Below are 121,896 nucleotides of genomic sequence, written 5' to 3' on the forward strand. Positions count from 1 at the left end.
GGGATGTCTTTCTAATTATAGAGTCCCTGAGGTGGGAAAGCAGTAAAAGAACTCTCAATGATGCAGCTATTGGAAACTGTACTCAGGGCCAAGGTCTTCTCTGTAGAACTGGGTAAGCGGAAGACTTGAGAGAATGAGGGACCTACCAAGGTCACATCATCTGAGTGCATTGCAGAGTTAGGATTTTAACTCGGGTTTCCTGGCTCCTGAGCCAGGCTCATTTACAGTCCCTAGGCGTGGCATCTGCTTCTTTCTTCCTTCTCCTCCTTGTCTTGAAATTTCATGAACTTTTATTCAGACTCAGAAAAAACCCAAACCATTTCACATATATTGTGAGTATACTGCATTTAATAACAATCATTAATAATTCTTTTGCAAGCTCTACAGTTACCAGCAACCCAGTAATATCTCTTCCTTGCCCACAGAGTACATTAAACTGTACTCTTTTTTTTTTTTTTAAAAACTGTACTCTTAAAAGAACTTCTTGGGAATTCCCTGGTGGTCCAGTGGTTAGGACTTGGCACTTCCACTGCCAGGGCCTGGGTTCAATCCCGGGTTGGGGAACTAATACCCCGCAAGCCGCAAGGCGCAGCTAAAAAAGAAAAAAAAAAAAGAGCATTAAAAAAAAAAGAGAACATCTCCCTATGTATGAATAAAGACAAAGTGTTCCCCAAATATAAACTAGGACATAATGCTCTGAACTTTTTTAGAAATTCAGTTTATTTTGATTATAGTTAATTCTTGATGTGTTAAAAGTCTTGTGCTGTTTTAATTCTGTCAATTCATTACTATAAATTTAATCATTTCAGTAATTAAATATTCTTAATTTTTCCATATGTAATTATTCTTATGTTTTTTGCCTATCATACTAAAGGCAAATTGATATAACCTAGAAAACTGATAGTGTGACACTATGTTTTTGTTTATAGTCAGCTGAAAAAAATACTAACATTCAATTGTCAATTGTACAGACTTTTCCATATTTTTTATTAAGGTATCATTTACAGAAGAATTCACTCTTTTTTTAAAAAATAAAGTTATTTATTTATTTATTTTTGGCTGTGTTGGGTCTTCACTGCTGCGCGAATACTTTCTCTAGTTGCGGTGAGCAGGGGCTACTCTTCGTTGCGATGCGCAGGCTTCTCATTGCGGTGGCTTCTCTTGTTGTAGAGCACGGGCTCTAGGCACACGGGTTTCAGTAGCTGTGGCATTTGGGCTCAGTAGTTGTAGCTCACGGGCTCTAGAGCGCAGGCTCTGTAGCTGCGGCGTGTGGGCTTAATTGCTCCACAGCATGTGGGATCTTCCTAGCCCATGGCTCGAACCCATGTCCCCTGCATTGGCAGGCGGATTCTTAACCATTGCGCCACCAGGGAAGTCCTAGGAGTCACTCTTCCTAGTGTACAATTCTGTAAGTTTTGACAAACATATACAATTATGGAACCACCATCACAATTAAGATATATAACGATTCCATCACTCCTCCAAAAACTTTTGAGAGCCCAGCCACAGTTAAATATATCTTCCTTTTGGGATCTGGTCCAAGGGCCTTTCACTTCCCCTCAGGAGACCATCTGGCCTTTCCCAGAAAGCTCTTGCTCTCAAGTTGATGGGAATAGCAAGGGTCTGTGTTCACAGTCTAAGGGAGAGGGCCGGATATAACACATATAAGGCCATCCACCCAGACTCTCAAAATGCTCTCAACCCAGGAGGACAGAAGGGAGGAGGGGACAGAGGGACCACCAGTGAGTCACTCCTAGGTTTGTCAAGAGCCAAAGGTACCCCTTTGCTTATCTGGTCTAGCAACTCTGCCCTGTCTCAGCCTCCTCAGATACATACAACACACACAAACATACACACACTACCCACAACACAATTGTTTACACATGCAAGTACACAGACACACATCTAATATATGTGAGTGCCTACATATACATTATCGACTCTATACAAATGTTCATTCACATACAAATAAACAGACATGTATATAGATAAACACATGCACATGCTCATGCACAACTTTTGGGAAAGTTGCATCACATGTGAACATTATCAGCAATTTGCTCTTCCTGTTGCTCCACTTCATACTTCCCCAGGCCATGGGGCAGCAGATGCTGCTTGATTGCTGACTCTTCTTTGGGGCTTCTTTGTTGCTGTGAGTTATGGTGGCTGAAGGTGATGTCTGATTTTCAACTGATCTAGGGAGCTTGTGTGGTTGAGAGACATGAGGAACCTGATACTGGTTATGAATGAGGTATTGGGGGCTGGTGGGGCAGCAGGACATGGATCAGTGTGCAGTGAGAGCTGACTGCCAGAGGTGGCTGTGGGTGTGTCACTCTACCCAGATGTATTTGTGTTTCTTGTCTTAAGAAAGCCCATACTGTGAAGCTTATGTTTTTCTGTATGATCAGTGGGATTCATTTCAGTTTGCACATGGTGAACTCTTCACTGAGCATTGGAGAGGAAGGGTTTTGAGAACCTCTGGGTTCACCAGCTGACCTTTCTTGAATGCTATGCTGTGAGCTGGGAGTGGGCAGGGTCTCGCTGGGTGGGGTCAGCCCTGTTAGTACAGATATGGACTGTCTCTGAAAGGATAAACAAGGCGTTGCTGACATAGACTGCTTTGGGGGAGGGAAACTGAGTGGTGGTATCAAGACCCTGTGTGGTGAGATGCAGAGGGCTCTAGGAGTCCCCAGCTGTGGACTCTTAGAAGAGGTGCTGCATTAGCTGGGCCCCGAGGGAGGTCAGCAGGTGAAGGAGGGCAATTAATCTAATGTTAGCTTGGAGTCCAGCCTTGGCCCTATCTTCTCTTCAGAGGCTCTACCTGAGGCCAAGGCAAGAATGTACAGGTGGGAGGGTAAGGGGGGCTGTCCCAGCCTCCTCGCCTATATGGTGTGTCAGGCCAAGGTCCTCCCATCTGCCTAACCACTTTTCCCTTTCACCTCAGAGCAGGCTTAGTTTGGAAGGAGGAGGTAGGGAAGTTCCTGCTCCTGAGGTTTTCTTAGTGGAAGAGGCCATTGGCCCAGGGACTTTGGGATCCAAAAAGTTCTTTCTCCCTTTCAGAGGTACAGGTCTAAATTGGGTTAGCAGGGCCCCAATCTAAGGCCTGAACTTCTAGGTCGTTATCAGGCTCAGGTAGGGGCAGGGAGGTTTTGTATGTGTTTACTGACACAAATCAGAGAAAACGGGTGAGATGGGAGGTGTGGAGGTGAGACAGGCTAGGACCTGGGGCCTTGGACCCTTTGCTGCAGTGGTTGCACAAGGGACTAAAAATAACTGCATACATGGGCAGTTGGGGCAAATTATGTACAACAGGATACAAAAAACCCAAAAGCCCAACTGTCACTTCTGAGGTGTCAGGAGCAAAAGCAGGGTACGGCACATGATCCCTGCACACAGCACCACCAAGGGGGTGGGCAGATCATCCAAGCCACCCCTCCAGCTTGACCCCTGGACCCGCTCCTACCCTCACCCCATTTAAGGGGTCAACTCATTCCCCTCAGGGAGTGAGCAAGGGCACTTGTTACTTGTTTTCACTCCCTTGTGCTGCAGCATGAGTCCCAATAAAGCTTTGCCTGAATTTCTCATCTGGCTTCTTATCAATTTCTATTGATTAAAGAGTCCAAGAACCCGGGTGGGTAACAGAGGAGGAGCCACAAATAAGTGATTAACTTTGGGCTTTCCAAATGCCAAGGTGAGGATGGGTTATGGGTACTATGGTCCCAAACAGGGTGACTGCTGGGAAAGTAGTTGAGTGAGTAGTGAGGCTTGACTGGAGACAGACTGTGTGAAGGGGGATGTTGGAAGAATAATAGGATGTGTGCGTTGAGCCTGGATCATATAAAGCCTTAGCAGTCACACTAGGAAGAGTTTGTGCCCTACTGAGGATTCTGACTGGCAGGCTGTAGCATGGCCAGAGCTGTGTGTCTGGCAGATTAATCTTGCTGTGTGAGTAGGGGAGACTAAAGGAAGGGGATGGCATTTCAAAAAGTTTTAATAATACTTATTTTTTGAGTAGATAATACATTCTTATGGTTCAAAACCCAAAAAGTACAAAACAATGTAAAATGAAACACTTCCCTTCTGTTCCCAATCCCTGTCATTCAGTTTCTGTCCCTAGAAGCAATAAAGTTTAACAGAATAATTTATTCTTCCAAAAATAGTATATGCATATACAAGAAAGAATAAAGTACATATTTCTTTTATTTTATCTTTTTTACACAGATGACAGCATATTACACATACCTGTTTTTTACATGTATCACTTTAATTCACACAACAAACATATGAGGCAAGTAATATCATTATCTCCATTTTACAGATGAAAAAATTAAGGCACAGAGAGGTTAAGAAATTTACCTAAAATTACAGATTTTGTAAATGGTAAAGTTGAGATTTGAACCTTGGGTGTCTGACTTCAGAGATCCATTCAGAGTTCCACTCAGAGCTGTTCTTTAATAAGTGACTTTGTTTCTTCTACATTTAATTTATTTATTTTTAATTTTATTTTTTTGAAGTATAGTTGATGTACAACATTATATAAATTACAGGTGTACGATGTAATGATTCACAGTTTTTAAAGGTTATAGTTCACTTATACTTAGTATAAAATATTGGCTATATTCCTTGTGTTGTACACTATATCCTTGTAGCTTATTTTCTACCTAATACTTTGTATCTCTTAATCCCCTACCCCTATATTGCTTTCTCCTACATTTTACTTGTATTTTCAGCTCAGATCTACTTTTTCATTTTTAAAAGCCAGCGTCCAAGAAGTAAATTCAGAACAAAGAATGATGACTTACCTTGAAATTTTATTTTATTTTTACTGTGGATTTTTTTCTCAATTTGAAAAATTGTGGTAAAATACACATAACATAAAAGTTACCATTTTCATCAAGTTTATGTGTACATTCAGAGGCGTTAGGTACATTCATAATGTTCTGCAGCCACCACCACCATCCATCTCCAGAACTCTTTTTATTTTGCAAAATAGACACTCTATACCAATTAAACAATAACTCCTCATTCCTCTCCTCCCATCCCCAGCTCCTGGCAACCGCTTTTCTCTTTCTGTCTCTATGACTTTGACTATTCTAGGTACCATATGTAAGTAGAATCACACAGTATTAGTCTTTTTGTGACTGGCTTGTGTCTCAAAAAGACGTCGCATGATGTCCTCAAGCCTCACCCATGTTGTAGCATATGTCAAAATTTCCTTCCTTTTTCAGGCTGAATAATATCCCATTGTATCTATATACTACGTTTTACTTATTCATTCACCTATTGATGGACACTTGGGTTACTTCCATGTTTGAACTGTTACACACACAGTTTTGCACTTGCTTTTTATATTAGCGATATATCTTGGATTTTTTTCTGTATCAGTACCTAATGAGTCTCTTTTATTTTTTTCCTTGTCTTTTCTTCTTTCCTTGTCTTCCTGTTTTGTTTTGCAGATGCATAATATTTCAATATTTACAAGCTGTAGTTTCTTTAACCCATTCCCTAAAGCTGGATATTTAGATTGTTTCCAGTTTTTTTTTTGGGGGGGGTGAAGGGGGTTTCTCTTACAAACAACACTGCAATACAAATATATATAATTTTGCAGTTAGTGTTGATTGAAGATACGCCATGACCTCATTCCAGCTTTCAAAGCAAGGTTTGGCTCTGTGAGTAGATCTGTGTGGACCTTTCCTAGGGGCTCATTTGCTCTGCTCTTGGGCTGATCTATTGTGATCATATCCTCCCTCCCTTTACTCTGGTGTTGCTTTTGTAAGGTACAGACTTGCAAGGTTAGCCCTGCTGTTCCTGCATTTCTCCAGGGAAGAACTACCACCCAAGGGAGTAATAAGGCAGGTAATCTGGTATCTTTCAAAATGATATTTTAAAAATATTTGTTGAATATATATTAAGCAAAGGGAAAGAAACTGATTTATTAATAAAAATTATATACTTTTTCTTTTACATTAAAAATAAAGGATTATTACATGCACTGTATATATCATTGTATTTTATATAATATGAATTTGTCTTTTTTCCCAGTTTTTCCATTATTAATATCATTATCCAGCAACCCTCACTAAAGGTAGGGGTAACTTATAAGATACAGTTACAAAGTATTTTTCAAAACATGCTTAGTGATTTTCTGGATTTCGTGTAACCAGGATGTTTCACACTTTCAGTAACCTGTTCTTTTACCAGCTTCCTTTTATAACTTTCTGAACCAAACAAGGGTTAAAAGTAGACAGAACTGTGCTATGCTTTACTCATTGTTAAAATTTTCAGAACCAATAGAATTTTCTAATGGATATTATGTGGACTGTGTGTGTGTGTGTGTGTGTGTGTGGTGTAGGTGTGGAGAGGGAGGGAAAGAGAGAGAGAGAGAGAAGAATGAGTGTAAGGTTTTTGGCATGAACTGAAAGCATGAAGTGCTTTCACTTACTGAGATGGGGAAAGCATGTGGAAGGGGCAGCATATTACGGGTGTAAATTAGAAATTTGATTTGGAATATGTTAACTTTGAGATGCCTCTTAGACCTCCAGATTGAGATGATAAGAAGTCAGTTGGATATACAAATCTGAGTTCAGGACAAGTTCAAGGCAGAGTTAATATATATGAAGTGCTTAAAATGGTACCTTACATATCCTTTTAAACAAGGCAGATCACGACACTCCTTTGTTCAAAATTCTACAGTGACTTTTCCTTTTATTCAGAGACAAAGACAAAATCTTTACAGTGCGGCTACAAGGCTCTCCGTGATCTGCTTCCCCTACCCCAACATATTCTACTTGGGTGATGGTAATGCTAGCTGCTATAACAAATAAACCCCACAGTACCAGTGGCTTCACACAATTGAAGTCTGTTTCTTGTTCACCAAAGAGCCCAGTGCGGGTATTCTTGGTCAGCTGGAAACTTTCCTCCATGTAGTTGATTCAAAGATCCAGGCTCCTCTGTCTTCTGTTTTGCCATTCCTTAGAACCTCATAATTCTCTACTTTTAGCTGGTGGAAGGCAAAAAAGAGAGAGGGAAGAAGCCTCATTTGTTTCTTAAAATTTTAATTAATTAATTAATCTCATTTGCTTATTTTTTAATTTCTTTTTTTTTAAATTGAAGTATAGTTGATTTACAATGCTGTGCCAATCTCTGCTGTATGGCAAAGTGACTCAGTTATACACATATGGACATTCTTTTTTTAATATTCTTTTACATTATGGTTTATCACAGGATATTGAATACAGTTCCCTGGGCTATACAGTAGGAACTTGTTGTTTATCCATCCTATATATAATAGTTTACATCTGCTAATCCCCAACTCCTGGTCCTTCTCTCCCCCAATCCCCTCCCCCTTGGCAGCCACAAGTTTGTTCTCTATGTCTGTGAGTCTGTTTCTGTTTTTTTTTTTTTAAACCCCACATTTGTTTATTTATTTATTTTTGGCTGTGTTGGGTCTTCGTTTCTGTGCGAGAGCTTTCTCTAGTTGTGGCAAGTGGGGGCCACTCTTCATCGTGGTGCGCGGGCCTCTCACTATCGCGGCCTCTCTTGTTGTGGAGCACAGGCTCCAGATGCGCAGGCTCAGTAGTTGTGGCTCACAGGCCTAGTTGCTCCGCGGCATGTGGGATCTTCCCAGATGAGGGCTCGAACCCGTGTCCCCTGCATTACCAAGCAGACTCTCAACCACTGCGCCACCAGGGAAGCCCTTCCTGTTTCTGTTTTATAGATAGGTTCATTTGTTCCATATTTTAGATTCCACATGTAAGTGATATCATATGGTATTTGTCTTTCTCTTTATGACTTATTTCACTTAGTATGATAATCTCTAGTTGCATCCATGTTGCTGCAAATGGCAATAGTTCTTTCTTTTTTTATGGCTGTGTAGTATTCCACTGTATATATATCACATATATATATATATATATATCACATATATCACATATATACATACATACATACATACAGATATATATATATATCTTTTTTTATTTATTTTTTAAAATTTTGGCTGCACTGGGTCTTCGTTGTGGTGCGTGGGCTTCTCTCTAGTTGTGGTGCGCTGGCTGCAGAGCTCGTGGGCTCCAGAGCGCAGGCTCAGTAGTTGCAGTGTGTGGGCTTAGTTGCCCTGCGGCATGTGGGATCTTAGTTCCCCGACCAGGGATCGAACCCACGTCCCCTGCATTGGAAGGCGGATTCTTAACCACTGGACCACCAGGGAAGTCCCTTCATTTGCTTCTTCTTCTTTTTTTTTAATCATTTATTTGGTTGTGCTGGGTCTTAGTTGCGGCCGGCAGACTCCTTAGTTGCAGCTCGCAGCCTCCTTAGTTGTGGCATGTGAACTTTTAGTTGCAGCATGCACGTGGGATCTAGTTCCCTGACCAGGAATCAAACCTGGCCCCCTGCATTGGGAGCACGGAAGTCCACTGAGCCACCAGGAAGTCCCCCCTCATTTGCTTCTTAAATACACTAATCTAGCAATGACACACATAAAGTCCTTCACATATTCTATTGGTGAGAACCAGTCACATGACCAACATGTGAATGCAAGTGGGGTGGGAAACGTTGTCCCTGACCAGGCAGCTGCTTCCTAGGGACAACTCCACACACTGTGGAAGGGGAAACATGATTATTTGGTGAACTACAAGCCAACATCACCACACCTACCATCTTCTCCCACTCCTCCCACCCCCAACACTTCCCAGCCATCCTAACCTTCTTATTGCTCCTTGACCACTCCAGGCACACTTTTGCCTCATGCCCTTTCCTGGATTTATCTTCCCTCAGATGTCGACTTGCTGTCTCTCAGATCCTTCATTCTGAAGTGGGTGCCCCAGGTTGCCGCTTATTAAGAGTATATTATGTTCCAGATATTTAAAATTCCTTTCTTCATTCATTAAAAAAATTAATTTATGAATCTTAAAAGCAATCTTGTGGGGGGAAAGGTTGATTATTCTCATTCCAGAGAAGTTAACTGATGTGCCTCAGCTCATACAGCTAGTAGGAGTGGGAGTGAGGATTTAAACTGAAACTTAAAAGCATTCAGCTCTGTTTTTTTTCTCTGACTCTGGCAGAAGCAATCACTCTGCCAAACATATTTCCTACTGGGAAGGAGATCACTTTACAGTTGAGTATTCTGGGTCTCTGAGCAGTTACATTTCCCAGGGCAAATTAATACAGTCTTCCGTTTCTAACTTGTTTTATGAGTTGAGTTAGTGTGAGAGGTCTCCTAGCACCTGATCACCCTGGACACATTGGATAAAAAGTTTCTGGGCTTCAAACTGAGGATAATTAAGACTTTTTGAAGCCTCTTCTTCCACATGACTCCCAGAGTGATCATTCTAAGATGTGAGTCAGAGCTTGTCACTCCTCAGCTTTATTTTGTTTATTTTTTAAAAAATTAAGTCTCTATTTTTTTTTAAAATTTATTTATTTTTAAATTCTTGGCTGCGTTGGGTCTTCATTGTTGTGCGTGGGCTTTCTCTAGTTGCAGAGTGCAGGGGCTACTCTTCTTTGCGGTGTGTGGGCTTCTCATTGCAGTGCCTTGCACAGGCTTCAGTAGTTGTGGCACGCGGGCTTAGTTGCTCCGCAGCATGTGGGATTTTCCTGGACCAGGGCTTGAACCCGTGTAGCCTGCATTGGCAGGCGGATTCTTAACCACTGTGTCACCAGGGAAGTCCCTCCTCAGCTTTAATTCCTGCAGTTTACCATTCCTCTAACACAGGGTAAATTTACAGGGTAAGTTCTTTAGCCTGGCATTGGAAGCCTTTCCTGCTCTGTCCCCCTCCTCTCTCCCTGGTTTTATCTCCTTTTAATTCTCTGTCTCCCAGAGAAGTGAATTACTTGTTGTTGCCTGTATGTAACCATTTTAATCTGTCACTCCCTGTTGTTGCACACGCTGCCTGAAACATCCTTTCCTCCCCCTTTTACTTGAGAAATTCTTTTTGATCCTTTGGAACTCAGGTCGGATTATATCTCCTTCTGGAAGCCTTCCCTGACCATCCCCCAACCTGGAAAGATGCCCCTCTTCTGTGCTTTGTAACCATTTAGCTCTCTAAACCTCCTCTACTGTCTCTGCAACCCCAGCATGCAAGATAGGGTGAGGCATCACCCTAAATGCACTTTGTGAAGCTACCTTTTCTACACTTTTCTCTTACTAGTTCAGGCAGGTTACATACAAAGAGGAGCAGGTACTATGGTTCCAAGTGACATTGGCTGTGACCTCCAAGCCACCTCCCCCCCAACCAATACTTAAGAGAGGTACCCAGGAGAAAACGCAGGAGATAGCCCAGGGTCAGCCCTTGGGGAAGCCAGCTGCCTTCTAGGGCCTTTAGCAGCAGCCTGCTAGAGCAAACCCTAGGCACACCTCTTGCTGGAATAATAATATAATCTCTAATATTTATTGAGTGCCTTCTACTTCCAGGCACTATTCTGACTACTTAAACTGTATGCGTATTTATCTCATGTAATCTTCACAGAAAACATGACTGCTGGCTCCTGGAGATTGCCCAAGGTCACACAGTAAATGATAAAGTCCAGATTCAAATCTAAGCATTGTTTCTAGAGCCCATTTTAGTAACCACTATACATATTACCTTCTTGTTTTCTGATCTCCAGTTTCCTGCTTAGCTTCTGTAGGAAACCAAATCGCGGGGTCCCAACACAAGTAACAGGAGGCAAGTTTTTCTCCTCCTCATCTCCCACTTCTCTCAGGAGGACCGACTCAGGGATGGAACTGAGAATTCTCAGAAGCAGAAGGGGAGCTCCCAAGTGGCATGGGTCTCTGGAGGCTCTAGGAGAGAAAAAGGGACAGCCTGGTGCATGGGAAAAGGCCTGGCTGGACTGGGGGGGAGGGAGCGGGGACTAACCACGAGCCCAAGATTCTGGTCCAGGCTTTGTCTCTTAGACTCTATGTAACCTTGGGGAAAGCCCTTGCTTCTTTCTGAGCCTTAGTTTCCCCATTTGTAAGCCAAGGGTAAATATAGGGCGGGCAGATCCACCTCGGCCAAAAGAGGGGGAATCCTCAGCTCTACTCGGGAAAGGGCTGGGCGTGGACGTTAGGGAGCGGGGTCAGGGAGAAGGCGCTATCTGGGATCTAGGCCGGTGGGCTTCCTGGAGTTAGGATGAGGTGAGCTTCCGAGCTCAATCCTGCGACCCTATTGCTGTGACAGGGCCGGTCTAAACAGGAGATCGCCGGACCTCTAGTGGGAGGCGGAGCGTGGGCCAGGGTCCCGGCTCTGCGGGATGCGTCCATCCATCCCGCACCTCCTCTGCCTTCCCTAAAGGAGTCGCAGCCCCGAGGGGGTGGAGGTTGCGGGCGGCCCAGTAGTTGCCCGCCGCGCTGCGGAGACTGCCTGGGAAGCTGCGGCCAGCCTGCCCGAAGAGCATCACGTCATCTTTTCCGCGAGGCGCCCGCCCCCTCCCCGAAGGCGCCTGCGCAGGCGCGGTGGGAGGGGGCCGCGGTGGGGGTTCTCCTCAGCGCTTTACGCCCTTTTCCAGGCTACCTCCGTCCGCGGCGCTCTCGGCTGGCGGCGGCGGCGGCGGCGCGGAGGGGAAGGCGTCCAGGATGCGGCGCGGGGCGGCCCGGTGCCCCCCTGCCCCGTCACGGCAGCCGCGGCGGCCGCGGGGACCGGGCCAAGGCCGGGGGCGGCGGCCGGAGCCGCGGTAGCGTCGGCGCCGGCGGGAGGGGCGGCCTGAGGGCGGGCGGGCGCCCGGTGCGGGGGCTCCGCGCTCCGCACGGCCCGGCCCGGCTCGGCCCCGGCGCCATGAGCGGCGGCGGCGGCGGTGGAGGGGGCTCGGCGCCCAGTCGCTTCGCCGACTACTTTGTCATCTGCGGGCTGGACACTGAGACCGGGCTGGAGCCGGACGAGCTGTCGGGTGAGTGCTCGCTGAGCCCGGGGCTTCTTCCCCGCGGCCGCCGGGGACCCCTGAGGAAACCACCCCACCTCCGCTTTGTCCCGGGAGCAGGGCGAGGGTCGGTCGGAAGGACCCAGGGCGGGCGCGGGGTAGGGGGCGTCACTCTGGAGGAGGGGAAACGGACGAGGGGCTCTGAGCCTTGAGGGTTCCGAACGGCCCCTGCTCCCCGCTGAGCTGTGGCCAGGTCCTCCCGGATGAGGAGGAGAGAAGGGTTGTCTTCACAGTCTGGTGAAGGTTGAGTGACTTAGTATAAAATAAAGGGAAGCTTGTCCTCGAACACGCATTAGGGAGGGAAGAAGATATCCCACGTCCTGGTGAAAGTAAGTTCCACCCAGACTTAAAAAAAAAAAAAAAAAAAACCAAAAACTTGGTGAGTTTATCTGGCCTCTTCCCAAGAAGCCTGTGATTGCAGTTCCTCAAAACCGTTCTAACCCAGCGCTGGGCTGGGCCCCCTGGGTTGATGGGACGTGAAGTAATAAAGTGAACTTGGGCCACACCAAGGAGGGTGAGAACTGCCTTACATCTAGAAAGGGCTTGTACTCCGGGGCCGTGCCATATTTTATTGAAAATAATTTGTCTTTTATGAGGCCAGCGTCATTTGTGAATAAAAGGGCAGCAGCCTAGTTGGAGAGCCTGGGTTGCGTAGTGATGCTTCTCAAGTCATCTTTCAAAGGGAAGTGGTGGAGAAGTGAAGATAGGGCCCAGATCAGATTTGGCACTAATTGCCCAAGAGTGTCAGAATTGTAAAATCCCATGAATTCCACTGCACCGGTGTCAGAGTTGTAAAATCCCCGCGAACTCCACTGCACCGTCATTGGAGCCTTTGAATCTCAAGGTTTGGAAAAGTTTTTGTCTGGAGTGTCCAGTTTGCACGTTTCATGTGGGTGGCGGTTTGTTGTGTCATCCTGATTTGATGAGAGATACTCCTTTTTACTGTTCTGTCATGATGTGTTTACTGTAAAGTTTCTCTCCTGAAGGTGATTATCCTGTTGACTAATTTTACTTTGCTTCGGAGGTGACAGGACAGGTTTTGTGTGGTTTTTTCCCCCCATCAGAAAAATTTCAGTGTTTCTTATGAAAAAAAAAAAAAAGATGCATACTTCGAAATGGACTTTTTTTTTTTAAGTGTGTTGTATCACATTTATTGATTTGCATATGTTGAACCTTTCTTAAATCCCAGGGATAAATCCCACTTGGTCATGGTGTATGATCCTTTTAATGTGTTATCGAATTTGGTTTGTTAATATTTTACTGAGAATTTTTACACCTATATTCATCAGGGATACTGGCCTATAGTTTTTTTTCCTTGTAGTGTCCTTACCTGGCTTTGGTATCAGAGTGGCCTCGTAAAATGAGTTTGGAAGTGTTCTGACCTCTTCAGTTTTTTGGAAGAGTTTGACAAAGATTGATGTTAATTCTTCTTTAAATGTTTGGTAGAATTCACTAGGGATACCATCTGGTCCTTGGTTTTTCTTTGTTGGGAGGTTTTTGATTACTGATTCAATTTCTTTACTTATTATTGGTTTGTTCAGATTTTCTATTTTCTCATGATTCCGTCTGGTAGGTTGTACGTTTCTAGAAATTTATCCATTTCTTTTAGATTGTCCTATTTGTCAAAATGGACTTCTAAAAAAGTGATAAATTGATGACCTTTAGCAAGGTCAGAGCAAATACACTATTTCCTCAAATCAATAGCAGAGCAGGTGGAGAAAAAATCATGAATCAGTAATACAGTTAATACTAGGCCTCTTGTTGGAGTAGTTTTTCACTTTTTTAGGTCTTCAAATTTTTATAATACTGATGTTAATTTTTCATCTGTGTTTCCTATTTGTTAAATTTGTGACTTTGCGATGTGTCAATAGTTGTTGGAATTCAGTTCATGGTACTGGAACTAGAAGGGACCTCAGAGAGGAAAATGAGGCCCAGGAAGGACAGTAGGGCCTATGTCCTGCTAGTTAATTGCTTGACTTTGATCCAGTGCTCCTCTCGTGACACTAAACTGCATCTCATTGCTTGGCTGGGTCTTTAGAAAACACTAACATGTTGAGAAAGACTAAAAATGACACAGTTCTCCCCAGTAAAAGAAACTTTAAACTGGTGGAATAAACCAGTGTGATTTTTATGTTGTGCTTTTAAGTGTCTATTAAATTTTATAGACATTCGATTTTCAAAAATAAAGAGAATGTTTTGCAAATGATAAAGCTTAGGAGTGGAGCCGGGAAGTGATTTGTCAGTGAGAGCATGGGTTTTGGGGTTAAACATTCTTGCTCTGCTGTTGACTAATTCTGTGACTGGGGGCCAAGTTAGATAACTCTGCTGGGGTCCTCATCTATGAAAAAGAGAATGTAAATAAAAAGTGTCTCATCAAGTAGATTCTCAAAAGGTTAATTCTCTTTTAGTGAATATCTGTTAATTATGTGGCTTTTCAGCAAGCTCAAATTGTATACCTGTGAAAGCTTATTGAGAGAATAAAGAAGGGGGGGGATGAGCTGTATAAAATGTGTAAGGAAGGGTATTTTTCTATCTTTTTAAGTGTGGTTGCAGTAGTGGAATGCCAAGACTATTTATTCAATAGGTGGCCTTTGTTAGAATAAGCACTGATTGAAGGATTTCTTCTTTTCCTTCATTTCATTTCTGGTGGGTTGATAGGGGAATCTGGACTACCCAGAGGGAATCTTTGAGGAAAACAAAACAGAATACAAATAGCTCTTTGCCGGTCAGTCTTGAGACTCTCCAGGGTGCATTTTCTCTCTGCCTTATAGCTCCTAAACTGATGATGTCATAGTAAATGAAACTACAGGAAATTGTGAATTGCACCCAGGTTCTCTAGGGAGGTACCAAGGAGTCTATGTTCTCTCCAAGCAAATTAAGTTATATACATCAGATAGCTTCTATACTCTAGGAGTGAATCCAGAACAAGCAGATCAGAGATGCTCAGTGTTCCTTCTGGCTTTATGGAGAAAGTTTAAGATTCATTTTTTTCTGTTTGCAGCAATAAACATAGAGCTTGCTGTGTTGAATATAGACTCTGATCATTGAATTTATAGGAGTCTCTCCATGTCACCTCTCCCCTTTCCTCTAGACTTAAGCATTTAGGCAAGTCATGTAGTTATTTGTTGTGCAAGGAACAGAGGAAGATATGAAAATTAATTTTGTTTTCTCTTCTGGTTAGTTGAGGGAGTACTTTGGGTTGAAGGAGAGAAAGGTAATCTATTGGTGAAGCAGTAGTCTAGCCAACTTTGAGAAATGGTATCTGCTTGCTAGCTTTTTGAGTTTGTCAAGGAGATAAGCAAATCTGGAAGAAACATTTTTGATTTTGGTTTTTCATTATTGTTGGCCCATTCTAAGTGGGGCAGATGGTAGTAGAGTCCAGTCCCTCTTTCTGCCTCTTTGATGGATGGGTGTTTTGGGCATATTCATTTTCCATTTTTCTTCTTATGGTCACCACCAGGTAACTGCAGGAGAAGGTTTACCATGACATGGGACTCCTGAGTTTACGTTCCCTATCTCTGCCTGAGAGTTAAGTTTCCAGAATGCTAGTAACCTATTTCTTACTATGGAATCTTTACGTTCCTCTGCACTGACCTGCACCCAGCATTGAGATATAAGTATCCTAGGTTTATGCATCCACTACTGCAGTTTCCCAGGCTCTGAGTGGTGGGTCTTACCAAGAATTGAAGAGAGGGCTTAGGAACATAGATAGTTGGGAAACTGGCCAGTGTCCTGTATGAACCTGCTTAGAACATTGAAATACCCTGAAATCATCTCTTAATGTCACCATTAGAAGAGAGAAAAAATGCTCCCTGTCCAGGAAAGCCAGAGGACTGGTCAGATCATACTTCTCCTTAACTATATTGGGCAATGAAATTAGAACAACAGAATCATGGAATGTCAAACATGGAAGCTCTCTTAGAGACTATATAACCTTCTGACTTTACAGATGAGGAAACTGAGGCTCTGAGAAAGTTGGAGAATATTTGTCTCCCTTGCCACGTTTTATCCTTCTTTTCTGCTACTGGAGTGCTGCTTTGCATGCTTTGCAGTAGTTTGATGAGTGTGGGGGAGACAAGTAAAATACTTGTCTGGCAGGGGTGGGAGCAGACATGGCAGTTTTGTCTAGTGCAGGTTTCCGTTTCATGTTAAGCAAGAATACTGTGCATGATTATCAAGAGAGAGATCTTAATTTTTTTTTTTTTGCGGTATGCGGGCCTCTCACTGTTGTGGCCTCTCCCGTTGCGGAGCACAGACTCCGGACGTGCAGGCTCAGTGGCCATGGCTCATGGGCCCAGCTGCTCTGCGCCATTTGGGATCTTCCCGGACCGGGGCACGAACCCGTGTCCCCTGCATCGGCAGGTGGACTCTCAACCACTGCGGCACCAGGGAAGCCCGAGATCTTAATTTTTTTAGCTTTTTCTTTTTTAATATATTTAAAAAAAATAGTTTTATTTATTTTTGGCTGCTTTGGGTCTTTGTTGCTGTGCGCGGGCTCTTCTCTTGTTGCAGTGAGTGGGGGTTACTCTTCGTTGCGGTGCGCGGGCTTCTCATTGCGGTGGCTTCTCTTGTTGAGGAGCACGGGCTCTAGGTGCGTGGGCTTCAGTAGTTGTGGTGCACTGGCTCAGTAGTTGTGGCTCACGGGCCTATTTGCTCCGTGGCATGTGGGATCTTCCCAGACCAGTGTTTGAACCTGTGTCCCCTGCGTTGACAGGCGGATTCCCAACCACTGCGCCACCAGGGAAGCCTAGCTTTTTCTTTTAATGTAATTTCACGCCAAACATTGACATGAATGGTACAAAGAACTTCAGTACATCCTTTTTCCAGATTCACTGTTAACATTTTGCTCCAGTTGCTTTATCACTTATATATGTGTCTTATCTTTCTCTCTCTAATATATAAAAAATCTTTATTGAGATTTAATTCTATTTAAAGTACACAATTCAGTGTTTTTTAGTATATTCACAGAGTTGCGAAATCATGACTAAAGTCAATTTTAGAATATTTTCATCACTCTCCCCCCAAAACCTATACCGTTTAGCAGTTACTTCCCATATCCTTCCAACTCCCTAACATCCCAGCTTTAAGCCACCACTAATCTACTTTTTTTTTTCCTCCTTGGGTGAAAAAACTTTTATTTTCTTATCACCAAATCAGTACTAGTTCACATCATTATTCTTCACATCCATGATAATAAGAAAAACTTAATCTCTTCATAGTAGTTAACATTTTAATATAGATCCTTCTAGACCTTTTATTAAAATGAAAGTTATTTTTGTTATTGTACTTATAATTTCGTAAAAACAGGTGCTGATGAGTTGGAGAAAGAAGAGAGTTTGAGGGCAGTAGGTTGATTGGGAACCACTAATCTACCTTTGATCTTTATGGATTTGTCTATTCTGGACATTACATATAAATGGAATCACAATATATGGTCTTTTGTGATTGGCTTCTTTCACCTAGCATGTTTTCAAGGTTCATCTATGTTGTAGCATGTATCAGTATATCATTTCTTTTTATGGCTGAATGATATTGTATAAATATACCACATTTTACTTATCGTAAGTTGATGGACATTGGGTTATTTATATACTTTTTGGTTATTATAAATAATGCTACTGTAAACATTTGTGTACATATTTTTGTGTGGACATATGTTTTCATATCTCTTAGGTATATACCTAGGAGTGGAATAGCTGAGTCATGTGGCAATTGTATGTTTAACCTTTTGAGAAATTGCAGACTCTTTTCCAAAACAGCTGCACTGGTTTACATTTCCACTAGCAGTGTTTGAGGGTTCCACACTCTATATCCTCACCAACACTTATTATCTTTTTGATCATGGGCATCCTAGTGGGTGTAAAGTGGTTATCTCAGTGTGATTTTGATTTGCATATTCTTGGTGACTAAGAAGGATATCTTATTTAAAAGAAAAAAAAAGTTATCTCTTCTCAGAGATGAAGTGGGTATAAAAAGTTTGATGAGCCAGTTTCAAACAGGGAGTCAATTTGAAATAACCTTAATTTTTATTTTCCTCTACCAGTCTGGTCAATTCAGCACAGATTCTCTCATGATCATTTTATAAAGGCATCCCTGCTCTGAAGCTCAGACTCCTAGCTGAAGCAAAACTCAAATCCTGGTAGCTTACCTCAGGCATCTGTGGATACTTCCAGAGTTCAGGGTAGAAGGGGGAGATTTCCTAAGTTAGGTCATGTGTTTCCTTTTATAAGGTAGAGCAAATAAGAAGTCAAGAGGAGACACTATTAGCACACAGAAAACAATTACAGAGCAGCCCCAAGGTGATTTAAAATTATATGCTAAATTTAGTTGGAGAGGCTATATTTTTAACATAAGAGCACCCTACTTCACACTCTCTCAGGTAGGGAGGATCACATTGAAGGTAAGTGGATTTTACTTTAATAACAATGGGGCTCTGCTCCTCTCTTCTTAGGAGGAAATCCCGAGTCACAGTGTTTCGTGCTTAAACCAAGTTCTTAGACTCTGTTCCGCCCTTCCTTCCTTCTGTACTAGATTATAAATAGTTTTCTTTGCCTAGGGCCTCCTTCGGCAATACCCATTTCCAGTCCTATATCCTTTTATAAGCTTGTTGTTTTTTGCTAACTCTGGAGGAAGGTGTACTTGTACTTGGCTTGGCTTCTCAATTCCTGTTGGCATCTCAATTCCTGTTGCCAAATTCTGGGTTTGAATTACTGTCAGGTGGTCTTAGAGGTCTCTTAGGAACCTAGGTACACATGAGGGAACCTATGTTGATATGTTTTAGGTTACTGCTGATACGGCATAGGACCTAGTAAAAGAGAGAAAGCCTTGCCCTTTAGAAGCTGGTGACTTCTTGTGGAATTCAGTGATTACACAGAGACTATCGTTGCCAGATTTTTAGGTTTAGTTCTCAAAAGTTATTAAGTGAGGCAGTTACTGGTCAAATGTCTATGTTCCAGATGTTTTGTAATGACTGATTTTAGTTTAGAGTATACAGGACCCTGGACTGGGTTTGTGAGTGTCAGAGTCCTGTCGTGGTGGAAAACGAGGGCATGTGCTAGCTTTCAAGCTGTTTTCTTCCAAGTGTGCTTCCAAGGGGTCGGGTATGGCTCCAGGAAGTTAGATGGGAACAGCTATGGTTTAGACCATCAAGTTTCTCAAATGTTATACTTAGGATATTTGCTTGATGGTCATCCACGGGATCTATCATAGTTTCTTGTTAAAGAGAGCCAGGTTAGTAATTCTTGTTTGTTTCTTTTGTTCATTAGTATGATGGGCAATTCAGGTCAAAATTTTGCTAGGCCATCTGTGGTCTACTGAATGGGCTGAACTAGCTGCGTTAATCTAAAATGTTTTCATGGAGTGCTGAGAGGCTGTGAGCAGGGAGAAGATGTGTGGAGCTTCCTCTTATTAAGCTTCATCCCTCTGTGAGTGTGGGATTTCTTGTTTTCTAAACTACTTCTAGGTGGCAAAACATAATATAAGTGTGCATTCATTTATATTGGTCACAGAATCAAAAACTGTCAGAGCTAGGTCTGAGATAGTCCAGCCACCACTTTTGACAGATGGTAATGATTAATATTTGTAAATGATTTAATAGTTTTTGGGCTTCCCTGGTGGCACAGTGGTTGAGAATCTGCCTGCCAGTGCAGCAGACACGGGTTCGAGCCCTGGTCTGGGAAGATCCCACATGCCGCGGAGCAACTAAGCCCTTGAGCCACAACTATTGAGCCTGCGCGTCTGGAGCTTGTGCTCCGCAACAAGAGAGGCCGCGACAGTGAGAGGTCCGTGCACCGCGATGAAGACTGGCCCCTGCTCGCCACAACTAGAGAAAGCCCACACACAGAAGCGAAGACCCAACACAGCCAAAATTAAATAAATAAATAAATAAAATTAAAAAAAAATAAGATGTAATAGTTTTAAAACAGTTTTTAATATTTTCAGTCCCATTTGAAAATATAATTTTTTGTCCACTGTTACCCAGAAAGTTAGAAAGAACTGTTAGAATCCAGGTCTTCTGTCTGCTATCTCACCAGTGATGAGATTATTCTTTTTTTTTTTTTTTTTTTGGCTGCATCATATGGCTTTTGGGATCTTAGTTCCCCGACCAGGGATTGAACCTGAGCCCTCGACAATGAAAGCCCAGAGTCCTAACCACTGGACTGCCAGGGAATTCCCGAGATTATTCTTTTAAAATGATAGATTTGGGTATATTGAAGCAATGGCTTAATCATCGAGTGGCAGAGCTGTGGCATGGCCTCTTTGATCAGTCCCCAACCCACAATGCAGTAGAGGAACTCTGTCAGGGGAGGAATCAGGTCACTCGTTTTTTGAATTGTAGTTAAGGCTGGTTGTTATTTTTTATATATATATTTTCCTGTCTCCCCATTCTTATCAGTTCTGGAAATGTTTTTCTTAGACCAAATAGTTACTGGGGCTTTGTTTCTAAGAAGTTCTGTTTTTTGTGTGGCTGTTTCAGGATGTTTTATGCTGTTTGTCTGAGGTCTGTTTTCTTTGAAAAGAAAAAAAAGAGGTTTGCACCTACTAACCTCAGAAATCCCTCAGTGTAACCTGCAGGTTGCATCTTTTTGTGGTTATTGTTGGGTGCTGGCTATGACTTCTGATTTACCATATTCTTTATAATGAAAGGTAATGGGAAGCAACTAAGAAACTTTCAGGATTTTTTGTATTTAATTTAATTTATTTTTTTATACAGCAGGTTCTTATTACTTATCTATTTTATACGTATTAGTGTATACATGTCAATCCCAATCTCCCAATCCATCCCACCACCACCACCTCCCCTGCCACTTTCTCCCCTTGGTGTCCATACGTTTGTTCTCTACATCTGTGTCTGTATTTCTACCCTGCAAACCGGTTCATCTGTACCATTTTTCTAGGTTCCACATATATGCGTTAATATACGATATTTGTTTTTCTCTTTCTGACTTACTTCACTTTGTATGACAGTCTCTAGATCCATCCACGTCTCTACAAGTGACCCAATTTCGTTCCTTTTTATGGCTGAGTAATATTCCATTGCATATACGTACTACATCTTCTTTATCCATTCGTCTGTCAATGGGCATTTAGGTTGCTTCCATGACCTGGCTATTGTAAAGAAACTTTCAGGATTTTTAAAGTCAGGAAGACAGAGAAGGAAATGATTTAGAAATAATAATCATAAGCTAGGATTTATAAGTGGATAAACCCAATTTACAACAAATTACATTCATTAAAAACAGTAATACATTAGAATTACTCTCCAGGAATGTCAAAAGAATTGGTTCCTTTCTCAGTTGTGTCATCTCTGGTGTCCTTTTTTTCTTTATTTTTGTAGTTTTAGAATAATGGCTTTCTAACAATGTCATGAAGATAGGTATTAATTATTGTTATATTGTTGAAGAAAACCAGAGGTTTTATTTTGAGTAAGTTAAATGTCTCTTTTCTAGTTTTCCCCATAGTCTTTTTCTTTTTAATTTAAAAAAGTTTTATTTATTTATTTTTTGGCTGCATCAGGTCTTAGTTGTGGCACGCGGGATCTTTTGTTGCAGCGCGTGGGCCCTTTGTTGCAGTGTGTGGGCTTCTCTCTAGTTGTGGCACACAGGTTCATTAGTTGTGGTGTGCGAGCTCATTAGTTGTGGAGCACGGGCTTAGTTGCCCCATGGCATGTGGGATCTTAGTTCCCTGACCAGGGATCAAACAGACGTCCCCTGCATTGCAAGATGGATTCTTAACCACTGGACCACTAGGGAAGTCCCTTCCCTGGAGTCTTTATTTGACAATGACCATTACATTAAAATTTTTTTTCCTGATTATAAAAACCGTAGGTCATTATACAAATTAAAAAATTACAGAACTATGTTATAACTTCTCTTGTCCCAGAGTCAGGTAGACAAATTTCTGAGCTTTGCTAGAAGAAATGCTTTACATAGTAGGTATTTGATAAAGATTTGTATTAATTATGAAAAGGTAAAGGCTGCTTATTCAGATTTTCAAAGAATTGTATGTAATCATATATATATGTATTTCTGATATAAGGCATAGTACTTAACTTTTTAGAACTTAAAGAAGCCAGACTTCCACAACTTTTCTAAGTGCTGAGTAATAAAGAAGGTGGGGTCTGTAGAGGAGGAGAGTAGCAATGATTGTTTACCCATACTCAAAAAGCTGAGGGCCAACGTCAGATTTAGAGGTAAGATGGTGATGTGAGAGGCATTTTGTATTGCACTGTGATTATTTTGTAATTTTTAATGTATAAAGCTAAATTTTATAATAGTTCAGATGAACCTTTTTTTTTTTTTTTAAATGAATCTAGTTTTAGTTTATTTAACCAGTCCCATGGACTTAGGATCACAATCTCTTATTGGGAAAAATAAAACGAATACCTAGACGTATCACCTGCTAAACTGACATCCATCCAGTTTTGCTTAGCTCTGAGGTTCTGTATGTTCAAATGGTATTTAATCCCTTTCTTTGCTAAGTAATTAAGCTAGCATTCTTCTTTTACCCCCATTTTCTCACATCTCTGTGAAACACATTCTTTCCACTGCACTTTTATTGTGTGGAAAGTTGGTATTTAAGCATCTGTAGTTTTATCTTCTAGAAGAATGTTTAGTGTTTTGTGGAGGATTGTTGGTCTCCTGGTCCAGCTCTGTTGGCTGCTTAGCTCAGTTGGTTATGAGTGTGATGAATTTAATAAGGCCAGGGTCATTGAGTCAGTCTTCGTAAGGACCAGTTAGCTTTGTTCTACCCACTTTTGTACTAGCCTCTGCTGACCATCCCACTCACAAGTACACTGTAGTTAATGGGGAACACAGACAAGGAAATGAGGCTAGAGTAAACTGTTCAATCCCTCATAACTAAATTAATAGCTATTTATTGTTTAGTGAATACATTTCAATTCTAGGTACCAAATGACATTATCCTCGCTTTACGGATTAGGAAACTAAAGTGCAGGGAATTTAAATAACATGCTTGAGTTCCCATAGCAAGAATTAGGAACCTTTTTTCCCTGTCTCTAAAGTCCTCTACCATATACCTTTCTGTTATTGAAAGACCAACTTAGTGATGGGACAGTTGTTTGCATACATGTGTGAGATAGAGTTGCTGTTCTTGTGGAGCTCATAGTCTTCTGACAAGTCAGGCATACATAAACCAATAGCTGTGGAAGAGGATCAGTTCCTTAAGTGAGGAGCAGATAATGAGGTGTTGCTGGGGTTCAGGAGAGGGAAAGAGTATTCTGTTCTCTAGCTTTGTAGTTTATGTCTTGCAAAATTTGCTGTAGAGGGCTTAGCTCTGGCTGTGACCCTGAACAAAAACATGGTCTCTCATGTATTCATTGATTAGTTCAATGCTCATTTAATATGTACAAAAACACCTTTGGCCTATACATAAGTTACAGACTCTGAGGTTTGGAAAAAACATATTTGAAGGTCAACCATGTAAGGAGTGGATTTTCTCTCTCTAAAAATAAAACTTTAAATTATAAAGTACATTTCTTATAGGGAACTTAGAAATTATAGAAAGATACAGAAATAAGTCACTCACGAGTGACTATTCAGAATTAAGCTTGTAGCATTTTGATGTCTTTTTGTAGTTCCTTCCAATTCTTAAAAGTTCGTATTGCAGTCTGCCTTAAGCACAAGTCCTAAGTATATAGCTTGATGTATTTTTACATATGTTTACATGTGTATAGTCATCACCAATATTCTTTCCAGTTTTTACTATATGTGGGTGTATGTGTGTATACTTTTACATACTGTGATAAGGCGAAATGCAAACATTTTATGTTTTGATTTTTTTTTTCACTTAATGTCCTGTCATGAGTATTTCTCAATATCAGCAAGTATTCTCCTGAAATTTTATTGTGCCTAGTTAAGAGTTAATTAATTACAAGTAATAGAAACTCATTCAAACAAGCTGAAGTAAAAAGGGGATTTATTTCAAATTATAACATTCTATATATTTATAAATAAAATCTTAAAAAATATCCCACATCAGTACAAAGATCTTTCTGGTGAATATATTCAAATTTTTATTTTATCAAATACCCTTGTACAAGTATTTTTACACTTGTGGGAGTCATTGTATGGGATTAATTGATAAAACTAGACTCTGTGAGTCCAAGGAATAATGTATATTTTAAGTTTTAATAGATATTGCCTAATCGCCCTCTTCAAAAGGTTAGCCTCTCACCAACAATAAGATTCTACCAATTTTTTCTCTATATCTGCAACGAAATATTAACTGCTTTTCTAAAATGTTTTCAATCTGCTGGGAAGAAAATGTGTGTTTTAATCTAAATTTAACTATTTGTGAGGCTGAGTATCTTTTCATATATTTCATGTACACTTGTGTATTTCATGTTTCACTCCTTCAATGAATTACCTGTTCAGTCCTTTTGTTCATATTTCTGTTGTGTTGTTTATATTTTTCTCATTGATTTGCAGAAACTTTATCTCTTAGGAATATTTTGATTCTCAGGAAATACCTCAGAAACACTTGCAGTGAAAAACAATATATGTACACTAATATAGAGTTATAAAATTGAGATCATAAGAGAAAAAAATGTTGTATCCTGCTTTTTAAATTTACTGTTATATGTTGATCATTTTCCCATGTTTTTAAATATGTCTTGAATAGTTTTCTCATGCCATTAAGTATTCTTCATAAACATGATTTTAATTGTTATTTGATTCCAAAGTATGAGTGAATTGTAAAATTTTAATGATTACTTGGCACTTGGGTGGTTTGTTTATACTTTTTTATGATAAATAATTTTACAACGTGTATACTTTATCCAAATCTGTGAGTGTCTGTTGCTTTAGTATATATAACAGTAAGACAGTTATTAAGTCAAATTAGATGAACCTTTAAGCACATTTCATGTGTAATGATGAATTTCTTCTTGGAAGTGCTATACCAATTTATGCTCACTTCTAGCTTGCCATCATTTATGTATATATATATATATTTTTTTTTTGGGGGGGTTGGTAGATTACACATAACAAAATTTACCATTTTAACCATTTAACATAGTTCAGTGGCATTTAGTACATTTCACAATATTGTGCAGTCATCACCATTATGATATATATAACATGTTCATCACCCCAAAAGGAAACCTGTACTCATTGAACAGTCACTCCCTATTCCTCCCTCCCCCAAACCCCCGGCAACCTCTAATCTGCTCTCCGTTTCTTTGAATTTGCCTATTCTGGATATTTAATATAAATGGAATCATACAATATATGGCCTTCTGTGACTGGCTTCTTTCACTTAGCATAATGTTTCCAAGGTTTATCCATGTTGTAGCATAAATTAGTACCTCATTCCTTCCATTATATGGTTGTTATTGTATGTGTGAATGTTTATTCATTCACTTGATGGACATTTGGGTTGTTTCCACTTTTTGGCTATTATGAATAGTGCTGCTATGAGCATTTGTGTTCAAGGTTCTGTAGGAACACCTGTTTGAGTATACACCCAGGAGTGGAATTGTTGGGTCGTATGGTAACTCTGTGTTTAATCTTTTGAAGAACTGCCAAACTGTTTTCCACAGTGACTGCACCATTTTACATTCAGACTGTCAACACACGAGGGCTCTACTTTCTCCACATCCTCACTAATTCTCATTGTTTTCCTTTTTTGGGATATCATTATGTTTTAATCTGTATTTCTTTGACTACTACTAAGGTATATTTTTTAAAAAGCTATTTATTAATCCTTTGTGTTCTTATCGTGAATTGTCTGTGTATGCTTTTTATAATTTCTTTTATTGCTCTTTTTTTGTGGGGGATTGGGGAGGGTTGAGGTTAGGCTGCTTTTGAAGGATAATTATGGATTTCTTTTGCTTAGGAAAGCTGGTGAGTTAGCTACAGAAGTAAGGGGTAAAAAAATGCGGTTTGGAGGGTGTATTAGTTTCCTATGACTGCTGCGACAGATTACCATAAACTGGGCGGCTTAAAACAATAGTGATTTTTTTTTTCCTCCTCTGTTCTGGAGGCCAGAAGTCCAAATTCAAGGTGTCAGCAGGCTGCATTCCCTCAGAGGGCTTTTGGGGAGAATAATTCTTTGCCTCTCCCAGCTTCTGGTGGCTGCATTTCTTGGCTTCTGGCCACATCACTCACATCTTCACATCACCATCACCTTTGTGTCTTCTCTGTGTGTCTATCTTATAAGGATACTTCTCTTTGGATTTAGAGCCCACTCAGCTAATTCAGGATGATCTTCTCATCTCAAGATCTTTGATAACCTCTGTAAAGATCTTTTCAAATAAGATAATATTCACAGCTTCTGGGGAGTACGATGTGGACATATCTTTTTTGGGGCCAGCATTCCACCCACTACAGAGGGGCTAAAGGGTAGGTTTTGAATTTCTCTAAGTGTGAGCAAGAAGCAGAGAGGAGTAAAAAGGAGAGCCTAGGAAGAATACTTAGGGAAGAAGAAACTAATATCACCATTGCTCTGTACTGTTACTACACTTGGCATTCAGAAATACCATTGGACTTTTTTTGGCTGTGCTGCGCAGCTTGTGGGATCTTAGTTCCCTGACCGGGAATTGAACCTGGGGCATGGCAATGAAAGTGCTGAGTCCTAACCCCTGGACTGCCAGGGAACTCTCTAGGACTGTTTTTTTAAATTACAGTATAGTTGATTTACAGTGTTATACCATAGGATTTTAGGATAAAAATGACTTAGGTCCAGTTATATTTGACAGAAGCCATGTAACTCCGACAAAAATCAAACTTCTGTTTTGGTAGAACATTCTTATCTATAATAAAGTATTTCTTTAGCACAGTGATGTTGGAACCAGTCAGATATGTTGTCATTGTCATCAGTAATCACTGTCTTATCTAGGCCTTGTATTTGTGCTATATTCTTTTAATATAGGCAACAAAGGCTCATAAAAGAGAAGCAAGAGCTGGTTAGACTTTCCAAACCTCTCATTTTACAGAGGAAGAACATGTGGCTGGGAGGGTTTTGAATAATTTGTCTGGGTTCCCGCAGCTGGTTAGTTAACTTAGCACTGGAACTTGAATTTGGGGTCTCTTAATTCTTAGGTGAGTGTTTTTTCCCATGATGTGGTATACAAACTGTGCAAACTGTTAAAGAAGTAAATATTTGTGAATCTATATCTGTATTTATATTGGTCTCCTCTCCTTAAAGCTGAGGTTCTCTGCTGGGATAGTAAAGGATATAGTGTAGCCTAAAAGTTACATCTGTCACCTGGATCAGAATCCTCCATTTACTGTTTGTGTGACCTTGGGTGATTTACTTCTCTGTTTTAATTACTTCATTTTTTTGGTAAGTTTATTTATTTTATTTATTTTTGGCTGCGTTGGGTCTTTGTTGCTACACGCGGGTTTCTCTAGTTGCGGCAAGTGGGGGCCACTCTTTCATCGCGGTGCACAGGCTTCTCATTGTGGTGGCTTCTTGTTGCAGAGCACGGGCTCCAGGTGCGTGGGCTTCAGTAGTTGTGGCACGTGGGCTCAGTGGTTGTGGCTCGTGGGCTCTAGAGTGCAGGTTCAGTAGTTGTGGCACATGGGCTTATTTGCTCCGCAGCATGTGAGATCTTCCAGGACCAGGGCTGGAACCTGTGTCCCCTGCATTGGCAGGCGGACTCTCAACCACTGTGCCACCAGGGAAGCCTTAGTTACTTCATTTTTAAAGTGGAAATAAAACCTATCTCTTAGGGATTTTGTAGGATTAAATAAGTTAATACATTAAATGGCTTGGAATAGTGCCTGGCACATGATGAGTATCCATTAAATGTTTGCTATTGCTAACATTTTTATTCTTTGCATCACTTAATTTTCTATATAATTTTGACATTGTTGGGAAGTGGAAATGGGGTAATAGTACTACATACATTATCTCATTTGGGCCTGTTAGCAACCATATGAGAGAAGTTTTATTTTTCCCATTTTATGGACGAGGAAACTGAGGCACAACACAATTTGCCTGAGGTTATACAGCTAATATACAGAAAGGCTGGGGTTCGAACTCAAATCTGTCAGAATCTGGAGTTTATGCTTTAAAAAAAAAGTAAAACTTTACTAAGGAAACAAACAAACACAGTAAAGTACACGTCAAAGTGTACACTGTGATATATTTTCACAAACTGAACACACCCATGTTGCCAGAACCCCAGAATCCTTCCTTGTGCTTCTTCCAGTCCGTAATTGCCCTCCCACCCACCAAAGGTAACCACTGTTCTGACTTCTAACAGCATCAATTAGTTTTGCCTGTCTTTGTACTTTATATAAATGTAACCATACACTATGTGCTCTTTTGTGTCTGGATTTTTTTTTGCACATTATGTCTGAGAGGTTCATTCATACTGTTATATGCAGTTTTAGATTGATCATTCTCACTGCTGTGTTTCCTTTTGTGTTAACTACTCAATAATTTCTCTCTCAATTCCACTGTTGTTGACACTTGGATAGTGTCTAGATTTTGAATGTTAACAATAGTGATATGTTATGAACATTTCCTGTATGTGCCCTTTTTGTGAACGTGCACTTTGTCCTGTTGAGTATATACCTAGGAGTGGAGTTGCTGGGTCATAGGTTTATGTTCAGCTTTAGTAGATACTGCCGTGCTGTTTTCCACAGTAGCTGGATCAATTTACATTCTCAATTGCAGTGCATGAGAGTGTAGGTTGCTCCCTATCCTTACCAACACTCAGCATTTTCCTTCCTTTTCATTTTAGCTATTCTAGCGGTTATGTAGTGGTATTGCATTACTTAAATTTGCATTTTCTGGATGACTGATGAAGTTGAGTACCTCTCAAAGGTTTATCCGTTATTTGTATATCCTCTTTATAGAAGTATCCAAGTCTTTTGCCATTTTTCTTTTAGGTGGTCTTTTTTTTACTTATTGATTTAATGGAATCTTTATATGTTTCTAGGTATGTTTCTTGTTTCAGTTATATGTATTGCAAGTTATCTTCTTGTGATTTGTGTATTTCCTTTTCATTCTCTTCACGGTGACTTTTAAAGAACAGAAATTTTTAGTTATAATCCATTTTATCAGTTTTCTCTCTTTATGTTTCATGCATCTTGTATTCTGTTTTAGATATCTTTGCTATTGCAGGGTCACAAAGATGTTCTGTTTCCTTCTAAAGCTTTTATTGTTTTACCTTTCACATTTAGATCTGAAATCCCAGAGCTAACTCTCTTAAGCACTATGCTATAACACAATTCTGTACTGCCTGAAAAAGCTCCCCCATCTCTGTGTGTGTGTGTGTGTGTGTGTGTGTGTGTCTGCGTGCACGGGCGCACACCATTTATCAGCATTCTGTAGAGTGAAAGAGAAACATGTCCATTGCTCTCACAGCTGGGCCTAAAGTACAACAAGGCTTTGAAATGACCAATAACAGTGCTTTTAATACACATTTAGTAAAACAAATGTTAGTCATTGTTCTTTTTAAAAAAAAATTATTTATTTAATTTATTTTTGGCTGCATTGGGTCTTTGTTGCTGTGCACGGGCTTTCTCTAGTTGTGGTGAGTGGGGGCTACTCTTCGTTGCGGTGCGCAGGCTTCTCATTGCAGTGGCTTCTCTTGTTGCGGAGCACGGGCTCTAGGCACGCGGGCTTCGGTAGTTGTAGCTCATGGGCTCTAGAGTGCAGGCTCAGTAGTTGTGGAGCACTGACTTACTTGTTCCACAGCATGTGGGATCTTCCTGGACCAGGACTTGAACCTGTGTCCCCTGCATTGGCAGGCGGATTCTTTTTTTTTTTTTTTTTTTCCTTTCAGGTGGATTCTTAACCAGTGCGCCACCAGGGAAGCCCAGTCATTGTTCTTTGATTTAGTACCAATTGGTAAAATTTTAGTAGTTTAGGAAACTCTGTAAAAAAAAAAAAGGTTGTTAGTATAAAAGGCCTTAAGGGTGAAGATAATTCTCTTCTGTTATTAAGGGTAACCTGACAGGAGGTTCCCAGATTCTTAAATCTTGGCACTCTGGGAAAGAAGACTGTTGGGTGCTTCCTTGTGAGCTGTGGTTTGAAATTTGAATTTAGGGACATTTTAGTGTTTTTGGTACAGCCACGTTTCCTGCTCTGGGTTCTGCTTTGGTACTCATTCTGTGAAGCAGATAAATGCTGTCACTTTCATGCAGTAGAGGCTTTCTTTTGGGGAAGCATTTGGGAATTCCCAGGGCATTTCTGTGTCTTGTTTTCATGGTTGAAGATTTAGATGTGATTCTTGCATGTATGGCTATTTTTTTGCCTCTTGTGCTCCATACAAGTATGTCCCATATGCTTTACACATATTTACACACTCAGTCCTCTCAATACGCCTATGAAATAGGTATTATTATCCCTGCATTACAGGTGAGGAAACTGAGATTTATAGAAGAGAGACCTTAGGCAGATTACTTAAAATTCAACAAGACATGGAACTAGTATTTGAATTTAGATTTGCTGTCATTAAAGTCCTGTTTCTTCCACTATTATGTATCTATATCACAGGATATACAGCAGTATCTTCCTAGCTTCATCTGGATGAGAGGCCCATTCAGATTTCTGAGGCCTGTCTGCCTGGAGGACGAAATACAAGTTTACTCAAGTGTGTTCATGAATTCCAGGAGGGGTTGATTTTGAATGATAATTTTTAAAAATTAATTAATTAATTAATTAACTTTTGGCTGTGTTGGGTCTTCGTTGCTGTGCATGGGCTTTCTCTCGTTGTGGTGAGTGGGCTTCTCATTGCGGTGGCTTCTCTTGTTGGGAGCATGGGCTCTAGGGTGTGCAGGCTTCAGTGGTTGTGGCACATGGGCTCAGTAGTTGTGGCTCGCGGGCTCTAGAACGCAGGCTCAGTAGTTGTGGTGCACGGGCTTAGTTGCTTTGCAACATGTGAGATCTTCCTGGACCAGGGCTCGAACCTGTGTCCCCTGCATTGGCAGGCGGATTCTTAACCACTGTGCCATCAAGAAAGTCCCTTGAATGATAAATTTTTATGTCTCTATAGCACTTAGCGGCATAGAGTTGTGTGCTACACAGTGGGAACTCAATGAAGATTAATGGATAAATTGCTTGAGTATGGAATAATGTAGTAATGTCACAGAATGGGTGAATGTGGGGTAGACAGGGTCTCTATCCGGTGGCTGAGTGGAGAAAACATCAGTCTGTGCTTATATTTATAGCTTGGATTTGTTGAGAGGGTGTGATTATGATGTTAGGTTTTTTTTTTTTCTTTTTTTTTTTTTTTGCGGTATGCGGGCCTCTCACTGTTGTGGCCTCTCCCGTTGCGGAGCACAGGCTCCGGACATGCAGGCTCAGAGGCCATGGCTCATGGGCCCAGCCGCTCTGCGGCATGTGGGATCCTCCCGGACCGGGGCGCGAACCCGTGTCCCCTGCATTGGCAGGCGGACTCTCAACCACTGCACCACCAGGGAAGCCCATGATGTTAGGTTTTGGATGAATTGTTTTGATTAAATGTCTTGCACAATGCGTAAATATCTGTGGGTTGATATGTTGATGAATTTTGGGGATATTTTCACCTTGGGAGACAATTAAAATTTTTGGCTCGACACATTTTCTTCCCTCTCTGTGGTAGCAGAAGTGTATTCATTTTCAAAATTCTTCTTTAGCGTCATTTGGAATAGGTTGGCTGGTTTGGTTTTTGCTGCTGTGGTAAGAAGAACTGTGTTATAATTACCATCTCTGCTTCCTCTAACAGTTTTATGGATTTGCTTTGAAGAACCCTAAAAAAGAAGAAACTTTTATTGTGATAAATAGTTCTTCCAGAAGGATGTTTTATACTGGGTGATACTCTAAATGTGAAATCCCAAATAACCACATTTGAAAAAAATATCTCCAAGACTGAAATGGCCCCAGAAGCTCCCCCCTCCATTGTCATGGTAAATTATCAATAGATTGGCAAGGATAGAACTGAATTGGTGAGAGACTGAAACCTGAGATCATTAAGCATTTACATAGGAGCATTTAATTCCTCTGAATGAATTCAAGTCTCCTGACCCAGACAAATTACACCCCAGAGTTCTGAAAGAATTTTGGTATGATTATCATTTAGTCACTGTCAATAACCTGTAAGGAATCATAGAATTACCACAAAAGACATATTTTCAAGTCTGAGAAGAAGGTAAGAGCTCGACATATTCAAAATCTAGAATGGTTTATTAAGGATGTAGTATGAGGATTTAGAAGAGGAAACTGATTATTAGGAGCCAACACGGGCCCGCTAGGAATATGTTAGTGACTTAACTAACCACATTTTCTTTATTAAGGGAGTAGACTAGTAGAAAAGGGGAATACTGTCAGCTACCATTTTTTTTTTTACTTTTAATTTTATATTGGAGTATAGCTGATTAACAATGTTGTGATAATTTCAGGTGCACAGCTAAGCGACTCAGCCATACATATACATGTATCCATTCTCCCCCAGACTCCCCTCCCATCCAGGCTGCCACGCACTTCCCTTGTGGTCAATTGGTTAAGAATCTGCCTTCCAGTGCAGGGGACGCGGGTTCGAACCCTGGTTGGAGAACTAAGATTCCCATGTGCTGCAGTGCAACTAAGCCTTTGTGCTGCAACTAAGACCCGACACAGCCAAAAATAATAAATAAGTAAATATTAAAAAAAAAAAAAGAGTAAGGTAGGTTAACTCTTTAAAAAAAACCCAAAAAACATTGAGCAGAGTTCCCTGTGCTGTACAGTAAGTCCTTGTTGGTTATCCTTTTTAAATATAGTAGTGTGTTCATGTCAATCCCAACCTCCCTAACTATCCCTTCTCTCCACCCTTGGCCTCCCCCACCCCCCATAACCATAAATTCATTCTCTTAAGTCTGTGAATCTGTTTCTGTTTTGTAAGTACGTTCATTTGTATCATTTCTTTTTAGATTCTGCATATAAACTATATCATACGATATTTCTCTTTGTCTGACTTTCACTCAGTATGACAATCTCAGTATGACAGTTTCATGAATATGGTAGCTCATGTTGGTAAATGAGCTGCCATGTTTTGATTCAAGAATGTTTTGAAGGGAATGATTAGGATATAGTTGGGAATAAGAGATTTGAGCTGTATGATGAAACAGGTGATGCAGGGAGTTCCCTGGCAGTCCAGTGGTTAGGACTTGGCGCTTTCACTGCCATGGCCCTGGGTTCAGTCCCTGGTCGGGGAAGTAAGATCCCGCAAGCTGCGTAGCGTAACAAAAAAAAAACCCAAGGGGGGAAAAGAAGAAACAGGTAATGTATAAGTGTAGAAGGGAGGTATGACTTAATAGCAACACAAAAATGTAAGGCTTGTAGTTGGCTGCAAGTTGGATTTATGGCAAAAGTGTGGTTTGGTTGACAAAAAGTTGTGGTTTTAGCTTTCATTAATAGATATTGTTGAAAGAGCGAGTGGATAGTGCTGTTTTTTTGTTTGTTTGTTTGTTTTTGATAGTGCTATTTTAAACGATATTAGACCACACCTAGGTAGAGTACTGATTTCAGTTCTAGGATCTAGGGTAGTGAGGGACCTGAAAATATCATATGAACTACATTCAAAGGAGCAGATTTGTTTTTTGACCAGTATATAGCTCTGACAGTAGCTCCCACAGAAGAGCTCCAGAAAAACTTGGAGATGGAGAAACGGCAGCATTGTTGGACTGCCATAGATTTTGATAGCACTCACTTGAATAAATGTAAATTTTGGCTAAGCAGGCAAAGAAGGGTATGAAGGTCATTCTAGGCAGAGAATAGCATCTACAAAAAGAATAAAGGCATGAAAAAGCATGCCATATTTGAGGAACTACAAGTGAGTTAGTACAGATAGTGTGTAAAGGGGAAGAGGAGGGTGGTAGGAGGTGAGACTGGGGAAATTGGCAGGTGCCTTATATGAAGGTGGAGAAACTGGAATCCGGGTGGATAAAAGTGATTGGCATAAGTCTTGATTGTATATTGAACCAGGCCTAGAATTCCAGGCTTTCTTGTGTCATTTCAAGAGCTCTCTCCCTCTTCCTTTTCTTTAGGTATGTTGTTTTACATTTACTTTAAAATAGTCAGGGCATGGCCTATGGTTATGAAAGGATTCTAAATAATCATACAAGACTATCTTTTACATTCTATAGCAAGCTAAAAAAACTGAAGAAAAGCTGTGACCTACAAGCAGTAGGTTCAGCTGTTAACTTTCCTAGTTATCAGTGCCAGATAATCGTTTTAACTTTTAGAGACAGACAGCCTATATTCTAGGTCATGCTAAAATCAAGAACTCTTTCTGCTTTTCCATGCTATTTGCTTAAAAGAGGGTTCTTTCTTTGCCTAGTTCAAATGATAGTTGCTTGAATGAACAGTTGCAGCTGTAGTGATCCAGCAGTTAACAGCTGTGCCAAATAGAAAATATGTTTATCAAGACCTTGTGGTAACTTTGCGTGTGACTGCGGTGTTTGTAGCTTATTGTTCCACTGACGGCAGGGTTGAATTTCAGCATGGGAAGCAGGTTTCTGAGGCCTTTCTGCTTGTTCCTTAGTCAGGGCTCTCTCTATCCAGGGTTGATATCCAGTCTGTATACTATATGTGTATGGCTAGCATTTGTCCTGATTGGTTGGTGCCCACATTGTACTGATTGTTAAATATTTTGAGAATCATGTCTAACTCTAACCATCCCTCTTTCCTGATCTTATGCCAGACCTGAAGTTTCTGTAATTTGTTTGTGGTTTATTCATACAGAGAAATTGCCTCTTTTTCTCCTCATGCTCTTAAACAATTTTATTTAAAAAATTCCTGGAAACATTTTTTTTTTTAATTATTAAAGGCCGTTATGTAGTATTTTCCTTTAAGTCCACTCATTGATTGGAAAGCTAGGTTCAAACATTAGGAGACAATTAAGGAAATTTGAACACTGACTAAGGATTCTTTTGGTCAAATTTTTCTAGGTGTATTAATAGTATTATGGTTATGTTAAAAGAAAAAAAAGGTCTTATTTTTTAGAGACACATGCCGAAATATTGTAGATAAAATATGTCAAGATTTGCTTTAAAATAATTTGGTATGGGGGTGTACAGATATAAAGTAACATTGGACATGCATTGATATTTGTTGAAACTGGATGATGGATACACGGTAATTCATTGTACTTTTCATAATAAAGAGTTAGAAAAAGCTTATGTATTTTAACCACCCCACATTTATAAAATTATAATTGGATTTTAAAAAATTCTCAAAGGTACATTATTGGCAATTATAACTTCTGATTGCCTTGCAATAATTAGAAGTACAACTTGGGGTTAATATGGGTATACCTCATTTTATTGCACTTCCTTTTATTGGGCTTCACAGATATTGCATTTTTACAGATTGAAGGTTTGTGGCCACCTTGCATGGAGCAAGTCTGTCAGCTCCATTTTCCCAACAGCATTTACTCACTTCATATCTCTGTGTCACATTTTGGTAATTCTGGCAATATTTTAAACTTTTTCATTATTATTGTATTTGCTCTGGTGATCTGTAATTAATGATCTTTGATGTTATTATTGCAAAAAAGATTGACTTGCTGAAGGCTTCAATGATGGTTAGCATTTTTTAGAATGAAGTATTTTTAATTAAGATATGTTGGAGACTTCCCTGGTGGTCTAATGGTTAAGACTCTGCGCTCCCAGTTCAGGGGGCCCAGGTTCAATCCCTGATCAGGGAACTAGATCCCACATGCCGCAACTAAGAGCCTGCATGCCACAACTAAAAGATCCCACACATGGCAAGGAAGGTCCCTTGTGCCGCAGCTAAGACCCTGCACAGCCAAATAAATAAATAAATCAAGAAAAAAAAGATATGTACATTGTTTTTTTAGACATAATACTATTGCACACTTACTAGACTACAGTGTAGTGTAAACATAACTTTTATATGCATAGGGAAACCAAAAAATTTGTGTGACTCACTCTTGCTGTATTGTGATATTTGCTTTATTGTGGTGGTCTGGAACCAAACCCATAATATCTCTCAGGTATGTCTGTACTTCAGCCAAAGGCAAAGAAATTTGACCTTTTAGTTTATATAATATTTTTATATAGTATAGCTTTTTGAAGTATTAAAAATGATGCCCCCCGGCTTCCCTGGTGGTGCAGTGGTTGAGAGTCTGCCTGCCAGTGCAGGGTACACGGGTTTGAGCCCTGGCCCGGTAGGATCCTGCATGCTGCGGAACAACTAAGCCCATGCACCACAACTACTTAGCCTGCGCTCTAGAGCCCGCAAGCCACAGCTACTGAAGGCCGCGCGCCTAGAGCCCTTGCTTTGCAACAAGAGAGGCCACCACGATGAGAAGCCCGTGCGCCGCAACGAGGAGTAGCCTCCACTTGCCGCAATTAGAGAGGGCCCGTCTGCAGCAACAAAGACCCAACTCAGCCATAAAGGAAGAAAGGCTTTGTGGGCTTCTAGTTGGGAGCCATTGGCTCTAAAAATTTTGATCAACCTTTTTTGTATTTACACTTCTTAACCCAATTGTAATTAATATTGTAATTGGGAATTTTTTCTTTTCCTATGTATGTTGCTTTAATGGTTAGATTGTATTCCAGTGCCTTAATATACCAAACTATCTTCTTGTTGTTAAGCATTTGCTTTTCTTCTTTTTCTTGCAGTTGTTAATAGCTCTACTATGAGAAATAGCTTTTTAAAAAAATGCTATTTGAGTGCTATTTTAGTGGGTGCCTTTTTTTTTTTTCCCCTGGTGCCTTTTGGGTGGTATTTTAGCGGATTTAGCAGGTCAAAGGGTATGGATATTTTTTTCTTTTTACAGCTTTTGTGATGTCGTGCTAGTTTGGTTGAGCTTCTTTCAAAGGTGTCACTTAGTGTGTTGGAACCATTTCAGTGTTTAATTCTCTGACTGCTATACCAAAGTTTTAAGGCAAATTAACAGTCTGGAAAAAAGGATAAATTTGGTTCTATTCAGAAGAACTGAGCTTTCATTGGGAACAGGGGGAAGGATGGGAATGTATTAACTAAATTTTGCCTTCAGTGAAGTCAGTTTAAGATACTGCCGTTTAGCTCAATTAGAGAGTTAGCTGCATAATAAAGGTGGCATTTGAATGAAGTCTTGAAGGATAGGAACAACTTAGACTTGATGTGAGTGGGGCAGGTAAAAGATAGATGAGCAGGGAGCTATGGGGAATGTTTAGGCAATGTCGAGTCATCCTGTTTGGCCATAACATATGCTATTTACAGCATGGTAATGGAAGCTAGGATTAAAGAGTTAGAGGAACAAGTAAAATAAACAAGAATATGCCAGACAGACTGTGTGAAAAATAATAGTGGGGGGAAAAAAAGAGAAATGATGGTATTTGACTGTAATAGCTTGAAGACTATCAGCTGCCACTATTGCTTCTATAAATAACTTGCAGGAAAATTGCTACCCTGTTAGTCATTCTGCTAGGGTCCTCATTTTAGCAGACCTATGATTTTCTAGGAAAAGTAGGATCAGTGTTTGTAGGGTTGTTGATCTAAATGGAACTGATTAATTTTCATAGTCTATCCAGATAAGAGAATATGAGAGATGTAGAAGACAATGGACATTGAGAAGGTGGATAGAAAAAAACTGACATAGCGTTTACTCCTTGGGCTTTTTCTAAGAAGCTTTTCATCTAAAGCTTTGGCAACAGTGGTGGCTTTTAGTCTTGGTTTTCTTCCCGGGGCTGATAGAAAGCCCTAGCCTCATGAGTTCATGTTCCTCTTACTAAGCTCAGTTACTGGCAGGTTGGGCCCCCAGTTTAACCTCATTTTTTACTCTCTGTGGATCCCTAGTACCAAGAGAAGGCTCTGAGGGGCCGTCTTTGTCCTAACTGCTAAAGGGTATGGCAACTTGGAGATTGATGGTGCTTGGTGCAGTGAAAGGATCCAGGAGATTTGGGTTGCTTTAGTTGGGGAGGAACCCCTATTATGACCTGTGGCTTGAGGATACTGTTTTGTATCACAGTAGAGAACTTGGGGTTTTATGGCTTTTTAGCCTTCTGATGAAGATTACTTACTCTTACACCAAGATTTTACTTCTTGACTGCTCTAAATTTTAAAGTTCTAAGAGACATACACTCTAGTGTAGTATGTGTAAAGAACATTGGATGGGGTGTCTGGAGGGGTTTCTAATCCCATTTTGCCTTATACCCATTGGTGACTTATTATCTCTGAGCCAGTTTCCTTATCTGTAAAATCCCTCTGAGGGTTGTGGTGAAGCTTAATAAAATAATATACTATGTGAAAATGTTTTCAGTGAATTTCAGATAGTATATGTATTTTTTCATTTTTTGCATTCAAGGTTTCTCATCCTATATAATGCCAAGAGTAGAGGAAATGTGCAAGAGTAATGTGTGGATAATTGTGGAAAGTTTGGATTCATGAAATTGACCTTTTGAGGAGGAATGCTTTTCATTTTCTAAGACTTAAAGAAGATATAGAGAAAACTCTGACAGTGAGGGCTTTAAGGAAAAGATCTGTATTTTCCTCTTTGGAAATCTTTGCAAAAACACAGAGAAAGTGGGTATTGGGTGAGCAGAAATCTGAGAAGGAGGAAATTATCTTGAAATTTTATTTGTGAGGAGATAAATAAAATTTATCTTTAAATTTGTGCTTTACTCACTTGTGGCAATCTGGGAAGGGAGAACAATGCTGACTCAAGTTGGAAACTAAATCTAGAGCCTTGGTAGATTTTTCACTATAAGGTAGTACTGGATTATGAATTTCAAATACTTTTTCCTCCCAAGAGGGCTTTTAGTAACAAGGCAGGGAGTGATGGTTATTCTCCTTTTTGCTATCAATGAATAATGTAGCTATGCAAATCCCTCTGTAGGTGATGAGTCAGGACTCCTACAGTTGTTTTGGCTTTGAGTTAAAGTTTTGTTCATTTCAGTTTTCAAGTACTGTGTTAATATTTTATAACTATTTTAATACATGTTTCTTTGGTTTAAAAGAACTATGTGATTAATATTAGTCTTCTAGTATTCACCTTTAAATTGGTGCATATAAATAGGAAGAGTTTTTTTTTAATCCTTGTACTTTAATATTGTTAAGATATCTAAATTTTGCAGTATAGAAATTAGGAATTAAATTAGTATTCTAAATCCTCGTTTAAAAAAAAATCTCTACTAGCTCGAGAGAATTGTGCCATTAAGTTATGCATATTTTTTAGTGTAATCTTTATCTTGAGATCATACGTGCTCAAGGTAGGCAATATAGAAAGTAGATAAAAGCATAAAGAAAAAAATAGCAATCACCCATAGTCCAGCCTTCTAGAAGTAACATAACCATGTTTAATATTTTGTGTATTTCTTTCCATAATTTTTTCTGTGTTGAATTACTTAAAAATATATTGTAATGCACCCCAGTGTTCATAGCAGCACTGTTTACAATAGCCAAGACATGGAGGCAACGTAAATGTCCATTGACAGAAAAATGGTTAAAAAAGATGTGGTATATACACACAATGGAATCATAGCCATAAAAAAGAATGAAACAATGCCATTTGCAGCAACATGGATGGACATAGAGATTATCATACTAGGTGAAGTCAGTCAGACAAGGAAAGACATATCCATACAATGGGCTTCCCTGGTGGCGCAGTGGTTAAGAATCTGCCTGCCAATGCAGGGGATATGGGTTTGAGTCCTGGTCTGGGAAGATCTTACATGCTGCAGAGCAATGAAGCCCAAGTGCCACAACAACTGAGCCTGCGCTCTAGAGCCCGCAAGACACAACTACTAAGCCCACGTGCCTAGAGCCCATGCTCCACAACAAGAGAAGCCACTGCAATGAGAAGCCCGCACACTGCAACGAAGAGTAGCCTGTGCTCGCTGCAACTAGAGAAAGCCTGCATGCAGCAACAAAGCCCCAATGCAGCCAAAAATAAATAAATAAAAATTTTGAAAAAGAAATACCATGATATCACTTATATGTGGAATCTTAAAAAATGATACAAATGAACTTAATTACAAAACAGAAAGGGACTCCTAGACATAGAAAACAAACTTATGGTTACCAAAGGGGAAAAGGTGGGGGTGGGGGGAGGGATAAATTGGGAATTTGGGATTAACAGATACACACTACTATGTATAAAATAAACAACAAAGACTTACTGTATAGCACAGGGAACTATATTCAATATCTTGTAATAACCTGTAATGGAAAAGAATCTGAAAAAGTATGTATATGTGTAGATATATATAACAGTCACTTTGCTGTATACCTGAAACATTGTAAATCAACTATACTTCAGTAAAAAATATATATTATAAGCAAACTGTCATTTTTTTGCAATTTATGGGAAATCTATGTTATAGGTACTTATCTATATTTTTTGCTTCTTTTAATGTTCTTCTGATTTAAAATTTTTATATGATTTTTCTTATCATGTCATTTTATTTTTTGAGGTAGGTAGGACAGAAATCACAAAATTAAATAAAATACCATTATCTTCAGGATGTCTTAAGCTCTGTAGGGTAAGGTACCAAGTTTCATCTGAAATCACATTCACAGGGCTTCTTGAGGGCTTTAACTGTGCCTCTGTTTCCTTTCCTTTTATTTGTACATGATCATATCTAGTTAGGAAAACTGTGTTAATCTTCATTACTCTCTATATTTCTTCTCTTTGAGATTTGCAACATCTGAGAGATTCTTTTTGTTATAGGAGTATGTTGTGGTTTGACCCTTGGGTGAAACCTGTAATGGATACTTTGAAGCAGTGGCTTATGGTAGTTTTTGGTTCACAGATCCCTTTGAGAATCTTACACAAACTATGGATCCTTGCTCTAGCTCAATCTGGATCATTTGAAATCTTGGCTTGCTAGGCCTATTGCACAGCTAGTACCTTAGGTTGTCCCTTTATCTTGGAGTTATACTTTGTGATACTTCTCTTGTGATAGATCCAGTTTGCTGCACATCCCATATATACATCTTTCTTGGTTAATTTTAGTTTTGGCAGAGACCTTTTAAATTTCCACAAGCTTGTTGTTGTTTGTCTTTTTATTTTTTTTAAAAACAACTTTATTGAGATATAATTTACATACCATGAAGTCCATATCCCCCCACTGTAGGCAACTACAAATGTATTTTCTGTCTTTGATTTGCTTATTCTGGACATTTTGTTTAAATGGGATATAATTTTTAAAATCTTTTAAATAAACTGTTTTAGAATAGATTTACATTTATAGAAAAGTTGTGAAGATAGTGCAGGAAGTTCCTATATACCCCACATGCAGTTTCCCCAATAGTAGTATCTTAACATTCAATATGGTACATTTGTCACAATTAGTGAGCCAATATTGATACATTATTATAATTAAAGTGTGGGTCTGTTTTCATCCACTGTGCTGGATCGTTGGAGTGTACTTGTGAATTTGGGAATTCATGCCCTTCATTTCTGGGAAATTTTATTGAATTATTTTGTTGATAAGAGCTTCCCCTTTATTTTCTCTGTTCTCTCTTTATGGGATTCTATTATTTGGATATTAGACTTAGTGGACTGACTCCATACTTTATTCATATTTTCTTAGTTTTTGCATAACTCTCTTTCTGTCCAGTATTCCCCATTCAGGATACCATATTATAAATAGTCGTTATGTTTGTTTAGGCTTCTTTTAGCTGTAACCTTTTCTCATGCTTGTTTTCTTTTTGATGACTTCAGCAGTTTTGAAGAATATTGGTCAGCTGTTTTGTAGAATGTCCCTCAATCGGGATGTGTGTGATGTTTTTCTTCATGATTAGACCGGGGTTATGGTTTTTTGAGAGGAAGACTACAGAGGTAAAGTGTCATTTTCATCATATTATATCAGGAATACATACATACTCTCAACATGACTTATCATTGTTCATGTTTATCTTGATCTCCTGATAGTGTTTGTCAGATTTTTCCAGTGTTTGTCAGATTTGGTAGCGTTTGTCAGATTTTTCCTATGAGCAGCCCATCCTTAAGGAGTGGGGAGTTATTTTCCACCTCATGATCTCTGGCTATGCATTACATCTAAGAATAATGCACCAAGGGGCTTCCCTGGTGGCGCAGTGGTTAAGAGTCTGCCTGCCAATGCAGGGGACACGGGTTCAAGCCCTGGTCTGGGAAGATCCCACATGCTGCAGAGCAACCAAGCCCGTGGGCCACAACTACTGAGCCCACGTGCCACAGCTACTGAAGCCTGCGCACCTAGACCCGGTGCTTTGCAACAAGAGAAGCCACGACAATGAGAAGCCCGTGCACCGCAACGAAGACCCAACACAGCCATAAATAAATAAATTAGTTAATTAAAAAAATAAATTAAAAAAAATAATGCACCAAGAAGCTGATTGGGATCTCTGTGTTCATAGGTGGGATTTGGTTACTGAGAGGTTCACTATGGAATGATTTGGCTATGTAGTTTTTCCCCTGTACCATCAGTATCTCTAGGTCTTTTTTCTTGTGCTGGTCGGGTTTACATAAAATGCTCCTTCAGGTCTCTGCCTTGAGGGCATAATCCTAGCTGCTAACTTTCTGAGAGCCAAGTAGTGGAAGAGCACTGAGGGTCTCAATGTTCAGTATGTAAATCTTCTCTTATTTCCCTATTTTTAGAATGATACCCTTGCTCTCAGCTATGTCTGTGGTTTCTCAGCTGTTAATGCTTGATAACTGTACAATCCCAAGTATAGACACCCATTCTTCTTCTTCTTATTTTTAATTTATTTTTTTTGGCTGCAGTGTGCGGCATGTGGGATCTTAGTTCCCCAACCAGGGATTGAACCCATGCCCTCTGCAATGGGAGCGTGGAGTCTTAACCACTGGACTGCTAGGGAAGTCCCTTCTTTTTTTATTTTTAATTGAGATATAATTGACATATAGCAATGTATTGTTTTAGGTGTACAACAATGATATATGTATATATTGTGAAATGATTACATAATGTCTAGTTAATATCTATCACCATAGCTATAAGTTTTTTTTTTCTTGTGATGAGAACTTTCAAGATTTACTCTCTTAGCAGCTTTTAGATATACAATACAGTATTGTTAACTATAGTCACCATGCTGTACATTACAGCCCCAAGACTTATTTATCTTATAACTGGAAGTTTGTAGCTTTTGACCACCATCACCCATTTGCCCTCCCCACTCATTCTTTTATTTATCCATTGTAAAGAATAAACTTTGTTTTCTTCTTGAATGGAGGAGGCCAGATGGAGTGAAAAATGTATGGGGTGGGGTGGGGTGGGCTGGGTGGTCCAGCTGGTTCAAAATTGAGATATAATTCATGTAACATAAATGTGGCATTTTGAAGTGTACACTTCAGTGGTTTTTAGTGTATTCACTGTGTTGTGCAGCCATCACACTATCTAGTTCCAGAACATTTCCATCATCCCAAAAGGAAACTGCATACCTATTAGCAGTTAGTCCCCTGGCAACCACTTTTTGTTTCTGTAAATATGCCTATTGTGGGCATTTCATATACATGAAATTATACAGCATGTGGCCTTTTGTGTCTGGCTTCTTTAACTTAGCATAATGTCTTCAAGGTTCATTTGTGTTGCGGGATGTAACAGTACTTCATTTCTTTTTATGGCTGAATAATGTTCCATTGTGTAGTTACACAACATTTTGTTTATTCATGAGCTGATGCCAGCTGGTTCTTAAATAGACTTTCAATCAATTCTTCTGTTTTTAGCCCCATCATAATCCCTACTTCATAAGTACCTGATGCTACAAGTTCCTGAGCTTTTTGGAGGTTATGTTGTATCTCAGTTTTCTCAAGTCTACTGTCAGTAATGATTCATCCATCTGCTTCCCAGCTTCTAAAATTTTGTTGCTATTATCTTCACTTTCATTCTATAGGTTTATGCTTCCCCACCTCTACTACTGTTTTAGTGGGATTTTGGGAAGAGACAGGCAGTAGAGGGAGAACTAACGCATGCCTAGAGCTCACAATTTGAAAGGTAGAATTTCCACGCTTGGTCAGACTGTAGGCCCAGCAGTCATTAAGTCATGGAATGATCGAGCTGGAAAAACCTTTACGGATCACCAACTAGTTCTCTGCTTCTTAATCTTTCAGTTGAGGAAAGTGAGACCCACAAAACTCAGTAAGTTGTTTAGGATCATACAATTAGTAGCCAAGGTGGGACCTTGACCCTCTCTCCTCCCTTCCAGGCTAGTTGTTTACACTTAATTTAGGCTGCTTATTTTAAAATTTGGTATTGAGGAGAGCGTGGGGACCATCGCTCATATTTGTCCTCTGCTATTTCTTACTTAGAGATTCCAGTCCAGTGGGTTTGCCTAAGCCCAGTTTTCCAGAGGGCCCAGCTTATAGAGAAAAGTGCCTGTGTATACACACGTAAAGCCTCTGGGAGCCCTCACTCTATTTAGAACAGTATGTGTATTTCCATCTCACAGGACTGGGTTCGTTAAACTGGTCTGATAGACCGTGAATTTGAGAGCTTTTTGCTTTCCCCACTAAACACAGCAAATTACATATCTTAGTTCAAGATGTTAGCTCAACAAATGTGTGCCCTGCAGGGTATTCAGCTGGGCTGAAAGGGAGGCAGTGTCTACACTTGATGTCTTGCTACCAAAGTTCTGTCTTAGCTATGGTTTGGAGCAGTCATCTCTGGATAGGTTCTCAAATCTCAGTCTCTTGTTAAAATCAGGTACATGAGAAGTTCAGCCATTTTAGGAATACTAGGTTCATGAGTTGGACTAGGTGTGGTGCCTGGATGATATCAAGCAAGAGGCAAAGCATCAATAAAAGTAGTGGCTGTATACACAAATCTAAAGTTATCTGACAAAGAAAATATGTTGAGAAAGAAAGTGAACAAATCTTCCTCAGGGGAACACATAGGAGTAACAGATGGTTTCTATTGCTCTTTCATTGAAAAGCCTGGTAAATAGCTTTCCTGGGTTAGATAGTGCCTTAGAAGAGGCCTTGTGGCTTGTCCAGGGTGGGGGCAGCTCACTATCTACATTCTGGATATTTGTTTGTAAGTGTCTGACTCCTGAGCACCACAGTCATCTTGGTGATGTGGGCCAAGGTATAGGCTGTTTCTTCAAGGAGCAGTTTACCTTCTTCACTTTATGCTGCAGGAGCTGTGAATTTACCTCGATTGTATGTGTACAAGAGAGGAAGAAGACAGTGATGAGGGCAGTGTAAGATGGCTTTCTTTAGCTACCAGAACTCTGCTTGCTAGTCTTACTGTGTGTTTTAAAGCTGTCTCTATTTAAAAAGTGCTGATATTAATGAAGTAGTCATCTAAAAGTAATAACAAGGTTAATTTAGTTAGAAATTTGCATTCCCTTTTCTTACTACATTGTGCCCTCTTAGTCAAAGATGACAGAAGATGATCTCTGATTTGTACAGGGGTTCAGAAATTATCTAGAAGACAAGCAGAATTGAAATGCTGGGGCAACAAATGAAGATAAAACCAGCTGGTTTTCAATGTGAACTGAAAACCCAAGTATGAGTTGGTAGTGATACTATTCTGATGTGCAGTCAGTTTCGGAAACGTTTGTAATAGGAGAAATACAGTGATGTCTTTTAATGCAGGAAGGAAATTGATTATAGCATGAGTAGCACTGAATTGATGGCCAGTGACACTAACGGGATCAATTGTAGGACATCCCAGGATGCCAGTATGCAAAGGATAGCATAATAACCTGGTTATATCCATTCCCAGAGGAAAAAATTTCATCATTCTTGCTGTAGATAATGTGAACTAGACCTTGTAGGATTGCTGTTGATGTGGTGAGGTGAGGCAGTTTATGTGACACTTCTGTCTTGGGCCTGGAGAGAGGGATAGTTAAGCTGCCTTCAAAGAGCTCTGTCCAAGGTATAGCTTTGAATGCTTCAATTGTGTTGCCTGCAGCCTCTGCTTTAAAACTTTGGCAGGTTGTTAAAAACATTAAAACACTTTTTAAAAATTAAAAATATACTTTTTAAATACATTAAACTTTTTATTTGACATAATTGTAGATTCATAAGCTGTTGTAAGAAATAATACAGGGAGATTACCCTGTACTCTTTACCCAATGGTAACATCTTAAAAAACTATAGTATACTGTCACAACCAAGATACTGACATTGATATAGTCAGGATACAGAATAGTTCCATCACCACAAGAATTCTTAGGGCTGCCTTTTTATAGCCACCCTCCCCCCGTCCCTGACCTTTGGCAACCACTAACCTGTTCGTTTCTATAATTTTGTCATTTCAAGAATGTTATATAAATGGAATCATACAGCATGTAACCTATTGGGATGGGCTCTTCTTACTCTTGTAGTGCAGGTCTGCAGCAATGAATTCTCTTAGTTTTGCTTTACTTGCAGTTGTTTTAATTTTGCCTTCATTTTTGAAGGATTTTTGTTTGTTTATAGAATTCTAGGTTGACAAGGCCTTTTTTTTTCTTTTTTTTTAGTGCTTGTAAGGTGTTGTTCCGTGTCTTCTAATCTCCATTGTTTCTGTTAAAAAGGCAGTAGTAATTTCAATAATTTTTTCTTCTTTAATGTATTTTTTTCCCCTCTGGCTCCATTCAAGATTTTCTCCTTAAAATTTTTTCTCTCTTTTTTTTCAAAAATTTGACTGCATATGATTTTCTTGGTATTTATCCTGCTTGGGATTCAGCTGAGCTTCTTGACTCTGTAAATTTATATCTTTTACCAAATTGGGAAAATTTTGATCATTATTTCTTCAAATATTCTTTTTTGCCTCATTTGCTCTCCTTTCCTTTGGGGCTCCAATTATATGTATGTTAGACTTGCTGCCCCACATAACTTTGGGTCCCCCCCACCCCCGACCCCCTTTCTCTCACTAATCTTTTTTCTCTCTGTTCTTCAGATTGGTTATTTTTTGGTTGACCTGTTTTTAAGTTCATTAATTCTTCTGCATCTCCAATCTGCTGTTAAGCCCATCCACTTAATTATAGTGTCTATTTCGTTGTTCTGTCTTTTCATTCATTATGAACATTGCTGTTTTAAATCCTTGTCTGCTAATCCCAATATTTGGATCAATGCAAAGTCGTTTACTTTTGATTGACTCTTCTCTTGAGAATGGGTCATGTTTTTCTGTTTTTTTATATGCTGAACAATTTTAGATTGTGTCCTTGACATTATGTACGATATGTTGTAGAGACTCTGGATTCTGTCACCTTCCTCCAAAAACATTGAATTTTGTTTGTTCTGTTTCCCAGCAGTGAGCGGCCGCTTAAATCTCAGTTCAGTTCTGTTAGCCCTAACCTAGCTGCTTGGGATCTGTTCCATGCACGCATGGTTCAGGGATCAGCCAGAGATTTGAGCAGCGTTTATACACAGAGTTAGGGGCACCCCCTCTCTGGCTCTCTCTGGAATTTCCTTCCCTTGCTTCCCAGCTGTTGTGGTTGCCTTTAAATTCTGTCCTCCGGTTCCTTAAGCTAGTATAACTATGGATTTTTATCCGAATTTTAGCCACCTCTCATGGCATAGACTGGGACCTGCCTAGCCAAAAGCCATGAAAAGGGGACATTTATCCAGTGTTGTTACCTTTTTCTAAGAGTTGACCCTCCATCTGCGTTCATAATCTGCCTGCTTTTCATTTCTAGTACCTTCAGGTAGTTGTTTTTTATATTTTGTCCAGAGTTCATAGTTATCTGCCAGAGAGTTGGTCTCGCTGGAAGCAGAACTTCCATCAAACTAGATATAAATTATTCTGTTGACAAAGTCAGTTTTTGTTGTTTTTTGTGTGTTTTGTTTCAGTTTCACAGATATTTATATTATCCTCCCTATCTCCTCCAAGGGACCAGATATAAAAATGTCCTTAGCTCTTTTTTTCTTTAATATTTATTTAATTTATTTATTTGGTTGTGCAGGCCCTTAGTTGCAGCATGTGTGCTCCTTAGTTGTGGCTGGCGGGCTCCTTAGTTGCGGCATGCGAGCTCTTAGTTGCGGCATGCACGTGGGATCTAGTTCCCTGACCAGGGATCGAACCCAGGCCCTTAACCACTGCGCCACCAGGGAAGTCCGTTTTTTTTTTTTTTTAACTTCAAATTTTATGTAAAACTCCTTTAGTGTATCCAAACTCTGATTACTGATAGGTTTAGAAATTGAAATATTCATTTTATTTGGTATATCTAACCCAAGATGTAGATATAACAGATGTGTCCCATAAACAGTTTCCCAGGAAATGATGGTTACTTTTATTGTGCTTGAATCTAAGCTAGCACTGTGATCTGGAGAAGCTTTGTGTGGTTCAACATAAACCAGGTTGAGATTTAACCATATTGGGTCTTTCTCAGGTAGCTGTTTGGGTACCTACCTTTTCATATCTGCTCTACCATTTAAAAACACAGATGTAATAAATTTAATATAAATGTACAACTTGGAGATCTTGTTGAACATTTTCTGATGACCTTACAGAGGACTTCAGACAGAAGTTTTGAGGATATTTTTTTTCTTTTTTAACTTGTTGACATGTATGTATGAAACAATCAACATAGGTGTCTCATGATAAGAAAGGAAAAAATAATGGTTTTAATTTGGGTCATCATCAACCTAGAAAGCAGTTATTTAGTAGTATGTGTATTTTATTTTAGATTGTATGAAAACCTGCCCATTTAGGTTAACCTTTAAGTGGTCAAAATATTTCTGCCCAAATTAGGATAAACATTTGGAGCTGTGGTTTTTAACTTTTTCGAGTCATGAGATCCTTTGAGATCTGATAGAAATTGTGTTCTCTCCCCAGAAAAATGCAAATGTCTTCATACAAAAATTTGTAAATTATTTCAGAGAGTTTAGGGGTTCCTTTGAAGCTTCTCAGCATAAGCATCCCTCATTCAGGGTTATTCAAATCAAGCTAGTACCAACAGGCTAATAGCAATACAAATACCAGTTTGTTTCTGGCCTGGCCAGAGCAGAACAAGTAAACAAAGAACCTATTAGAAGTCCTTATAAGGCATGCAGGCTTTAAAAAAAATCTGTCGTGATTTTATCTGAACTGTACTTTCCAGGGAGCAAATTCACAAAGACAGACTGATACCTAGTTGACTAATTTTTAAGTTGCCGTTAGAATTGGGCCTTAGTTTTGATATTCAAACCTGCTGACATTTGTGTTGGGCAAATAATTAGTTGTTGTTTCTAGGACAATAGGACAGTAGTTGTTGTGATGTCATATTCCTGATATTGTCTGAATTTCCAAAGGTCTAAATAATTGAGGATTTATGGGACCTGTGACACATGTGTAGGTTTCAGGAGGTGGGGCTATGTAGATGTTCCTGAGGCAATAAGTCTCCATTGCTTATTCTCAAAAAACTCAGCCCTCAGTAAATGATGAGAGATTGAATTGTTTTTTTTTTTTTTTTTTTAGATTGAATTGTTTTAACAAAAAGATTTTAGGTTTGTGATCTCCTTCCTCTATTACTTTCTGACACTTCATAGGGTGATTATAATGAACAACGATTATTCTCAGGGCCTTCATACCTCTTCTTTATACATCTTCTTTCCCCTTGCAGTGAAAAGACTATGTTCCTGCTACTGGTCCAGTCTAATACACAGAAGGACTTTTGTCTGAGATTGGCACTCTCTTCTGTGCCTTTACTCAGAACCTGACTCTTTAACAAGACTTCTTTACTCAGCTTGTTTAAAGAAGGAGCAGGAGGTAGAGAGGTAGTGGTGGGGACAGAGGATCTGAAGGCCAGTTCTCCCTGTGATTCATAGCTTCCCCCACCTCTTTGTCTACACTCCAGGTCAGCTCATCATGTTTACTTCTGGCTCCATTCTACATCTCACTGGTTGTTTAAAATTCTCCCCCTAAATAGTCCCCTGTTCCATCCTTTGAATGCTCTTCATGTCTTAGGGGGCACCTTGTAGCCATCTTAGGAAAACATCTTTCTCTAAAGGCTTCCATATAGGACATTGCTAACTGCTGTGATTCCTGTATATGTTCAAATATTTCGTGGTTTTTACTGAGGGGATTTTCTAGCCTACTAAGGAAGAAATGAGCAAACTGACAATTAAAAATAAAGAAGCTTAGGAGGAAGAAATAGTTATCTTCTCTCAGAACTGAATGCAGTTTAAAAATACATTCTGAGAATGTCAGACTGTAGACAAGATCTTATGTCAGCTGCTTGTTGTTTAATTACTTTCTACAGTGAGTGCAGGCTTGCCATGGGTGGGCTCTTTGCACTCTTTGCAGGTGTTAGTGAAAACTCTGAGACTAGCTCAACGTAGCTGTAGGGCTTTGTTGCTACTGGTATTACCAGCTGCCGGCTGATTTTGCCAATTTTATTTAGTGAGGATTATGAAATGTATTTTGAGAGATGAAATTTGCTAGAAAAGAGTTTCAGAAAAATCAATTTGGAAGAAGGGATTAGAAATTAGAGGAATTGAGTTGTGGAACTTGCTTTACTAACAGAAAGAAGGTTGGGTCAGAAGTTGAAAATTATGAATAAGTGGGCTTCTGATGATGATGGTGGACAAAACCTGGTGGATAAAATGGAAGTGAAGGTTTTAATTGTTAAAAGCAATAACTCTCTGACTGGAATCATTATTAGTTTCTGGAACAGGTGCCTTAGAAGTAATATAATATAAACTCTGTTTTAAACTTTCAAGGTGCCTCTGGGATGATTTAGAGTGAAGGACTATCTGACTTTAGGTTCATCCCAGTCTTGTGTTGGTGAGGAGTGCATCTTCCTTAATAATCACTAGCCCCTTTGGGTTCTAAGCCAACTTATAAAAACTTTAGTTGGAACAGAATGTATTCTATCAACTAGAGCCTGTGAACAGGATCCTGTGCAAGTGTGCTCTGAATGGATAGACCACATAAGCTTGAGCCTCCCAGATAATAACCTTCCTGGGAAATTGTTATTTGTGTATGTTATTTTTCCTATACATTTAATGGAAAGGTCTTTGAGGATGGGTGTTTCATCTGGTTCATCTCTATCCTCCACAGTACCTAAGGCCCTTGTATAACATGATTACTCAGTAAATAGATATAGAATTCAATTGAATTGTCCTTGATCATGCTTCCCACATATTTTTCCATGATGCCTACTAAATTTATTTGTTCAAAATATTTAGGTGCATTTAATTTGTTCCCTTCTCCCTAATCCCTTGGGAAAAGCAATATTTGGGTGGTATACTTTTAGAAAAAGCACTAGTGGCTTTATAGTAATTTAATACCTGTTGAGCTCTTCATCCCATTATACTATTTTGTAGTGTTTTTCAAACTGTGAATCGTGACCATTAGTAGGTCTGCAGTTAGCCTTTTTGGTTTTAATGATATAGAGTAGAAATTATGAGAACACATTCCATATAGTAAGGGTATTTTTTTGGTGAAATTTTTGTTTTAAGTAAATTTATATATATTAATATATATCATGTGTGTGTTTATTGCTTCATGATATAAACTTTGTTTCATACTGGGGTCATGGTCAAAAAAATTTGAATAACATTGCTTTATTGTAATACTATGTTATTTCATTTATCATATAGCATTATGCCAGTACATACAGGCTTCTAAAGCCAGGGATGGTGCCAGCTCTTTCATTTCAAGTACAACTGAAGGTAAAAACAAAACAAAATTGAGAACACCTAAAGCATTCTGGTGGCTCTTATATAAGTCTCTCCAGTGGCATTTTGTACCCTTTGACCTAACTTTCTTATGCCTTTTTCGACCAATAGATTTTTTCATATTTGTATCCCTCTAGGTGGTGGGTTCTTTGATTCTTCCTCTTTTCTCTTCAGTGTTCTTATTTCAGTATGCTCTAATGTTTTTAGGAGGGGGAAGGGGGAAACAAAGGAGAATTTCAGAAATTTCAAATGATTCTCAATTGACAAAATAGCTCATTGGATTTATCCTGAAATCTGCTTTCTTAATGTTCTTGAATTTTTTAATCCCCTTTGTATTTTTTCAGAGATCATAGAAATGCATACTTTATTTTGAATTTAAAATAATTTATGCTTTTATGATGTTATTAGTTGACTTTAAGCAAAGGAAATGTAGCTTTTAGGGAAAAAAAAATGATGGATATAATCCTTCATCTTTCCTTGTGCTTTCTCCCCTCTCCTCCCAAGAAGATTGTAGTAATGATTTCATTTTAAAGAAAAGCCAGGGTAGCTAACAGTGTCCAGTATTAACCGTGCTAAACTTTTCCAGCTTCTTACTGATCTAATAACTATAATACCTTTCCTGTTCTTAGATGGTTGGCATACTAACCCTTTTGCCTTCATTTCTGTACCTTGCTGGACTACCAAGCTCAGATATTCATAACCTGTGGTTTCAGGGGACTTTGTGGAGATGACTTGCTTCATTCTTTTTCTTGCAGGAGAAAATTTTGAGCAGACACCATTGAGACGAACATTCAAGTCTAAGGTCCTTGCACGATATCCTGAGAATGTGGACTGGAATCCCTTTGACCAAGATGCAGTGGGAATGGTTAGTATTTGTTAGCTATAAGTGTCAGATAATTTACAGAGTAATTCACAGTAGGATTGTGAGTTCAGACTATGGTAGCAGTGGTTCCACCAAGTATCAGTAACTTCTTACATGCATATTGTTTGTGATTCTGCATTTTGATCACTATATCAAATATTTGGAATATATCAGATATACCAAAAGTCACAAGGTGCTTCTGTTGAGTCAGACAAATACATAGTATTGGGTCAGTGAACTTTTTTTGTGAGATTGAGCTATTGGTTGCATATAGCATTGATTTTACACAATAAGTGAGGTTTAAAGCAGTTTTCATCTGTATTGTATATATCTGAGTAATATGATAGAAATGGGTGTTTTTGTTTTATTATAATTTTAGATAGGGCAGCATTTTAAATTTGTAGACGAATACTACCATGAATAAGCTAACGTTTGTTGAGTATTCACTTTGTGCTAGGCACTGTGATAAGTATTATACATGAATTAACTCATTTAATCCTCACAATACCCCTTATGTAGATAATATTAAGTAAACACACACAGACACAGACACATATTTTATGGGTGAGGAAACTAAGATCCAGAGAGGTTAAGTAATGTGTTCAAGGTCATAATGGCTAAGGAGCAGTTGAGCAAGCTTAAATACCATAGTCTGTTTCCAGAACTCTGCTCTTAACCATATCTTTGTACTGCCTCTGTTACTTTTTAATAGCTTTTTGAGGATGATCTTGTTTGATGCATGCAATAACCCTGTGAAGTATGCAGAGTAAACTGTATTATCTTCATTGCAGAGTAAACTGTATTATCTTCATTTCACAGGGGAGGAAACTGAATTGTAGAGAGCCTCAAGTTTTTTGACTCCTAGTCCAGTGCTTATTTCCTTTTAACATACTATATTCTAGAAACACTTAGGCTTTGAGAAGTCAAGTTCAAGGGTAATGGATATACCATAATATAGCTCCTTGTACTTGTTAACCCAGGCTCCTCTTAGTTCCTTAGCCAGGTTTGTGGAAAAGTGGAAAATGGAAACTGATTGATTCAGGTCAGTTAGATTAGCTACCCAAGTTTCTTTATATAACCCATCTGAGTTAAAGTGAAAAAAGTGCATCTTTATCCTAATTATGTCATCTCCTTGCATTACATGAAATGAACACCCTTTTTTTTTTTCTATGAAAAGAGAAGATTTTATTGATGACAGAATCTTGTGAGCTGATAGAATCTAAAACTTTGTTTATTTTTAGGTATGAAGTTGCATCTGTCTGGTTTTTAGATATATTTCTAGCATCATCTCCTAATACATGCTGTCATGCTTAACCACCTACCTAAATTCTCCAAGTTTTCTTTTACCTCCTTTGTGCATTTTCTTCATGCCCCCGAAATACCCTTCTTTCTCTTATCTACCTGATGAATCCTAGCATAAGCTCATCTCTGAAGCCTTTTCTGATGAAGGCTGAGACTGAGTTGTTTGTTCTTTGTTCCTCTAGCACTTTGTGTATATTTCTGTATAGCCTTGATAAATGCATTATAATTTTAGTTACTTGTGTGTCTTAGAATGGGAGGTCTTTAGGGCAGATATTTTGCTGTGTTGGTCTTATATCCCAGGCACCCAGCACAGTAGGTGCTCTTTAAGTAAATAAGTAGTGATGGTGTTCTGAGAAGAGGATAAGCAGTGAGTGTTCTCACCAGTTGTTTCCTTGTGTCTTTTGCAGCTATGCATGCCCAAAGGGCTGGCATTCAAGACCCAGGCTGATCCCAGGGAGCCTCAGTTCCATGCCTTTATTATCACAAGGGAGGATGGCTCTCGGACATTTGGGTTTTCCCTCACATTTTATGAGGAGGTGACTAGCAAGCAGATCTGCAGTGCAATGCAGACCCTCTACCACATGCATAATGCTGAGTATGATGTCCTCCATGCTCCCCTTGCTTATGGCCGAGACCACAGTGACATGGAGGATGGTGAAGGCACTCCTGGGACCAAGCTGCAGCGCTTCAACTCCTACGACATTAGCCGGGATACGCTCTACGTCTCTAAGTGCATTTGCCTCATCACGCCCATGTCCTTCATGAAAGCATGTCGGAGTGTGCTGGAACAACTTCACCAGGCAGTCACTTCACCTCAGCCCCCTCCACTGCCCCTAGAGAGCTACATATACAATGTACTCTACGAGGTGCCACTCCCACCTCCTGGCCGGTCCTTGAAGTTTTCTGGGGTCTATGGGCCAATTGTCTGCCAGAGACCAAGTACCAATGAGCTTCCCTTATTCGACTTTCCTGTCAAAGAGGTCTTTGAACTGCTTGGGGTGGAGAATGTGTTTCAACTTTTTACTTGTGCCCTTCTGGAGTTTCAAATCCTGCTCTACTCACAGCGTAAGTCAGTGCTTGCTAGAGCTCTCTCCCTTCATAGGGCCTCTCTTCTTTCCATATCAGATACAGTAGGGCTGACTGTAAAGGACAAGGGCTGTTACAGTTTGAGCAAAACTCAGATCTTTTGCAGGTAGGTGCTGGATGGCAAATTAATGGAACATGAGAGGTCTACCATTTCTAATTGGCTATCATCGTGGCCTTTTGCTGGGCACTCCAGTCTGGGAGGGGAACCCTGCCTCCTGACGTCTGATAGATGCTGAAAAGAGGAGGCAGGAGTTGATGGTCATGGGAAATTGACTTTCCATCAGTTTTGTTCTATCAATCACTCTGCAGAGTTATTTCTGCCCCTTCCTCAGCCTGACAATAACGATGATCCTTCCTATATTTGAGAAAATATATTTGAGAAAATGAGGATGTGTTGCTTTTTTCTGTTGTTTGTTTGTTATAACTGAATTGTTTTTATAAATGAGAGGTTAAGTGATGGTGAGCAGGAGATTTGGACAAAACAGTAAAATAGAGCAGAAGGAAACAAATGTTTATTAAAGGAGCCAGATAAGTAACATAAAATTCATTCATTCAGTACATGTTTATTCAGAATCTGCTGTGTGCCAGGAGTTATTCTAGGGGCTAGAGATTCAGGGTGGACAAAATAGATAAAAATCCCTGCTATAATAGAACTTATATTTCAGTGGGGAAAGAGAGGTGATTTTTTTTTTTTTTTTGGCCTCATGGCTTGCGGGATCTTAGTTCCCCGAGCAAGGATTGAACCTGGGCCCTGGCAGTGAAAGCGCCGAGTCTTAACCACTGGACTGCCAGGGAATTTCCCCCCCCAACCTTTTTTTTTTTTTTGAGAGGTGATTAAATAAATAAATAAAATATGTAGTATGTAAGGTGGTAATAAGGTCTGTGGAGAAAAATAAAACAGGAAGGAAGATAGTATTGGGGGAAGGGAAATTCCAATATTTAATAGAGTGATTATGTTAGGCCTCTGTGAGCAACTCATGTTAATGTCTAGGAAAAGTATTCCAGGCAAAGGGCACAGGAAGTAGAAAGGTTCTGAGACAAAAATGTGATTGGTATGTTCAAGAACATTGAGGAAGCCTGGTAGATATCATGGTGTGAGAGAGCAGGAGTGTAGTAGCAGATAGTGTTAGAGACTTAACAGGAGGCCAAATTGTACAGAGTCCTGTAGGCCATTGTAAGGACTTTGTTGCTCTGAGATGCTTAGTCATTGGAGGTTTTAAGAGTTTTGACTTTTTGTTTTGAAATAATTCCCAGCTTATAGAAGAGTTGTAAGAAATGTTCAAAGAACTCTTGTACACTCTCCCACAATACACCAGTTATTAACATTTAGCCACATTTGTTTTATCATTCCCACTGTATCTCTGTGTGTGTGTGAACATAACTGAACCATTGAGAGTCATTGTAGACTCCATGTTCCTTGACTCCTCAATACTTCAGCTTTTATTTCATAAGAACAAGAACATATTTTTTACATAACCATAGTATGATTAATAAATTTAGGAAATCTAACATTGATAAAATAACAATACTGTATTCAGGTTTTACCATTGTCCAATAATGTCTGTTATGATAAATTTTTAAAAATTGAGGTATGGTTGATACACAATATTATATGTTTCAGGTGTGCAACATAGTGATTCACAGTTTTTAAAGGTTATATTCCATTTATAGTTATTATAAAATATTGGGTGCCCTGTGTTGTACAGTAAATCCTCGTAGCTTATTTATTTATTTTAAATTTATTTATATGGCTGTGTCGGGTCTTCATTGTTGCGCGCGGGCTTTCTCTGGTTGCGGCAAGCAGGGGCTACTCTTCGTTGTGGTGCGCGGACCTCTCACTGTGGTGGCTTCTCTCGCTGCGGAGCACAGGCTCCCGGCACACGGGCTTCAGCAACCATGGCCTGCGGGCTCCAGAGCGCAGGCCTAGCAGTTGTGGCGCACGGGCCCAGCCGCTCCGCGGCATGTGGGATCCTCCTGGACCAGGGCCCGAACCCGTGTCCCCTGCACTGGCAGGCAGATTCCCAACCACTGTGCCACCAGGGAAGTCCCCCTTGTAGCATATTTTATACATAGTAGTTTTTGCCTCTTAATCCTCTACTCCCCTATATTGCCTCTCCCCCTCTTCCTTCTCCCCTCTGGTAACCACTTGTTTCTTCTCTATATCTGTGAGTCTCTTCCTTTTTTTTAATAATCTCTAGTTTGTTTTATTTTTTAGATTTCACATAAAAGTGAATGATAATTTTTTAAAAAAATTCCTGGTCCAGGATTTAGTCCAGTAACATGCATTGCTTTTAGTAGTAAATTCCTCATGTCTTTAATGACTGACATTTTTGAAGAGTACAGGCAAGGTATTTTGTAGAATGTCCCTCAATTTCAGTTTGTCTGATGTTTCCTCATGACTAGATTCAGGTTATAAATTTTTGGCTGCAATATCACAGAAGTGATGTTGTGGTTCTCTCAGTGCATTGTATCTAGAGGCACATAATGTCTGTTTATCATCATAGGAGGCACATGGTGTTCATTTGTCCCATTTTTGGTAATGTTAATTTGATCACTTGGTTAAGACGATGTCTGCTGAGCTTCTTAACTGGAAAGTTATCATTTTTCCCTTTGTAATTAAGAAGTAATTTGTGGGAGAAACCCTGTAAATATACTGTTTCTCTTCAAAATTTTGCCTAATAGCTTTAACATCCATTGATGATTCTAGTCTGAACCAGTTACCAGGATGGTTGCATTTTACTGTGAGGAAGAACATTTCATTCTCCCTTGTTTGTTTATTATCGTATGGACTCACAGATTTTTATTTTATTCAGTAGGTTATATAGGCCATTACTATGATTAATTATTTTGATGGTCAGATGTCCCAGATTTGGTCCATGGGCAGAGTCTGAATAATGTTAGTTAGGAGGCCATTTTAACAATCTAAGTGAGAGATTATGTTGTCTCTGACTAGGGAGGTAACAGCGAAGTGGTATGATATGGTTGGATTCTGAAGGTGAAGTAATGGAGACTATGTTGAATTGAAGAGCATGTACCCCGTCTAAAGTGGACAGCCACTAGTTAGCTCCAATTAATTCCTTGTGGAAATGCTGGCCTAATGTTACTAGGTCTTCCAATTTTTCATGAGGACCCAGATTTTTTTTTTTTTTTTTTTTTTTTCTGTACGCGGGCCTCTCACTGTTGTGGCCTCCCCCATTGTGGAGTACAGGCTCCGGACGTGCAGGCTCAGCGGCCATGGCTCACGGGCCCAGCCGCTCCGCGGCATGTGGGATCTTCCCGGACCGGGGCACGAACCTTCGTCCCCTGCATCGGCAGGCGGACTCTCAACCACTGCGCCACCAGGGAAGCTCATGAGGACCCAGATTTTTTACATGAAATTTTTGATTTTTAAACGTTGGTAACAACGTTCTTGTTGAACACTGCAGACTGAACAAAAGCGTCTGTTGACTAAAATGTGATTCCTCAGGTTTTACTTTGCAACTTGTTTAAAATAATGATGTTTCAGATTTGTGTCTCTGAGTGAAGTATAGAGTTGTACAATTCTTGTTGCTTTTTTAGTTACTGTTTCTTGACTGGAGCTGGGCGAAACAGTTGACCCTTGAACAACATGGGTTTGAACTGCACGGATCTACTTATATGTGGATCTTTTTCAATAAATATGTACTATAGGACTACATGATCCATGGTTAGTTGAATCCTTGGATGTGGAACCGTGGATACAGAGGGCCGCCTGTAAAGTTATATGCGGGTTTTCAACTGTGTGGGTGGTAGGCACCCCTAACCCCCCTGTTGTTCAAAGGTCAACTGTACTTTGAAACAGAGACTTGGTTGAGTAGTGAAGACTGTCTGGTTTAGACCAGAACAGAGGAGAAACCAAACCAGATAGGGTATTAAAATGTGCAGTGACATTTTAATACCTATGATGCAGTTGGGGATGTTTAAAGGTGAGAAAAGGAGGATTAAAACCAGAAATATGGTAGGTAACATTTTTTCCTTCAGTGCTCCTTCTTATATTTCCCAGAATATGGGTTATTCTATACATAATGATTTTAAGAGATTTGAAGGCAGTTGAGAAGGTGTGTGTGTAGAATCAAATTGAACTCAGGACCTAAAAGTCATGCTTAGCACAGTTAAAAAAAACTTTTTCCGAAAACTTCCTGGGCATTGCTGAGCATGGCTGAGGCTAAAATGCAGTGGATTGCCTTTTATTGGATGTAGATTGTGTTCTCTATTGTTAATAGAGTACTTGAAACAGTTCAGGTTGGTTTTCTTGAAGTAATTTTTATTTATGATTCAGAGGACTCATGTGGATGGAAATCTCTCTGGCCCTCGAAAAACATGCCATCAGCGCTCAGAGTTGGTGTTGCCCACTACATGTCCTGCCTTCTGAATAGAAAAGAGGTGTTATTTAGGGAAAATCTTTTTTTTTAAGATATGTGTAGATCATTTTATTTACTACTGGATAATATTTGTTCTTTGGTCCCTATAGAGAGAGTTTTTCTTTAATAGCATATATTTTAGTGGTTGTTTTAAAATTATACAGAGAGCAGAAGTTCTTTATCTGAAGTGATTTAGTAGCGTAGTGAATTCGATAATTGAAAAAGTCACGTAAGTTTGGGAATCCTAAAAGGATATATACATCCCTTAAACATTTTAATTTAAACCATATGACTGTATAATCACCAATCTTTTGATGAAATGTCTGTGCATTTTCTTTGATTATGGATCCACTAATCAGGGGTCTGCATTGTTTCTCTTGCATAAATCTCACCCATAATTCATTCACTGAGTTTTCCAGTTTTTAAAGTGGAGCGAGAACTTTTAAAGGACCTTGCAAAAGAACCATAGTAGATGCTAGTTTTCCCAAGATTTTTGCACTTAAGTGATATGCCTAATTCAATTGCTGTATTTTTAGTGACTTTGCTTTGCTGAGTCTTTTTAAAGCATTTAATTTTGTTTTCAGAGAAACAGTTCTTGTTTTTTGTCCTCATATCTTACCATTTATTTACATAATATTTGTTTAAATTATACAACCCAGTAATAAGTTCAACTAGTGCAGACAAGCTTGGAAACAAATGCATAATTAGTATTTTTAATTAATTTTTAATTGAAGTATAGTTGATGTACAATAGTATGTAAGTTACAGGTGTACAATATAGTGACTCACAATTTTTAAAGGTTATACCCCATTTAAACATATTATAAAATATTGGCTATATTCCCCATGTTATACAATGTATCCTTGTAGCTTATTTTATACATAACCTTGCATTAGTTTTTTTGTTTTTTTTGCAAAAGTAATGCAAACTCAAGGCATGCAATCAAAACAATTTTAAAGGGAATAAAATGAAATCTCCTTCCTCTCTCCTTCCTGTGGTAGCCGGAGATCAAGTTTCTTGTGCATCCCTAATGAAATAATAGTTTTTTAAAACAAATAAATAATGTGTGGACAAACAGTGCAGAGAGAATTGAATGTTTCCCTTATGTTTTTTTTTTTTGGCTGTGCGGGCTTTCTCTAGTTGTGGTGAGCAGAGGCTACTCTTCGTTGTGATGTGTGGGCCTCTCATTGCGGTGGCTTCTCTTGTTGCGGAGCACGGGCTCTAGGCATGCGGGCTTCAGTAGTTGTGGCGCACGGGCTTAGTTGCTCCGCGGCATGTGGGGTCTTCCCAGACCAGGAATCGAACCCATGTCCCCTGCATTGGCAGGCGGATTCTTAACCACTGCACTACCAGGGAAGTCCCTGTTTCCCTTTCTTTTTGATCTAAAATCCTACCCTTGTGAAATAATCTCTTGATTTTTTTTCATGCCCTCCTCCTAAATACTTTTATATAATCCACTATTTTTAATGTTGTGTTGCACATGTATTAATTATAATATTCTTTAAATTATATACATTTTGATATACATATGGTATATTAAAGTAAAACTTGGAAAAAAAGCATTTCAGTCATATGGTAGAAATTTAAAATATTACAAAAGGGTGTATGTACAGTGACGTGTTAAGACTTATCACTGTTTCCTGTTTCCTTGCATATACAGCATGTATACCTTTTAAAAACAACACAGATGGGAGCATACTAATCATTGTTTTATACCTTCTTTCATTTAACAGTTTATCTTGGAGATATCAGGACATAGATTGGGTTGTTTCCTAAGAACAAAGATTGCATGAGAAACATCCTTGTTCATACAATTTTCACAGAACTGTGAGTATGCAAGGACAGTTTCTAATTCAATTTCTGATTTGCAGGAACTTCCCTGTAGTTTGTTTTAGGAGTGAACTTATCTGTAAAGTGATCCCAAGTCTAATGTCTTTCTCTGCACAGAGAGAAGTCATAAGAATGTGCTGATTATTCTCTCTTCACCACTCAGAAGTGGTTGTAATCCCAGTATGCTTTGCATTATCTCCTTTTGTTCAAAGTAATTGCTCATTACAGCATTATGGGAGCTGTGAGAAAACCCAGAGTTGCCTCGAGCTGAAGTGTTTCCAGTTGATTTTGATTGGCTAAAACTCTTTGGATGCAGATGACCTTCATCTGTTTCCTATTTATTAGTTTCACCTCCTTGGAATGATGAGCACAGAGACAGGCAATGGCAAAGGAGGTACTGATTTTATCGTTTGTACTGGTGTATAGAAATGGATTTTGTGCTGTTGCTTACAGCTCTGGGAGGTCAGCATCCTAGTGTGGGTACCACGGGTTGATGGATCCCGGAGGCATGGTTTATTAGGCCATCCTTCAAGATGAGTTGTTGCTTTCTTAAAATACAAAAATGTAGGGAAAACGAAGTCCACAACTCAGACCAGAGAGGCCATAAAATTCCAAGTTTCTAGTATCTGTAAAACCAAACCGTATAAATGGAAAGCAGTTTAGCCTTGAAAGAGGAGATGATTTCTCATCCCCTAAAGTGTTTTGTTTCTAAGAATAGCACACTTTCAAGTGCATCACAGGGAATTCTTCAGGGATTTCAATCTGAGGCGAATAAGGTTACCCACTCTAGCAGAAATAAGTGGGCCGAGTTTCAGATACTGGATTAGACTCATCCTGAAGAGTAGGGAAAAACCAGAACTAGATGTCTGTGCTATTGAAAAGCCTGCTTTTATGGAGCAGAGGAAGCCCCTTCCTTCAGACTTCAGCATGCCCTGTTTCATGATTAGAGAGTAGATAGATGTTCCCTGACACTGTAACTAGGTACACTATAAGGAGCAAGCAGTCCAGTGTCCAGGAAGCCTCATGAGGAAGGCATTTCAGGGACTCCTTTACTCAGTGTCTGTTGGACCCCTATGAGATGTTCTTGTCTCTGAGCAGACCTGTCAGGAATGCCAGCCACGTAAAGGAGTAGCACCTGCTTTATTGACTTTCGGTAAAAGAAGCAGCTTTTTGGTTTTCACATGATTGGAAAGGCCTTGCTCCTTCCTGTCTTTTTAAAAAAAAACCCAGAAATGGTGTGTGTCTATATGTGTGTGTACACTGAAACGGGGGGAGAAATTATTCAGTGTAATATTTATTCAAAATGTGTGTTTAAGTGCCAGTGTTGGGACCTTCAGCTTTAAATATCTCTTGGAGGTTTTCTCCCACACCTTTACATTCTTTTGATCATCTTAAGTTTGAATTTTAAAGTATATTCTTATCATCTCTGAGATTCTCAAGATTATTGCTCTTAGTAGATTATTTACAGGCATTCATATCTAGAAAAGAGAGGTGAAAGATACAAAAACTGAGGCCTCGCCTAGAGAACCATTAGAATTCTTCTTAATAATAATTGTTAGAATAGTCATAGAGCAGGAAGATTTCAACAGAAAGATAACAAGCAAAGTTGTACAGGTGCCCATGGAACTGAGCTATCTCAGAAGAGGCTGAAGATAGAACTTGCAGTGGCCTAAATTTTGTTCCTCAGTTGTTGCTTACTCTCACGTTGGAGTAAATACTTTTTCTGAAAGGCTATATAGATTATCTATTTAATCCTTGAAAGAGTTTTTATTTTTTTAATTGTTTTTTGTAATTTGGGAAATATTTTTGTTGTTGCTTCAATTGGGAGAGGGTCCTCACCAAATAGTCTTTAATATGGGAATGTGCTTTGTGGGGCACAGTGAAAAATGAGATCGACTTTCTTCTTGAACTCTTATCAGTCTGTTCCTGATTTTAGTGAATAGAAAAAGCTTGCGCTCTTTTCTCCTTCTGCTAAATCAGTTGTATTTTTTTAAAAATCATTATTGATGACCAAATCTCTGAGCTCAGTTTTACCCACTGATTGTTTTACATCACTTACCTATTATCTATCAAATGCCTTAGCTTTCCCCGAAGAAGCGTGAGGCACTTCCTTAGAGTGTACTCAAAATGTTTGAGATGATGAAGTTTTAGTCATCAATTTTTATTTATTTGCATTACTAGTTAAAAAAAAAACTATTTCCAGGTCATGCTTAGCCAGGAGCAAGGTGGTAAGCTGCTCCAAAGTTTTACTGGTGAGCACAAAGGCTGCTTTGCTAAAACCTAGTTGATATATATCAGCTTCTGCTCACTTCCTACTCATTCTTCTTCATTCTCTGGAAAGCTTTTTGTTATTTATTACTCATTTATGAACCAAGCTGGGATTTGCTTAAATGGTGGGCTGAGTTTTTAGTGCATAAAACTGTTTAGCTCCTGTGAAAACTCATTTGAAATCAGCCATTCCAGGAGGATATTACTCATATGATTTTAAAATTGATGTTCCTACTTTGTCTTTAAGTGTCTGAAGCCATCATACCATTTGTAAATAGTAATGTGTTAAATCTCAATCTATTGTATTGGCTTTGCTGATGTATTTTTTACTCATTTTAAAAATAAAACAAGTCTAGAAATTGCATTCTGAAGAAAAGCTAAGCTTTGAGCACAAGCTTCTCTTCCAAGATATGCTCTCTGACCTAGAATAAGAGTTTTGAGTAATGAAAGTCAATCTTCTGGGTCTTTCAGGTTCTAGGGGAGCTTTTTATCAAAGTGTTAAAATGACACTTTCATGCTGTTACCATTCAAGAAAGGTTGCCAGGTGGAAGGCAGACTTGGCTAGTGTGGAAAACCAGCCTCTGCATGCTTGAAGGTTCTTTGGGCTTGATCTTGAAGGCAAAGTTCACATCAGCTCCTTGTAGAATGCAGACATGTGAGTGGTAAATGAGGTGTTTTGACATTCATGCTGAACAGAGACTAGACCACTGTTCCTTTTCTTTTTCTTCCACTTCCCCATTCTCCTTCTACTGAAGAGAATCTACTTAACATTCTGGTTTAGTATTCGGAGCAAGGTACTATTTATGATACCTATTGTATTTCTTTTTTTCTAAATTGTATTTCTATATTAAACTTTATTACTAGCATGGACCTGTGTGTGTGGGGGTATACTTCAGCTTGTGGCCCATTGAGGTCTCTGGGTTGTCTCTCTGATACCCACAAGGGAATCATACTCTGAGCATACCCTTGCTGAAGTTTATCCTGTGCCTTTCTAAATGTGAAATTGTGTTGAAGATTTTAACTTACTATTTGAGAAGCAAGTACCTTGTTTTTGACTGGTTTTGTGTGTGTTTTGTTTTTGACCTAGATTACCAGAGACTGATGACTGTGGCGGAGACAATTACAGCTCTCATGTTTCCTTTCCAGTGGCAGCATGTCTATGTTCCTATTCTCCCAGCTTCTCTCCTACATTTCTTAGATGCTCCTGTGCCATACCTGATGGGCTTGCATTCCAATGGCCTGGATGACCGGTCAAAACTGGAGCTGCCTCAAGAGGTAAGAAAAACGTGGAGCTTGGGTGCTGGTGCCTGTGGCCCTGATACAGGATTTGGGAGAGAAGGGCTTTGGGATGAGCCCAGGGTGGTATCACCAAGTTTATTTTCTTTTATTTTGGGGAACACAAACAACTTTCCAGGAAAAAAGTAAAAACAATGAACATTTAGCTCAATTTATATAATTCCAGAAACACCTGTTTCCTCTATCACCTGACATACTTTTATAATAATCTCTGTTTATACTATTGTGAACTGCCTTTTTCAAACATGATATTTTACATATTTTTAAGAAAATCGTTTATTATGTAAAAGTTTAAACTTACACAGAAGAGTAGCATAGTGAATCTCAGTGTTTTCAATACTTAGCTTTAACAGTTATCATACATTTAAATTGTATTTTACTTCTGTACTTTCTACCCCCTATTTTTTAAAGAAATTCCACATAATATAGTTTTATAACTGCTTTAGTAGCCAGACATGTATTAATAAATCAGTGGTTTTGTTTTATAGGCCACAGTTACTCTGTAAAAGTTGACCTGATCATAGTGATTCTTGTAGTACTGAATGTAGCTTTGAAAACTTTCCTTGCTCAAGATAAGGAAGGCCTTGAGAGAATGCTTCTCCTCCCTTGCTGTGAGGATGGCCTGCTCCTCTTTCCTGTTGTTTCAAATACTAAAATAATTGATTAAAAAAATATATTTGTTTATTTACTACTCCATTCTAAAATAGATTTAAAGCATCATCAGAAATAAGATTGTCTTGGTTTTTATTTTCCTAGAATTACCAAGAGGACTGGTCTACCTCTTTTGGTCATTTTGTGGCTTGTATGAAACTAGCTGGGGGAAGGCCTTTCCTACTCTGAATTTCGTAGTCAACAGCAAGGCCTGGGAAGAAGACTTTGGACTATGCACACACTGGTATCAACATGACTCTGTCTCATCCTTCCACCAATGATTTTTGGGGGGAAGATTTTTATGTATAGCTGAGGAATATGAGTAAGAGGACCTCCAAAGAAGAGACCGTTCTCATAGAATTGGATCTAAGCAGCATTCACATTGTTGGGCATGTCTGGGCAGCCATCTTGATGAACATGCCTGATAATGAGATCATACCCGTAATGTTTAAGCTATAGTCAATTGCATCTCTTTTTCTCTCTCCTTTGGTTTTATTTTTATTTTATTTATTTGTTTGGCTGCGTTGGGTCTTAGTTGTGGTGCGTGGGCTCAGTAGTTGCAACACGTGGGCTTTCTAGTTGTGGCGCACGGGCTCTGGAGCGTATGGGCTCAGTAGTTGCAGCGCGTGGGCTTAGTTGCCCCGCAGCATGTAGGATCTTAGTTCCCCGACCAGGGATCGAACCCACGTCCCTTGCATTGGAAGGTGGATTCTTTTGTTCTTTTTTAAATTTATTTATTTAATTTATTTATTTTTAGCTGCATTGGGTCCTCGTTGCTGCGCGCAGGCTCCCCCCAGCTGTGGCGAGGGAGGCCACCTCTCGCCACGGTACGCGGTCTTCCCATTGTGGTGGCTTCTCCTGTTGCGAAGCACGGGCTCTAGGTGCGCGGGCTTCAGTAGTTGTGGCACATGGGCTCAGTAGTTGTGGCTCGTGAGCTCTAGAGCACAGGCTCAGTAGCTGTTGTGCACGGGCTTAGTTGCTCTGCAGCATGTGGGATCTTCCCGGACCAGGGCTCGAACCCGTGTCCCTTGCATTGGCAGGTGGATTCTTAACCACTGGACCACCATGGAAGTCCCTTGCCTTTGGTTGTAGAATCATAATGTCTTCCTTGTAGTTTTTTCCGTTTCTGCCTCCTTTGAATCTATAGAGCTTTGTGCTATTTGGGGTGGGACAACATTAATTAAGGAAGAATAATGTCAACGAAAAAAAATGCAGGAGGCTGCAAAAAGAACAGAGTTTATTTGGGGACTTAAGAATTGCAATTGGGGAGACACAGATTCAGTTAACCCTGAAAGAGTATTCCGAGGAAGAGAAAGAGTCAGGGGCTTATAAAGACAAAAACCACGAGGTTGTTAAAAGTTGCCCTGGTGAGAGTTGTGATCGACTCTGATGCGAGTCAAATTATTTGTCCTTAAGAAATCACAGGTTATTTTAGGGTAGGGGTCTTGTTAGTATATAGACTGTCATGAATTGTTTTAGGGTAAGGGTCTGATTAGTATCTTGAGTTTCTGGCAGGTGTTCTGGTGTTCTGTTCTTCATCAGGTCAAAAGGTCAGCTTCCATCCAGGCTGAGTCATGCAAACATCGTACTTCCTTAATGGCTTCCCGGCTCCATTTTAGAGATCTCTCTTAGAAATACTGACTCCATTTTGACTTTCCTTTCACAATGATGGAGAAAACCATTGAGTTTTGGGGTACTGGGTTTTTATATTTATTTGTCTACTGATAAATATGCATAAAGAGTAGATATCAAAGATTAGAGAGTGGGGAGCTTTTTGTTGTTGCTTTAAATGACTGCATATTTAATATTGACACCTCCTTCTGGTAAACGTAATTATCATTTTGTAAAAGTCAAAATAAGAATAACAGTGAAAATGTTCATTGCAGCTCTATTGACAATAGTCTGGACATGGAAGCAACCTAAGTGTCCATCGACAGATGAATGGATAAAGAAGATGTGGCACATATATACAATGGAATATTACTCAGCAATAAAAAGAAACGAAATTGAGATATTTGTAGTGAGGTGGATGGACCTAGAGTCTGTCATACAGAGTGAAGTCAGTCAGAAAGAGAAAAACAAATACCGTATGCTAACACATATATATGGAATCTAAAAAACAACCAAAAAAATGTCATGAAGAACCTAGGGGCAAGACGGGAATAAAGACACAGACCTAGTAGAGAATGGACTTGAGGATATGGGGAGGGGGAAGGGTAAGCTGGGACGAAGTGAGAGAGTGGCATGGACATATATATACTACCAAATTTAAAATAGATAGCTAGTGGGAAGCAGCCACATAGCACAGGGAGATCAGCTCGGTACCTTATGATCACCTAGAGGGGTGGGATAGGGAGGGTGGGAGGGAGATGCAAGAGGGAAGAGATATGGGAACATATGTATATGTATAACTGATTCACTTTGTTATAAAGCAGAAACCATCACACCATTGTAAAGCAATTATACTCCAATATAGATGTTAAAAAAAAAAGAAAGAATAACAGTAGAAAATGATTGAAGGTAGAAAGCTGAAGAGGCATGCATAATGTGATAAATAGGTCACTAGGCCAGAAGCCAGATTTCTGTTTTATTTTCATCTTTGGCATCAGCTTGCTGTATACTTGGGGCAAGTTCTATTTCCTGTAGGCTCTCTCAGCATTATTTTGTGTGTGCTTCATGTATGTGGGTGTGTGAAGAGGCTTCTGGGAGACCAGCAGTTTTCTTAACAGGACTGAGAAACTGTGGGTTGTTTGAGAAACCCAAAATTTCACTGTTCTGGGATATTGGATTCTCCACTTTTGCAGCCTCCGCCATTGCTGCATCTTTTGTACTCTGCTTCTCCTTGTGGTCTACTTGAGAAGGAGTGGTGACAGTGGGATTGTAGAATACCTTTGTGTATTTCATAAGCAGTTCTAGGGTTTCAGAGTCCCACTTCATCCAGCCTGTTCCTCTGAAGTTCACGTATTTGTGCAGACAGTTACGTAGCTGGATATTTTCTAACTTGATTTTTAGCAGATAACCTCTGGGATATCTGAGTCTGTGCAGTCCCCATGGAAAACTTTAGGCTGGTGAGAAAAGACTGGCTTTTTCAAGGAGTAAAGCACCATGAAACGTACACATAATGAATGGAGCGTGATAATATCTCTGAAAGACAGCTTTGGAATATCTCAGAAATGATACATTTATAGTTAAAAATTCTAACAACGCACAAAAGTATAATGTAAAAATTACCTCAGATTTTACCACCCAGAGATAACTACTTTCAACATTTTGGTGGCCATCCTGTGGTATCTTTACGATGCTAGAAGGAAGCCTTGAGGCTGGGAAATGCACTTGGGCCTTTGCAGGTGGGCACCATCAGGGTAGTGGGGTGGGGGCACATTAGACTTATAAAAGGGACTTTGTCCAGAGACATGGAGAGTGTACATTCTCTAACCCCCCAAGTCAGAATTCATCAGTTGCTGCCCTATCTTTGGGCATCAAAAGTCTGTGAAAAGCCCTTTGTTTCTTTTTACACCAGCACATGAGCTCAGCTGGCCCTGAGCAAGTGAGAGTGCTGAGCTGCCTTTGTGAGACATTCTTTGTCTTGTGCTTCTCTTTTGGGTTTCATTGTCTGAGCACAGGAAGGAGGCAGTTCTTCCACAGCTATGTCAGGGGAAAGGGGTGTTACTTCTTTCTATCTTGGGCCTCTCTTTCTTTCCTACTTTTTTTTTCTCCTTTCTCAGGATACTTTTTCAATAGCTTTTCCCCAGTTATCTGTTGAGCTCCCCTTCAGTGAATAACTTGAAGATAGACTAGCCAGTGAGGCTGTCTGTGATTTGGTGGTGGAAACTCAGGCCTGGGAAGGGCCATTGTGACCTTTTGCAGGAAAGGATTTGGGAAACTTTTTGTGGTTTGGGATATCCATGTGATCACTACCCCAGAGTAGCAAAGTCTTCCCATGGCCTCTCCCAGCGAGACAGGAGGTTAACTGAGGAAGACTGATCACTTGGGTTCAGTGCCCCTTCCAGGTTGCTTCTTGTCTCCCAAGCTGTTTTGCAGGAGTTGGCCTCTTTTCAGGTGAGGAAGGGGGAGCATGAGGGGTTTGAGGTAGGTTTGTAAGTTACTTCTGTTTGCCAGAGCCCTCTGAGTACTGAGAGGAGAAAGCGTGAGGCTGTTGTATGAGTCTAGTAATTGAATGGCCCCCTTTTCATTTTGCCTTCTTACCCCTACCTGCTTTGGCCCAACTCTGCAAAGAATGGCTAGTAGTGTCTCAGAGGCTCCTATCTTAATATCTGAAGTGTGCCTGAGCTGCTTTCTTTCCTCTGGCCACCTCTATCTAGGAGTATCTACAATATGTGGATACAGCATTTGGAGTTTATAAAGTTCTTTACGGACATTCTGTGTTTGGTCAATAGCAGTGGAAGAAAAGCCAGCCAAGCATTGTCGAGTGGTTATAGTTGTATTTAGCTGCCTTTATGTTTCCTATTGGACAAACTGGTTTTCTCCTCGAAAGAGAGGAGGACCAAGAGGATAAATGATTGCACTGTGTGCTTCTGGTGGGTCACAGTGCTTTTCTTCTGTTAGCTGTATGGACAGGCTCATGAGGCAGGTGAGCTTCATGACTAGATGATTTAATTCTGTCTTTACTATATTTTTTAATTGCTTGGCCTGAAGGCACTTATAATTTTAAAATCTTAGAGGAATAAACAAAAAATAGGTGTTATTTTTAGGTGTTCAACATTTATCGTCTCTTTAACAAGGACGGGTTTAAAGTTGTTATCTAGTGGAGGAACTCTAGAAGGTGAAATTTAAAGTGATTCTTCTAATTTTTGAATCTTGGATATGGGAAAGTTCTCTTTATTATAGATTTGTAAATGGAGTAATTTATGCACTCAGCAAATGTGTATTGAATGAATGCATACATGGACATGTTAAAACATGCAGTTTCAATAGATTGAGAGTTTGTGGAATAGTTATATTAATCTGGATTTACTATATGGTCCTCCTGCCTCTTAGAATACAAGACTTACTGGTACAGGGATAAACAGCAGGATCAGTGGAACAGTATTTTGATATATAATAAACATACCATGCCAAAGAACTTTTTAATAACAGAGCTGGAAAAATTGCTTGTCCATAGGCAAAAAAAGTAAAGAAGGATTCCTACCCAATGCCATAACAAAATCAACTTGAGACGGATTAAGCAGTTAAATGTCAAAAAGAAAAATTTAAATCTTCTTGAAGAAAATATTAATATATACCTTTTTGACCTCTGGGTAGGTAGGGACTTTGTAAACAAGATGAAGAAAGCACTTTCCATAAAATAAAAGATTGATAACTTTGATTTTTTTAGTTAAGAAAAAGACATCTTAAAATGAAAAAATAAAAACTAGGAGAAGATATGTGTAGGACACATATAGCCTATGAAGAGTTAGCATCAGGAGGTTATAAAGAACTCCTACAAATCAGTCAGAAGATAAGCATCCCAATAGAAAAATGGGCTAAAGACATGAAGAGGGATTGTACAAAAAATACACATTTCTTCACTAGCAATCAGGGAAGTGTAAATAAATGTACCCACTAAAGTAGTAATATTAAGAAATCTGATGATACCAAGTTTTGGAAATATTTGGATCAGTAGGATCACTTTAGATTGTTGGTAAAAATGTAAATTGTTATAACCACTTTGGAACACAGCTAGGCCTTATAAAATTGAACATGTGCATGCCTCACAACGTAGCAGTTCTACTCCTAGGATATACCCAAGAGAAGATCTTGCACACGTGTCCAAGGAAACATGTATAACAATGTAAAAACAATAAACAGGAAGCAAGTCAAATGCCTTTTGATGGGAAAATTGATGAATAAATTGTAGTATATCCACATAGTGTAATATTATACAAGAGTGAAAATGAATAATGGGTAGCTACATACAACAAAACGGCTGAGTCTTAGTAACTTAATGTTCAGTGAAGAAAAATAGTACCACAAGACTGTGTAAAGAACAATAATCCTTTTATAAAATTCAAAAACAAGCAAAAATTTAAAGGCATGTACTATACATACGTGATAAAAAACAAAAGGCAAAAAGATAATAAACAGAATTCAGGATAGTGATTACAGGGGTGGGACTGTGTAGGTTGAGGGATGGGATTGGGGAGTACATAAGTAGATAAAAATATTGGTAATTTCTAGTTCTTGGGTTGGACTGGTTAAAAAAAAAAAAGAATTTCTTTAAGATTGTTCCCCGAAAGTTGTCAGTTCACATTCCCAATAACAGTGTATGAGTTGTTTGTTTCCTAGTAACTTTGCCAGCATTGGACATTATAAATCTTTTAAATCTTTGCTAATCCAGGAGGTAAAAAATATTTTGTTTGCATTTCTTGGTTTATTAGTGAAATTGAACATCTTTTCATATATTTGAAGGTAATTAAGCGAAACGTCTTCTGTGTTTGCCTTTTATAACCTGTTTCCATTTTTCAGCTGGGTAAATTATCTTTATCTCAATAATTTCTTTGGATGTTAACCTTTTACATGTTATGTATGACAATTATTGTTTCTCAGATTATCTTTAATTATTTTTATGGCAGTAATTACCTTTATGTTTTTTAGCCTTGTATAAAGTTTAGAAAGTCCAACTCTACCCTAAGGCATAATAGTAATCTTTTATATTTTCTTTTAATACTTTTGTGGGGGTATTTATTTTTTCACTTTTTGTTATAGAAAATGTTGAACACATGTAAGAGTAAAGAGACTAGCATCCATCATTACACAGTAATCATCAACTCATGGCCACTCTTCTTTCTATATCCTCCACTCTTTTCCCATTTACCCTACTGGATTATTTTGAAGCAAATCTCACACAGCATTATTATGTCATCATATATTTAGTATGTATCTCTAAAAGGTAGAGATTCTTTTTTAAAACATAAAGTGGCTTTATTTTTTATATTTAAATCTTCAGTCTATCTCAAAGTTATTTTTGAGTATGGTATTATACTTTAACATTTCTAAATGTACAGTCATTTGTCCCCCAAACATTTATTGAATAATTCATCCACAATAAATGGGTCTGTTCAAGACTGTTCTTTTCCAATAGATTATTTTATATTTGTTTTCTTTTAAAAAACACTTTATTTATTTATTTTTAAATATTATTTATCTATTTGGCTGTGCCGGGTCTTAGTTGTGGTACGTGGGATCTTCGTTGAGGCATGTGGGATCTTCAGTTGCAGCATGTGGGATTTTAAGTTGCAGCATGCAAACTCTTAGTTGTGGCATGCAGGATCTCGTTCCCTGACCAGGGATTGAACCTGGGCCCCCTGCATTGGGAGCGCAGAGTCTTAGCCACTGGACCACCAGGGAAGTCCCATTGTTTTATATTTGTAATAGAACCCAGCAAGGCAAGTCTCCCCTCAGAATTTTCTTGGCTATTCTTTTCTTTTATTTTTTTAGGTAAGATTCAGAATCAATTCATCAGATACTCCCTTGAAAAAAATTAAAATCTTTCTGGGATTTTAAAAAAATTTACATTAAATTTACAAATAAATGTGGGGATTATTAGCATCTTTTCATTATGGAATTTTCCTGTTTAGTAATACAATATATATATTGTGTGTGTGTGTGTGTTCATTTATTGGAGTTTTATATTCCACAGTGATAATAGCAATGTTAATTGACATTTATTGTATACTAACACTGTCCTAAATCCTTGACATTAATTGTCTCATAATCCTCAAAACAAACTTATGACATAGGTAATATTATTATCCTTGCTATAACAAACACTTAAGCATTTAATAATGCTCTGCAGTGAAGGAAATGACAGTTGTCTTGGCTAGAACAGGTTCATGGTTATAAAATAAATACACAAAAATAAAAAGCTTTTCTAATTAATAGCTGCACTGCAAGAAAATTCCAACAGGGATGAGAACTATAAAATATTTAAGTTAAATTGAACAAGAAATTTGTAAGACCTCTAAGGAGAAGAATGTATGGTTAAGAGCTTGAGGGTATGACTGAAGTCAGGCTAGCTGAGTTCAAATCCCAGCTCTCCTACTTACTAGCTGTGTGACTTTGGACAAGTTACTTAACCTCCCTGTGTCAGTTATGTCTATAAAATAAGGATAGATATTGCCAGGTTATTTTTTGTTAATCCAGATTACCTGCCTCCTCAGCAGTGTATGAAAGTACTGTCTCTCTACATCCTCTCAGAAGCAATCTTAAAGCCAGAAGGAAGCACAAAAATCAAGACCAGCCATCAAATCTTACAAATCAGAAATGAGGCTCAGAAAGGGATACTGGTATGCTCAGGGTCATATAGGGAGATAGTGACAGATTCAGGTCTGGAACCTAGACTTTCTGACACACTCCTAGCATTCTTTTTACTCTTGTAAGAATTTGTGAACTCAACAAATATTCTATGAGCACTTACTATATATGAGAATTTTGTGCTAGATGCTAAACATCTATGTCATTTATGTAATCCTTATCAGTCTCTAAGATAAGTTGTTTTTATCACCATTTTATAGCTGAGGAAACAGAGTTATGTAACTTTCCCAAGATCCCACAACTAGAAAGCATCAGGGGAAGACTGGAACTCAGGTCTACCTCCTTCCACCCCATCTTCTTTAACCATACCTAAGTTATGCCCATTGCAGACGTTTGCTCTTTCCTTTCTTGTTCATTATCCCCTCTAAAGCTTCTTCCTTAATACTTTGGAGTTGTTCACACTCCTCATCATGTTTTGACTGCCAGGCTAACCTCTGCTTTGTGGACATTGACAACCACTTCATTGAGCTGCCGGAGGACTTGCCTCAGTTTCCCAACAAATTGGAGTTTGTCCAGGAAGTCTCTGAGATTCTCATGGCATTTGGCATTCCCCCTGAAGGGAACCTTCACTGTAGCGAGAGTGCCTCCAAGCTGAAGAGGCTCCGGGCCTCTGAGCTCGTCTCCGACAAGAGGAATGGGAACATCGCAGGCTCCCCTTTACATTCCTACGAGTTCCTCAAGGAGAATGAAACTATCGCCCGCCTGCAGGCCTTGGTCAAGAGGACTGGGGTGAGCCTGGAGAAGGTATGATGCTGTATATGGGTCTATGCTAAGGTGCTGTCCTGGTGAAATAAAGTGTGGAATGAGAAGGCACCCAGTTCAGGGCAAGGCATATCTGTGAGTACTGAAAGGATGCTCTGTGTGGGAGACTCTGGATTTAGCTCTGGCAAACATTTAGCTCTGCTACTTGAATCTAAATCTCGGTAGTTTCTCACTTCAACATCAAGGAGAAGCTGCTGTCATTCTCTGTAAACACTACTGCAGAGAGTCTTGGAGGGATGGTGGTGGCAATCTTTGTGTTCAGACTTCTTTCAGATCCATTGCCTTGTGAATTTCACAGCATCCTAAAGCACATAGAGCAGGAATTGTTGACTTAGAGATCCTCAGTGTTTTACCTAAGATTAAATGCTTCTATGTGGCTGACTTGCGGCTAGAACCTGGTCCTCTTGAATTCTAGTCCTCTGCTCTTCCCAGGGATGTACTTAACTTTGCATTTCCTGACTTTGATGAGACTGTCCGCTTTGTGTAGTTGTTTACCCATCTCTTCACCCTACCCATTCTCACTATTAAATTACTTTCTTAAATTACATATAAAATGGGGTAATGTAATCATTTCGTTGGGCTATTTTTTAGTGAAGTGTGAAACATTTCATTTTCCTGATTTGTTTAGTTAGTAGAGCAGATATTAAAAAAGAAAAATCATGGCCAGTTAAAGAAGAGCAGAGAAATATTTAGAGAGATTAAAAAAGTTAAGAAAACCAGTAAGGAAACATTTTTAGGGAGAAAGATAGGGAAAGTGATATGGGGGAGAAAAATCAAAGAGATGAAGGGAAAACCAGAGTCTGACCTTGTTGCTTTGCATTATCATTTTCTTGTTGACTTCCCAGACTCCTTCCTTTCCCTGACCCTTGAGATAACTGGTGTCTTTTCCTCTATTGCTGAATCTCTTTCTGCCTGTAATGAGTTCCTCTCCACTTTCATTGGGTTGCTGGGTACCTGCAAGTGGAACACCCTGATTTATCTCTTCTCCATGTCAGAATTCCTTTCTTTTTCTTTTCTTCCCATTTTTTTCTCTTTTGTTTATTTTCTCCATTTGCTGCAAAAGTAAATGACCATTGGTGGGGGGCGGGGCAAAGGATGAGTTGCATTTCTTTGGGATAAAAGGAAAAGCTTGCATGTTCTCAACTGTTTTGTTTTGTTTTTGTAGCTGGAAGTACGTGAAGACCCCAGCAGCAATAAGGATCTCAAAGTTCAGTGTGATGAAGAAGAACTAAGGATTTACCAGCTAAATATTCAGATCCGGGAAGTTTTTGCAAATCGTTTCACTCAGATGTTTGCAGATTATGAGGTGTTTGTCATTCAGCCCAGCCAGGATAAGGAGTCCTGGTTTACCAACAGGGAGCAGATGCAAAACTTTGACAAAGTGAGTATAATCCCACTGGGGAGGTGGTAAGAAATGAGAACATGCCAGACTCTCTTAAAGATGTGACTGAAGATGAGTTTTTCTTTCATAATATGTGCTGGAAACAAGTTCATGGTCCTTCTGATGTTGATAAAATATAAGGTCTGCTTGCTTTAGAGCAGAGTGCTGGTTATTGCTATCAGGTGGTTTACCTTCAGTCAAAGAGCTCTCTTAGGCAAAGATGTGCATGCAGGTTGAACATCAGGATTCTGGGAACATTGGTTGCTACAGTAGGTTACCTGAGTAAGTTAAACGGGCCAGTGTGTCAAAGTTTCAGGATATCTGAAATTATATGAATTTTTGAAAAGGATGAAGAGGTTTTATTGTTTGCAATTTATAAAGACCTAGGAAGCTTCAGAGAAGAGTTAACCTACTGAATCCCTTGGGTATGTAGCCATGGTTGATTAAGGCTGATATGCCCTCTTCCCTGTTGATGACTTTTTCCTTTTGGTCCCACCAGGCATCTTTTCTGTCAGATCAGCCTGAGCCCTACCTGCCTTTCCTCTCAAGATTCTTGGAGACCCAGATGTTTGCTTCCTTCATTGACAACAAAATCATGTGTCATGACGATGATGATAAAGATCCTGTGCTCCGGGTGTTTGATTCCCGAGTAGACAAGATCAGGCTGTTGAATGTTCGGACACCTACTCTGCGCACATCCATGTACCAGAAGTGTACCACTGTGGATGAAGCAAGTGAGGCCTCCTTGTTGTACTTTCTAGCCTCTTGGATTATGTCACTAACATATCCCTGTTCCTAAACATGCCAGCTTCTTTCCCTGTTTTCTGTTTTTGCGTAAGTTGTTCCCATTGCCTGAAATGCTTTCCCCTGTCTTTTTTGCCTGGCAGACTTCTTCTCATCCTTTAACACTGTGTCAGTTAGGAATGGGTCCTGCTGTAAGTACTAGAGAATCTAATCAGCAGTGCATGAGATAAATGGGGGTTATTTTTCTTAAATTATCAAGAAGTGCAGAATTGGTGGTTGCTCAGCTGCTCAGCAGTGTAATCAGGAAATGAGAGTCTATCATTTCACTCAGCTGTCCTTAGCATGTTGACTTTTATATTCATACTTGTTGCCTCTTTGTTACAAGAGGGCTTTTATGTTCACATTCAGAGCAAAGGGGAAAGTTGATGCCAGCTGTATTTTCCCTCTTACATCAGAAAGCAAAAGCTTTCCCAGAAATTTCCAACAACTTCTGTTGTCTCATAGGCCAGAACCATGACCACCCTTAAGTACAAGGGAGGCCGTGAAAGTGAGTATTGACCTGGGTGTAATGTTACCCTGAACTGTATTGATTCTATTAACAAGAAAGAAGGGGCGAGTGAGTTATGGGTAAGCAGCTTATAGAAATCCAGCTGATAGGTCTCCTCCTCTGTGAAGCCTTCTCTGATGTCCTCAGGCTGAGTTGATCCTCCGCTAAGCTCCTGTTTTGCTTTGTTCTTGCCTCCCCTTTATAATCTCTATTGTTTTGAGCCATGATTATCAGGGAGCAATTTAAGAGCAGAGACTGTATTTAATCATTGTCCTACCCCCAGTCCTCTAACATTGTGCCTAGAACATATAGATGTTAAAAGTTGTTTGCTACTTGCATGATGGAATACACCTTTTTGTTCACAGAGTCCCCGTCTAGGTCAGTTTCTCCAGAGAATAGTCTCAGCTTGAGGTGTCAGATTAAGTAGTGTGTTCTCTTCCTTGTGCAATATTCAGTGTCCTTGTTGTAGCCTTTTTGTATATTTTGTTTATTCATTTACCAAATATAAACACCCACTACATGCCCAGTATATGGGAAGTGCTCACCAAGTATTTACTGAATGAATGAATGTGCCAGGCATTTTTTTTAGGTTTTGAAGATACAAGTGGTGACAGTTTGGACAAAATCCTGGGTTCCTCAGCCTTATGCTCGATAGCCTTCTGACTTTATCTTTCAGCTCTTGCTCCAAGCCTTTCATTAAGGTGACAGTCCTCTTGGCCAAGACTTGAGGACGTGTTGCCCATGCAAGTGGAATACTCTAACACAGTCCTCCTTGCCTCCTGGAACACACACATCAAGTTTCAGGTCCTGAACCCTGCCTAAGGCGTTGGTCCTGGAGAGTTTGATGGAGACTTTTTTACAAAATTGTGGGTTTAGAGAAACATCTCCTAAACCATCACTTTAAATCAGGACTTCTCAATCTTTTCATGTTGTGTTACACTTGAAAAATGACAATATTTATGTATTGCTTGTGGGAATAAAGGGAGGAGTCTGTTTATAGCTGGAGACTGTAAAATGAGACACTCTGGTCACTTGAACCTTGCCCTTCTGCCCAAAGGGTTGAGGCAGTCAGTTCTCAGCCCATCTGTAATCCAACTGTTGAACACCAAATACTGATATGAGTTATTCTGGTCTCATTTGTGGCCAGGACATGAATTCTTGTGGTCCCATTAGAATGTGGAGTTTGGGATATGGAAGGAGGGTTAACTAAACCCTCATTTCTATGACTCATTTCAGAAAAATGGGTATCACAGAGACCCTCCAGGCAACTACATGCTCTGTTCCCAGGAATCATGCCCTTGGTATAGCCCTTCGGTATTTCCCTGAGATATGTACTCCAAATATGCTAGTTCAGAGTTCTTGCCACTGGCTTCAGATTTCTAGCCTAGAGGAGTAGTTCAGCTACCTCACGCCATTCCTCATGGACATCTTAGCTTCTTGAATCAGTCTGATTGGAAAATGGTCAAAATATAACTAAAGGGGTCTTTCTGGAGATTCTTTAAAATTTACATTTAGAAGGGATCTTGATGGCAATTAACTCTACTCATTCACTAATTTTACAGGTAAAGATTTTCCTTTGGCCTGCCATTGTATCTGGGGACCTAGAATAGTGCCTAGCACTTTTTGAGAGACTAAATAAGTTCTGATGAAGGAGGGTAAGGGAGGGAGGAAGTAAGGTAGGCCCAGAGAGAGAAGGCCACTTGACCTAGGACACTCAGCAAGGCCCAAAGGTGAGATGTTTTTATATGTATCTAGGCAATACCAGGAGAATTACCAGCTTTTTGGTTCTTACCCTTTAAAATTTTTGAGATACTATTGACATACAGTAAACTGCACACATTTAAAGTTTTGTTACACGTTATATTCACTGACATCGGGAACATACCCATTACCCTCAAAGGTTTTCTCATGCCCTTTTGTAATACCTCCATCCAGTCCTCTCTGCGTTCTCTCCCCCAGTCTCCAGGCAACCACTGATACGATTTCTGTTACTATAGAGTTTGAATTTTCTAGGTTTTTATATAAATGGAATCATGCAGTATGTATTCTTTTTTTTTTTTTTTTGCGGTATGCGGGCCTCTCACTGTTGTGGCCTCTCCCATTGCAGAGCACAGGCTCCGGACGCACAGGCTCAGCGGCCATGGCTCACGGGCCTAGCCGCTCCGCGGCATGTGGGATCCTCCTGGACCGGGGCACGAACCCGTGTCCCCTGCATCGGCAGGCGGACTCTCAACCACTGCGCCACCAGGGAAGCCCTGTATTCCTTTTTTCTTTTTCTTTTTTTGGCTGTGTTGGGTCTTCGTTGCTGCACACGGGCTTTCTTTAGTTGCGGCGAGGGGGCCTACTCTTTGTTGTGGTGCACGGGCTTCTCATTGCTGTGGCTTCTCTTGTTGTGGGGCACGGGCTCTAGACGTGTGGGCTTCAGTAGTTGTGGTGCGCAGGCTCAGTAGTTGTGGCTCACAGGCTCTAGAGCACAGGCTCTGTAGTTGCTTCGCGGCATGTGGGATCTTCCCGGACCAGGGCTCGAACCCGTGTCCCCTGCATTGGCAGGCAGATTCTTAACCACTGCGCCACCAGGGAAGCCCCAGTATGCATTCTTTATTTTAGTCTGTCTTCTTTTACTCAGCATAATTATATTGAGATTCATTCATGTTCCTTTTATTGCTGAGTAGTATTCCACTGTATGGATATTACTACAATTTGTTTGTTTACCTGTTGGTGGGCATTAGAGCTATGAACATTTGTATGTAAGTTTTTGTACAGACATATGTTTTCTTTTCCCTTGCATACATACCTAGGAGTAGAATGACTGCACCATATGATATTCGTATGTTGACTTTTTAAAGAAATTGCCAAATTGTCTTTCAAAGTAGGTGTGTATTTTACATTCTCACTAGCAGTGTATGAGAGTTATAGTTCTTCCACATTGTTGTTAACATTTACTATGCTCAGTCTTTTCAGTTTTAGCCATCTAATAGCTATGTAGTGGTATCTCATTGTGGTTTTGATTTGCATGTGCTTGATGACTAGTAATGTTGAACATTTTTTCATTTGCTTATTTGCCATCCACAGGTCTTCTATGGTGAAGTGCCTGTTTAAATCTTTTGCCCATTTTTTTTTATTGTGTTGTTTTGTTATTACTGAGTTTTGGAAGTTCTTTATATATTCTGGATACAGGTCCTTTATCAGATATATGATTTGCAGATATTTCCCTGTTCTGTGGCTTGTCTTTTTGCTCTCTTAATGGTGTCCTTCAAAGAACAGTTCTTAATTTTGATGAAGTCTGTTTATCAGGGTTTTTTTTAATGGATTATGCTTTTAGTGTTGTATTTAAGAAAATTTTGCCTAACCAAGGTAACATAGTTTTTTTTTTCTATACATATCCTTCTAAAAGTTTTTAGTCTTAGGCTTTACATTTAAGTCTATGATCCATTTCAAGTTGATTTTGGTAAATGGTGTAAGCTAAGGGTCCAGGTTTATTTTTTCCGGATGGATATCCAGTTGTTCCAGAATCATATGTTGAAAAGATTATCCTCTCTCTGATAAATTGTCTTTTCACCTTTGTCAAAATGTTAGTGATCTGTATATGTGTGAGTCTGTTTCTGGATTCTTTGTTCTGTTTCATTGATGTGTTAGTCTACATTTACACCAATACCACACTGTCTTGATTACTGTAGCTTTATATTAAATCTTGAAGTCAGGTAGTGTTAGTCTTTCAACTTTGTTCTTATTTTCAAAGTTGTTTTGGCTATTGTAGGTCCTTTTTATTTCATATGTATTTAGAATCAGCTTGCCAATCTACAAATAACCTGAAATTTTCATTTGGATTGCCTTGAATCTATAGCCCAATTTAGGGAGAATTGACATTTTAACATTATTCAGTCTTCTGATACATGAACATGGCATATCTCTCCATTTATTCAGGTCTTTAATTTCTCTCAGCAGTGTTATATAGTTTTCAGTGAACAGGTTTTACATATCTTTTGTCAGATTTATTCCTAAGTATTTCATATGTTTAGTGCTATTGTAAATGGTATTTTAAAGTTTCAATTTCTGATTGTTCATTGCTAATATATAGAAATATAATAGAGTTTTGTATATTGATCTGTGTCCTACAACCCTCCTAAACTAGTAGCTTTTTGTATATTCCTTCAAATTTTTTATGTAGACAGTCTTATTGCCTGCAAATAATGATAGTTTTACTTTTTCCTTTCCAGTCTTGATATCTTTTCTTTTTCTTGCCTTATTGCCTTATTGCACTGGCTAGAACCTCTAGTGCAATGTCAAATAGAATATGGCATGCTTGTCTTATTTCTGATCTTAAGGGGAAAGCATTCACCACTAAGTATGGTGTTATTACTATGTTTTTTTCTTTTAATTAATTAATTAATTAATTTTTGGCTGAGTTGAGTCTTTGTTGCTGCGCGTGGGCTTTTTCTAGTTGCGGCGAGAGGGGGCTACTCTTTGTTGCGGTGCACGGGCTTCTCATTACGGTGGCTTCTCTTGTCGTGGAGCACGGGCTCTAGGCGTGCGGGCTTCAGTAGTTGTGGCTCGCGGGCTCTAGAGCGCAGGCTCAGTAGTTGTGGCGCACGGGCTTAGTTGCTCCGCGGCAAGTGGGATCCTCCCGGAGCAGGGCTCGAACCCGTGTCCCCTGCATTGGCAGGCGGATTTTTAACCACTGCACCACCACGAAGCCCATCACATGGTTTTTCATGGGTATTTTTCTATCAGTTGAGAATGTTGGTTTCTGTTAGTAGCTTGCTGACAGTTTTTATCAGAAGTGGTGGTTGTATTTTGCCAAATGCTTTTTTGCATCTATTGAGGTAATTATATGGTTTTTAGCTTTAGTTTTATCAAAATGGTGAATTATATTCATTGATTTTTGAATGTGTAAACCAGTCTTGCAGTTCTGAGATAAACTCTCTTTGGTCATGATGTATTATCCTTTTGTTTATTATTGGATTTGCTTTACTAAAAATTTGTTTAGAATTTTTGCATTTGTGTTCATGAGGGATTTGGTTCCTAGTTTTCATTTAATGTCTTGGTCTGATTTGGTATCAGGATAATGCTGGCCTCATAGAATAAGTTGGGAAATACTCCCTTTAGTTTTTTGGAGGAGCTTGTGTAAGTGATACTATTTCTTCTTTAAATGTTTAGCAGAATTCATCAGTGGAGCCATCAGGGCCTGGAGTTTTCTTTGTAGGAAGGTTTTAGACTACAGATTCAATTTAAAAAATAGATATAGAGCTATTCAGGTTATCTGTTTTCTTGAGTGAGCTTTAACAGTTAGTGTGTTTCATCTGTTGTCAAATTTGTTGGCATTGAGTTGTTTGTAATATTCACGGCCTAAGATAGGCTGTAAATCTTTCAAGTAATATTTTAATGACATTCCACAAATTTTGATATTTTGTGTTTTCATTTTTATTCAGCTCAAAATACTTTATTTCCTTTTTTTTTCCTTAGAAATTCTGGAATTCCTTTAATGTTCTCTGACATATATTTAATTCTGTACAATTATTATCAAAATAATCTTTTTTTTTAAACATCTTTATTGGATTATGATTGCTTTACAATGGTGTGTTAGTTTCTGCTTTATAACAAAGTGAATCAGTTATACATATACATATATCCCCATATCTCTTCCCTCTTGCGTCTACCTCCCTCCCACCCTCCCTATCCCACTCCTCTAGGGGATCACAAAGCACCGAGCTGATCTCCCTGTGCTATGCGGCTGCTTCCCACTAGCTATCTGTTTTACGTTTGGTAGTGTATATATGTCCATGCCACTCTCTCACTTCGTCCCAGCTTACCCTTCCCTCTCCCCATGTCCTCAAGTCCATTCTCTAGTAGGTCTGCGTCTTTATTCCCGTCTTGCCCCTGCGTTCTTCATGACATATTTTTGGTTGTTTTTTAGATTCCATATATATGTGTTAGCATACGGTATTTGTTTTTCTCTTTCTGACTGACTTCACTCTGTATGACAGACTCTAGGTCCATCCACCTCACTACAAATATCTCAATTTCGTTTCTTTTTATTGCTGAGTAATATTCCATTGTATATATGTGCCACATCTTCTTTATCCATTCATCTGTCGATGGACACTTAGGTTGCTTCCATGTCCAGACTTGTCAATAGAGCTGCAATGAACATTTTCACTGTTATTCTTATTTTGACTTTTACAAAATGATAATTACGTTTACCAGAAGGAGGTGTCAATATTAAATATGCAGTCATTTAAAGCAACAACAAAAAGCTCCCCACTCTCTAATCTTTGATATCTACTCTTTATGCATATTTATCAGTAGACAAATAAATATAAAAACCCAGTACCCCAAAACTCAATGGTTTTCTCCATCATTGTGAAAGGAAAGTCAAAATGGAGTCAGTATTTCTAAGAGAGATCTCTAAAATGGAGCCGGGAAGCCATTAAGGAAGTACGATGTTTGCATGACTCAGCCTGGATGGAAGCTGACCTTTTGACCTGATGAAGAACAGAACACCAGAACACCTGCCAGAAACTCAAGATACTAATCAGACCCTTACCCTAAAACAATTCATGACAGTCTATATACTAACAAGACCCCTACCCTAAAATAACCTGTGATTTCTTAAGGACAAATAATTTGACTCGCATCAGAGTCGATCACAACTCTCACCAGGGCAACTTTTAACAACCTCGTGGTTTTTGTCTTTATAAGCCCCTGACTCTTTCTCTTCCTCGGAATACTCTTTCAGGGTTAACTGAATCTGTGTCTCCCCAATTGCAATTCTTAAGTCCCCAAATAAACTCTGTTCTTTTTGCAGCCTCCTGCATTTTTTCAGTTGACATTATTTAGATCTTTTCTTCCTTAATTAATGTTGTCCCACCCCAAATAGCACAAAGCTCTATAGATTCAAAGGAGGCAGAAACGGAAAAAACTACAAGGAAGACATTATGATTCTAAAACCAAGGCAAGGGACTTCCTTGGTGGTCCAGTGGTTAAAAATCCACCTGCCAATGCAAGGGACACGGGTTCGAGCCCTGGTCCGGGAAGATCCCACATGCTACAGAGCAACTAAGCCCGTGCACAACAGCTACTGAGCCTGTGCTCTAGAGCTCACGAGCCACAACTACTGAGCCCATGTGCCACAACTACTGAGGCCCGTGCACCTAGAGCCTGTGCTTCGCAACAGGAGAAGCCACCACAATGGGAAGACCGCGTACCGTGGCGAGAGGTGGCCCCTGCTCGCCACAGCTGGGGGGAGCCTGCGCGCAGCAACGAGGACCCAATGCAGCTAAAAATAAATAAATTAAATAAATAAATTTAAAAAAGAACAAAAGAATCCACCTTCCAATGCAAGGGACGTGGGTTCGATCCCTGGTCGGGGAACTAAGATCCTACATGCTGCGGGGCAACTAAGCCCACGCACTGCAACCACTGAGCCCACACGCTCTAGAGCCCGTGCGCCACAACTAGAAAGCCCACGTGTTGCAACTACTGAGCCCACGCACCACAACTAAGACCCAACGCAGCCAAACAAATAAATAAATAAAAATAAAACCAAAGGAGAGAGAAAAAGAGATGCAATTGACTATAGCTTAAACATTACGGGTATGATCTCATTATCAGGCATGTTCATCAAGATGGCTGCCCAGACATGCCCAACAATGTGAATGCTGCTTAGATCCAATTCTATGAGAACGGTCTCTTCTTTGGAGGTCCTCTTACTCATATTCCTCAGCTATACATAAAAATCTTCCCCCCAAAAATCATTGGTGGAAGGATGAGACAGAGTCATGTTGATACCAGTGTGTGCATAGTCCAAAGTCTTCTTCCCAGGCCTTGCTGTTGACTACGAAATTCAGAGTAGGAAAGGCCTTCCCCCAGCTAGTTTCATACAAGCCACAAAATGACCAAAAGAGGTAGACCAGTCCTCTTGGTAATTCTAGGAAAATAAAAACCAAGACAATCTTATTTCTGATGATGCTTTAAATCTATTTTAGAATGGAGTAGTAAATAAACAAATATATTTTTTTAATCAATTATTTTAGTATTTGAAACAACAGGAAAGAGGAGCAGGCCATCCTCACAGCAAGGGAGGAGAAGCATTCTCTCAAGGCCTTCCTTATCTTGAGCAAGGAAAGTTTTCAAAGCTACATTCAGTACTACAAGAATCACTATGATCAGGTCAACTTTTACAGAGTAACTGTGGCCTATAAAACAAAACCACTGATTTATTAATACATGTCTGGCTACTAAAGCAGTTATAAAACTATATTATGTGGAATTTCTTTAAAAAATAGGGGGTAGAAAGTACAGAAGTAAAATACAATTTAAATGTATGATAACTGTTAAAGCTAAGTATTGAAAACACTGAGATTCACTATGCTACTCTTCTGTGTAAGTTTAAACTTTTACATAATAAACGATTTTCTTAAAAATATGTAAAATATCATGTTTGAAAAAGGCAGTTCACAATAGTATAAACAGAGATTATTATAAAAGTATGTCAGGTGATAGAGGAAACAGGTGTTTCTGGAATTATATAAATTGAGCTAAATGTTCATTGTTTTTACTTTTTTCCTGGAAAGTTGTTTGTGTTCCCCAAAATAAAAGAAAATAAACTTGGTGATACCACCCTGGGCTCATCCCAAAGCCCTTCTCTCCCAAATCCTGTATCAGGGCCACAGGCACCAGCACCCAAGCTCCACGTTTTTCTTACCTCTTGAGGCAGCTCCAGTTTTGACCGGTCATCCAGGCCATTGGAATGCAAGCCCATCAGGTATGGCACAGGAGCATCTAAGAAATGTAGGAGAGAAGCTGGGAGAATAGGAACATAGACATGCTGCCACTGGAAAGGAAACATGAGAGCTGTAATTGTCTCCGCCACAGTCATCAGTCTCTGGTAATCTAGGTCAAAAACAAAACACACACAAAACCAGTCAAAAACAAGGTACTTGCTTCTCAAATAGTAAGTTAAAATCTTCAACACAATTTCACATTTAGAAAGGCACAGGATAAACTTCAGCAAGGGTATGCTCAGAGTATGATTCCCTTGTGGGTATCAGAGAGACAACCCAGAGACCTCAATGGGCCACAAGCTGAAGTATACCCCCACACACACAGGTCCATGCTAGTAATAAAGTTTAATATAGAAATACAATTTAGAAAAAAAGAAATACAATAGGTATCATAAATAGTACCTTGCTCCGAATACTAAACCAGAATGTTAAGTAGATTCTCTTCAGTAGAAGGAGAATGGGGAAGTGGAAGAAAAAGAAAAGGAACAGTGGTCTAGTCTCTGTTCAGCATGAATGTCAAAACACCTCATTTACCACTCACATGTCTGCATTCTACAAGGAGCTGATGTGAACTTTGCCTTCAAGATCAAGCCCAAAGAACCTTCAAGCATGCAGAGGCTGGTTTTCCACACTAGCCAAGTCTGCCTTCCACCTGGCAACCTTTCTTGAATGGTAACAGCATGAAAGTGTCATTTTAACACTTTGATAAAAAGCTCCCCTAGAACCTGAAAGACCCAGAAGATTGACTTTCATTACTCAAAACTCTTATTCTAGGTCAGAGAGCATATCTTGGAAGAGAAGCTTGTGCTCAAAGCTTAGCTTTTCTTCAGAATGCAATTTCTAGACTTGTTTTATTTTTAAAATGAGTAAAAAATACATCAGCAAAGCCAATACAATAGATTGAGATTTAACACATTACTATTTACAAATGGTATGATGGCTTCAGACACTTAAAGACAAAGTAGGAACATCAATTTTAAAATCATATGAGTAATATCCTCCTGGAATGGCTGATTTCAAATGAGTTTTCACAGGAGCTAAACAGTTTTATGCACTAAAAACTCAGCCCACCATTTAAGCAAATCCCAGCTTGGTTCATAAATGAGTAATAAATAACAAAAAGCTTTCCAGAGAATGAAGAAGAATGAGTAGGAAGTGAGCAGAAGCTGATATATATCAACTAGGTTTTAGCAAAGCAGCCTTTGTGCTCACCAGTAAAACTTTGGAGCAGCTTACCACCTTGCTCCTGGCTAAGCATGACCTGGAAATAGTTTTTTTTTTAACTAGTAATGCAAATAAATAAAAATTGATGACTAAAACTTCATCATCTCAAACATTTTGAGTACACTCTAAGGAAGTGCCTCACGCTTCTTCGGGGAAAGCTAAGGCATTTGATAGATAATAGGTAAGTGATGTAAAACAATCAGTGGGTAAAACTGAGCTCAGAGATTTGGTCATCAATAATGATTTTTAAAAAAATACAACTGATTTAGCAGAAGGAGAAAAGAGCGCAAGCTTTTTCTATTCACTAAAATCAGGAACAGACTGATAAGAGTTCAAGAAGAAAGTCGATCTCATTTTTCACTGTGCCCCACAAAGCACATTCCCATATTAAAGACTATTTGGTGAGGACCCTCTCCCAATTGAAGCAACAACAAAAATATTTCCCAAATTACAAAAAACAATTAAAAAAATAAAAACTCTTTCAAGGATTAAATAGATAATCTATATAGCCTTTCAGAAAAAGTATTTACTCCAACGTGAGAGTAAGCAACAACTGAGGAACAAAATTTAGGCCACTGCAAGTTCTATCTTCAGCCTCTTCTGAGATAGCTCAGTTCCATGGGCACCTGTACAACTTTGCTTGTTATCTTTCTGTTGAAATCTTCCTGCTCTATGACTATTCTAACAATTATTATTAAGAAGAATTCTAATGGTTCTCTAGGCGAGGCCTCAGTTTTTGTATCTTTCACCTCTCTTTTCTAGATATGAATGCCTGTAAATAATCTACTAAGAGCAATAATCTTGAGAATCTCAGAGATGATAAGAATATACTTTAAAATTCAAACTTAAGATGATCAAAAGAATGTAAAGGTGTGGGAGAAAACCTCCAAGAGATATTTAAAGCTGAAGGTCCCAACACTGGCACTTAAACACACATTTTGAATAAATATTACACTGAATAATTTCTCCCCCCGTTTCAGTGTACACACACATATAGACACACACCATTTCTGGGTTTTTTTTTAAAAAGACAGGAAGGAGCAAGGCCTTTCCAATCATGTGAAAACCAAAAAGCTGCTTCTTTTACCGAAAGTCAATAAAGCAGGTGCTACTCCTTTACGTGGCTGGCATTCCTGACAGGTCTGCTCAGAGACAAGAACATCTCATAGGGGTCCAACAGACACTGAGTAAAGGAGTCCCTGAAATGCCTTCCTCATGAGGCTTCCTGGACACTGGACTGCTTGCTCCTTATAGTGTACCTAGTTACAGTGTCAGGGAACATCTATCTACTCTCTAATCATGAAACAGGGCATGCTGAAGTCTGAAGGAAGGGGCTTCCTCTGCTCCATAAAAGCAGGCTTTTCAATAGCACAGACATCTAGTTCTGGTTTTTCCCTACTCTTCAGGATGAGTCTAATCCAGTATCTGAAACTCGGCCCACTTATTTCTGCTAGAGTGGGTAACCTTATTCGCCTCAGATTGAAATCCCTGAAGAATTCCCTGTGATGCACTTGAAAGTGTGCTATTCTTAGAAACAAAACACTTTAGGGGATGAGAAATCATCTCCTCTTTCAAGGCTAAACTGCTTTCCATCTATATGGTCTGGTTTTACAGATACTAGAAACTTGGAATTTTATGGCCTCTCTGGTCTGAGTTGTGGGTTTCGTTTTCCCTACATTTTTGTATTTTAAAAAAGCAACAACTCATCTTGAAGGATGGCCTAATAAACCATGCCTCCGGGATCCATCAACCCGTGGTACCCACACTAGGATGCTGACCTCCCAGAGCTGTAAGCAACAGCACAAAATCCATTTCTATACACCAGTACAAACGATAAAATCAGTACCTCCTTTGCCATTGCCTGTCTCTGTGCTCATCATTCCAAGGAGGTGAAACTAATAAATAGGAAACAGATGAAGGTCATCTGCATCCAAAGAGTTTTAGCCAATCAAAATCAACTGGAAACACTTCAGCTCGAGGCAACTCTGGGTTTTCTCACAGCTCCCATAATGCTGTAATGAGCAATTACTTTGAACAAAAGGAGATAATGCAAAGCATACTGGGATTACAACCACTTCTGAGTGGTGAAGAGAGAATAATCAGCACATTCTTATGACTTCTCTCTGTGCAGAGAAAGACATTAGACTTGGGATCACTTTACAGATAAGTTCACTCCTAAAACAAACTACAGGGAAGTTCCTGCAAATCAGAAATTGAATTAGAAACTGTCCTTGCATACTCACAGTTCTGTGAAAATTGTATGAACAAGGATGTTTCTCATGCAATCTTTGTTCTTAGGAAACAACCCAATCTATGTCCTGATATCTCCAAGATAAACTGTTAAATGAAAGAAGGTATAAAACAATGATTAGTATGCTTCCATCTGTGTTGTTTTTAAAAGGTATACATGCTGTATGTGCAAGGAAACAGGAAACAGTGATAAGTCTTAACACGTCACTGTACATACACCCTTTTGTAATATTTTAAATTTCTACCATATGACTGAAATGCTTTTTTTCCAAGTTTTACTTTAATATACCATATGTATATCAAAATGTATATAATTTAAAGAATATTATAATTAATACATGTGCAACACAACATTAAAAATAGTGCATTATATAAAAGTATTTAGGAGGAGGGCATGAAAAAAAAATCAAGAGATTATTTCACAAGGGTAGGATTTTAGATCAAAAAGAAAGGGAAACAAGGACTTCCCTGGTAGTGCAGTGGTTAAGAATCCGCCTGCCAATGCAGGGGACATGGGTTCGATTCCTGGTCTGGGAAGACCCCACATGCCGCGGAGCAACTAAGCCCGTGCGCCACAACTACTGAAGCCCGCATGCCTAGAGCCCGTGCTCCGCAACAAGAGAAGCCACCGCAATGAGAGGCCCACACATCGCAACGAAGAGTAGCCTCTGCTCACCACAACTAGAGAAAGCCCGCACAGCCAAAAAAAAAAACATAAGGGAAACATTCAATTCTCTCTGCACTGTTTGTCCACACATTATTTATTTGTTTTAAAAAACTATTATTTCATTAGGGATGCACAAGAAACTTGATCTCCGGCTACCACAGGAAGGAGAGAGGAAGGAGATTTCATTTTATTCCCTTTAAAATTGTTTTGATTGCATGCCTTGAGTTTGCATTACTTTTGCAAAAAAAACAAAAACAAAAACTAATGCAAGGTTATGTATAAAATAAGCTACAAGGATACATTGTACAACATGGGGAATATAGCCAATATTTTATAATATGTATAAATGGGGTATAACCTTTAAAAATTGTGAGTCACTATATTGTACACCTGTAACTTATATACTATTGTACATCAACTATACTTCAGTTTAAAAAATTAATTAAAAATACTAATTATGCATTTGTTTCCAAGCTTGTCTGCACTAGTTGAACTTATTACTGGGTTGTATAATTTAAACAAATATTATGTAAATAAATGGTAAGATATGAGGACAAAAAACAAGAACTGTTTCTCTGAAAACAAAATTAAATGCTTTAAAAAGACTCAGCAAAGCAAAGTCACTGAAAATACAGCAATTGAATTAGGCATATCACTTAAGTGCAAAAATCTTGGGAAAACTAGCATCTACTATGGTTCTTTTGCAAGGTCCTTTAAAAGTTCTCGCTCCACTTTAAAAACTGAAAACTCAGTGAATGAATTATGGGTGAGATTTATGCAAGAGAAACAATGCAGACCCCTGATTAGTGGATCCATAATCAAAGAAAATGCACAGACATTTCATCAAAAGATTGGTGATTATACAGTCATATGGTTTAAATTAAAATGTTTAAGGGATGTATATATCCTTTTAGGATTCCCAAACTTACGTGACTTTTTCAATTATCGAATTCACTACCCCACTAAATCACTTCAGATAAAGAACTTCTGCTCTCTGTATAATTTTAAAACAACCACTAAAATATATGCTATTAAAGAAAAACTATCTCTATAGGGACCAAAGAACAAATATTATGCAGTAGTAAATGATCTACACATATCTTAAAAAATGATTTTCGGGGCTTACCTGGTGGCGCAGTGGTTGAGAGTCCGCCTGCCGATGCAGCGGACACGGGTTCGTGCCCCGGTCCGGGAAGATCCCACATGCCGCGGAGCGGCTCTGCCTGTGAGCCATGGCCGCTGAGCCTGTGCATCCGGAGCCTGTGTTCCGCAACGGGAGAGGCCAGGGCAGTGAGAGGCCCGCGTACCGCAAAAAAAAAAAAAAAAAAAAAAAAAAAAAAAAAACAATTTCCCTAAATAACACCTCTTTTCTATTCAGAAGGCAGGACATGTAGTGGGCAACACCGACTCTGAGTGCTGATGGCATGTTTTTCGAGGGCCAGAGAGATTTCCATCCACATGAGTTCTCTGAATCATAAATAAAAATTACTTCAAGAAAACCAACCTGAATTGTTTCAAGTACTCTTAACAATAGACAGCACAATCTACATCCAATAAAAGGCAATCCATTCCATTTTAACCTCAACCATGCTGATTTCCTTTTTGACCCCTTGGTTATTTTGAAGTGTGTTTTTTAGTTTTAAGGTATTATTATTGTTGGTCACAAGACATACTTTGTATGATTCAAGTTATTTTAAATTTATTGAGACTTGTTTTATGGCCCAGAATATGGTATGTTTTTTAAAATATTAGACTTTTTCATTCTCATCCAGAGAAAGCAATTGAGCTGCGACTGGCAAAAATCGATCATACTGCGGTTCACCCCCATTTACTTGACATGAAGATTGGACAAGGGAAGTATGAACCAGGCTTCTTCCCTAAGCTGCAGTCTGATGTGCTTTCCACCGGGCCAGCCAGCAACAAGTGAGTCAACCCCAGGGATTCCCTGATTCAGCTCCCTAGCCACAGTGGTGAGGGTTATACGGTATCTGGACCTAGACTGTTATCTCCAGGAGACCTTGACATTTGTAAAGCAAATATGGAGAAAACACACACTATCCAGGTTGTTCACTTGTTTTAACAAGGAAACAGGTGACAGAGTATCATCGGCTCCTGTCTCCACTGTGCAAATTGGGATAGCTCCATGTGTCAGGGCCTGTAAAAGGCCGGACTGCAGATGGGTTGAAATCATCTCATTATTGAATCCATACAACACCTAGCTAGCACTGTATCATTAGTAAGTGGTGGTTGAAATAACTGAACTGAAAGTAGATAGCTTAGCAGGATTGCTCTTCTTCGTTACTTTTGGCGATGAGTGTATCAATGCCCAGGCAGAGTTGAATGAGTATAGTTTTGGATCTGCAAGTGAAGTTTTTGTAGGTGTTTCAAGAGAGATATGTCTCTTGGGACTTCCCTCGTGGCGCAGTGGTTAAGAATCTGCATGCCAATGCAGGGGACACGGGTTTGAGCCCTCGTCTGGGAAGATCCCACGTGCCATGGAGCAACTAGGCCCGTGAGCCATGGCCGCTGAGCCCGCTCGCCTAGAGCCAGTGCTCCACAACAGGAGAAGCCACCGCAGTGAGAAGCCCACGCACAGCAATGCAACTAGAGAAAGCCCACGCACAGCAACGAAGACCCAACGCAGCCAAAAACAAATAAATTTATTTAAAAAAAAAAGATATGTCACTGTCCCTGGGGAGTTACCTCTTTCTTGCCCAGTAAGTGATCTTTAAGCTACCCTTCTCAAGGTTTCTGAGCTATCTCTGGTGATTTCTTGGTGGTTTCCCATGGCCACCATTGGTCCCTAGATGTTTAAGTTTTCTCCCGTCAGTTGACCTTACTTTCTTAGCAGAATATTCTTTCTTTCTTCCCTTCCTTCTTTCCTTCTTTCCTCCCTCTCTCCCTCCCTCCCTTCATTCATTCCTTTCTTCATTTATTTTTGGCTGTGTTGGGTCTTCGTTGCTGTGCACGGGCTTTCTCTAGTTGTGGCGAGTGGGAGCTACTCTTCTTTGTGGTGCGCAGGCTTCTCATTGTGGTGGCTTCTTTTGTTGAGCTCGGGCTCTAGGCGTGCGTGCTTCAGTAGTTGTGGCACGCGGGCTCAGTAGTTGTGGCTTGCGGGCTGTAGAGTGCAAGCTCAGTAGTTGTGGTGCACAGGCTTAGTTGCTCTGCGGCATGTGGGATCTTCCCGGTCCAGGGCTCGAACCCGTGTCCTCTGCATTGGCAGGCGGATTCTTAACCACTGCGCCACCAGGGAAGTCCCTTTTAGCGGAATATTCTTAATTGTCTGCTTTGATTCTGTCAGGTGGACAAAAAGGAATGCCCCTGCCCAGTGGAGGCGTAAAGACCGGCAGAAGCAGCACACAGAACACCTGCGTTTAGACAATGACCAGAGAGAGGTAAGACACCTTGAGAATGACAAGGAATGACCCCGTTATCATGCTACACCCTCCTTCTCCTTCTCATTTCCTTGGCCTCTGTTCTGATTCAAATATCCTCCTCATAAAGAAGGGTTAATAAGAAGTTAGTTCCTGATCCCTGATATGGGCCTCGGTTGTGACAAATCCAGGATGTACAGTGTTTCACAAGGGGCAGCAGGGCCACTAGCCATGTGCGTCCTCTCCCTGAACCAGATTTGTACCTCTGTTCAGGAATGATAACCAGTGCTTGGAAGAGAGCCTTTCACTGTCCTTTCAGTAGTCACTCATGCATGATACTCACTTCCTCCCAGGGGTTGGGAGAGTGGGAGGGCTGACAGGAACCTCAGAAATAAGATTCTAAAACTTGGGAAAAATCTCTTTAAAATTTTTGAGGCTTTTGTGTGTGTGTGGGTGGTATGGTGGTAAAGAAGTTAATTTTGTTAGAGTGAGAAAGAGGAAAAGCTGAACTTGGGTTAATGCTGTGACTCTCTGAACCTGGGGAGGAGGAGCCTTTTTTCCTATTTTTTTCTTTATCTTAATTTAAAACAGGTAATCTTGACTTTTTTTTCCTCAGAGGAGCAAAAGAATATTATTATCAGGTGCGTGCGGATTGAGGATTCTTGAATTGACCTGAATCCTTATTGCTTGTAAGCTGAGTTTCTCAGCTCCACTGTAACTTGTTCCCAGTAAAGTTTCTATTATAAACTTCAGGTTGGAGACCCTGCGTTACTGAGTTGCAGAGAACTTGTGAAAATGGAGCTTCACCTTCAGAAACCTATTTCAGAAACTTCTCTTTGAGAAAAGACCCTGCAGTTTGCATTTTATACAATGAAATCCAGTAAAGCATGTTGTTTTCGTATGTGTCTGGCATCTCAATGAATGGGAAAATATTTTGCCTTTGCTGTTTTTTAAAGGAATAAATTAATATTGCAAAATATGGTTATGAATTTTTAACTGCTGGTTTATAGGGTACAATTGTACTTGCCGTTTTTGTGAGGGTGGCCTAATGGATGTTGGGTGTAGGCGTTACTTTAAAAGTCTCCCCTGGGTCTTCCACCTCACCTCCATATTATTTCTTTCAGCAGTGTTTATTGAGTACGTTTTCTTGGTCAAAATCACTATAGTAAACACTTTGAAATATAAAGATGATTAGGAGGTAGCCTTGTCCTCAGGGAATACCAGTTTATTAAGGGAGCAAAGGCCATATGAAAGGGCCATATGAGAGGCACGCCAGTGTTTGATCACTGATTAGAGAAAGCAGAGGTCAGTTCTGTCTGGGGTAATCTCAAACAAGACTGTTTGGAGGAACCAGCATCTGTTTAAGTCTTGAGGACGATAGGATTGTTAGGGACAAAGATGAGTATTGCGGGCTTCCCTGGTGGCGCAGTGGTTGAGAGTCCGCCTGCCGATGCAGGGGACATGGGTTCGTGCCCCGGTCCGGGAGGATCCCACATGCCGCGGAGCGGCTGGGCCCGTGAGCTGTGGCCGCTGGGCCTGCGCGTCCAGAGCCTGTGCTCCGCAACGGGAGAGGCCACAGCAGTGAGAGTCCCGCATACTGCAAAAAAAAAAAAAAGATGAGTATTGCAAATAAAGGAGATGGCAGGATCCAAAGTTTGGTGGTGGTTGTGTGAAGGAGGCTGTGGGCAGAATATTTGGGAGGCAAGAGGTACTGGAGGTAGCTAGCAAGTTAGGAGCAGGTAGCAGTAGTGCAAGTGATAGTAATTGAAGCCTAATCTTAGGGGCTGGTAGTAGGGGCAGATTGAGGGGCCAGAAGATAGAATGGACAGAATTGTACTACTGGAATAAATATGGGGAAAGAAAGAAGTTGGGAGTAAAAATGTTGGTTGTGAACCTGGGATACTGAGAGGATGTCAGTGTGCAATTTACTGCATTGATTTGGTTATATGTTAAAACAGACAGCATATGGGGAATCACCAGCAAACTGTAGAAAATCAGAAAATGCAGTTGTTGTTTTGAGTGTACACACATGTTCTTCAGGCCCTAATTCAGCAAGGATGGATATCTTTGATATGAGCAGAGGAATTAAATTCCTCCAAACTTGGTGGGGAAAATGATTTTCCTCAATAGTACTCTGAGATTTGAGTTGGTTTGCCTACTCATAGGAGTTTGCACACTCATACATGTTGCAGCCATATGTTTTTTACCTCTTGTATCATTAAAGCCAAGAGGGCTTTACATTAGAAAAAACAGAATTAATTCATCATATTTTCTCAGTTTTCCCTACGATACAAGCACTGCATTTTAAACTTTGCCCTGAGCCTAGGAAAGAGGCAGTAAGAAAGTGCAGGGTGATAGTGCCCTCTTCAGGCCCCAGCAGTACTGGTTGCCTGTGGTCTGTGTGCACGGGCACTAAGAGTCTTTGATTTTTCCTTTTGCTTTAGAAGTACATCCAGGAAGCCAGGAATATGGGCAGCACCATCCGCCAGCCCAAACTGTCCAACCTTTCCCCGTCAGTGATTGCCCAAACCAACTGGAAGTTTGTGGAGGGTCTGCTGAAGGAATGCCGCAACAAGGTGAGCTGTGGACACTTCTGAATGTGTATTTTCCTTGGCAGCCAAGATGAGACCAAGGCCTAGCTCTGACCACTCTTTTCTTGATTTTGAAAACATTGTTAATATAATGGGATAGTACTAATGTTAAGATCCTTTTAACTTGGAATTAGGTGTATTTGTTTTAAATAAAATATACCATTAATTGAGAGCAAGCACACTTTGCTTGATAAAAACTTAATATGTATTCTTTAAAACTGAGAGACAGATGTAGTTTTTAATTTTAGACATCTTATGTTACTTAAAATCATTAATTTTAAGTAAGTAGTATCTTAAGTAAGTAATGTAGTTGTATTGTCTTCAACAGATTAGTCTTACACGTATGCAAATGTTTTTGCCTCTCTGATTTAATCTGATAGCACTGATCTCGTGTCTAGAAACAAGAATTCGCTGAGTGCCTACTGTGTGCCAGATGAAGGTGTATTATTCAGTTTAAGCTTGCTGTTGGCATGTTTTTCTTCCATTCTACAAGAAGAGTAATTTTTTAAAGCTATATTAAGGTATAATTGATATACAAAAAATTGCACACATATAATGTATACATCTTGATGAGTTTGGACATATGCATACACTGGTGATACTGTTACCACCAATCAAGGTAGACATATCTGTCACTTCCAAAAATTTCCTTATATTCTTTTGCGTTTTTTGTTTGTTTTTGGGGTAAGAGCACAACATGAGATCTGTCCTCTTAACATTTTAAATTGCACAATATTGTATTATTATAGGTGCTATGTTGTACAGCAGATCTCCAGAGCTTATTCTTCTTACCTATGAATACCGAAACTTCATACCTCTTGAGCAACAATTCTGTTTTTCCCTCCCCACAGCCCCTAGCAACCACCATTCTATTCTCTGCTTCTATGAATTTGTTTGACTATTTCAGATACCTTATATAAGTGGAATCATGTAGTATTTGTCCTGTTTGGCTTATTTCACTTAGCATAATGTCGTCCAGGTTCATCCACGTTGCTGCAAATGGCAGGATTTCCTTCTTTTTTAAGGCTTTTTAAAGGCTGAATAATACTCCATCATATGTATGTATATACCACATATTGTTTAGCCATTCATCTATTGGTAGATACTTGGGTAGTTTCTATATCTAGGCTTTCATGAATATGCTGCAATGAACATGGGGATGCAGATATTTCTTTGAGATCCTAATTTCAGTTCTTTTGGATATATACTCAGAAGTGCGATTGCTGGATCAAAAGACAGTCATTCTTTTTTTTTTTTTAATAACAGATTTGTAGAGATCTGCTTTCTTTTATTTTTAAAATTATTATTTTTATTTTTGGTTGCCTTGGGTCTTCGTTGCTGCGACGGGCTTTCTCTGGTTGCAGTGAGTGGGGGCTACTCTTTGTTGCAGTGTACGGGCTTCTCATTGTGGTGGCTTCTCTTGTTGCAGTGCACGGGCTCTAGGTACGCAGGCTTCAGTAGTTGTGGCGTGTGGGCTCAGTAGTTGTGGCTTGCGGGCTTTAGAGCGCAGGCTCAGTAGTTGCGGCGCACAGGCTTAGTTGCTCTGCGGCATGTGGGATCTTCTGGGACCAGGGATCAAACCTATGTCCCCTGCATTGGCAGAGGGATTCTTAACCACTGTGCCGCCAGGGAAGTCCCAAGATAGTCATTCTTAACTTTTAATATTTTAGTTCAGAACTTAAATTTCTAATAAAAATACAGCCTTTCAACCAAGTCAGTATACTGTGCTTTTTAGGACAGTTGAACTAACTTGGCCCCTACTACATCCTGTTTATTCATCAATGGAAAAAAAAGGTTTTCCTGCATTTCAGTTTCTAAGTGATGCTCATTTATGGGATGAAATCAAATATACTTTCTCTTGAAGAAAAAATTATTACTGTTACAAGTTAGGTTGATATACCAGTACTGATATTTTGAATTCAGGCATCTTAAAAACTTCATCAGTTCATTCTAAGTCGTTGATATCCATGATTTTTCCCAATAATGTTGTCTTTTCTCCCATCAAGAACATTGGTGATGCTGCCTTTTTTGAAAGAGGGCTTGTCTCTTGTCTCTGGGATTTGTTTTCCATGCCCCTTGCATTCATTTTCAAGTTTTGAGATGCATGCTCTGGCAGTGACAACTTTCTTATGTCTACTGCCTGGTCAACAATGATGGTGAAATATATCCTAATTTCAGATTTGTTATTATGTGGAAAAGTGTACATGTTAGAATTGAAGAATAGCCTAACGCTATCAACTGTTGGCTAGCATGTGGAGCAACAGGGAACTCTGATACTGTTGGAAATGTAAATTGGTATGATTGCTTTGCAAAACAGCATAGCATTTATTATCCAGTATTCTTCTCCTAGGTATACTCCCTAGAGAAACCTTTGCAGCATGACCCAGGAGATATGTACGAGACGTTTACAGCAGAATTCTTTGTAATAGTCCCAAACCGGAAACAACCCAAATGCCAGTCAGTAGGAGAATAAATAATAAATTGCAGTATATTTATACAGTGGAATGCTATACAGTGTGGAAATAGACAACAGATATATTGATCAGTGTGTATGAATTTCACAAACATAAAGTTAAGTGAAAAAGAAAATAACAAAAGGGGCTTCCCTGGTGGCGCAGTGGTTAAGAATCTGCCTGCCAATGCAGGGGACACAGGTTCGAGCCCCGGTCCGGGGAGATCCCACATGCCGTGGAGCAACTAAGCCCATGCGCCACAATTACTGTGCCTGTGCTCTAGAGCCCACGAGCCACAACTGCTGAGCCCGTGTGCCACAACTGCTGAAGCCCAAGAGCCTAGAGCCCGCGCTCTGCAACAAGAAAAGCCAGTGCAATGAGAAGCCTGCACACTGCAACGAAGAGTGGCCCCCGCTCGCCACAACTAGAGAAAGCCTGCACACAGCAACAAAGACCCAATGCAGCCAAAAATAAATAAATAAAATAAATAAATTTTAAAAAGAAAATAACAACAAAAAAACCATACTGGCAAAACTAAACTACATTGTTTAGGGATACAAATATAGGTGTTAATCATTTCCTTGCATTTCTGTAGTTTTACTGTGTAAGTCAGAACAGTGATCACTTCTAGAGTGGGAAAGGTGATTGGAGAAGGCACATGGGATTCTTCAAAGGTATAGATGGGCAATATTTTTTTTCTTAATCTCGTTGATGGTTATGATAGTCTAATAGTATACACTCACATACACACATATGTGTCTGTATATGAGATGTATTTCACAATAAAAAATTAAAAATAGTAACACTGGAAAGAAATATGCCAAAGTGTTAAGAGTTGTTGCTTCTGCAGGGTAGGGTATGGGGTGATATTTTTCCTTGCTCTTTAGATTCTTTTTTTTTTTTTATAAATTTATTTTATTGATTTTTATTTTTGGCTGTGTTGGGTCTTCGTTGCTGCGCGCGGGCTTTCTCTAGTTGCGGCGAGTGGGAGCTGCTCATCGTCGCGGTGCGCAGGCTTCTCATTGTGGTGGCCTCTCTTGTTGCGGAGCACGGGCTCTAGGCACACGGGCTTCGGTAGTTGTGTCACGTGGGCTCAGTAGTTGTGGCTTGTGGGCTCTTGAGCCCAGGCTCAGTAGTTGTGGCACACAGGCTTATTTTCTCCGTGACATGTGGGATCTTCTCAGACTGGGGCTGGAATCCGTGTCCCCTGCACTGGCAGGCGGATTCTTAACCACTGCGCCACCAGGGAAGCCCCTAGATTTTTATATGTCACAAATTTATAACATGATTAAATCTTCCTTAAGAACTTGGATTCAATATTCAGGCAGCTTTAGGTTCAAAGACCAGATTTGCTGCTGCTTTGCTGTGTGAATTTGGGCAAGTTACTTAAGTTCTCTGACCTCAATTTCCTTATCAGTAAATTGTGAAAAATAGTAATACTTCTCATAGAGTTATTAGGCTTAAATGAGATAATGTAATACTTAGTACAGTGCCTGGCACAAAGCTGCAATTATCATTATTCAGTGTGGTTTTTTGTTTTTGTTTTACAATGAGCACATGAAAAATTTTACCTAAAAGTAAATTATTCCTCCTCAACTTTTCATTCCCTTGATGGATACTTTAGATATATTTCTAGGATTAAATGCTGAAAGGTTTGTTTAATAGGGTCAGTTAAGCAGTCAGAATCAGAGAATATCAGAGATGAGCATGACCAAAGGGTTTTATTCAACTCTTTTCATCTCATAAATGTAAAAACTGAATCTAGAGTGATGAAATCACTTGCCCAGGGTCAAATAGTGATTTCTGTGTTTTTATCTTCTTTGAAGAAGGCCCTCTACTATAACCTGACCTCAGTGGTGGAGAATAAATACACTCTTTATCTGTGGGTCTTACTCCCAGCCCAGCAGATATGCTGGGCAGTTGGCCACAACCCTCTCTAGTTGAATGTGATCTGGCTAACTGTGGGTGTCTAATCTTACCGACTGATTTCTTACAGACCAAGAGGATGCTGGTGGAGAAGATGGGCCGAGAGGCTGTGGAGCTAGGGCACGGGGAGGTGAACATCACAGGAGTGGAAGAGAACACCTTGATTGCCAGCCTTTGTGACCTCCTGGAAAGGATTTGGAGTCATGGGCTACAAGTGAAACAGGTAATGAATGTCTGGCCTCTCCCTGTTGAGCAGACTGTCTTCCTTATTTTGCTTACTAGCTTTCCCACACTTTTCCAGCTGACTGGCTTTGAAGAATGGTGCATGGTGCTTTTGGAGTGAGACTTGAAATAGTTCAACAAATAAGTAAATAAATGTGACCCAAGCTATCTTCTTTAAAAATAAGCTTTATAAATCTGTGTATTTGTCAGACATTTTTAAAGTGGCATCTTTTTTCCTGCAAACAGAGCTGAAAGCCAAACTGATAGATCCTGTTTGGTAGCTGGTCCTAGTCTGGAGATAGAACACAAAAGAAAGAGAACTTGGAGCTCAGGAAGTACCAAATGTATTTTAAGGGTCCTTCACTATTTGTATTCCCAGTGGGAAAAGGTCTGTCATTAACATTTCTTTTATAATCAGATAGCTTAACCTTCTAAAGATTTGAGAGAATACCAAAAAAGTTGAGTAAGTTTGATTTTTACTGCTCAGTACCAAGAGAATCTCCTTATTTCAAAATACTGTACTTTGAATAACTAGGCAAGATGGACAGCTTACACTTTCATGCATTTTTAAATTTGAAAAGAACTTGAAAAGTTTTCAAAAGCAGTTTTATTATGGAAAAATTGGGAAATATATGTAAGTATCCAGCAAATATTTATTTAGGGCCTGCAGTGTGCCAGGCACTGTTGTAGGTACTTGAGATACCTCAGTGAACAAAGCAGACCAAGATCTCTGCCCTCCTGGAGTTTTCATTCTCATGGGCATAGAGACAATCTACCTCATCTGTCCTTCAAAACATTTTTCTGTACACGTATGCCCATGTACAGCTGTATATTTAAAAATCCAACAGAACTGCAATGAGATACCTTTTCACATCTACTAGGATAGGTAAAATAAAGAAGACAGACAATAACAAGAGTTAGTAAGGATGCAGAGAAATTGGAACCTTCAGATATTGCTGATGGGAATGTAAAGTGGTGCAGCCTCTTTGGAAAACAATCTGGCAATTCCTTGAAATGTTAGAGTTATCATATGACCCAGCAAGTCCACTCCTAGCTATGTACTCAAGAGAAAGGGAAACATGTCTATGTAAATATGTGTATGAAAATGTTCATATTCCTAGCAGCATTATTCCTAATAACCAAAAGTTGGAACAACCCAAATGTCCATAAGCTGGTGAATGGATAAACTGAATGTGGTATATTCATACAGTGGAATATTTTTCAGCAATAAAAGGAATGAAGTGTGGATACATGGTACAATATAGATGAAATTTGAAAACATACTAAGAGGAAGAAGTCAGTCACAGAAGACCACATAGTATATGATCTCATTTCTATAAAATGTCCAGAACAGGCAAATCCATAGATAGAAAGTAGGTTAGGGGTTGCCACAGGCTAGGGAGGGATAAGGAGTGACTGCTAATGGGTTTTTTGGGGTGGTAAAAATCACCTAAAATTAGGTAGTGGTGATGGTTGCACAACTCTGTGACTATACTGAAACAGATTTTTTTTTTTGGTACAGAACTTTGTACACTTTATAAGTATGAATTTTATGGTAATGTGAAGTATGTCTCAATAAAGCTGTTTTTAAAAAAAATCCAAATGGGATCATACTGTACGTAATGTTTTGGAACTTGTTTTTTCTTGCCTCAGAATATCTTTTCCATGTCCTTAACTAATTAGGTGATAGTATAGTAAGTGTTTAAGAGCTGAGACTATAAATCAGATAGTCCTGGGTTTAATTCCTGCTTTAAGTTTACGAAACTGAGCATGGTACCTAGCTTCTCTAAGCTTCTGTTTCCTCATGTGTATGATGGAATTTTAAAAGAACCACCTCTGTAGGATTCTTGTGAGGATTTGATAAGATAATTTGTGTAAAGCACTAAGCTCACAGCCTGTTATCTGGGAGTTTCTCTGTAAATGTTTGTGGTTATTCCTCTAAAATCTCAGTTTTAATTGTTTCCATTGTATAGATGTGCAGTACTTGAATCAATCCTTTATTATTGGTTGGTTGAGTTATTTCTGATTTTTCAGTATTACAAACAGCACTGTGATTATAGATTTTTTAAAATGTTAATAATTGTGTATCACATCCCTAAAATGTTGAGAGTCTTATAGTATAGTAACAACACTGTGAGCTAAAACCTAACTTTCAGGATTGTTATGATAATTAGATGTAGTAAAAAAAAGTACCTGGCATGCGGTGGGTATGCAGCATATGACAGCTCTTATTATGCTGGGTTCTACATGAAGGATTTCTGTTTCTTTCCTTTTCTCTGTAATAAATGAGTAGAATATACATAATCATTTTATCATTTTCTTTGAAGTTTAGCAAGCCTGGCAATATAGTTGAGCTCTTTCGGTTTTTTGGTAAAACATATGCCTCTCAAAACTTCTTGATATTCTCCATAAAAGTCTTCAGGGAGTTAGTGAGGCATTAAAAAAATGATAATACCATATCATCATAGGTGTTTTAAACCTTGAGGCTTTGCATCTATATCCTTAAAGAATTCCCATAGCTTGAGGAATTTCTTTTGGAGCCCATTTGATCCCCCTCTCAGTTTGGATAGACAGAGGCTACTTACTGGTGAGAAACCAGTAGAGAGATAGTGGGGGCTTTTCAATTGAGGTTACATTTTGTTCTTAGTCCTGCTTTTGGAGCTCTAAAAGTGAACCACTGACAGTGTCACAGAAGGAAGTGAGGGTCTGTGCCTGCTGGTAAGGATTGTTCAGTTGGGGATTGAACCCTGACTGTCTTTGTGGGGTTCCTACAGCATGTTCTCCTTAGGCCTCCATTTTGTTAGCCTGTGTTTAGACTACTTTTCTCCTGCTGAGACATTCTTCAGTTATGTTGCAGTCCAGGGATTATAACCTGGCTCCCTGGTCTCTTCCATCGTGTACCCGATTGCGATCAAATTCACTCTCAGAGGGTGATCTTATCATCCCTCTCTGAATCAATCCTTTATTATTGGTTGTTTGAGTTATTTGATTTTTCTGATTTTTTGGCCACGTCACTGAGCAACTACCCATTTTCTGATTTTTAGGGCACGTTACTGAGCAACTACCCATAGTATCTGCTTAGAAAGTAGAGAGAACCCAAACCGCAGTTTTTGCTGCTGGCCTCCTAGGTTTTGTTATTAGCTGCCTGCAGGGCTGCCTGCCGCAAGTCCTCATAAAAACCTCTGTTATCCTCACCATTTTCTTTGGCTTTCGGTGACATTTTCCGAGGACATGGACTTTCTCCTTTAGTATATTTTCTGACAATTAAAGGTGAGGTTTGTTTTTTTCATACTGTTTTTGTAACTGCTGCCATTTGAGGACTGGTAAATGAAAAGGGGTTGTTTCTCATCTTTCATGCATGTGACATTCTTGGAGAATCTGGTGCTATATATTGTGTGGCCACGTTCCCAAATGGGTAGTGGGACTGCATTGAATCTTGCAATCCCAATCAGCCCCTTTGCAAAAGAGGAAAAGAATAATCCATGTCTCTTGAACTAGAAAACCCCCAGTGCCCTGTCACTAGGTTTCAGCCCAGCTGCTGCTCTCTCACTCTTGCCCTGGCTCTCCGTCCTCACCAGTGCAATCACTGAGCACCCGGGCGTCCTTCTGGCACAGTGGCCTGGTGTTGCTCTTGCCTTTGGCTCTTCGGTATCATTGCATGTGAGGACTTTCTGGTGACCAGCTGTACTTTACTTCCAGACAGTTCTGTTAAGGGAGGCTGCTTTCCTCGTCTGCCCAGATTTTGGGGATACAGTGATGAAAAAGGCTGTCTCTGCCTTTTTAGGGGCCTATGCTATGGTTTCAGTAAATGGATGGATGAATGGGTTTCTAGAAGTTGTATTACTAAATCAAAGAGCATGAATATTTTAAGGTCTCGTATTGTCTTCTACGTACATTGTATTAATATACCAGTTAGTAACAGTTTAGGAGTAGTCTCATTGATGTTGTTGAACAGCTGTTTTCTCAAACATTTGGTAATTCAGTGAATTTAAAAAAATGGTCTTGTCTAGTTTTAACTTGTGTGATTTTTAAAAAACTGCCATTGGGGTTGTTGGGTTTTAAGTTGGTTAAATCTTGTAGGAAAGTCAAACTTACAGCAAGTTTATGTCAACAGCTTGCTGATCTATAGATGAGGGGTTTTTTTCCATTCAAATGCTTGATTTTTTTCCCCCCAAAACAGATCAAGTTGGAGGTTAAGAATAAAACAGATCCTCAATATCCTCAGGGGGAAAATCTTGAGACCTTAAATCCTCACATTCATTCCAGAGAATAAAATTTTCTTCAGAAAATATAACTTCAGAAGTTAAATGCTCTCTTCCAGAAGCAGCCATATAGCATCATTATTAACAGCAATGGTTCTAATATTAGATATACTTAAGCTTGCCCAACACTCTACTTCCTAGCTGTGTGATCTTTTACAAGTTACTTAGTCTTTCTGATCCTCAATTTGCTCTTTTCTAAAGAAAATGGGGATAGAGGTATCTACCTTTTAGGACTGTTGAAAGCATTAAACAGAGTAGTGTATTTTAAACATATAACATAGTGCTTAGTTCATAGAAAAATTCAAGACATGGTAGCTTCTGTGCTTATTATTACTCTTACTTTTATGAAATACAGAAACTAAGTGACTTATAAAATGATCATAATAAATCCTACTATTAAAACAAACTTATACTACATTTATATTATATCAACTATATAGGAGCATTTACCATGAATCTGAAATAAAGTTTTTAATCCCATAACAAGGGTCACTGTGTACTGAAGGATGACTAGAAAGAGACAAAGCAGTTGCTGGGTGACCAGCTAGGCTTATTCACTATGTAGGCAAATTGCTTCCTTATGTCAGGCTTGAGAATGCTGTTCAGATTTGTGCCTTGGTAAAATGACAAATCACTGCGTGTCTCCAGCAGTTTAAACTGCAGCTTTTATATTTTCAAATGCCAAGGTTCTGCTGTGTCGACTATAGTATATCTCAGATTTGCAGTTAAGTACTGGCCTCCTTTCCTGCAGGCTTCTTCAAAGTACCTTCCACAGTAAATCCCCATCCTTGTGATGACTTACCCTCCCTCGGCTGCACTAAGGGCAGGAATGCCTTTAAATATTTTAGGAAATTCGGGAGCTGTCACAGAATCTTGTAGGCTCGGTATCCATTCCTCTGTGCAAAAGCCATCATGCACTACCCAAGCTGACCTTCAACCAACAGACCATTTAGAGATTGATAGATTATTTGCTTTTTTCTTTCTTATCCACTGGTCCATTCCCAGGCTCTTTTTTGGCCACGTCCTTCCTATTCCCAGTGGGGGATCATTTCTTTTTCTGTTCCCTTCCATTCTTCTTTATATTTCTCCTGGATTTTAGTAAGGGGATATATATTTGTATACATTGCATCTGGGTGTACATCGAGATAACAAATAGGACAGATACTTTTTAGCAAAAGCGCATATCTATATGTTCAAATTATCTCTGACTCCGGTCACTAGATGCCTTGCCCTTAGAAATCTAAACTGATAGATATTTCTCCCTTGCATTGGTTCCAGGGGAAATCAGCCTTGTGGTCCCACCTGTTACATTATCAGGAAAACCGGCAGAGAAAACTCACATCAGGAAACCTCAGTACCTCAGGTAAGATGGTCTCTGCACCATTGGCCAAACTCCCTCCACTTACTTTCCCATCCCCCACTGAAGTGATCATCTGTAGCAGACTGTTCCAGGTCAATGAAGTCTTTACTCTGTAATGTTTAAGCCACAGGGCTCTCTGAACCACAGAGCATGCCAAAACCATGGGGTTTGCTTTTATTATGTGTTTCTATACACTTGATCAGTGAGATAGAAGATTTATATCAGCAAGAGGCCAGTCTTAGAATAAATTTGGGTTTTAAATGAATTTGGATTGATACTGATGTCCTGTGTTTAGAGTGTTTTCAGAGTCTTTTGTTTTATTTCTCTGAGATGAACATTGAGATGATCTATCCTATCAGTTAAGAGAGCCTGTTTGTCAGTGTCCTGCCTTGGAACTGCTCAAAGTCAAGGCCTGGTGTGCATGATCCCTTCCATTTGCTTTCTGTTTATATTTAATAAAAATATCAGAGTTGGCAGGGACCCCAGAAATCATCTAGTCCAGCCCCCTTTTTTTACAAGAGGAGGAAACTGGGATCCAGAGAGGAATTTAATTTACTCAAGATCACACAGTGAATTGATAGAAGAGGCCAGATTAGGAGCCAGGCCTCTTGTCTCCTGGTCTACTGTTCTTTATAACATCCTGCAGTGTCCCTTCCAGGACAGTCTCCCTCCTTCCTTTTCTTCTTGGCAGCATCTCTCCTTCATACCATCCTTCATTCTCCTCTCTCTGCCAGGGAGTTTGTTTAACTTTCTTAGATGTTTTTGTCCTAATGGTAAAGATAAGTTTAAGTGGGGGCGAAAAGGTAGGCATATACTCAGTGTTGTCTTTGGCCTTGAATTAGTTGATCTCAGCTAGCACTGAACATGGGGAAGACAGTGGGCAAAAAACTAGGTACAAAAGCTCCCAAAGTAGCCTCATAAGGAGTTTTTTGTCCACTTTCTGAGTATGAGAGCAGAGTCTTCTCAGGAAAGCTGTAGAATTTATTGCCAAGGGATAAACTGTAGCCAAAAATTATCAGCAGCTGAATGATGAAGATACTAATTTTAAATGTTGGGCCAAACATGAGGATATAAAGGTGTTGTATCTAGAGGTCCTAAGCATTCTGGATCATGTTCTTTACATATTCCCTTGGCTCTTTTGTAGTCCATTTTGAGGCAAGAGCAGGACATGCGTAGTAGCTCCTAGTGGAAGCACTGCTTTCATGGATTATGATGAGAACACACTGGATTAGGAGCCAGAGGATCTGTGTTCCTTCCAGTCCTGACTTTGCCACTTGGTGATTGGGGCAAAGCAGCTAACCTCTCTGAATTTCAGTTTCCTCCTCTGTGATACCGTCCATGGCTATCTTATAAGTTGTTAGAGAATTAAGTGAGATAATATGCATAAAAGTATAAAATTTGATACCTGGTAGGTACTTAATATTCATGAAATGATTGATCAAAGTGTTACCAAAGTAACCCCAGCTTTTTTCTGTAGATATTTGTGATTTGAGATAAGAAGGGTAGTCAACTATTTGGGTATACAGATCTCTTTGGACTTAACCAACTTTTTGTTCTAGGAATATTTCTTGATTCAGAACGGAGGAAGTCTGATGCCAGCTCAGTCATGCCTCCCCTGAGAATCTCCCTCATTCAGGATATGAGGTCAGTCTGGGCTCATTTGTAATAAGACACTAAAATCCTGTTTTCAGTTGCTGCTTAGGTGTCCACTTTATTTATTTATTTATTTTTGGCTACGTTGGGTCTTCGTTGCTGTGCGCAGGCTTTCTCTAGTTGTGGCGAGCGGGGGCTACTCTTCGTTTTGGTGCGTGGGCTTCTCATTATGGTAGATTCTCTTGTTGCAGAGCACGGGCTCTAGGTGCATGGGCTTCCATAGTTGTGGCATGCAGGCTGAGTAGTTGTGGCGCACGGGCTTAGTTGCTCCACAGCATGTGGGACCTTCCCGGACCAGGGCTTGAACCTGTGTCCCCTGCATTGGCAGGTGGATTCTTAACCACTGCGCCACCAGGGAAGTCTGAGGTGTCCATTTTAAATAGCAGGGTCTCAGTGACCTGGGCTTCTACAGTGTCTCATTTAACCAGGAATCCCTCCTCATTGGTCCTGTGCTTCATGATGCATTTGTAGAGCTGTACAAGCAATTGTGTTTCCTGACATTTTTGGAGAATTACACCAGAGTATTTCAAGGCCTGAGACCTCTGGGGTTAGCCTTGCTTTTTAAGAGCTGTACTGGCTTCCTCCCAAGCCCCCCCAAATTATGCTGAGTCTATCTGGCAAAGTTACATGGAAGCTCAGGATTTAGAGAACAAGAGAGATGGACTCTCTCAGGATGCAGTAGGGCTTCCTGGCCAGGCTTCCTTTGGTGTTACAGGGGAGGTATTGATAGTGAGTTAATCTCCCACCCTATCCTCCACTCCCCTTTTCCCATTCCCCCTTCAGGCACATCCAGAACATTGGGGAAATCAAGACTGATGTGGGAAAAGCCAGAGCATGGGTGCGACTGTCCATGGAAAAAAAGTTACTTTCCAGACACCTGAAGCAGCTTCTCTCAGACCATGAGCTCACCAAGTAAGGCCACTCCACTTGGAGTATAACCAGCTCCTGGGAATGGCGGGAGGGATTGGAAACCCCCGTGGGAAGGGAAGGGTATTCAGTATATCATTACTGCTGAATTCAGCTAAACTCAAATTGCATATGAAGGTTTTGCAGCATTTCTTCTTTTTTTCTTTATTCTTTTCTTTGTAGAACACTGTTGTACACTTACACTGCAATATTTTTTATATTTTCCTGTAGATGAATTAACTCTTTTGGCGCTGCTCAACACAGCACACTTGTTTTAGTAGGAACATTCAGACATAATCAGTTGACTTCATGCTCTCTAACTTAGTTCTTTTTTTTTTTCCTAACTTAGTTCTAAAGGCCTGGATTCTTCGGGCCTCTAGCCACAACCACTCCAGGAAGCAGTGGTCCTCCCTTTTGGCTGTTGGTTTCTCTTCTGGGACTTACTGTGGTTTATCCAGGCTCTTTCAGCCATTGGTCAACCAATGAGCTCTTGCTGTGCTCTACCTTGGATCAGTTCCCGTAAAGAAGATGGGAGGACTTTTCTTGTTTTGGTGATATATTCTTCCTGAAGTTTTTGGTGATGTAACATTTCTTCTTCTCTTTCTTTATCTGTAGAAGAATAATTCTGTTGTATCTGTTCTCCCTACCTTCTTGGTCTATATCCCCGCCCCCCCAAATAGCTTTCTTACAGACGTAGTGAGAAGGATGGAATCCTCATTGGATACCTCAGAGTTTTGGGGGGTCCTCCTCTCCTTGTGGCACTCAAGTGATCTGTATACCTGTTGGGCATAGGGCATTTTCTTGGTCTCTTTCCTGTCTTGAGGAGGAAAGGATTGGAGAATTAAAAAGAAACTTCTAAGATATACCCTATATCTTTTGTTCTCTCCTGAGCCTAGGCCAGCCCAGAGTAACCAGGTCCTTGCTCTTCCTCACTCCTAGGAACCACTAAATCTATAGTTCCCTTCTCTTGATTTTATATCCTTTGCATTCATTCCATACCCTAGTTACTAGAGCAGGAGTGGGGAGGAAGGCTGTCTCCCTTCTCTGCCTCTCAGTTACCACCTCTCTGTCTTTTCCTATAGATAATATGTTTGGTTCTTTCTTCATTGGCAAGCCTATTGGGCATTTTTCTTTTTGGCATTTCCTTGGGCATCTTTTCATGGTATCCTTTATTATGTGACTTCCCTGTGGACAATAAAGCAGAGAAGTGGACCTTGGGGAAATTTTGTGTAAGTGAATTGATTAAACCTGAAGAATCTGTTTTTATTTAAAGTGAAAATGTAATTTTTTAGACTTTATTGTGTGTTTAAACCACAGCAAGAAACCAGTTTCAAAATGTTGATAGATTAGAGAGCTCACTTTGAGAGGTTACAAAATAACAACTCTTAAAGTGCTTACATTTGATTCCCTTTAGTGGTGAAAAGGTTTAGGAATAATATTTGAAGATTGGAAGGACAACTAAAAGAGAACAAGTGAACATTTAAGCCTGGAGTTTGGAAGGGAATTGTTTGCATACCAGATTCTAGAGGACAGTTGTGTGTCCTGGGAAAATCTGTGGCTGTGTGGGCACTAGGGGCTGACAGGGCAGAAGTGATTCCTGTTGGCCGGTGTGGGCATCGTCTGTCAGGAGATGCTGCAAGTTGGCAGGAGGACATGGCAGAGAGGTAGCCAAGAGGGAGTCAAGCCCAGGATCTTTATGAAGGTCTAGGGCAGTGGATAGGTCTAGGGCCTGTGAACTTAAGGGCCTAGGCAGGAGCAAACAGGGCACAGACTTTGGTGAGGAGACTAATTTTGGTTTCTTTAAACTGTAGCCCTGTTAGAGGACAAAAGCTTAGAATTTACTCCAGTGAGTATAAAATGAGAGTTTTGCTGCCACAGATTGCGTTTTGGGTGGGATATAGGGAGAGAGAAAGGTGTACTTCATCAAAACCTACCTACTACTCCATCCTACCCTCTCTCACCTTTCTCCTAAGTTTGCTTAAAGCTCTAGCCACATCAAACCCCTCACACTTCTCAGGATGTGTTCAGCCCTTTCAGGGCCTAGTCAGAAGTCTTCTTTGCCAGAGTTTGCCTGGACTACCCAGAGACTTAGTCCATTCCTCCTCTGGGCACCCATAGCATTTGTTACAGTATTTGTTCATTCCTTTTTTTTTTTTTTTTTACCACTGGTGGTCTGTGTTATCATTATCCATTTGTTTTCCACTTATTAAAATTTGCTTTCATTGGAGGCATGAACCATGTACCTCTCCCAATACTCCTTCTCCCTACCTCGGTTCACACTTTGGAGTTCGTGTGACTCCTTGCTTAACTTTACCTCCCACATATACATTTCAGGTCCTTAGCCACTGTTCCATCTGTCTCCTTATTTACTTCCACTCCCTAGGTTTCATCCTCATGCCCCTTTCACCCTTCAGCTGTACTAAATTCAAATTTCTTGAAGTTGGTTATGGCTTTCCCTTTACTTCTAAGAAACATATTACTTGTAGGGCAGATTACAAACTCTTTAGCCTGAATATTTAGGGCCTGCCTTCGTTTTACCCTAGCCATACTTTTCAGTCTCATTGCTGACTGATCACTTCTCTGAGCCCTCAACTCTAGCCAAACTGGCTTTTATACCCTGTCCTTCTCCTTCTTCTACAACCCCTGTCTAAATTTGTGCCATCCTTCAGGCCCTCCTGTTCTAGGACCATAGAAACTTCTGGGTCTTTAAATTCCCAGAGAGTGCCTTTCATTTGGCAACTCATTATGTCTTATACTGTGGCCTTTATCAGATTTATTCATCTAGACTGTATGTGAGGATAGGTGCTTCCCTCTCCAGCACCTGCACAGAGTAGGTTTTGGTTGGTGAATTTTCCTACCTTATAAACTGTCTAGGTAGAACCTCACAGGTCTACTGAATCCCATACCTCTCTGGCATGGTGACTGCAGTCTGGGCAGGCAGGACAGGGACCTTCCTTTGTTCTCTGTGTGTTTCTTGTGCTGGGGTCCTGTGCGTTTGGCTCTCTGTGTCCCTGCTACTTGGGGAAGGTACCATTGCTGTGCAGGCCCAGAGGCCTGCAGTGTCAGGCAGAGGGGTTGGCCTTTGATGAGTGAGCAGTGGATGAGGGGTGGGGATGGGAGGAAATTTGAAAAGAGGGGAAGGACATCGTCTGCACAGCTCTTCGTTGCCTATGACCTGGATCATTCCATTCCTTGCCTCTGAAGCTGTCCTCAGCTTACATTCATGTTCAGAGCAGTGTTCTGACTTGTGGATCTCAGGTCTGCTGAGGGTCAGAGACTAGCTCTGGTAACAACCTCCTGCTGTTGCTACTCCTACACCATACACTGGGGTGTATGGGCCCTATAGAAGCCCTCAGGTTAGGAAAGAAGATCCCATGACGTCTGACACTTTACATTATAGTAACGTCAACTCTTGGACACAGGTGGAGTTTGGTTTTTGTTGTTCCTGCTGTAGCTAAAGCCACTTTCCCTCTAGCCTTCAGTTGGAGTAGCTGGCTTTGTTCCTTTTTTCGGTGGCCCTAAAGAGCTTGAGGCTTGACTCACATTCTTCCCTTAGCTGTGTCCTTCCAGAACTGAATAATTCTAGCCTCTTATCCCTCCTTTTGTCTGGGAGACTGATGTATTGCCTCTTCTCCGACAGAAAGTTGTACAAGCGCTATGCCTTCCTGCGCAGTGATGATGAGAAGGAGCAGTTCCTCTATCACCTCCTCTCTTTCAATGCCGTCGATTACTTCTGCTTCACCAATGTCTTCACAACTATCCGTGAGTAGCCCTGTGCTCCCCACTAGCCTTCCCAATGCCAGTCTTCATGAGCCTGTCTGAGGCTAACTTACTGTCCCCTTTTTAAAGAAAGATTATCACTTGTACTTTCTTCTGTGGGGAGAGGTGTACTTGCCCTCCTTGGAGGTTGTATTTTCTGTCAGGCTTCTTACTCTTGTTCTAAACTAGGGAGCTGAGCGCTTTTGGCCATTGTGTTGTTACTGTGGTCCTGGGTGCTGGGGGCCTAAGGTGGAGTGGGGTGTGGGGGGTGAAGTTCACTGCCCTCCCTGCACACCTGTAAAGAAACCTCCCTCTTGTTTTGGGCTGAGAGAGTCATTCAGCATTACAGAAAGTTTCAGAGTAGCCCCCAGGGAACAACAACTCTTCCTGAAGTAGCAGAAAAAACTCCAGATGGCAGTGGGAGGTTTGGGTCCAGGCCCTGTTCTGCCCTAACTCATTATGGATCTGTGAGCAGTGTCTACTCCTGCAGTGGGGCTCGGTCTCCCTATTTGCAGAGCGAGGAAGAGGGTTTAAAATGGTCTAAGGAATGCCCTTGGAGCCTCAACTTTCTTTGGTGCTAGGATGCTTTGTTTGGTGGGGGATGGTCTGAATTTGCCCCATGACTAGTTGTTTGGCCAGTGACTCAGCAGCTTCAGCAATGGTGGACTCTTGTTCTATATGACACCCATCCTCCCTCTCAGAGAAAAGGGTTGTAGGCTTCAGTGGAAGCAGCACTGGACTGGAATATAGGAGACCTGGGGGAAACTATTTCCCTCTCAGTTCCTCAGAAGAGGCATTGTGATACCTGCCTGGCCTCTCTGGAGATTGTTATTAGAGTCCTTGAGATGATAGATAGAAAAGTGCTCTGAAAAGCAATTCAGTGCAGTGTTGAGTTAGTGATATTGTTTAAGGAACAGGTTTACTTAGCTCTGAGCTTGCAGATGGGCTTGGATTTGGATGTTTGGGTGATAACCCTGGGAGGAGTGAGATTGAGGGGAAGATTGGCTAATATTCTAAGCCAGCCAGAGACTGGGTCCTCAGGACCTGCTGCTCCAGGCTATGTACCAGGAACCCCAATCATGCCAGCACACCTGGGGCAGGTCAGGGCCCTCTCAGGTATGGGAGGGATTCCCGATCCCCTCCAATGCCTTTGTGGCTTCCCCTAAACAGTGATTCCTTACCACATCCTGATCGTACCGAGCAAGAAGCTGGGGGGCTCCATGTTCACCGCCAACCCATGGATCTGCATCTCGGGAGAACTGGGTGAGACACAGATCCTGCAGATTCCCAGGAATGTGTTAGAGATGACCTTCGAGGTACGTGTTATCTGGTGACCACAGCCCCAGGCTCTATGGGGATCTGAGTTTCAACAGCTACTTTGGGAAGCTTTCTCCAGCGTTTTAGAGGCCTTGCTCTATGCAGTGTTACGCTTCAGCACAGCTGACCTGTCTCAAGACGATCAGAGGCCAGAGCCAAGGGTTGACCTGAGGACGGGGGAACCTGCCCTGTCTAAGTGGTTTCTGGCTGGAAGGCACCCATCTGGACTTGCATACCTCCTTGTCCATGGTGTATTGAAAAACCCCCAAGAATTCTTTCAGCTGCTGAGCCCAAATGTTCACAGAGAGCTCAGACTGCTCTGCCATTTCCAGAGCCTTCTGCTCCCAGGCCCTAGTCTTCCTCCAGGTAGTGTCTCTTTCTTTCTTGGCATCGTGCCTCATGAGGTAGTACTATACTGCCAGCTTTGGCAGTAGGTGGAGCCATGAGCTCTGCCTCTGCAGATACTGGGGGGCCACGTTGCAGGGAGCCAGTCAGATGTGTGCCTCTGAGGAGTGTGGCGCTTTTCTTCTGTTTTCTTGACCTACCCCATCTTCTTTGCTTGGCTGTTCTCTCACAGTACCAGAACTTGGGGAAGCTCACTACGGTGCAGATAGGCCATGATAACTCTGGGCTGTATGCCAAATGGCTTGTTGAGTATGTGATGGTCAGGAATGAGATCACCGGACATACCTACAAGTAAGTGTTCCCTCAGCTATGCCCAGAGACAGTGGGGCTAGGTGTACCACCAGGGGCTGTGTTTGATGCTTGGGTATGTGGGGTTCTCAGGGAGACCTTTTAGGTTGTGATAGGCGGAGGCAACTTCCTGTTTGGCTCTGCCTCATGCCCTGAAAAGAAATAGAAGGAGGGCTTTACAAGTGAAGGTGTATGACATCGCTATGCACAGGTTCCAGGCCACCTGTCACTCGGGTGGCTTCCCTGATGCCGCACGGTGGGATGAGGAGCAGGGCCTTGAGGATCCCCAGCCCGGTTTCAGAGCCTGTCCTCAGGGATTGGCTTTTTGATGGCCTTTGCTGATCAGGGACGCTGAAGGAGCTGGCAGTTCTGACAGGCTATTGCCTGACCCTCAGGTTCCCGTGTGGCCGGTGGTTGGGGAAGGGCATGGATGACGGAAGCCTGGAGCGGGTCCTAGTCGGGGACCTGCTCACATCCCAGCCTGAGGTGGACGAGAGGCCATGCCGGACCCCGCCCCTGCAGCAGTCTCCCAGCGTCATCCGGAGGCTCGTTACCATCTCACCCAACAGCAAGCCCAGTAAGTGGGAGATGGGGCCGGGCCCTCATGTTGCCCTGCCTGGGGAATGGGCAGATTTCTGGAAGTACTGATAAGGGAGCCCAGATTCCCCGCAGCCTGTGCAGCTGCCTCAGGAACCACCTCTGCCGACAAAGACAAAGCAGCCCCAGGCATTTGTCACCCTCTTCTCATGAATCAGTTGTGGGGGGTTGGCACTCTTGTTAGAGGACTGGAAGGAGAGGGGAGAGCTCCTGGATCCTGGCCTGGGTCCTCTGTGCTATTTGTATGTGCCCCTATAGAGGAGAGGGGTTTACTTTCTGCCCTTCCCCTTCCTGGTTCCTGAGCTTTACTGTCAAGTCTTGGCACTCTTTTGGTTGCCAAAAGTTCCAGAGAAAAGTGGAGAAGAAACTTGACCAGCATCTTCTGGAGACAGAACTCTAAGATCCTAGCTTTTGCTTTTTGTCCCAAGATTTTAGGAAGAGCTAGCTCAGCAAAGTTGGGTGGGCAAGAGCCACTCTTCCCAGGGTCCAAGCTGCCCTACCTCTCCTGTGGGTCTTCTTATGTCCTCAGTCTTTTGCTCAGTCAACTAAGTACTGTTAACCTGAGACTGGATATCTGCTTGATTTTTATCAGAGCTGAACACTGGGCAGATCCAGGAGTCCATCGGTGAGGCAGTCAATGGCATCGTGAAGCACTTCCATAAGCCTGAGAAAGAGGTGAGCCTCCCTGCCCTCCAACCCAGGGCCTTATATTGAGTAAGAGAGAATAATCTTGTTCCAGGCCCATGTGCTGTGGACAGCCCAGCACACGGAGTGTGTGCCTCAGTTAGTTTGAGATTCAGCAGATTCCTTTCTCTGGGGGCCTGTGCCTAGGGTTGCCCTGTTTTCCTTACTCACTGACAACTCAGCAGAGTCCCTGGGTCTCCAGTGGACAGTGTATTTCTGGCCTCTTCTGAAATTGTCTGGGTCTCCCTGAACATTGGCCACATGGGCTTTGTCCCCTGCTGGGGGGCCAGAACCATCATCTGTTCATTCAATAGCTATTTACTGAGAACTGCTCTAAGTCAGGCCCTGCCAGGTGCTGGGGAGACTAGACAAGGTCCCTGCATGTCTTTTGCTGCCCTCCCAGGTGTGGGCAGTGGGCTGGGGATGCAGTGGTGGGAGGGCATCTTGGCTGAGGCAAGCCTGGCATTCTCTCCTGTTTCCTTATATAGCGAGGTAGTCTTACGCTGTTGCTTTGTGGAGAATGTGGCCTTGTCTCGGCCCTGGAACAGGCTTTCCAGCATGGATTTAAATCACCGCGGCTCTTCAAAAATGTCTTCATTTGGGATTTCTTGGGTGAGTTGGGCTAGGGTGTGAGGGTGGGAAAAGCATGCAGAGACGTGGGGGAATCATCAGCATAATGTGGGTGCTGACCACTGGGGTCTGAGGTACAGAAGCCAAATCAGGTGACTCTCAGGTTAGATGTGTTTGTTTGCCCTGGCTTTTCTCGGAGGTAATAACAGAAGCCCTCCCACCCTTCGCCCCTCATCTCCTGAGAATTGGACAGGAAGGGTTCTTTCCAGGCATCTGTCATATATAATACAGGCTTAGTCATGACTCCTCACACTTCCTGCTCATAGGTCCAAAAGACCAGTTGCATTGGAGTCCAAGCCCTGTGTTACACCCCCTTGGAGAATTTGATGCAAGAAGCTTCTCCCTCAAGAGTTTTGTTGAGAAAGGACCATCTTTATATCAAGGGCCACATAAAGAAATTTAAAATACAGAGATAAGGAACATAAGGATCATTTTTTATTTTTATTTTTTTTTTAAAGTACCAATTGTTTTAATTTATTCAAAGTGAAAATAAATATCCATATGGAACATTTTATAAAGTAAATGGTTTCAAAATAAAACATGAAGACAAAATGGCCAGTTAAACCATACTATCAAAGTGAATGAAACACAAATTTTCAAATTTTCAAAAATTTTCAAATTTTTCAAACTAAATATACATAGTCTCTCTCATTTTCAGTTGAAGATGCAGTGTTGAACGTTGGTCAGTCATGTGTGATTTTTAGGATGCCTTTAGAATTGAAGTCTGAGACCACAACTAACAAAAAGCAAGTACTTGGCTGCTTCACAGCAGGATGCAGCTTCCTCTTTCTCAGCAGAATTCCAGACATTCATAAGGATCATTTTGAAATGTGACCAGTGGCCTCAGAGCACTCATGTTATTCCTACTAAGTTACTTGTGTTGACACGGAGGTAGGCCTGTGGCAAGTGGCCTACAGGACAGTCAGGGACAGGTTGGTTTTGAGAGCCTTTGTCACTGGCAGGCTTGTCTCCTCTTCACAGAAAAAGCACAAACCTATTACGAGACTTTGGAGCAGAATGAACTTGTTCCTGAGGAAAACTGGCATACGAGGGCCCGGAACTTCTGCCGTTTTGTCACTGCGATCAACAATAATCCCCGGAACATTGGCAAGGATGGCAAGTTTCAGATGCTGGTGTGCTTGGGAGCCAGGTACTGCAGCCTCATGGCCCAGTGTGCACACAGCCAGCCCTGAAGATGGTGCTGGAGGCCCAGTGTGGTGCGGGGGTGGGGAGTGGCTAATGGCCAGGTGCCCTTGGGCAGGTGAGGCCTTGGTAGAGGCCCTTACTTTTCTTCATGCGCCACGCGTGTGTGTGTGTGCGCGTGTGAGAGAGAGGGGTAGGGTGGGGATGAAAGTGTGTGTGTAACTGGGGAGGAGGGGCCACATTTTGATGCGAAGGAATAAAACCGTCTCCCTGACAAAATTTGAAGTAGAGGGTATATATCTAGTAATTTCTTTAACAAACATTTGAATGTGCCAGGCCTCATGGAAGGTGTGGGAATAGAGCTGAATAAAATACGGTCTCTACCATTTAGAAGTTCACCTGTCCTGATTATTTAGTACAAGGCAGAAGTTTGGGAGAGTTCAAAAAAGTACGCATTCGTAACGTTTGCTGAAAATGTAGAGGAGAAGGATCAGAGGAGGCTCAGGGAGTAGGTGGTATTTGAGGTGAGCCTTAACGGGAGGGTAGACGTGAGGAGGGAGCTTGAAGCAGACAGAACTAACAGAGAGGCCCTAAAGGAAGCAAAGCATGTGGGGTCAGGAAATAACAGGTGGAATGTGGGAAGGAAACACTTTAAGGGATAGGGGCCATGAGGAGCTGGGACAGAGTTGATTTTTAATCAGGGGACTGAAATGATAGTGATTTGATATCATGGATGGTATTCATGGGCAAAATTGTTAGGGGTTATTCCAGTGGGTCAGGTGAGAGCACGAAGCCCAGATAAACAAGGCAGTTTTTATTTAGGCCGTGCAAGGGAGGGAGTTAGCATAGTGGTTAAAAACAGATTCAGGAACCAGATTCACCAGGTTCACATCGCAGATCAGCCACTTACTAGCTGTGTGCTCTTGGACAAGCTGCTTAACCTCCATCAACCTCACTTTCTTCATCTGTAAAGTGGGGATAATAATAGCACCGATAGCACCTACCTCACATCATGGGGTTGTCATGAAGGTTAAATCTCTTATAATGGTGGCTGGCACATGCTGAGTGCTATGTGGATGTCAGCTTGCAGCGTTATTCCTGGTGGTGGTCGCTGTGGGGAGGAGCGACGATCTAGGAGAGATTGGCTGTTGAGATGGAGGAAGTGCTGCTGACAGGACATGGTGTCTTGTTGGTGGGGTTGTCTGGGGGGCTAGAGGGGGAGGCGGAGCAGGCCTTCTGGCAGATGACAGGGCCTGTTTGGGTCAGGTTGGATTGGCATCCCTAGGGCTCGGTAGCCCACAGTGGGGGCCTTTTAAAGCTGTGTAAGACATCTTCGCCAAGTGCTCTTAGGGGAGGGAAAGGGGGCTGCGGGGAGATATCTGCTTCTCCAGCTTCAGACTTTGTTCAGGGTGTGATGGAGCAGGTTTCTCCCTTGGGCTTTCGCTAACCGTGTCCCTTCCCTTTCCCTTCTGACGCATCTGGACTGATCCTTCCCTGCCAGAGATCACCTCCTGCACCACTGGATCGCCCTGCTGGCTGACTGCCCCATCACCGCACACATGTATGAGGATGTGGCGCTGATCAAAGACCACACACTTGTCAATTCCTTGATCCGCGTGCTGCAGACACTGCAGGAGTTCAACATCACGCTGGAGACATCCCTGGTCAAGGGCATCGACATCTGACTTCCCAGCACCAGCTAGCAGCAGGACCCAGAGACTCGCCTGTAGCTCTCCCCCCTTCTTCCCAAAGGGACCTACGCGAGTTGTGCAGGAGATGAGAGGAGATGTACACTCACTGTAAAAAGAAAAGTAGAGGATTTTTGGAATAAATAATCTATTTTAGAGTTTATTTGCTGATTTGCTTTTTACACACTTTCATGTGAAAGAGTGATAGGGGGAGGGAGACGAGGTTGGTGCCGCTTATTTTGAAGCTGGTGCCCTCCCTCGCCGTGGCCACGCGCTGGAGCCTGCGGCCTCCCTGGACTGAGCCTGCGGCACGTGCGGGGCAGTTCTGCTTCCTCGTCCCCGCCGCGTTAATGAGGCCATTCCACATGGTTTTTAAACTGATGTTTTCTATATTAACATTATTATGGATATTTGGCTTTCACGGGCCACATACAGGTGTGCTGAGCAGGAAGCCCCAAGCTCCAATCAAAGGGATTTTTAGTAGTGCCTCTACAAGCACTGATGAGTCAGCTCCATGTCTTTTCTTTTTTTTGTCAGTATTATTTGGGAAGGAGACATGCCAGGATGTATCGTCGTGCAGAAAATCAGTTTCCTCTTGGCACACAGTTGCACAGAAGTAAACATAAGCACGTTTTAACAGGTTTTCCTTTTCTTCCTTTTATGTATTATTTATTTAACCCTCCATTGTGTGTTTTAAGTCTTTTTCTTTTTTCTAAGGAAAGAAAAAGCTGTCACAGTCTAACTGGCTATGTTATCATTGTTAAATTTATGTTATTTTGCGACTTAGAAACCAGCTGCAGTATGGCCCACTTAATAAAACACCTGAAACAGAACTGTGTGGGTCCCTGACTTTCATGGGGTATTGTGAGGAGTGGGTAGTAGAGGGTGCAGCTGGGTCTGTCTGAGAGAACCAGGCTGTAGCATCGCCTCCCAGGCCAGGACTGCCCAGAGGGCCTTGTGTGTCCTGGGTCCTACCCACTGCGGCACCAGGAGCTTTCCTGGCTGTTTGAGAGGGATGCATCCCAGGGTTAATTTCCCACTACCCAGAGGAGGAGGCTGAGGCAGAGAGGGGAAAAGACCTGGCCAAGGTTGCAAAAGTTGTCACTTGACCGAGACGGGATGGGCCATTTCTTGAAGGGTAAGAAAGACCAGGTGTGGGAACACGGCACAGGAGACCCTGTCTGCCCTCGGGAAGGAAAGCTTTTTCTTGAGAGAAGATTTGCTTTTTCCCAGGATGGCAGGTGATAGAGCTTTATAAGGGTCCTGGGAATCAGCTTCCTTTGGTTTTATTCTTCAACCAAGCTGCTTTGGCAGGAAGCTCCAGAAGTGTAGCACAATCAAGTACAGCACCTCAAGCCAATCAGTGTCCTCTTTTATGCTTCCCTGACTTTGCATGTTCTGTTCTCTGCGTGGAATGCCTCCCCTCTTGTCCACTTATGTTCATTGTTCAGGGTTTCCTTTACCACCCCCCACCCCCCACCCCGGGCACGGTTAATCATTCCCTCATTGTGCTCCTGTAGTTTCTTAGATGCTGGAACTTCCTCTCTGGGTTGTTATTACCTGCTTTCATGTTGGGCCCACTCCCTAGACTGAGCTCCTAGAGGGCGGGGAGGGTCTCTTGTTCATCTCCTTCCCTGATGACTGACAGTGCTCAGGTGAGGCTTTTTAAAGAGGTGAGGAAAGCAACTGGAGGCTTCCGGGACAGCTGCAGTGCGCCGTCCTGCCGGCAGAGGGTGTGAGCGGGTGGTGGGAGTCTTCAGGTTCTTTTGGAAGTGGGGCAGGTAGGCAGTGCCTCTGGAGCATGTGTATGTTGTGGGCCGAGATCAGAGATGACCTTAAGCCAGGTGCTTTACGCATACCTCTCCCTTTTACTCACAACTCTGCAAGGCAAGTTTAGATTATTCCCAGTTTATAGGTGAGGAAATCGAAGTTCGGAGAAGGTTAGTCACTTGCCCAAGGCCACACATCATGTAAGTAGTTTGCAGTTACCAGACTGTTTCACTCCAAGCTTGTGGCTTTTCCATTGACAACTACTCCCTTATTGGATTCAGGTCTCTGCTCAGATGTCCTTAGAGAGACCTACTCTGACCACTCTAAAATACCAACGGTCACTTTTTTCCCCTATTCTGCTTTATTTTTCTTCCTAACATCGGCAACCATTATACTAATTATTTGGTAATTCTAAATGTAAGTTTTATGAGGGAGGAACCCAATCCACTTTGTTCATGAAGTAGTAGCTGGCACAGGTTATGTACCTAGTAGGTGTCTGTGGAATACATGAATTCATTGGCACTGGTTAACATCACAGACTATACTATGGGCCAAAGTCCTTTGGTTGAATTCTTGCTCTGCTACTGGGACTTAGAGCAAGCTATGTAACTTTTCCGAACTTCAGTTTACTTACCATCGATGAAATGGGAATGGTAATAGTGGCTGCCTCATAGGTTTGTTTTGAGGACTAAATGACTCTGCATATATGCCTGGAATAGGTCAGCTGTGTGTAAATGTTGGTCATTGTTATTACCCCATTGTATCAAGCTCTGTCCTGGTTCCTGACTGAGACCCAGACTCTCTGTCCTTGAGGAGCTCAGAGGCAAGTGCTGCAGGAGAATATGACATCAGGGAAGATACTGACCATAGTGAGTTGTGCTTACGGTGGAGGATTGTCCCAAGAGTGGACATTGCATGTAGACTGAACAGCATGTGCAAAGGCATGGCGATGTGAAGGTGCCTGCCGTACTGTGAAGCTTGGGGAAGTCTAGTTCTAGAGTCAAGTCTGAGACAGGGAGGAGAGCGTATGTGTGGGCTCTGCATCCGCAAAGCGGGAGACAAGGAAAAGGCTGACAGGTATCCCAGGGCTTCGAACATTGCTGGTGCTCAGTAGACGTGGACTGAATGAAAGAATGAACCCATGCTGCAGGTACAAAAA

At 40.5% G+C, this 121,896-nt stretch overlaps 1 protein-coding gene and 1 long non-coding RNA gene across 3 annotated transcripts; one reads left to right on the forward strand and one right to left on the reverse strand.

Moving 5' to 3' along the window:
* Nucleotides 1-6,570: 6,570 nt before the first annotated feature.
* Nucleotides 6,571-11,380, reverse strand: LOC307190955. The gene is made up of 3 exons (XR_013829562.1): nucleotides 11,188-11,380; nucleotides 10,584-10,780; nucleotides 6,571-7,000 (listed from the first exon to the last, which is right to left on the reverse strand). It is a non-coding gene; the product is annotated as an uncharacterized lncRNA (long non-coding RNA).
* A 97-nt stretch (nucleotides 11,381-11,477) lies between these two features.
* DENND5A (DENN domain containing 5A) lies at nucleotides 11,478-119,800 on the forward strand. 2 transcript variants are annotated; one of them, XM_079928511.1, is made up of 23 exons: nucleotides 11,478-11,865; nucleotides 51,287-51,358; nucleotides 52,120-52,229; nucleotides 53,936-54,593; nucleotides 64,179-64,366; nucleotides 73,778-74,095; nucleotides 75,279-75,494; nucleotides 75,994-76,228; nucleotides 91,482-91,632; nucleotides 93,011-93,104; nucleotides 95,528-95,659; nucleotides 100,124-100,276; nucleotides 105,816-105,900; nucleotides 107,457-107,541; nucleotides 108,334-108,462; nucleotides 112,097-112,218; nucleotides 113,386-113,531; nucleotides 114,110-114,228; nucleotides 114,621-114,802; nucleotides 115,415-115,497; nucleotides 115,995-116,118; nucleotides 117,118-117,252; nucleotides 118,781-119,800. In XM_079928511.1, exons 1-23 carry the CDS (start codon nucleotides 11,754-11,756, stop codon nucleotides 118,858-118,860), a joined length of 3,729 nt encoding a protein of 1,242 aa, XP_079784637.1. In that variant the 5' UTR covers nucleotides 11,478-11,753; the 3' UTR covers nucleotides 118,861-119,800. The 2 variants fall into 2 exon arrangements, with proteins under 2 accessions (XP_079784637.1, XP_079784636.1); XM_079928510.1 differs by having other exon boundaries at nucleotides 11,481-11,865; nucleotides 117,118-117,286.
* The last annotated feature ends 2,096 nt before the right edge of the window (nucleotides 119,801-121,896 follow it).

This window comes from Stenella coeruleoalba, assembly GCF_951394435.1.
Source record: "Stenella coeruleoalba genome assembly, chromosome: 8".
Classification (NCBI taxonomy): Eukaryota; Metazoa; Chordata; class Mammalia; order Artiodactyla; family Delphinidae; genus Stenella; species Stenella coeruleoalba.

Excerpts from the sequence above, each read along its gene's own strand:
- DENND5A (XM_079928510.1), top strand. The coding sequence starts at position 11,754 with ATGAGCGGCGGCGGCGGCGGTGGAGGGGGCTCGGCGCCCAGTCGCTTC. Across the intron at positions 75,495-75,993 it reads AGATGCAAAACTTTGACAAA|GCATCTTTTCTGTCAGATCA; the intron begins GTGAGTATAATC and ends TGGTCCCACCAG. Across the intron at positions 108,463-112,096 it reads TCAGACCATGAGCTCACCAA|AAAGTTGTACAAGCGCTATG; the intron begins GTAAGGCCACTC and ends CTTCTCCGACAG.